Source organism: Bos javanicus, chromosome 7 (assembly GCF_032452875.1).
Source record: "Bos javanicus breed banteng chromosome 7, ARS-OSU_banteng_1.0, whole genome shotgun sequence".
NCBI classification, from domain to species: domain Eukaryota; kingdom Metazoa; phylum Chordata; class Mammalia; order Artiodactyla; family Bovidae; genus Bos; species Bos javanicus.
The window spans coordinates 17,346,062-17,466,457 of NC_083874.1; the positions used below are offsets into that span (position 1 = coordinate 17,346,062).

At 48.7% G+C, this 120,396-nt stretch overlaps 4 protein-coding genes across 12 annotated transcripts; 2 read left to right on the forward strand and 2 right to left on the reverse strand.

The window, feature by feature from the left end:
* Nucleotides 1-10,697: 10,697 nt before the first annotated feature.
* Nucleotides 10,698-74,601, reverse strand: VAV1 (vav guanine nucleotide exchange factor 1). 4 transcript variants are annotated; one of them, XM_061422420.1, is made up of 27 exons: nt 74,297-74,601; nt 45,410-45,526; nt 44,849-44,907; nt 44,665-44,730; nt 44,388-44,496; nt 44,201-44,296; nt 42,466-42,534; nt 42,178-42,281; nt 41,167-41,266; nt 40,362-40,457; nt 40,068-40,136; nt 39,703-39,789; nt 39,518-39,603; nt 38,758-38,890; nt 37,828-37,937; nt 36,895-36,996; nt 36,549-36,646; nt 36,432-36,454; nt 36,049-36,094; nt 32,185-32,321; nt 31,785-31,850; nt 28,751-28,782; nt 22,222-22,338; nt 19,696-19,783; nt 14,991-15,105; nt 12,828-12,979; nt 10,698-11,002 (listed from the first exon to the last, which is right to left on the reverse strand). In XM_061422420.1, the coding sequence occupies exons 1-27, from the start codon at nt 74,498-74,500 to the stop codon at nt 10,949-10,951; spliced, it is 2,535 nt and encodes an 844-aa protein (XP_061278404.1). In that variant the 5' UTR covers nt 74,501-74,601; the 3' UTR covers nt 10,698-10,948. The 4 variants fall into 4 exon arrangements, with proteins under 4 accessions (XP_061278404.1, XP_061278405.1, XP_061278401.1 ...); XM_061422421.1 differs by lacking the exon at nt 44,849-44,907 and having other exon boundaries at nt 74,297-74,378; XM_061422417.1 differs by lacking the exons at nt 44,849-44,907; nt 74,297-74,601 and adding an exon at nt 58,197-63,649.
* A 4,001-nt stretch (nt 74,602-78,602) lies between these two features.
* Nucleotides 78,603-93,458, forward strand: SH2D3A (SH2 domain containing 3A). Of its 4 annotated transcripts, XM_061422432.1 has the most exons (12): nt 78,608-78,958; nt 79,257-79,383; nt 79,926-80,168; nt 82,600-82,736; nt 84,117-84,466; nt 84,876-84,952; nt 90,128-90,609; nt 90,742-90,857; nt 91,016-91,190; nt 91,274-91,385; nt 91,893-92,078; nt 92,894-93,458. In XM_061422432.1, exons 4-12 carry the CDS (start codon nt 82,668-82,670, stop codon nt 93,052-93,054), a joined length of 1,728 nt encoding a protein of 575 aa, XP_061278416.1. In that variant the 5' UTR covers nt 78,608-78,958; nt 79,257-79,383; nt 79,926-80,168; nt 82,600-82,667; the 3' UTR covers nt 93,055-93,458. The 4 variants fall into 4 exon arrangements, with proteins under 4 accessions (XP_061278417.1, XP_061278416.1, XP_061278415.1 ...); XM_061422431.1 differs by lacking the exon at nt 79,257-79,383; XM_061422433.1 differs by lacking the exons at nt 79,257-79,383; nt 79,926-80,168 and having other exon boundaries at nt 78,603-78,958; nt 90,508-90,609; nt 90,993-91,190.
* A 306-nt stretch (nt 93,459-93,764) lies between these two features.
* Nucleotides 93,765-103,564, reverse strand: TRIP10 (thyroid hormone receptor interactor 10). Of its 2 annotated transcripts, XM_061422427.1 has the most exons (15): nt 103,456-103,564; nt 102,173-102,288; nt 102,032-102,088; nt 101,003-101,150; nt 100,863-100,925; nt 100,547-100,651; nt 100,327-100,455; nt 99,403-99,549; nt 99,085-99,279; nt 97,863-98,030; nt 97,491-97,600; nt 94,888-95,020; nt 94,517-94,662; nt 94,306-94,427; nt 93,765-94,176 (listed from the first exon to the last, which is right to left on the reverse strand). In XM_061422427.1, the coding sequence occupies exons 1-15, from the start codon at nt 103,477-103,479 to the stop codon at nt 94,028-94,030; spliced, it is 1,812 nt and encodes a 603-aa protein (XP_061278411.1). In that variant the 5' UTR covers nt 103,480-103,564; the 3' UTR covers nt 93,765-94,027. The 2 variants fall into 2 exon arrangements, with proteins under 2 accessions (XP_061278411.1, XP_061278413.1); XM_061422429.1 differs by lacking the exon at nt 97,863-98,030 and having other exon boundaries at nt 103,456-103,562.
* Nucleotides 103,565-106,059: 2,495 nt separating this feature from the next.
* GPR108 (G protein-coupled receptor 108) lies at nt 106,060-113,291 on the forward strand. 2 transcript variants are annotated; one of them, XM_061422434.1, is made up of 18 exons: nt 106,060-106,223; nt 106,949-107,068; nt 108,141-108,191; nt 108,419-108,501; nt 109,458-109,582; nt 109,682-109,746; nt 109,832-109,900; nt 109,998-110,102; nt 110,288-110,421; nt 110,532-110,607; nt 111,076-111,149; nt 111,247-111,364; nt 111,454-111,584; nt 111,670-111,713; nt 111,934-111,983; nt 112,198-112,281; nt 112,571-112,695; nt 112,956-113,291. In XM_061422434.1, exons 1-18 carry the CDS (start codon nt 106,104-106,106, stop codon nt 113,026-113,028), a joined length of 1,647 nt encoding a protein of 548 aa, XP_061278418.1. In that variant the 5' UTR covers nt 106,060-106,103; the 3' UTR covers nt 113,029-113,291. The 2 variants fall into 2 exon arrangements, with proteins under 2 accessions (XP_061278418.1, XP_061278419.1); XM_061422435.1 differs by having other exon boundaries at nt 109,685-109,746.
* Nucleotides 113,292-120,396: the final 7,105 nt, after the last annotated feature.

Consider the following 120,396-nt stretch of genomic DNA (forward strand, 5'->3'; position numbering starts at 1 on the left):
ACACGCATCAGCTATATTATCACTCTTACAATACACTACATATATCTACATCCATGTACATACATATTATTAGGCTTCCCTAGTGGCTCAGTGAAGAAGGCTGAGCGCTGAAGAATTGATGCTTTTGAACTGTGGTGTTGGAGAAGATTCTTGAGAGTCCCTTGGATGGCCAGGAGATCCAACCAGTCCATTCTGAAGGAGATAAGCCCTGGGATTTCTTTGGAAGGAATGATGCTAAAGCTGAAACTCCAGTACTTTGGCCACCTCATGTGAAGAGTTGACTCATTGGAAAAGACTCTGATGCTGGGAGGGATTGGGGGCAGGAGGAGAAGGGGATGACAGAGGATGAGATGGCTGGATGGCATCACTGACTCGATGGACATGAGTCTCGGTGAACTCCGGGAGTTGGTGATGAACAGGGAGGCCTGGTGTGCTGCGATTCATGGGGTCGCAAAGAGTCGGACACGACTGAGCTACTGAACTGAACTGAACTGAGTGGCTCAGTAAAGAATCTGCCTGCAATGCAAGAGTTATGGGTTCGATCCCTGGGTCAGGAAGATCCACTGGAGGAGGAAATGGCAACCCATTCTGGTATTCTTGCCTGGGAAATCCCATGGACAGAGATTTTCACATGTCATGAAATATTGTTCTTGTTTTGATCTTCTTCAACCACTTGTTTACTTTTTGGCTGAACCATGCAACTTGTGGGATCTTAGTTCCCCTCTGAGGCATCGACTCCACGCCCCCTGCAGTGAAAGTGCTGAGTACTAACTGCTGGACTGCCAGGGAACTCCCTCTTCATCCATTTCAATGTAAAAAACACTCATAGAAGCACTATTCCCAAAAGCCAAAAGGTGGAAACAGCCCGGATATCTGTCAACAGATGAGTGGATATGCAAAATATGCTATATCTATCTGTTACATAATTAACAGATCAGCTCTTCACATTGAGTGGCCAAAGTATTACAGCTTCAGCATCAGACCCTGATGCTGGGAAAGATTGAAGGCTAAAGGTGAAGGGGGCGATAGAGAATGAGAAGGTTGGATGGCATCACCGACTTAAAAGACATGAGTTTGAGAAAACTCTGGGGGCTAGTGAAGGACAGGAAAGCCTGGGGTGCTGCAGTCCATGGGGTCGCAAAGAGTCAGACCCAACTTAGCGACCAAACAACAACCACCGCAATCTGTTACCCAACCAAACTTGGATCCCAGCCATGGTGTAAATATATTATGTATATTTACCACAATAAAATATTATACATTTTTACAAATCTTCGAACTTGCAGCTTAACTCAGGATGAGTTTCGATCTCCCCTTGTTCCCCTAAGAAAGCACTTTTGTGCAGAACACAAGTATATATAAAAACACCAGCTTCCCATCAAGGTTAGAAAAAAATCCCAAGTTTCCACCATGGTCTGTCTCTGCCAACCTCTTACTTCTCTCTTTTATTTCAGCCACTTTGGCCTTATTACTAGTTCTTGATTTCACCAAACTCATTCTTCATACTTCCATAAAGCGGTTTAAACAAAAAAAAAGAAGCAGCTCTGTCCTACATCTGACTTCATTGCCTGAAATTCCACTGTTAGAAAGTCATTCCTTTGGCTAAAGGCATTTCTCTTCCAGGAAATACAGGGTACTGACTCAACAGTCTCCTCAGAGCCTTTTCACTTTTCATTTCCTCTGTTTAAAACACACATTTTCCCTCCTCGCTTGTCCATGGTGCACTCTCTCCATTCATTTGGGGTCTCAGTTCAAAAGTCAGAGATGACTTCCCTGCTGTCTGATCAATAATAACCATCCGCCACCATCAAGACACCCTCTACCCTGCTATTCTACATACATTCTTTTCCTCCAAGAAGCTACTTTCTGAGTGAACTCAAGCTGAGGTCACATCTTTGCTTATCTCTTGCCCCTTCCAGTTTACAGAGGTCAGTGTGGCCAGAACAAGAAGAATAATGCAAATTACATAAGGTCCTATGGGTCATCCTAAGGATTCAGTTTGGTGCCTGAATTATATGATATTGATTGTGCTTTTGCAGAATGGATTGGAAACTGGGGAGACTTTTACAAAAGTCAATGAACATGATGATACTAATGACTTGAAATAAACTGTGACAAGTGTAAAATGCCATGCCAGCATGCACTGAATAAATCCCCTTACTCCATGGCTCCGTCCTCCTGCAGCTTAAAGCACAAACTTTTTTACAACTTTTTTGGCTGAGCTGGGTCTTTTTTTTTTTTTTTTTTTTTTTAATGTGGTCCACCGGCTCTTCATTGCTGTGGGGGCTCGCCACAACTCTTGTTGTGGCGAGCAGGGTCTACTCCCTAGGTGCGGTGGATGGGCTTCTCACTGCAGTGGCGTCTCTTATCGCAGGTCACGGACTCCAGACTGCCGGCTTCAGTAGTTGCGACGTGCAGGTTCAGTAGTTGTAGCTTCCAGGCTTAGTTGCCCCGCAGCATGTGGAATATTCCTGGACTAGGGATCGAAACTGTGTCCCTTGCACTGGCTAGAGGAGTCCTATGCACTGTGGGTTAGTGCCTCAGTCATGTCCGACTCTTTGCGACCCCATGGACTGTAGCCTGCCAGGTTCCTCTGTCCATGGAATTCTCCAGGCAAGAATACTGGAATGGGTTGCCATTCCCTTCTCCAGGGGATCTTCCCAACCCAGGGATCGAACTCAGGTCTCCCTCATTGCAGGCAGATTCTTCGCCGTCTGAGCCCGCTAGGAAGCACGTACTACCACCAGGGAAGTCCCAAAGCTCACTTGTAAGCCTGATGTAGAGCCCGCCCTTCCAGCCTGGTCACAGAAGCAGAAAGTTTAGAATCCGCCGTGGCCACTAGAGGGCAGCACACAGCTTCAAATTGGTGAAGCGGGAACACAAGGCAAAAAGATTTCACTGAACCTGAGACGTTCCTGCTTCCTCTCAAACGTTGTCCTGAGTCGCCGAGGACAGGCTTTCATCAAGTGAACAGTCCCCATGAAATGTGATAGGAACCCAACGTGGAAATCCACCGCAGGAGTCAATTTTGGGAGGTGATGAAGATGTTTATGGCCTAGATACTAGTGATGCTTTTGTAGGAGGATGAAAAAGAGAGTGTGTTAGTCACTCAGTCTGTGTCTGACTCTTTGCGACCCCCATGGACTGTAGCCTGCCAGTCTCCTCTGTCCATGGGATTTTCCAGGCAAGAATACTGGAGTGGGTTGTCATTTACTTCTCGAGGGCATCTTCCCTACCCAGGGATCAAACTCAGGTCTCCTGCATTGCAGGCAGATTCTTTACCATCTGAGCTACCAGTGTGGATAGGTATCCCCAAACTCATTGCTATGTATACACTCAATGTGTACAAGTTTTATATTAATATGTCAATCATACCTCAATAAACTAGGTTCAAAACGAAAGAAAAAAAATGCCCTGTGCCTGACTTCATTGGCATTCCACCATTAGAGAGTCATTTCTTTGGCTTTAATATTTCTCTTCCAAGAGATACAGGGTACTAACTCAACAGCACAAGCTGAGCCCTGGAAGGGATTAAAGAATCAGGAAGAGTCTTTGTGTCACAGTAAAAGGTTCTGGGCAGAGCCCACTGCACATACAGCAGGTGTCTTTTCAGCAGTATGCTTAGTAAGAGTTAGTGGCTCAGTTGTATCCAACTCTTTGTGACCCCATGGACTGTAGCCTGCCCGTCTTCTCTGTCCATGGAATTCTCCAGGCAAGAATACCGAGTGGGTTGCCATTTCCTTCTCCAGGGGATCTTCCCCACCCTGGCATCATACCCGGGTCTTCTGCATTGCAGGCAGATTCTTTACCATCTGAGCCACTTGGGAAGCCCTTAAACACACGCTTATCTTCCAAAGACCTAGATCCAACCTCTCCTTCCAGGAAACTCATTCCTCTTGGCTCCTCCAACTCTGTGTTTCTCCCTCTTGCCCCAACCTGGCCACATGAAGCTGCGAGTGTTTGTATCCAACAACTCTGACGTGAGGCCTTTATGGATCCCCTCCCTATACTTTTGGGTGAATGAATTGAGGGTGGGATTGGGGGTACCTCTGGGCAGTGTAATGAAGCTGCAGGGCCAAAAGTATAAAGAGCTCTTTCTATTGTTCAAACCTGGGCTTATATAAGCAGGCTTGTGAACAAGCGCGTGTGCACACACACACACGGACAGACACACACATACACTCACCCTGCTCTCCACTTTTCCAAGCAAAGTTATCTGCCAAGGAGGTTGGTGCACTACTCCCAATATCCACCAGAGGGCAGGCGTGGCTTAATTTGGGGCTATCTTCATTTGGTGTGGGTGGGTGTGTGTGTGTGTGTGGGTGTGTGTGAGAGAGAGAGAGAGAGAGATTTACAGGTTTGGTTTTGTTTTTCCCTTTGGATGATGGCCATTCTGACCTGGGATGGCTTTGGGTTTCCCAAGTGGCGCTAGTGGTAAAGAACCCACCTGCCACTGCAGGAGACTTAAGAGACAAAGGTTGGATCCTTGGATCTGATCAGGAAGATCCCTGGAGAAGGAAATGGCAACCCACTCCAGTATTCTTGCCTGGGAAACCCCATGGACAGAGGAGCCTGGAGGTCTACCGTCCATGGTGTTGCAAAGAGTTGGACCCGATGGAAGCTACTTAGCACACACGCATTCTGATCAGTGTGAGGTGATGCCTCATTGTAGTTTTGATTTACATTTCTCTAATAATTAGTGCCAACAAAGGTCCATCTAGTCAAGGCTATGGTTTTTCCACTGGTCATGTATGGATGTGAGAGTTGGACTGTGAAGAAAGCTGAGTGCCGAAGAATTGATGCTTTTGAACTGTGGTGTTGGAGAAGACTCTTGAGAGTCCCTTGGACTGCAAGGAGAGCCAACTTGTCCATTCTAAAGGAGATCAGTCCTGGGTGTTCATTGGAAGGAGTGATGCTGAAGCTGAAACTCCAATACTTTGGCCACCTCATTAGAAGAGTTTACTCATTGGAAAAGATCCTGATGCTGGGAGGGATTGGAGGCAGGAGGAGAAGGGGACGACAGAGGATGAGATGGTTGGATGGCATCATCGACTCAATGGACATGAGTTTGAGTGAACTCCAGGAGTTGGTGATGGACAGGGAGGCCTGGCGTGCTGCGATTCATGGGGTCTCAAAGAGTCGGACACGACTGAGCGACTGAACTGAACTGTATAATTAGTGGTAGCGAACATCTTTTCATGTGCTTGTTGGCCATCTTTTGTGATGTTTATAAATGTACCTGTTTGATCCAATGGATATATGTCTGATTGTGTTTGAAGTCTGTCCACCAATTTTACCTGTGGATGTCTTCATCTGAGTAAGTAAGGGCAGGGTGTATTGTCTGAGGATGTTGTATCTGTCAATCTGTCTGCTTGTCTCGGGTACCATATGGTGTGTGCTTGGGGTGTGCTTCTGCACCTGGCTGAGTAGACACATGTCTCCGCACCTATCTTTATAAATCAGTTTGACAGGTGCACCTCTGAATTGCCAGTTGAAAGCGGGTGTCAGTATTTTTGCACCTCTGTGTAGGCGTTTCTAATCTTATTTCAGTTAGTTTCGGTATTTGGGGAGGGGAGTTTTTGGGGTCTGGGATCTGTTGGCCTGGTGTAATGAGGGGAGGATATCTGTGTGCATCCCTAGAGATGTCCGCTTGACATCAGACGTGGGCAGATCCTTTCAGTGTCCACCTGCGTGCCTGCTTTCCAGTCTATTTGCTGTATTTGCCTGTCTGTGTGTATTTGGGGGGCTGTGTTTCTTCATGACAGTCAGTGCACCTGCCTGGCCTGTTATGTGTCTGTTTCATCACAAGGGCCTTTATATCCATCACGTGTGTTATGGGTTAAATTGCATTGACCCCCCCCCCACAAATAGAGACCTAACACCCAGGACCTCAGAATGTGACCTTATCTAGAAATAGGATCTTGGCAGATATGATGAGTTAATTTGAGGCCACACTGGAGTAAGGGGGGCCCTTAATCCAGTTAGATTGGTGTCCTTATGGTGGTTTAGTTGCTAAGTCATGTCTGACTCTTTTGTGACCCCATGGACTGTAACCCTCCTGTAGGAGGGCAGGGTGCTGTGTCCACGGGATTTCCCAGGCAAGAATACTGGAGTGGGTTGCCATTTCCTTTTCCAGGGGCTCTTCCCGACCCAGGAATAGAACCCATGTTTCTTGCATTGCAGGCGGATTCTTTACCAACTGAGCCATAGGGAAGCCAGTGTCCTTTTAGAAAGGAGAAATTTCTTTGTTTTTTGTTTTTGTTTTCGCCTCATGGCTTGCAGAATCTTACTTTCCAAACTGAGGATCAAACTCTGTTCCTTGGCAGTGGAAGCTCGGAGTCCTAACCACTGGACCACCAGGGATTCCCCAGGAGGGAGAGATTGGACACATGCACACAAGTAGGCTGCTGTGTCAACACTGGAGTTGTGCTCCCACAAGGCAAGAAGCTCCCAAGAGGTGAGAGAGAGAGATGCCTGAAACAGATGTCTCTCCACCATCTTCAGAGGGAGAACAGCCCCCCGCTGACACCTTGATCTTGAACTTCTGGTCCCCAGAAATGTGAGACAATCCATTTGTTTGGTTTAATTAAGCCTTTCATGGCAGGAAAGCAATGGCAAACCTAGACAGTGTGTTCAAAAGCAAAAACATCAGTTTGCTGACAAAGGTCCGTACAGTCAAGGCTATAGTTTTTCCAGTAGTCATGTACAGATGTGAGGGTTGGACCATAAAGAAGGCTGAGCACCAAAGAATTGATGCTTTTGAACTGTGGTGTTGGAGAAGACTCTTGAGAGTCCCTTGGACTGCAAGGAGATCAAACCAGTCCATTCTAAAGGAAATCAGTACTGCATATTCATTGGAAGGACTGATGCTGAAGCTGGAGCTCCAATACTTTGGGCACCTGATGCAAAGAGTTGATTCAATGGAAAAGACCCTGATGCTGGGAAAGATTGAAGGCAGGAGGAGAAGGGGACGACAGAGGATGAGATGGTTGGATGGCATCACTGACTCGATGGACATGAACTTGGGCAAAGTCTGGGAGATGGTGAGGGACAGGGAAGCCTGGAGTGCTGTAGTCCATGGGGTTGCAAAGTCAGGCATGACTTGGCGACCGAGCAACAGTGGCAACAATTAGGCCACTCAGTTTGTGGTACTCAGTTGTGGCACCCTGAGCAAAGTAACACAGTGTGCTGGCGTGCGTGCATCCCCCGGCAGCTGCAGGTAACCGACAGCCAGAGCCAGGGGAGTTCCTGGTTAGGGCAACGTGGGACTGCCCTGTGTTCTACTTATTTAGGTATTGGTCGCGCTGGCTCTTGGTTGCTGCACACGGACTTTCTCTAGTTGCGGTGAGCAGGGCTACTCTTCATTGTGGTGCGTGGGCTTCTCACCGCAGTGGCTTCTCTTGTTGCGGATCATGGGCTCCAGAGGGCTGGCTTCAGTAGTTGTGGCACAGGGGCTTCGTTGCTCCCCGACATTTGGGATGCCCCCAGAACAGGGATTGAACCTTGTCCCTTGCACTGGCAGGCAGATTCTTAACCTCTGGACCCCGAGGGAAGTCCCTGCCCTGTGTTCCTTTGAACCTCTCTATGTCAGTACATTTGGGTGACAGCTGTTCCCTGGAACCCAACTCTACAACCATCTGCAGGCCACGCCAGGGCACACCTGAGGCCACCCCTCACCTCCGCCAGCCGGTAAGAAGTGGCCTCTTTCAGCAGCTGTCTGCCTGGTCCCTCCGGGGGTTGTAACAAGGCAGCTCCAACCACTTCTCCGCCCCTTACTCTCTCCCTCCCCATCTGAGCACAGTGCTGCTGCTGCTGCTAAGTCGCTTCAGTCGACCCCATGGACTGCAGCCTACCAGGCTCCTCCGCCCATGGGATTTTCCAGGCAAGAGTACTGGAGTGGGTTGCCATTGCCTTCTCGCTAAGCACAGTAAACTCCTGGTAATTTTCAGAACCTACAAGGCTCACATTCATTTCTCTTTCCCCTAAACCCACCCCACTTTTCTTTTTTTCAAATTGAAGTATAGCTGATTTACAGTATTGTGTTAGGTCCAGGGATACAGCAAAGTGATTTAGTTATACATACCTTTTTTTGGATTTCTTCCCATATAGATTTCCTCCCATATTACAAGATACTGAGCGTAGTTCCCTATACTATAGAGTAGGTCCTTATTATTTGCCTATTTTATACAGTCTGTAGACGTTAATCTCATAGGCCTAATTTATCTCACCCTCCCCCCTTTCCCCTTTAGTAACCACAGGTTTTTTAAATCTATGAGTCTGTTTCTATTTTGCAAATAAATAATTGGTTTTTTTTTTTTTTTAGTTTCCACGGATAAGTGATACCATACAGCATTTGTCTTTTTCTGATTCACTTTGCTTAGTATGATAATCTTTAGGTCCATCCATGTCGCTGTAGGTGACAAGATTTCATTCGTATTATGGTTGAGTAGTATTCCAGTGTGTGTGTGTGTGTGTGTGTGTGTGTGTACACGTCTTTAGCCATTCATCTGTTGATGGTATTGATGGTGCGTCCCAATCCTTAGAAGGACACTAGTCACATTGACTTAGGGTCCACCCTAATGACATCACTTTAACTTAATTAGCTCTTTAAAAAACCCATCTTCAAATACAGTCAGCATCACAGATTCCTTCTTATCACAAAAGTGAGTGGATAAATCAATGAATTAATAAATGAATGATAGAAAGGGCTTTCTGGCAGGTTCTGATTTTATCCCGTGTATTCACTGCTTCTCCCTGGTTGAGGAGGAAACCTTTGCCAACTGATGTTGCTCTGGCTAATGAGATGTCTTCTTTTCATTCCCAAGAAGAAATATGAGGAAACCGCCGAGTGGTCCAGTCATTTCTCTGTTACTCCTGCCACAAGCCTGGCACATCCCAAGGCTGCAGTGCCTTCTACTTCCAGAAGCTTCTTCAGCAGAGTTGAGGCCAGTGCATGAAAGAATTATGCAATGTTGAGATGAGAAATCATTTGCTAGAGTAGCAATACTCAGCCCAAGGTGACAGATTTTTTTCTCCTAAGAGTTATTCCTTCAGGAAATCTACCGAAGATGTGACTTCCGGGCTTTCAAAAGCCCAAGGAAAGATTCTGGTGCTCACTTCAGCAGCACAAATATTAAAATTGGAACAGCCCCTGTGCAGGGATAACAGCAAATTTGTCAAGTGTCCCATATTTTTGGCATGGATGGACCTGGAGCCTGTCATACAGAGTGAAGTCAGACAGAGAAAAACAAATATTATATATTAACACATGTGTGCAGGATCCAGAAAAATGGTAGAGATGATCATACTCACAAAACAGAAACAAAGACACAGATGCAGAGAAGAAACGAATGGACACCAAGGGGGAAAGGAGGGAGGGTGGGATGAGCTGGGAGATTAGGACTCACATACACACTATCAATTCTGTGTATAAAATAGGTAACTAACGAGAACCTACTGTACAGCACCCGGAACACCACGATGCTCTGTGGCGACCTAAATGGGAAGGAAATCCGAAAAAGAGGGGATATATGGATACACATAGCTGATTCACTTTGCCGTACAGTAGAAATTAACATAACATTGTAAAGCAACCTTTGCCGACAAAGGTCCATGTAGTCAAAGCTACGGTTTTTCCAGTAGTCATGTACAGATGTGAGAGTTGGACCATAAAGAAGGCTGAGCGTCAAGGAATTTTTGCTTTCAAATTGTGGTGCTTGAGAAGATTCTTGAGCAAGAGTCTTGGACTCTGGGCAGCAAGGAGATCAAACCAGTCAGTCCTAAAGGAAATCAACCCTGAATATTCATTGGAATGACTGATACTGAAGCTGAAGCTCCAACACTTTGGCCTTCTGTAACGAAGATCTGACTCATTGGAAAAGCCCCTGATGCTGTAAAGATTGAGGGCAGGAGAAGAAGGGGAAACAGAGCATGAGTTGGTTCAGTAGCATCACCGACTCAATGGATATGAATTTGAACAAATTCCATGAGATAGTGAAGGACAGGGAAGCCTGGCGTACTGCAGACCACGGGGCTGCAAAGAATCAGACGTGACTTAGTAACTGAACAACAACAATCCGTGAGTGTAAAATTCTTTCCTGCCACATAGGAGTCCCATTTCCGTATTTCAGGCCTTATTTGTTTTGATATTCTAAACTTTTTTATTTTCTATTTGGGTATAGCCAATTAACAAAGGAGTTTGTGATGGACAAGGAGGCCTGGCATGCTGCGATTCATGGTGTGGCAAAGAGTCGGACACGACTGAGCGACTGAACTGAACTGAACTGAACTGAACTGAATTAACAAACAATATTGTGATAGTTTCGAGTGAATAGTGAAGGGACCCAGCCATATACATACACATGTCCATTCTCCCCCAAACTCCCCTCCCATCCAGGCTGCCACATAACCTTGAGCACTGGAGTTCCATGTACTATACACAGCAGGGCCCTGTTGTTATCCATTTTAAATATAGCAGTGTGTACATATCCATCCCAAACTCCCTAACTATCCCTTCCTCCCATCCTCCCCCCACCACCCCACACCACCGGCAACCATAGTTCATTCTCTAAGTCTTCGAGGTCTTATCTTAAGTGACAGAGAAAGGTGAGAGAGCTGGAAAGCAGGAATCAGTGAGGGGGCTTGTGTCTGTCCCAACTCCCTCTCCCACCATTCCCCTTGCAGGTCTGACACAGTCCATCCATTTATCATTTTATTGGAAGTAGTTGCCTGGAGCCCCACCTTCTCAAGGGGACCCAGGAGGAAATGCATGTGTTATAAATTAACCATGGCAGGGCATCATCCTTAGAGCCCTGCCAGCTGGAGGCTAGCCCTCCACAGTCCGTGGACTCTCAGCCTACCAGGATCTGTCTCAGCTCCTGGCCCTACTGCCTGTTCATCCTGGGCTTGGAGCCTAGAATCTCTTTTCTCTCTGCCAATGTGCCAAGGCTCAGCAGTACTCAGAATAGTCCTCTTCCACATAGTTGGAGGGGAACCAGCCAATCTGGAAAGAGACAGGGAAGGAGTCAGGGCGGCCTCTCTGTGCATTCTCCCACTGTTCCTTGACACACCGGCCAGGTTTCCTCTACCTCAGGGTCTTTGCACCTGCCACACCTTCTACCCCAGAACGTAGCTCCCCGGATACACCCTCAGCTGACCACCTGCACCTCCTCCTGTCCTTTACTCATGCGTCACCTTATCCATAAGGACTTCTAACCATCCAATTTAAGCACTGCAAACCTCACCCCCCGCCGACACTGTCCACCCCCACTTACTACTTTTCCATAACACTTTTCACCATCTAATTGATTATATATGTTACTTATTTACGGACTTGTTCTCTGTTCCCTCTCCCTTCCCTACAACAGGGCAGGGATTTTTGTCTGTCTGATTCATCACTGAGTTCCAAAAACCTAGAATAGTTCCTGGAACACAGTAAATCCTTAATAAATATTTGTTGAAAAGATAGATGGATGAATGATGGATGGATGGATGAACAAGGGATGGATGATGGAATGATGGATGGATGTTGGAAAGATGGATGGATGGAATGAATGGATGGATGAACAAGGGATGGATGATGGAATGATGGATGGATGTTGGAAAGATGGATGGATGGATGGAATGAATGGATGGATGAACAAGGGATGGGTGGATGTAATAATGGATGAATGATTAAATGATGAGTGGATGGATGAATGGATGGATGGATGGAATGATGTATGGATGGGTGAACAATGTATGGAAGGACAAAATGAAGGATGGATGGGTGGGTGGGTGGATGGATGGATAGAACAATGGATGGGTGGATGGGTGGATGAATTCTTTATAGCCCAGACCTTCCTAAACACCCCATAAGGCTCCCTCACACCCCATTTGTCCTCCATCGCACAATACATTTACCCTCTATGGCTCCTAAAACAATTCTCCTGAGCAATTTTTCAGAGGTCACTTTTCATGTTTCCCTCTGGTAGAATTTAAGCTCCTAACTGCTGTCCTTATCTTCATTCAACAAGTACTTTTTGAGAAACCTATACAAGCAAGGCAATATGCTGGAGACTAGAAATTCATCAGCCGATAAAATAAAGAAGACTTTCTCCGCCTTTGTGAGACAAAAATAAGAAGCAAAGAGAAGCAAAGTTTTCTGAGAAAATTTGAGTTCCCTCCTGAAAGTCCAAATTCAGGCAAAGAACACAGAAGGCAAAAGTAGTTGGTCTGCTTCTTCATGCATTCAATAAATATTGAGCAACTACATGACAGCCACTGTTCCAGGCACCGGAGACACTGATGTGAAGAAGACAGACAAACTCCTCCCTTCAGGTTCCCCCAAACATGCCATTCACTCTCTCACCCCAGGGCCTTTGCACATGATGGTTTGTTTGCAATAGCTTCCCACACTGGTCCCCCTCCCCCCCAACTGTGACCTTTTTACCTGGCTAACTTTACTCATCCCTCAGTGATCAGCTTGCCTCTCAGAAGGTGTCTTGACCTCATCCGGGGTGAGTCAGAGGTTCCCCGGGGGCTCCCAAGGTGCCTTACAATTCCCCATCTCAATCTTGACCATTCACTCTCACGAGGGCATGTTCACAGTTCCACATTTCCCACTAAATTATGAGTTTCGTGGGACAGCGATGGTACTGTGCTCCTCTGTGCCTCCTCGGCACCCAGCAGAATGGCACATAGTAGGTGCTCAATAAATAAATGCAAGATGCATACATGAAATCTCTGTCCCTTCCTCCTTTCCAACCAGGGACGCCCCCCCGCCCACCCTCCCCAGTCCACCATCCAGGACAGCCCCACTGTAACGGCAGAGCCCCGCCCCGACTCACCCGGCCATAGATCTCCCCTCGCCACCAGCCCTGCTGCCCCTTCTTGTTAAGGATCTTGACGATGTCGCCCTCTTTGAGGGACAGCTCTGACCGGTCCCGGGCGCAGAAGTCATAGCGGGCTTTAGCAGTGCCAAAGATCTTGATGCTCCCGGCTGTATGGCAGAGAGCAGACATGGGAAACAGCCCGGAGCAGAGCCCTCCCACCCACCCACCACCTGCAGAGGACAATGCTCTCAGGAGAATGCACTGGGATAAAGGACCCCTCAATGCTTCTTTCCACTGAGTGTTAGGCGCCCTGTGTTCTGAGGGAAGACAGCTGTCTTCCCAGATCATTCTTCCAGCCCAACCAGGGTGCAAATTTAGAGGATAATACCATATATGATCTTTAAAATGTTTTGTATCTATTCATGCTTTCCTGGTGGCTCAGATGGTAAAGAACTGTTTGCGATGCAGGAGACCCTTGGTCGGGAAGATCCCCTGCAGGAGGAAATGGCGAGGCACTCCAGTATTCTTGCCTGGAAAATTCCACGGACAGAGGAGCCTGGTGAGCTAGAGTCCATGGGGTCACAAAGAGTTGGACGTGACTGAGCAACTAACAAACACACACATATATTCATAGTAAGAGAAACAGAAGAAAGATGTGGAAATTTTCATTCCAGATAATATTAATTATATGAAGGAGGTCTAAGAGTTAAAAAAGAGAAGGAGAGGGGCTTCCTTTGGTGACCCAGTGGCTAAGATTCTGTGCTCCCAATGCAGGGGGCCCAGGTTCAATCCTTGGGCAGGGAACTGGGTCCCACATGTCACAATTAAGTGTCCACACGCCACACCTCAAGGTCCCCCATGTCACAACTAAAAAGATCCTGGATGTCACAATGAAGAGGGAAGATCCCGGGTGCCGAACTAAGACCCAGCACAGCCAAATAAATAAACAAACAGAATTTTTTTTTTTTTTTAGAAACAAGAAAAGAAAAAGAGAGAGAAAGATAAGCAAGGGGGAAAGGGACACAGGAAAACTTCTCAAAGTACAATATTAAGTGATATTGTAGAAAATTAGTTTGTAGTATTTCTGCAGATAGGCTGACTGAATATATTTTCCAGGAAGAAATGTGCAGACAGAAACATCTGATTGGGTGATGAGAATAAGGACAATTTTCATCTTAGAGTCCCGATGTTGTGCTGGTGTCGCTTTCTCAAAAATACAGCTTTTTCCAGTGGGAAACTGTTATTTTATAGGCAAACATTTGAACAATAATTAATTTTTAAATCCATCTTAAAATTTTTTTGGACAGGTAAGAGTTCAGAAACTCCACCACCCATGTGACTTTTCCACTAAACATACTCCAGAATGCACTCCAGCAAAATAAAATTTGAATTAGAATAAGGAATTTTAAAAATAAAGGAAAACATGGAAAATAAGAAATGTAGACAGTTTAAACAATGCTTGATAACAACTTTGCAAATTGAAATGCAATGGTGAAGAAAGAATTCCTAAAATGTAAGGCATGATTGTTTTCACTCACAGAAAATCATAGCCAACACTCCAGAAAATTTCAACAAACCAGGTTAGTAAGCTATACAAAGGAAAACAGAAGTAAGAGAATGCTAAAGATCTTGCCTTTCTGTGGGAGAAAGTTTATTGCTGTTTTAGTCACTCAGTCGTGTCCAACTCTCTATGACCCCATGGACTGTAGCCCGCCAGGTTCCTCTATCCATGGGATTATCCCAAAAAGAACACTAGAGTGGGTAGCCATTCCCTTCTCCAGAGGCTCTTCCCGACCCAGGGTTGGAACCCGGGTCTCCTGAATTGCAGGCAGATTCTTTACAATCTGAGCCACCAGGGAAGCCCAGGAGAAGGTTATCGATACTGATTAATGCCTGATTTAATACAAAATTAAAGGCTTAAAATATATAGATGAGCACCCTTCTGGTTTCTTGTATCCTCATTTTCCCAAATATGAAAGTAACCCCTTTCATCCAAGCAAATGGATATGCAGATCTCTCAGGAGCAAAGGGACAAACTGGAAGTGGGAAGGAGTTCAGGCTCTTTCACAGATAGGACTTCTCCATGCCCACTGGAAGCAATGTCTTCAGCATCCCCCAGCGTTCCCTGCACTACAGAAAGGAGCTGGCACTACAGGCCCCCATCTGGAGGCCTTCTACCTGATGGTTTGTTGATGGCTCTCCTCTCAGGCTCCTTGAAGGGGAACTGCAGGGTGGTGTCCAGCGACTTGAAGCAATCCTTCAGAGAGTTCTGTTGGTAGAATTCCACCAGCTCCTAGAAAGAGAACAGGACAGATGCTCTTCCAGAGGGCCAGCCCACAAGGGAGGGAGCCAGAACTGGAAGGAACCACGTCCAACTCCTTGTGTAAAACAGACCCCTCTTCTGCGCTCCCTGGCAACAGACTCCTTGAAAGCTCCCCTTGACAGGGAGCTAACTCCCTTCCCAGAGGCCAGGACCATTTTATGGGGAAGAAATCACATTGTCTCAAGACAGTTCTCCTAATATCGTTTGTTTCGTGATAAACTTACCAAATAATCAACTTGCTTGACGACCAGTTCACCAAAACCAAACCCCCCCCTCCACCCTCTGGGTGTCAAGAGATCTATTTTTACAGATAATTGTAATAATAATAAATGTTGTTTATGAAGCAACTACTGTGTGCGGGTCAGTGTGCAACCACACATCATCAAAATCTCTTAATAACCTAGAGGGGTGGAAGGGAGGCTCAAGGGGGAGGAGATATATGTATATTTATGGCTGGTTCACATTATTGTATGGCAGAAGCAACACAACATTGTAAAGAAATTGTCCGCTGATTAAAAATAAATATTTAGGGGCTTCTCTGGTGGCTCTGATGCTGGGAGGGATTGGGGGCAGGAGGAGAAGGGGATGACAGAGGATGAGATGGCTGGATGGCATCACTGACTCCATGGACGTGAGTCTGAGTGAACTCTGGGAGTTGGTGATGGACAGGGAGGCCTGGCGTGCTGCGATTCATGGGGTCGCAAAGAGTCGGACACGACTGAGCGACTGATCTGGTCTGATCTGGTGGCTCAGTGGTAAACAGTCTGCCTGCCAGTGCAGGAGACATGGGTTCAATCCCTGATCCAGGAGGATCCCATAAACCACGGAGCAACTAAAGCCCTGCGCCACAACTCCTGGGCCTGTGCTCTAGAGTCCAGGAGCTGCAAGTGCTGGGCCCATGCGCCACCACTACTGAAGCCCACAAGCCTTCTAAGGCTCTGCAGCAAGAGAAGCCACCACAGTGAGAAGCTTGCGCACCTCAGCTAGAGTCTAGCCCCCGCCTGCTGCAAGTAGAGAAAAGCGGGCACAGAAATGAAGACCCAGCCCCCATTTTTTTTTTTTTTTGGTTTTAAAAAATGAATATTTTTTAAAATTTCTTAATAATCATGGGAGGTAAATACATTGGTGAGTCCCCTATTTTATAGATGGAGAAACTTAGTCACAGAGAAGGCTCATCCAGGGTCACACGGCTAGAAAAGGACAGATCCAGCATTCAGTCCTAGGACAAGAGATAAAGTGTAGTAGCCAAAAGGTGGTCTCTATGTGAACGTGTGACAGTCACTCAGTCGTGTCTGACTTTTTGCAACCCGATGGACTGTACAGTTCATGGAATTCTCCAGGCCAGAATACTGGAGTAGGTAGCCTTTCCCTTCTCCCAGGGATCTTCCCAACCCAGAGATTAAACCCAGGTCTCCCAAATTGCAGCTGGATTCTTTACCAGTTGAGCCACAAGGGAAGGCCAGTCTCTATAATAAGACTCATCTGAATTCAAGAGTCAGATGTGTGTCATTTATGACTATTTCTCCCACAAATGTTCAAGCTCATCCTAAGAGTGGGGGAAAAGGCAAGTCAAAATTAAGGGACACTTTGCAAAACAAAATATTTTATATGTTTAGGAGTTCTAGACTTCAAAAATGCCAGTGTCCTAATTCATGTTGATGTTTGGCAGTGAAAGTGAAAGGTGCTCAGTCATGTCCGACTCTTTGCAACCCCATGGACTATAGAGTCCGTGGAATTCTCTAGACCAGAATACTGGAGTGAGTGGCCTTTCCCTTCTCCAGGGGATCTTCCCAACCCAGGGATCGAACCCAGGTCCCCCACAGTGCAGGCGGATTCTTTACCAGCTGAGGCACCAGGGAAGCCCAAGCATACTGGAGTGGGTAGCCTATCCCTTCTCCAACAGATCTTCCCAAGCCAGTGATTGAACCAGGGCCTTCTGCATTGCAGGCAGATTCTTTATCAACTGAGCTATCAGGGAAGCCCGATGTTTGGCAGAAACCAACACAATACTATAAAACAATTATCCTTCAATTAAAAATAAACACATTTAATTCTTTTTAAAAGTGACACCGTCATAGGTGATGGGAGTGCCTTTTTTTTTTTTTTAACAGAGTATGGTTGTTATATGTAATTGAAATATTTTTCCAGTTCATTACAAGTGTGAAGAAACACTCAAAACTCTGGTTGTTTATTTCATCTTTGTTGTATTAACACATTCTCTCACTTGGGAAAACAAACAGACAAAAAAAACGCCAATGTCATGAAAGACCAAAGAAATAAATAAAAGACTGGGGAGCTCTCGCAAATTAAGAGAGACACTAAGGACATGAATGCAACGTGTGATTCCCCTGATTACATCCTGGGGATGAAAAGGCTATAATAAACGTAATTGGGGCCTTCAGGGAGCTTGGAAAACCCACTGTATTAGGTAATAATTTTGTATCAACGTTCAACTCCCTGACTGTGATAATGATACGCTGGTGAGGAGAAAAAAAATTGTCTTAGCTCTTCAGATATGCACGCTAAAGTACTTATAGGAAGAATTTTTTTAATTTATTTTTAATTGGAGGATAATTGCTTACAATGTTGTGCTGGTTTCTGCCATACAACAATGTGAATCTGCTCTAAGTATACATATGTCCCCTCCCACCTGAATCTCCCTGCCACCTTCTACCCCTTCCCACCTCTCTAGGCCATCACAGAGAACCAGGGTGATCTCTCTGCGTTATACAGCAACTTCCTATGAGTTATCTATTTTGCACGTGGTTCTGGAAGAGGGCATGGCAACCCACTCCAGTATTCTTGCCTGGGGAATCCCATGGACAGAGGAGCCTGGCGGGCTACAGTCCATGGGGCCGTAAAGAGTTGGACACGACTGAAGCAACTTAGCATAGCATTACACATGGCAGCATGTGTATTTCCACGCTGCTCTCTAGGTTTGTCCCGCCCTCTCCTCCCCGTACTGTGCCCACAAGTCTGTTCTCTACATCTCCGCCCTGCAATAGGTTCATTGGTACCATTTTTCTAAATTATAGGAAAGATCTTGATATCTGCGAATTACTCCTCAATAGTACAAAACAAATGTGTGTGTGTGTGTGTGTGTAGAGGCAGAGAGGGAGAGAAAGAAAGCAAAAGAGGAAGAATATTAACAACCAATCAGTAAAACCAGGTGAAAGGCCCACAAATATTCATGACACTATTCCAGTAACATCTCAGTAATTTTTCAGAAATAAAAAAAATGGGGGGGGGGAGGAAAAATTTTCAGAATAAAAAGTTTGGGGGAGAAAAAGGTATTTGGAATGAAGGAACAGTCCCTAACCTTTGCGGGAGTAAAGGATCTGTTTGAAGCTCAAATGAAATTTGAGACATCTGCCTAAAAAAAAAAAAATGCAGATATATGCAAAATTCTAGATTTTTTTTCCAGAGAATTCAAAGCTCCTCAAGGATCCACAGACCATGGGCAGGATCCATGAGCCTTATCAATGGGCTTAAGAGGTCTAAAAGATAGCCCAAAATTGCATGGCAACAAATAGAAGCAAAAACACTTGAAAGGCCTCTGGATTCTCCATGAAATGGTCATTAAACAGGTTAAGGAGAGCTAAATCTTTTTAAATTGGGGTATAGTTGCTTTACAATGTTGTGTTCATTTCTGCTATACAGCAATGTGAATCAGCTCTATGTACATGTATATATATCCCCTCTTTCTTGGATTTCCTTCCCATTTAGGTCCCCACAGAGCATTAAGTCAGAGAAGGCAATGGCACCCGACTCCAGTACTCTTGCCTGGAAAATCCCATGGACGGAGGAGCCTGGTAGGCGGCAGTCCATGGGGTCGCACAGAGTCGGACACGACTGAGCGACCTCACTTTCACTTTTCACTTTCCTGCATTGGAGAAGGAAATGGCAACCCACTCCAGTGTTCTTGCCTGGAGAATCCCAGGGACGGGGGAGCCTGGTGGGCTGCCGTCTATGGGGTCACACAGAGTCGGACACGACTGAAGCGACGCAGCAGCAGCAGCAGCAGAGCATTAAGTAGAGTTCCCTGTGCTATACAGCAGGCTCTCAGTTTTCCGTTTCACACATACTAGTGTGTATATGCCAGTCCCAATCTCCCAATCCATCCTACTCCCCCTTTCCCACCTTGGTGTCCATACACTGGTTCTCTATGTCTGTATCTCTATGTCTGCCTTGCAAGAAGAACTAACTCTTGATGTCTGACAAAAATAGAGACTCTGCCATTCTATGACACCAGATGAGAACTAAACCTCAGTTTTCCCCATCTGTGAAATGGGAACTCAGAGCTGAGCAAATGACCTGCAGTCCTAATGATAATATGTCTGGCACTCAACAAGTGCTTTGCAAATGATCACTGCAGCTACTGTTGTTATTATTATTATTCTCATTGTTGGTGATAAGAAAAACAAGTTTAAAGCCAGTTGCTCCATAGTGCCTCTTGGAGTGGTTATTCTGGATGGAGGAAAAGGGGTCCTAAGGTGGAGCCTCAGAGAGGGTCCAACTTAGACTCTGAAAGACTGGGGTTAGGGGTAGATTGACCCTTACCGTAAGTCCCCTGAAAGCTTTCTTTTCTGTAATCCGGTACAGTCCTTCTGCTGTCATGATTTTAATATGCTTGACTTCAACATTATACCTGCATGCAGGGAAAGAGAACAAGATGTCACTGAGACCTGAGTCGGGGAATTCAGGCCCATTTCCTGTTGCGTCTCAGTCCCAGGCTATAACCCCGCACCTCAACCATGGAAGAAGGGTACTTGGCTACTGGAGGGAACAGGCAACCACTGGAACCCAACAGAATCCCTTCCCTGGAGACTTTGCTGTTCTAAGCCTTCATTTCTTCCCCGTGTAATAGGAATCATCTTCCTTAACTCAGGGTTGCCGAGAAGTCAAATAGACTCTGTAAGCAAGGCATCCTTCTAGAATAGATTGAATGAAATCTCCACTTCCACAAATACAAAGGACCATAGAATCTAAAGGATGCAGGAGAAGGGAATTCATTTCCACCAATATGGCGGACCACAGACTAGTAAGGACCCGGAAGAGACATGAATTGGCAGGAGTGATTCTGTTTACATGAAGAATTAGATAACCAAAAAAAAAAAAATCTCCTACTTCAAAAAACCCCTAGAAATGCTGAGAGAAGAATGCTGAACTCTTAAAAAAAAAAAAAAAAAAAGTAAGGGAAATCCCCCAAAGGACAAAATGAGGATGAAACTTAAAAGTATGTGTCAATTCAATTTTGGCTGTGCGATGCAGCTTGCAGGATCTCCAACCAGGGATCAAACTCAGGCCCTCAGTAGTCCTAACCATTGGAAAGTAAAAGTGTTAGTTGCTCAATCGTGTGCAACTCTTTGTGACCCCATGGACTGTAGCCCACCAGGCTCCTCTGTCCATGGAATTCTCCAGGCAAGAATTCTGGAGTGAGTTGCCATTTCCTTCTCCAGGGGATCTTTCTGACCAAGGGATTAAACCTGGGTCTCCCACATTGCAGGCAAGGCAGCCCCCACTGGACCACCAGGGAATTCCCTAGAGCACGCATCTTGATCACACAGAAATACGAGATGAGTTATTGTGTCCTTGTTGGGTAGAGAGTTGGCACTGAGACCCACCCTCATTCCAAAAGGCTGGACTGTCAAGTCAAAAAGCTACATCCTCAGGGGGGAAAACGTGTTCTAGAAAAACTCCACCCATCAGCACAGCAGGGACCATGTGAAAGCTTGTTTGTCTCAGACTCAAAATAGAGAAGTCACACTTAAGAATTCACCACCTTAACCTCACCTTCTTACGGGTTTAGCGTTTATACTTAAACCATCCCAGTATAGACTGGGAAACTAAGAATTAAACAAAACTATTTTAATCTGAAAAAGAAGTAAACTTGTTGGTGATTCCCAACGGAAGCAAATGCAAAATCTCTGGACACCCAAGCTGCAAAGATGCCCGTGGGGAAAGCCCCACTTATCATCACAAGACAAAATGAAAAAACCAACAAGGAAACGAGTCACCACAAGAAAGAAGCTGCACCCAAAACAAACAGAAAGGCAGGACAGCCAGGGTCTGCAAGACTTGGGTCCAGACTGCATTTCTGCCTCTTATGGCATCACCCATCAATGGACATGAGTTGGAGCAAACTCTGGGAGATGGTGAAGGACAGGGAAGCCTGGTGTGCTGCAGTCCATGGGGTCACAAAGAGGCGGACAGTACACAGCATACAACAACAAAGAGTATGCTTAATGTCCCCTTAGAGCCTTAAGAAGCATATCTTTTTTTTCTGTGGGTTACCAATCAATGAAAAGAAATAAAAAACAAAAATTAAAAACACACAGGACCCTACAGGAGCTCAATAAAAAGTGACTTGTTAACGTACGATAGTCAATCGTCTTGACAGGGACAGAGCAAAGGGACAAAGTAGGTGATTAAACACTCAATCCCACTAAGGGATGGTAAATAGAAAAACATGGGAGACCCCTGTAAGTTAATGATTACTCAAGAAAGCAGATTTGCTTAACCACAAAACCGAGCAGGCTTGCTTAGCCACACAGGCATGTCACAGAGTCTCGGGATATGACCCAAAACAATAAAACAATGGTGGCATGAGCCCCACCTCCTGTCCAGGGAGCTCAGTAAGTTAATGAATCCTAGGACATGCTCTCTGCACACAAGAAGAACAATAATTTGCGGACCACACAGGGACAAGAAAAGTCTCCTACTCAACCTGGGGGAGGAGGAGCTGATGCCGGAAGCATGACATCTATCTACTCAAGAAAGTCAAAGAAGTTCTCTTCCCCCTCCCCACTTTTCCTTTGTTTATGAAATTGTAGCCCAGTGAGTTCTTAGGGCAGAGCATTTCTGGCTCACCCTTTTGTAAACCTCACAAGCATCCTATCCTAATAAAAGTCACTTCATATCTATCACTTTGCCTCTCGCTGAATTCTTTTCCTGCACTGAGACATAAAGGACTGGTACTGGAGCTCTTCAGAGCCCTCAGAAACAATACCCAAATGGTTTCATCCTTCCTAAGCACCTGAAGTGCTCAGCTCACAAGGGGAAACGGACCAGGAAAGAAGAAATTACTTAATGCTGATGGCAAATTCCGCTGCATCCTTCACCCTCTGCCGCACCAAGAACGTCCCATCCGAGCGGTTGGTAAGAATGCTTTCCGCCCCGGCTCGCTCCATGGGGCCAGCGTACCTGTCAAGACATACCAAGAAGAGAGGTTCACGTAACTCTGATAGGTAATCCTGGGGGAGGCAGTGGCACCCCACTGCCTCATTAGACACCTTTAAGTCACGCCCAAGCTTTCACAATTGGATTGCAGGAAACAACACAATCCTTTGGGTGTAGCTACGTCTCAGTGCGATACAGGAAGAAATATATTTGTTCTCTATGCTCTCCACCCTTTCCTGGCATGCTGCTGCTGCTAAGTCACTTCAGTCGTGTCCGCCTCTGTGCGACCCCATAGACGGCAGCCCACCAGACTCCCCCGTCCCTGGGATTCTCCAGGCAAGAACACTAGAGTCGGTTGCCATTGCCTTCTCCATATAACTCCTAAAACCTTTGGAATCTCCAAAGTAATATGTCTTTTTAAAATTTTTATTTATTTTTCTTTTTGGCTGTGTTGGGTCTTTGTTGCTGCGTAGGCTTTTCTCTATTGGGGCACACGGGCTCAGTAGTTGTGGCTCCCGGGCTCTAGAGCACAGGCTCAATAGTTGTGGCACACGGGTTTAGTTGCTCCACAGCATGTGGGATCTTTCCGGATCAGGGATGGAACCAGTTTCTCCTTCATTGGCAGGCAGATTCTTTACCTCTGAGCCACCAGGGAAGCCCAATAAGTGTCTTTTTGTATGCTAATAAGCTGACTAGGGCTCTTCTTTTTTTAATATTTACTTTTATTTACTTGGCTGCCCTGGGTCTTAGTTGAGGCACGCAGGATCATCGGTCTTTGTCGCAGCTTGCAAACTATTAGCTGCATGTGGGATCTAGTTCCCTGACCAGGGATTGAACTCAGGCCCCCTGCATGGGGAGCTTGGAGTCTTAGCCACTAGACCAGGTAAGCCCCTGGGGGCTCTTTAATAGGCTCAGGATGACGGTTAGTAGTCAGAAGAGCCATGTGATTAGAGGCTTGAAACTTTCAGCCCTGCCCCACCTCCACATCTTCGAAGATGGAGGTTGAGTCCATCACTAACGACCCATAATTTAATCAATCTTGCCTATATAAAGATGCCTCAACCGAACTCCAACCAAACAGTTTTGATTTTTTTTTTTTGCAGGGGGCGGGGGTGGGGGTGGGCTGGAGATTCCTAACCACCACCACTCGTCATGTGGGATCCTACTTCCCTGACCAGCGATCAAACCTGTGCCCCCTGCATGGGACGTGCAAAGTCTTAACCACTGAACTACCAGGGAAGTCCCAACCAAGGTGTTTGAAGAGATTCGAGGTTGGTGAACACAGAGAGATACCAGGGGTGGGGTGGGTGGGTGCAAGCCCAGAGAGGGCATGGAAGCCCTGTCCCATTTCCCCATACCTTGCCCCAAGCAACTCTTCCATCTGACTGTTCCTGATTTGAATCCTTTGATAATAAACAGTCTAGTAAGGAAACTGTTTCTACAAGTTCTGGGAGTTTGTGTTAGCAAATTATCAAACCCAAGGACGGGGCTATGGGAAGCTCCCATTTGTAGCTGGTGGGTCAGAAGTCTGGGTGACCCAGGCTTGTGATTGTCATCTAAAGTGGAGGGCTACCTCTTGAAGTGTGTTAGTCACTCAGTCGTGTCCGACTCTTTGCAACTCTATGGACTGTAGCCCGCCAGGCTCCTCTGTCCATGGGATTCTCCAGGCAAGAATACTGGAGTGGGTTGTCATTTCCTTCTCCAGGGGATCTTCCCAACCCAGGGATTGAACCCAGGTCTCCTGCACTGCACGTGGATTTTTTTTACCATGTGAGCTAGGTAAACCGAGCTAGAAACCAAGCCCTTAATCTATGGGACTTGTCGCTAACTCCAGACAAATCGTGTCAGAATCAAATTGAATCACAGCACACCCAAGCTGGTGTCTGTAGAATTAGAGAATTGTTAGGTGCGGAGAATAAAAAAAAAAAACAAAAAACCCACACATTTGGTTTCAGAACTATTGAGAGTATGAGTATAGAAAAACAGGTGTGGGTTTTTTTTTTTTCCTTTTACTCTGAAATTTGGCATTTCTGGAAAGGTATTTACTGAGTGCCCATTGTCTGCCCATCTTTGTGGTCACCAGGATGGAAATAGGATGAGGAGAGTGAGACACAGCCTCAGGTACAAAAATTAAAGGGCAAGCCAAAAAACTCAGTCACCAGGATAAATAACAACAAAGAAAATAAGTAGCACTTTAATGCAATATTTTCTAAATCGCAAAAGCAACCATACAAAGGAATGAAGTACTGATTAAGTGCTACAAGGCGAATGAACCCTGAAAACATGGTGCTGAGTGAGAGAAGCCAGTCACAAAGGGCACACAGGGTAGAATTCCATTTATATGAAGCACCCAGAACTGGCAAACTCATAGACACAGAAAGTGTGTTCATGGTTGTCAGGGCTTGGGGAGGGAGAGGAGGGGTCACTGTTGACAGGGGGGCAGCGAAAATGTTTCGGAGCTAGAGAGAGGTGCTGGTTGCATACCATTGTAAATGTACATTTAATATAAATGTGAAAAGTAAATAGAGATGTGACTATGAATATAATTATGCTATAAGTGCAAATATACAACAGAAATAATACATATTAATTATATATAATATATAATTATATATGATGTATCAGCAAGAATATGAAATATTAATAGCATAAATTTAAGTATATAACATAAAAATATATATTAACTACAGATAACACATAATTATAAGTCATAATTATATAAATTATATATATAAATTATATAAATATGATGTCATAATTATATAAATATGATGTCAATGTGTTTATGCTATAAATATAAACATTAATATATAACACATAATATATATTATATACTATACAATTACGGAGAAGATGATGGCACCCCACTCTAGTACTCTTGCCTGGAAAATCCCATGGACAGAGGGGCCTGGTGGGCTGAAGTCCATGGGGTCGCTAGGAGTCGGACACGACTGAGCGACTTCTCTTTATTTTTTCACGTTCATGCATTGGAGAAGGAAATGGCAACCCACTCTAAGTGTTCTTGCCTGGAGAATCCCAGGGACAGGGGAGCCTGGTGGGCTGCCATCTATGGGGTCGCACAGAGTCAGACGCGACTGAAGTGACTTAGCAGCAGCAGCATACAGTTATAGACAGTATGTATGGAATTAGTATGCAACATAAATAATATATACTAACTATATATAATGCATTTATGATATAAATATGAATTATTTATTATATATAAAATGAATGTGTATGTAAATATATAACAATTTATATTATATACCATATAATTACAGATAATATATGTGTGAATATGCCTATATGCTCTAAGTGTGAATATAACATAAATAATATATGTTAATCATACATTTTTGTTGTTAAGTCTCTAAATCGTGTCTGACTCTTTGCAATCCCATGCACTATAGCTGGCCAGGCTTCTTTGTCCATGGGATTTCTCAGGCAAGAATACTGAAGTGGGCTGTCATTTCCTTATCCAGGGGACCTTCCCGACCCAGGGATCAAACCTGCATCTCTTGCATTGTCAAATATTGGCAGGTAGATTCTTTATTGCAGAGCCATCAGGGCTTCCCATAATATAAACATATAACCTAATATGTATTAATTATATATATATATATATAATTACATCATGTATTTTAATATATAACTAACTACATTATTGGCTGTATATTTAATATATAACTAACTACATTATAAGGCTGTATATTGTCACCCTGCTTATTTAACTCATATGCAGAGTACACCATGAGAAACGCTGGGCTGGAAGAAGCACAAGCTGGAATCAAGATTGCCGGGAGAAATATCAATAAGCTCAGATATACAGATGACACCACCCTTATGGCAGAAAGTGAAGAGGAACTAAAAAGCCTCTTGATGAAGGTGAAAGAGGAGAGTGAAAAAGTTGGCTTAAAACTCAACATTCAGAAAACGAAGATCATGGCATCTGGTCCCATCACTTCATGGCAAATAGATGGGGAAACAGTGGAAACAATGTCAGACTTTGTTTTCGGGGGGCTCCAAAATCACTGCAGATGGTGATTGCAGCCATGAAATTAGAAGACGCTTACTCCTTGGAAGAAAAGTTATGACCAACCTAGATAGCATATTAAAAAGCAGAGACATTACTTTGCCAACAAAGGTCCATCTAGTCAAGGCTATGGTTTTTCCAGCAGTCATGTATGGATGTGAGAGTTGGACTGTGAAGAAAAAGAATTGATGCTTTTGAACTGTGGTGTTGGAGAAGACTCTTGAGAGCCCCTTGGACTGCAAGGAGATCCAACCAGTCCATTCTGAAGGAGATCAGCCCTGGGATTTCTTTGGAAGGAACGATGCTAAAGCTGAAACGCCAGTACTTTGGCCACCTCATGCGAAGAGTTGACTATTTGGAAAAGACTCTGATGCTGGGAGGGATTGGGGGCAGGAGGAGAGGATGAGATGGCTGGATGGCATCACCAATTTGATGGACGTGAGTCTGAGTGAACTCCGGGAGTTGGTGATGGACAGGGAGGCCTGGTGTGCTGTGATTCATGGGGTTGCAAAGAGCTGGACACGACTGAGCGACGGAACTGAACTGAACTGAACTACATTATGCAATATATAGTTATATTGATAAATGTGAATATGTAATATAAGTGTAAATAATAACATAAATGCCACTTTAAATGGTTAGTTTTATGTCATGTGAATTTTACCTCAATTTTAAAACTAAATTGAAAAAAAATCTGTGATGAATAAAATGTCAAAACTTCAAATAAGGACAAGACCTGACTCTGCACGTGCCTGGCTGACCGAAATTCACCTTTCCCTACTCCCAGACCTGTCATATCCTGACTTGATTTACAGTGTTGATAGTTTGCCCATCATAGCTGTTTTTTTTTTCCCATTGCTTTTGTTTTTTTAAAACATCACATTAAAAGAGTATGGCTCACACACACACACACACACAAAAAAAAAACAGTGTGGCTCTCAAAGTCTGAGGTTTTGGCACCCCCTTAAATCCTTGCTGCACCCAAAGTCAGGGTCTCGCTCTCTCCTCTCCCCAGTTCCAGCCACAGTGGCCTCATTTTACCGCATCTGGCCAGGCAGGGATAGAGTGAGCGCCCTGCCTCAGGTGAACACAGTTTAAACCCTGGATCCGCCACCCAGTTGCTCTGTGACCTCGGGACCTGAGTGTGCTCCTCCCAGCCCTAATTTCCTTCTCTGAAAAGAGGAGATAAAACTGCCCATCACAGAGGAACATTTTTGACAAAAGGCAAAGACGCAGTTGAAGCGCCTCATACGTGGTGTGTGTTTACCACACGGGAGTGTTATTAGGCCCTTTGTGTAATAAGGTTGGGCTTTGAAGCCCAGCAGACTTGGGTTCGAATCCCACCTCTTTCACTTCCTTGCTTTGTGACACTGACCAAGTTACTTGCTGCTCTCTGAGTCTTGGTTTCCTCCATTGCAGAAAGAGATTAAGAGGAGTATGCACTCAAAGCATTATTACAAGAATTGCCCTTAAAATGCTGACACAGTGGTCATAAAAACAATACCACAGTCTAGGATACCAATCATTGTAAAATACACCATGCTTTCACGGGCAATTATGAAATAAAAATTACTGGTTTCCCTAGTGGCTCAGATGGTAAAGAATCTGCCCAGAGAAGGGAATGGCTACCCACTCCAGTATTCTTGCCTGGACAGAGGAGCCTGGCAGATTACAGTCCATGAGGTCACAGAGTCTGACACGGCTGAGCGACTTAGCACACACACGCACCCATAAAATTAGGCAGAAGAACTGAGACACCACTAATTGTAAGAACTATTCCAATGCCAGAGGCGTTAAATAGTGAGAGCAAAAAATATGCATTTTACAATGGATGAAATGTGGTCATAACAGCTAATGCTAATAAGAATAGATAATAAAGTGCTTTTTGCATGTCAGGAATAGAGCTAAGCACTTTACAGGCTCATGGAAACTTCTTAACAGCCCTATGAATCAGATATTGTTACCAATCTGTTTTCCAGGGAGGAAAGCTGAAGCGCAGAGAAGCTGAGTTACTGGCTAAAGGTCACACAGCTGGATAATGTTAGAGTCAGGATTGGAACCAAAGTCAGTGGGCTCCAAAGCGACAGTATAAACCTCCATCCCTCATTGTACTCTAAGCAGTAGGTTCTCAAAAAAAGGCAGGTGGAGAGGGAGAAGAAGCTCCCATTATATTGTCACCATCGTTTTCTTTACATTAGAACCGAATATCCCAAAGTCAAGGACCCTCTTTGGTCTGTGCTCTCTCCTCAGCAGCCCCTGGTGTAGGGCTGGACCCAGTAGTTAAGGCCCAAAGTTTGAAGAATGAATAACTGACTTGTTTGCAGCCCCTTGTGGCACCCCAATGTTCAGCCCAAACATCCACCCCAAAGCACTCCAAGTTAAAAATAAGATGGTTCTACTCACCAGAGATGAACGGACAGGTCCTGAGGGGGACCCTGGGGACACAGACAGAGGCGGAGACTTAGGGAAAAGGGTTCAGCATGGCAACAGACTTCAGGACACTGCATTCATTCATTCCACTATCACGTACTGGGTGTCTATTACGTGCCGGGCACTGTGCTCTTCTCTGGAAATACAGCTCCAGAATCCAGTGGGAGAGATCAGTCCACCCCTCCCAAATGAATCAGCTTTAAAGAGGCAGTTACGTGTGTAGGCAGAAATTGGAAAGACGTCCAGATCTTGATGTGTGAATGCCAAGTCCCACCGAAAGGATCCTGGCTCCTTGGGAAAATGGTTGATTCCAAGATTGGGGCAGAAGGAGTACAAGAGCAGTGTGCTCTTGTGCTAAAAAGTAAAGAAGGGCTCAGAGAACAATGAGGTTATGTCAAAAGGACAGAGGAGCCAGCCTGAAGGGGCTCCCACTGGTCCAGTGAACCAGTGAAGTTGCCCAATCATGTCCAGCTCTTTGCGACCCCATGGACTATAGCCTCCCAGGCTCCTCCATCCATGGAATTTTCCAGGCAAGCGTACTGGAGTGGGTTGCCATTTCCTTCTCCAGGGCATCTTCCACACCCAGGGATCGAACCCAGGTCTCCCACATTACAGGCAGATGCTTTACTGTCTGAGCCACCAGGGAAGCCCTAAGCCCACTGGTCCAGGCCAGGACAATATGAAAATAAAAATCCAGGAACATTTCCTGAGATAGATACCAAACAGATACACAGATAGACACATAGATGATTGATACAGAGATGGCTATACAGATAGATACATAGATAATGGATGAATACACAAGTACATAGATACACAGATGGTTGATTGGTATATACATAGATACACAGATAAATACATAGATGATTATTAGATAGATCCATAGATAATTGATACATAGATGCAAATGGATACATGGATAGACACACAGATACATAGATATGCATGAATCTGTCAGGTAACTGACAGATTCATAGATACAAAGATGATTGATTGATTGATAGATACATACATAATACACAGATACATAGAAGAGACAGTTCTTTACAATAGAATATCAGCTAATAACTTAGGAGGAATGATGGAGTTAGAAATACATAATGCAACTCCACAATGGAGAAAGGACCCCAAGCCAAAAAAAAAAAAAAAAAGCAAAAGATATTTTTTGGAAAATTGGTAAAGTGTAAATACACACTCTGAATTATGTAATATATAATTTATATATTATAATTTCTAATATGTGATAATTTATAATAGTAGAATGTCCATGCTGAATTTCATGTTTTCAAAAATCACACTATGTATATACAAGAGAAAGTTCCTGTTCTCGGCAGGTATTCAGATTAAAGAGGAAATGTGTCTGTAAACTTACTTTGAAGAGTCTCAAGAAAAAACAAATAATAGACATTTTCTATATAAATGAAATGTTCAGAGAAAGATGACAGAGACAATGAGACAAAATGTTAACAATTGGTGATCTGACTAACAGATGTATGAGCGTTCTTTGCATTATTCTCATGACTTTTCTGGAAGTCTGAAATTACATAAAATGAAAGCAAAAAAAAAAAAAATGGGAGAGACTTTCTGTCTGCAGGCTCCTATGAGGGCTACAAAGTGGTCAGTGGGTAGTGAGGAAGAATGAGGTTTGGGGAGAATGGGGAAGATTTGAAGTCATTATCAAGACGAGGAAATCAAGAGAATGGGAAACAGGTGAAGAAAGACAAGCGCCAGGCAGAGCGGTGGGCAGGCCTGGTCCCTGCATGAGGAGGCCCAGGGGACGCGACCCCGTAGATGACTCTGTTTGGTGCCTCTGAAGGAATGCAGGGGTTGGCCAGCCTTCTGAACCCCTGTTCCTTCCCCAAGTGATGGAGAAGATTCAAGGATGGAGGTTCTTTAAAAAACTAAAAACAGAGCTACCATACGACTCTGAAATCCCACTCCTAGGCACATATACAGGGAAAAACATGGTCCAAAAGGATACATGTACCCCAATATTCATTGCTGTGCTGTTTACAATAGCCAAGACATGGAAGCAGCCTAAATGTCCATTGTCAGGGGAATGGACAAAGAAGATGTAGTACATATATAAAATGAAATATTACCCAGCCATTAAAAAGAACAAAATAATGCCATTTGCACATCTCTGGTGGCTCAGATGGTAAAGAATCCACCTGTAATGTGGGAGACCTAGGTTCGATCCCTGGGTTGGGAAGATCCCCTGGAAGAAGGCATGGCAACCCACTTCAGTATTCTCACCTGGAGAATCCCCATGGACAGAGGAGCCCGCGGGCTACAGTCCATGGGGTCACAAAGAGTCAGACAGGACTGAGAAACTAAGCACAGAGATCGTCATACTGAGTGAAATAAGTCAGACAGAGAAACAGAGACATCGTATGACATCCATTTTTATGCTAAATCTAAAAAGACATGATACAAATGAACTTATTTAGAAAACAGAAACAGACTCACAAGAACTTAGAGAATAAACTTATGGTTGCTGAGGAAAGGATGGGAGAAAGGGAGGGTTGGGAGTTTGGTATGGACATGTATACCCTGCTATATTTAAAATAGATAACCAACAAGGATCTGCTGTACAGCACAGGGAACTCTGCTCAATGTCATGCGGCAGCCTGGACGGGAGCAGGGTTTGGGGGAGAATGGATACATGTATGTATGACCGAGTCCCTTTTCTGTCCACCTGAAACTATCACAACATTGTCACTAGCTATACTCCAAAACAAAATTAAAGGTTAATTTTAAAAAGTCATATGTTCATGTGTATGTAATAAAAACTGAAACATTGAAAATAAAAAGAACCAAGGAGAAAAGGACTGGTCATCCTTCCCAGGGTGAACCCCTCTCTGGGCTCAGTCAACAAGGTAGGGAGTGACAGGCCATGATGGGCAGCCCCTCCTGATCTCAGAAGCATTCCCCTCAATGCTGCCCATCCTCACAGGATGCCCTCTGCACCCCCGTGCCCTCACTCCAACCAGACTGAGGCACTCACATGCACGTAGGGCTTGACCCTATTGCAGGGAAACCAGCCGACTTCATTGGTAGATATATTCCTTCCCTAAAAAGATGGAAGGGAGAGATGGGCAGAGAGGTTACAGGCAGCCACAATGCTTGTGTGTATTCATCTTTCACCCAACAGCCACTCTGCTTGGCCATCTACCTCTCCATGACCTGGAATGACCCAGAGAGGGACCAACCAGTATCAACTTCTGGGAATACCACCAGCCCAGAAGGGCCAGGTCAGCCCCACAAATCCCCATAGACATCACCCTGCCTGGAGCAAATTTCCATTGCCAGAGTTCAGTGGGAGCATGATCCCACTCCCGAGGCCACCTACACCCTAACCCCATGTTCAGGTCCTTCCCCGTCATTCCCATGGCCCCAGCCTGTACCTCCCACCAGTTCTGTTCGGCTTCAGCCTTAGTGAGCTCCACAATGTCTCCCGGGTTGAGGCGCAAAAAAGGTCCAATGGCTCCAGGGGGTGGGGGCAGCCCGTAGTATTCCTGGCACACCTCCATCTTGGGCAGGCCTGGAGGGGAGGGGAGGGGATGATACAGAGAAGTCCAGGACTTTCACATCCAAGTCTCGCCACCCAGCAGGATGGCAGAAGGTAAAAAGACAGACGATACCAAGTGGCAGCAAGGATGTGGAGCAACTGGAAGTCACCTGGATTCCTGGATTCTCTTTTTTTTTTTAATTTGAAGAAGTTTTTAATATGAAAACATGTAAAATAATTTTTTTTGCATAAACGGGAAAGGTGGCCATGACTCCACAGCTCATTCCTGCATGACTAGTAGGAACCCACTTTGGAAAACTGCTGGGCAGTATTCACTGAAGCTAATTCCACTCATGAATACATCACCCAGAGAAACGAAACACAGGTCCCCAGAGATTCATAGACGAAGAATGTTCACAGCAGCTCTATTCACAAGAGCTAAAAAATGTGCAACATACCCCATGTCTTTAAGAAGATGGATAAACACAGCATGAAATAACCATATCATGGAATACGATACAGCAATGAAAAAGAACAAGTGACTGCTTCAAGCAGATACGCTAATACGCTATGAGAGTCCATGCTATACAACTTCATTTGTGTGAAGTTAAAGGGCAGGCAAAACTAATCTGTGCTGATAGAGGTCAGAAAGTGGTTCCTTCTGGGAGACAGGGCAGACTAGCAGTGAGTATGACCAGCACCAGCCAATAAAACTTTCCATGATGATGAAAGTGTCCTATACATTGATCTGAGTGGTGGTTACATGGGTAGAGATTCAGTGAGCCATACTCTTAAAATTTATTCATCGTACACACCTTATGGTATGTATTTTCTATCTCAATAGAAATATTTCCGTCTCATAGAACATTACATATATATTATATATATTTCAATAGGAAATTATAGAAAATTACATATTTCTGTCTCAATAGAAAATGATAATTATATATATCCACATAAAATGGATATGAGCAAGAGTATGTATATATATATGCAAACATATATGTGAACATATACATATGTTTAAGTATCTGTATGATGGATATATACACACATACACACATTCATATATATTATCTCCTACTGAGGACATCTGGGTTGTTTCTGGTTTTTGACCAGTAAGGCTAATATATACATTTTTTTATACAGCTGATTTTATACATATATATTATTACATCCGGAGAAGGCAATGGCATCCCACTCCAGTACTCTTGCCTGGAAAATCCCATGGACGGAGGAGCCCGGTAGGCTGCAGTCCACGGGGTCACTAAGAATCAGACACGACTGAGCGACTTCACTTTCACTTTTCACTTTCATGCATTGGAGAAGGAAATGGCAACCCACTCCAGTGTTCTTGCCTGGAGAATCCCAGGGACAGGGGAGCCTGGTGGGCTGTTGTCTATGGGGTCGCACAGAGTCGGACACGACTCAAGTGACTTAGCAATTATTACATTATATACATATATAGTATATATCATATATGTATTCCCACTGTTGACCATATTTGAGTTGTTTCTAATTTTTAATTGTTACAAATAAAGCTGAAGTACCTATAGCTATAGATATAGAACTATAGCTATCTATAGATATCTATCAAGATAGATATAGGATGACAGATATGAAACTGAATCTTTACATTGATTCTGAGCAAAGAGTTTATTTTTCTTGGCCACACCAAGTTCTTTTTTTTTTACTCTGTGGCCACACTGTGCAGCATGCAGGATCTTTGCTCCCCGGCCGGGAATCAAATCCGCACCTCCTTCATTGCAAGGCAAATTCTTAACCACTGGGCCACCTGGGAGGTCCCCCCTAGTTCTTGAATAAAGTCTTGCCCTACTCACCTCCTGCTTCCTAGGCTTTGCACATGCTGTTCCCTCTGCCTGGACCACTCCTGCCTCCTCATCCGTCTAACTCCACCTCAACTTTCAAGTGTCCACTTTAATGCCTCCTCCTCTGAGCAGCCTTCCCTGATGGCTCAAACTCATCAGGTCTCCCACTGAGATGCTCCGGAAAACCCTCTACTCCTACCACCTCAGCTAGAATAACTTAGCCAAACCCTGTCTCCTGCTACCCACCTAGGAGCTTTGGGAGGACAGGAAATATCCTGTTTTAGTCATCAATTTACTTCAGAGGATATATACAATGGATATTGAATAAAAATTACTCATCATGACTGTGATCCCATAGACACTGTTAACATATACATGAATCCAGCCTTTCTACCACCACCCCCTGCCCAGGCTAAAAAGAATTCTGGCTTGGTCAAACTGCATCTCCTGCTCCCTACCTTTCAGGTGGACTATGCTTACTCCTTGGAAGGAAAGTTATGACCAACCTAGATAGCATATTCAAAAGCAGAATATTTGTTGGCATTACTTTGCCAACAAAGGTCTGTCTAGTCAAGGCTATGGTTTTTCCAGTGGTCATGTATGGATGTGAGAGTTGGACTGTGAAGAAGGCTGAGCGCCAAAGAATTGATGCTTTTGAACTGTGGTGCTGGAGAAGACTCTTGAGAGCCCCTTGGACTGCAAGGAGATCCAACCAGTCCATTCTGAAGGAGATCAGCCCTGGGATTTCTTTGGAAGGAACGATGCTAAAGCTGAAACTCCAGTACTTTGGCCACCTCATGCGAAGAGTTGACTCATTGGAAAAGACTCTGATGCTGGGAGGGATTGGGGGCAGGAGGAGAAGGGGACGACAGAGGATAAGATGGCTGGATGGCATCACTGACTCGATGGATGTGAGTCTGGGTGAACTCCGGGAGTTGGTGACAGACAGGGAGGCCTGGTGTGCTGCGATTCATGGGGTCGCAAAGAGTTGGACACGACTGAGCGACTGAACTGAACTGATGCTTTGCTGAGACCACCCTATTATGATAAGATTCTGTGACACAGAATCAATGGGAGAGGGCATGAGGTGTGCCCAGCCAGCTAAGACTACAGATGGAGTTTGTCAGCAAACCAAAAAAGGGAGGGTGGCCAGTGAATAAAAAAGGTGAATGGGAGGGGGTGGAGGAATAAACTGGGAATTTGAGATGGACAGATGGACACTACTATATATAAAGAGATGAACAACAAGGACCTACTTATAATACAGGGAGCTATATTCAATATCTTATAATAACCTACAATGGAAAAGAATCTGAAAAATATCTGTATAACTAAATCACTTTGCTGTATACCTAAATCACTGTAAGCTCCCAGGTGGGTAGCGGGAGACAGGGTTTGGCTAAGATATTCTAGTTGAGGTGGTAGGAGTAGAGGGTTTTCCGGAGCATCACAGTGGGAGACCTGATGAGTCTGAGCCATCAAGGAAGGTTGCTCAGAGGAGGACGCATTAAAGTGGACACTTGAAAGATGAGGTGGAGTTAGATGGATGAGGAGGCCGGAGTGGTCCAGGCAGAGGGAACAGCATGTGCAAAGCCTAAGAAGCAGGAGGTGAGTAGGGCAAGACTTTATTCAACTAAACTTCAATTTTAAAAAACATCTGTATACATAAAAAAGTGAATGGGAGGCAAGAACATGATAACAAGGATTGCCATGTTCCAAGCACCCCCTTCACAGTGTTTAAGCAAAGCTAATAACAAATTGACTTTGCTATTTAAAAATTCCTTTCAAGTTTCTGGAACTAGAACAGATGTTTTATAAGTAGAATGTTATGTGGTCATTAACATAATTGTTGAGATCTCTCCCTGGGTCAGCATCACTGAGGCAAAGCCTAGATTTCTTTCTGCCCTGCACAGCATCCCCTGCTGACTCACCTAGCTCATTCCTCTTTTTGTCTTGAGCCCGCCGATGTGGCTTATCCTGAAGGGAGAGACAAAAGAGCAAGCATGACTATCTGTACCCCGTCTGGGGGCTCCTCAACCCTTATTTGCCTGCAGATGTGCCTGCTCAGTCACTCAGTTGTGTCAGACTCTTTGCAGCCCCAGGACTGTAGCCTGCCAGGCTCCTCTGTCCATGGGATTTCCCAGGCAAGAATAGTGGAGTGGGTTGCCATTTCCTCCTCCAGGGGATCTTCTAGACCCAGGGATCAACTGGGCATCCAGCCAAGAGCCACACCCACTGATAGAATCTCCCAGGTCCTTCCTTCCCGACTCCTGCCCCAATTTCCATGCACAGAAAGGAACATGGGGGGTCTCACCTTCTTCATAGTTCCTGAATAATCTATGAGAGGGTAAATATACAGATATACTGGTTAGAATGGGGTTGGGGGGAACCCTCATGCAGAAACCCACCTCCCACCTCAGTCCCCTAGTACCTTGTCCATGTCGACCACACGGAGGGACCCTCCCAAGACACTCCTTGTGTGCAGGTGCTCGGCACCGTTGACAGCGGTACCCCTGATAGAAAGTGCCTCTGAGATGCAGGAGAAGATAAAGGAAGGAGTCAGTGATGCTGAACAAACACAGCCAATCATTTTGCCAACAACATAAAGGGCCCCTTTGGGTTTTTTTAGAGCAGAAGAGAGACAGAGAAGCTGAAGATCAAAGGAGAGCCTCCCCACTCCCAACTCAGGGGCATGATGGCCAGGGGAGCCCCCCCCCACCCCACAGAGGAAGGGACAACCCACCCCAGCAACCAGGTCCATCCTCCCAGATTCCCACCTCAGCAGCATCTGGCAAGCCTTGCAGGATGTGGTCTCCTCAAAGGAAAACATCTGAAAGTCATGACCATTGGCAGTGGCGTTCTCGGGGTAGATGTTGGAGCTGGCGAGGGAAGAGAATTCCATGCAATGGAACAGGATTCAGCCATTAAAGGCAATGACGTACCAGTACACGCTGCAGCCTACTGTTCCATTGCATGGATATGCCCTATTGCGTTTCTCCATGCGCCCACTGATGGACCGTTGGATTGTGACCATTTTGCTAGTGAATAGTGCTTCAGTGAACATAGGTGGGGACAGAAAGTGGGTGAGTGGGTGCCAGGGGCTGGGAGTAGGGAAAACAGGAAGGGATCACTGCTTGAGTGCAGGGTCTCATCTGGGGGTTTGAAGATATTCTGGAACTAGATAGAGGTGATGGTTGCACAGTGTGAATTTACCAAATACCACTGAATTGTGCACTTTTTTAAAAGATTTTTTTAATGTGGACCATTTTAAAAGTCTTTATTGAATGTGTTACAATATTGCTTCTATTTCTTATGTTTTGGTTTTTTGGCCACAAGGCATGTAGGATCTTAGTTCCCTGACCAGGGATTGAATTCATACCCCCCTGCACTGGAAGGGGGAATTTCAACCATTGAACTGCCAGGGAAGTCCCAGAATTGTGCACTTCAAAATGGCTAAGTTTTTGTTATGTGAATGTCATCTCAAGAAAGAGAAGGAGGTGGAAGACAAGGAGGAAGGATTTCGAGGCTGGTGATGGAAAATCGTGAACACTTGGCATTCTGGGGATGCAGACTGTCTTGAAAGCCTGTTCCTCCCACTTCCCAGAGGAAGAAACTGAGGTTCTGAGTGACCCCATGGCAAGGTGAGACTAAAGCCCAAAACTGCCTAAAGTCCTCTGAGGATGGAAAGATGGAGGAGGAGGGGGTCTCACATGGCCATCTCGAACTGCTCCATCCACTTCTTCTTTAGTTCTCGTGTCTTGAAGAACAGCTCATAGCCCTGGGCACCTTGGTCCTCAATCAGGAGGAACATGTGAGTCCACTGTGGAGAAGCAGGGTTTAAAATGAAGGCACCCACCCTGCAGAGGGTGGGACCACATGCCCATTGACCCTACTGCTCTGGGGAGGAAGGGGTCAAGCCAACGACAGCCTGTCTGCCCCCAGGAGAGCCGTGTAAAGGGCTTCCCAGGAGAAGCAAATACACATCCACAAATCTAGATTCATACACATGCGTACTTATACCTATGGCTGATTCACACTGATGTATGACAGAAACCAGCACAATATTGTAAAGCAATTATCCTCCAATTAAAAACAAATTTAAATAAAAAAATTTTTTAATTACAAAACAAAATCACACTTGGGACTTCTGTGGCTGTCCGGTGGTTAAGACTCTGCACTTCCACTGCAGGGGGGCATGAGTCAGATCCTTGATGGGGGAACTAAGATCCCACAGGCCACGTGGCCAAAATAAATAAATTAAATTTTAAAAATTAATTTATTTCTCTTAATTGGAGACTAATTACTTTACAACATTGTAGTGATTTTTGCCATACACTGACATGAATCAGCCAAGGGTGTACGTGTGTCCCCCATCCTGAACCTCCCTCCCACCTCCCTCCCCATCCCATCCCTCTGGGTCATCCCAGTGCACCAGCAGCCCTGAGTGCCCTGTCTCATGCATTGAACCTGGACTGGTGATCTATTTCACATATGATAATATACATGTTTCAGTGCTAAATCACACACACACACACACACACACACACACACAGAGGCATTCCAAGGGCCAAGTAGAGAGCTCAAGTGGCATTGAGGGTCCCCAGCATTGGGGTCTCCCAGTTACCACCTCTGAGCCTTACCTTCTTGTTGTCCCTCTCTCCGGAGGAGTCATCTCGAACCTGGAAGCTGTGCAGGTTCACAAAGTCCTTGAGGTCGTAGGTGTCCCCTCGGCGCTTACAGATGAGCAGAGCTTTGTCAAGCAGGAAGGCATACCTGGAAGCAATCAAGTGTCCCTGTCTGGCTCCTCCCTAAGTTCCCACAAGCTCTCCACCTGATCCCCTCCCACTTTCCGGGCCCACTCTGCTGTCAATCTAGGATTCTGGCTCTTCTTCTCCACAGTAGCCAACTTGGCCACGCCTACCTGTCTATTTTGACTTCACCCATTTGATTCTTGCTATTCCTGCCACCTGTCCTTCTTGGCTCCACCCACACAACCATGCTGGCTCTGCTTCCCCTCTCAGTCTAGGCTCCACCCACTGGTACATACGGCCCCACCTACCTCAGATGGTAAAGAATCTGCCTGCAATGAGGGAAAGCTAGGTTCGATCCCTAGGTTGGGAAGATCCCCTAGAGAAGGGAATGGCAACCCACTCCAGTACTCTTGCCTGGAGATTCCCATGAAGAGAGGAGCCTGGCGGGCTACAGTCTATGGGATCGCAAAGAGTCGGAGACACCTGGGCAACAAACTTTTTTTTTCAAAACCTGTCTATCTAGAAATAGCACCAAGCCCTTGCCCAGATTCCATCCTAGAACTGTGTTGGCTCCACCCACCTGCCTAACCAGTAGCCTGGCCCCGCCCCTGTCCAGGCTCCGCCCCAGATCCATATTGGCTCCGCCCACCTGTCCATCTTGGAGCGCCTCTCCACCGAAGTTATCTTCAGCTCACCATCGATCTTGGGTCGGCCGTAGTGGGCTAGAGACTGGTCCTACACAGCAGACAAGACGTCTGGCAAGGGGCCCCCAGGAGGAGATGACACCCCCTCTCCACGTGGCCACATCCCGGCCCTCCCCGCCCACCCCCTCACCAGGTTCTCGATGGACAGCTGGAAGTTGGTAATCTGCCGCAGCGTCTCATTGTCCCGCTTGACCTCGTTTACGCACTGTGCCAGGTCCTGGGGGTGGGGCAAGGGTGAGCCTGGGTGCCCCCCTCCCCCAGTCCTATCCCCCACCTGGCAGGGGACAGAGGGTCAACCTCCAGCAGGGGGCAGCAGGAGAATGTCACTGTCCCCAAGGGGGATGCTGGGAATGAGTCATTCGAGGTACAGGAGGTCTCGAGAGGGCGGTGGAGGGAGGGGGCGGCCCGTGGGTGTGGCCGTGCCTGGGTGGTACTCCCTGACTTAAACCCATGGGTGTCTGGGTGGCACTGCCATCCCTCTGTGTGACCACTCACCCTCATGGCATCTAGGGCCAGCCGCAAGTTGTCCTTCTCCGTTGCATCCTGTGTGTGTTTCACCAGCTCCTGTGTGACCCACAGAGATGCATATTGCCTGGGCCTGCCCCCTCCTCCTGGGGGGCCTTCCAAACAAGCCTGGCCCACCAGCTCCTTCTTCCTCCTTCTGCTGTCCCTAGAGGCTGGGGCACAGCCCCAGTGATCCCCTCCCAGAAAGGGAAGCCCAGCCCCCAGGAGCCCTTGCAGGGAGATCTGTGTGCCCCTAGAAGCCCATGCCTTCCCCGCTTTGTGCACCTGGAGCAGGAGGTGATATTTGAGCACTCGCTGCATGGGCACCATCAACAGGTCCCTTAAGGTGAACCTCCCATTGTTGGCGCGCTGACTACATTCCTAGGGGGTTGGAGAAAGGGGTGAGTGAGAAGAGGTGGAAGGTGGGGATAGTTCTAGACCCTGAAGCCTCTTCTCCCCGCTCCCCAAGGAAATAAAGAACACCATGGGGTGCGGGTGACCAGCTGGAGGCTGCCTGGGGTAGATGTCCAGGATTCCTCAGCTGATGGGGGCTCCAGAGAGGGAGGTAGACAGGCCTGGAGGGTCCCCATGATGGAGACCAAAGAAATTGAATGGACAGCAGACACTGGCCATCCCTCATCATCCCTACTCTGTCTATGCTTCCACTAGACAAACGGATCCAGGTTGGGATTCAGTCCAGGATCCGTGCTCCCTCCAGGATCAGGGCTTGGCTGGGATCAGGGCTCTGTGTGAAGTTGGAACTCAGCCCAGAACTGGGGTTTGGCCCAGACTTGGTGCACAGCCAGGGTTGGGCCTCTGGCTGGGGTTCAGTGTGCCCTCGGAGTTCAGGTCAGTGTCAGAACCTCAGGCTGGTACCAGGGCTCCATCCAGAGTACAGGGTTCAGCTGGGGTCAGTTTCTCCCACTTAGCTGATCAGTACCTCCCTCCACAAACCTTCAGCGGACAGACCCCTGACTGGGCTGCAGCAGGAAGGGATGCTCTTTCCAGCTCAGTCTCCCCACTACTGCCCCCCAGAGAGTGGAAAGGAGTGAGAGAACTTCCCCCCGCAAAGATGAAGCCCATCCCCTACTTCCAGCTTCATTTGTACATCCTCCCGGGCTGTGGCCACGCGGTCCAGGTGCTTGCTGGCAGACTCCACCTGGCTACAGTAGCGGCCATAGATGAGGAACCTGCAGGAAGAGGGCAGGCGGCCGAGGAATGACACTGGCACCAAGGTCTGGCAGATCTGGGTGTCAATCCCGGCCCTGCCTCTTCCCAGCTGGATGGTGCTGAGCCTCAGTCTCCCTGTCTGTAAAATGGGCATAACAATAGCACCTCCCACATATGGGTTATTGTAGCATTAAATGAGATAATGCACAAGAAGCTCTAAGTGCAGCACCTGGCATATCATCTCTGCTTAATGTTCATTTATTTAATAAGAATTTATTGAACACATACTGTGTGCCAAGTTCCACATTAAGCTCTGTAGAATTCCCTGGTAGACCAGGTGGTAAAGAATCCGCCTGCAGTGCAGGAGACCCCTGTTCGATTCCTGGGTTGGAAATATCCTCTGGAGAAGGGATAGGCTACCCACTCCAGTATTCTTGGGCTTCCCTAGTGGCTCAGCTGGTAAAGAATCCGCCTGCAATGCAGGAGACCTGGGTTTGATCCCTCAGTTGGAAAGATCCCCTGGAGAAGGGAATGGCTACACACTCCAGTATTCTGGCCTGGAGAATTCCATGGACTGTATAGTCCATGGGGTCACAAAGAGTCAGACATGACTGAGAGACTTAGAAAAAAAAAAAAAGGCATCGATTTATTCGATCCTCACCACAACCCCAAAGAGGTACATTCTTTGGATCACACTGATTTTAGAGATGCAGAAGTAGAAGCACAGAGAGGTTAAGTGACTTTCTAGTGCCATACAGCTCACAAGAGGAAGAGCTGGGAATTTAACCAGAGATGAGCAGCACTGTGCCCACAAGCAAGGATAGAAAAGCCTTCTCTGCTTGGTGGTCTATGAGGGCAATGTCTCCCGAATGCCCAGCCTGGGCAGGGCAGGGTGGCCTCCAGAGGTCTGGGCTGGATGCCTGGGTCTCACCTCTCCTTGTATTTGATGAAGACCTGGTAGAGGGTGGATGCACCAGGGTTGGCCAGGGCTTCCTTCATCTCCTTTAGGAAATGGGTGTGTACACGAAGCAGGTCCTACTTGGAGGCAAGGGGTGAGGCTTGGGGTGGGAGCCTGGAGCTGGGGATGCTGGGTGGGAGAAGGATCATCCGCCCACCCTATGAGATTCATCTCCAAACCCCCACACTCCAGGGACAGGTGAAGCCAGCAAACCATCCCCTCTGTACAGAAGCCCGGGAAGGCAGTAATCAGTCAGCTCACCTCAATGTTGATGAAGATAATCTCGACATCTTGGGGTTTAAGGAACCGCTGCAAGGGCTTCATAAAATGCTGTGGGGGAGTGGGGAGAGAAGGATGGAGAAGGGGAAGACTCCTCCTTCCAGGCAAGCCCCAGAGACACAGAGAGGAGGAGACAGAGATGGAAAGGGACAAATAGAAACATAAGAGACTGGGAGAGAGAGAGAGATGTGTAGAGAGAAAGAGACAGAGGCAAGGAAACAGAAAATGAGAGAAAAGAGTAATGGAGAAAGTCCACACAAAAAACCTGTACAGGACTGTTCCATGCAGAATTTATTATCATAAATTCCCAAAGCAGAAACAACCCATGTGTCCATCGACAGATGAATAAATAACAAAATGTGGTCCATCCAGAAAAAGGAGTGAAGCAATGACACGCACTTCAGTGTGGATGAGCCTTGAAACACGAGATTCAGCGAGAGGAGCCAGGCACAGAAGGCCACACGGTGAATGAGTTCATTTAGATGAAATGTCCAGAATAAGTACGCCACAGAGACAGAAAGTAGGTTAGTGGGTGCCAGGGAGGGGCTGGGGGGAAATCAGAGTTTAAGGGGTGATGGCTAAGGGGTATGGGGTTTCTTTGAGGGATGATGAAAATGTTCTAAAATTGGGAATTTCCTGGCTGTCCAGTGGTTAGGAGAGCCTGGGTTCAATTCCTGGCCCAGGAACGAAAATCTCACAAGCTGCAAGGCCAAAACAACAGGAAAAAAAGAAAATGTTCTAAAATTAAACCGTGGTGGGTCGGGAAGATCCCTTGGAGAAGGAAATGGTAACCCACTCCAGTATTCTTGCCTGGAAAATCCCATGGACGGAGAAGCCTGGTAGAAGCCTGGTAGGCTACAGTCCACGGGGTCACAAAGAGTCAGACACGACTGAGCGACTTCACCTTCACCTTCACCTTCACACAACTTTGTGGGGTTCCCAGGTGGCGCTAGTAGCAAAGAACCTGCCTGCCAATGCAGGAGACACAGGTTCAATCCCCGGGTCAGGTAGATCCCCTGGAGGAGGGCCTGGCAACCCACTCCAGTATTCTTGCCTGGAGAATCCTATGGACAGAGGAGCCTGGTGGGCTACAGTCCATGGGGTCACAAAGAGTTGGACATGACTGAGCACACATACAATACTGTAAATCAACTATACTCCAATACATTTTTTTGAAAATAAACAGTGATGATGGTGGCAAACCCTTGTGAATATACCAGAAAATATTAAATTGTAGATGTTCAATGGCTGAATTGTATGGCATTTTGATTAAATCTCAATAAAATGGTTAAAAAAGAGATGGCCAGGGACTTCCCTGGTGGTCCAGTGCTTAAGACTCCATGCTTCCCCTGCAGGGGGCATGGGTTAGATCCCTGGTCAGGGAACTGAGATCTCACATGCCACATAGTGCAGCAAAAAAAAAAAAAAAAAAGCGAGAGATGGCCAAAGGAAAAAGAGGAAGTAGAAAGTGAGAGTAATAGAGATAAATGGACAAATGAAGAATACAGGAAAAGAGGGCGACAGGGATAAAGAGACACAGAAGGAGAGAAATTCAAACAGAGGGAGAAGTAGGGAGCAACGCCGAGGGGACCAGAGACTATGAGAGATGAAGAAATATGGAGCAGTGAGGATGGGAAACATCCCCAAGCCCGTGTGGGCTGGATGATGCCTCTCCGCTCTGCGCATGCGTCTGGCAAGGACCAGGTCGGAGCATCACCTGTTGGATGGAGCCCAGCGTGTCCGTATACTTCTCCTCCGTCTGCTGGATCTCCCGCAGACAGCAGCACCGCTTGTCATACTCTGTCATCTTGGGCTGAGAGTGGGGAGGAGAGGCTGATGTTGGGGTGTCCGGGGATGCGCCCCACCCATGAGCCTGCCCAACCCCGTCCTGCGCCCCCACACACCGGCATGGGCACCGGCTCCGAGCGCATGAGGTCCTCGTAGACCTCGTCGCCCTCTGCCTCCTCGTTCTCCACGCAGTCGTACAGGTCCTCATCCTCCTCCACCGTGTCGCTGCAGGACGCGGAGTCAGGCGGAGCCAGAGAAGCCTCCAGACCAGCCCCCAGACCAGGGACCCTCCGACACCCCAGGGAGAGGCCAGTCCCCTCAGACCCCCACCCCCCATGGCGGGGCCTTGTCTCCTCAGACCACCAGGGCAGGATCATGGTCTCAGACACTCACTCGATCTGGTCGGACAGGCCACTGTAGATGTCTTCATCACCCACACTCTCCTCAGTGGGGAAGGGCCTGGGGGAACCAAGATGGTATGAGCAGAGACCCAGGGGGGCCAGGTGGGCAGGGGGCTTCAAGGAGGAGGAATAGGGCCTAACGGGGTCCAGAGCTGTCAGCTCACGTAGTTACTCACATGATCCCCTTGTTCTGGGCAATCGGGGTCCAGGACAGAGCGGACAGGGTGTAGATGACCTGTGATGGGGGCCAAGGCTGCTCAGCAAGCCCCTTGCCCACCCACATGCCAGAACACAGCCTCCAAGCACTTGACCTTGAGGTTAGACTTCATGTCCCTGGGAGCCCAATTCAGAATTTTCCCACCTTCCTATGTCCCCACGTCAGCATGTCCACATTCCCTTAACTGAGCACCCACCACTTGAACCCTTTGTTCTAGTCAATCGCCATAACCACTCAGACAGAATGGGATGATCTTATTTCCAAGTTACAATGGACCTAGGGCTCAGAGAAGCACGGCCACAAATCTGAGGTCACACAGCAAGTGGTGGGACAGGGACTCAAACTGGGTTCCACGTGTTCCAAGCAAGGCTGTTTGCACCTGCTGTATGACTTGTTCTAGCCCAGCAGTCCTTCCCTGACAACGCTTGGTTTGTCCAGTGTAGACATTCATGGAAATGAATTGAAATCCAGTCTTTGGGCTCTAGGTGTCCATCTCACAGGCAGCTCAGTCCCATCTTACCTTGCCAAAATCCTGCACATCAAAGAGGTCGAAGGCCTCAAAGAGTTCACTCCGCTTGAGGCCAAACTTCTCGTAGCAGGTAGACAGAAAGGTGCGGATATTCTTAAGGCAGAGGAACTGTGGAAAGAGAGACGAGGTTGGAGGAAACAAAATGGGACAGGGGAGAAATTGACTCCTGGCCATTGGGCTTGAGGTCTGGCACAGAAGAGGGAAAAGAAGGCACAGCCCCCTCTCAGGAAAGATCAAGCTGTACCAGAAGCCACATCTACCCCTGCATTTTTTCTTGCTGAAGTACAACTCATAAGATACAAAGTTAACCATTAACAGATAACAATCTGGTGTGTATAAACAATGGAATGTTACTCAGCCATTGAAAAGGAATTACATTTTGATTTATGCTGCATCACAGATAAATCTTGAAAACATTATGCTAAGTGAAATATGCCAAACACAGAAAGATGAAAGGTGTATGATACCACCTATATAAGGTCCCTAGAAAAGGCACATCCATAGAGACAGAAATTAGGATGGGGGGCATGCCAGAGGCTGGGGGAGGGGATGGGGAGTCTGTGTTTAATGGGCACAGAGTTTCTGTTGGGGATGATGAAAAAGTTTTGGATATAGTGGTGATGGTGACACAACGTAATGAATGTATTAAATGCCACTGAATTGTATATTTACAAGTGGTTAAAATGGCAAGTATTATTGTTTTATTTTATATATATGTTATTTGTATATTTTCATATAAAATTTTATTTATATTTATAAAATATACTTATTTTATTTATATATAATGATAAATATGCATAGTTTACCACAATAAAAAATTTAACCATTAACCACTTTATTCATTTTTTAATTAATTTTTATTGGGGTATAGTTGATTTACAATGTTGTGTTAGTTTCTGCTCTCCAACAAAGTTTTTCAGTTATACATATACACATATCCACTCTTTTTAAGATTCTTTTCCTGTGTAGGTCATTACAGAGTCTTTTTTTAGAGCAATGTAAAAATATTTTTATTTTCAAAAATAGTAGATGCAAGCATTTAAGGTTGTCCAATACTATTGTTGGAGAAGGCAATGGCACCCCACTCAAATACTCTTGCCTGGAAAATCCCATGGATGGAGGAGCCTGGTAGGCTGCAGTCCATGGGGTCGCTGAGGGTTGGATATAACTTGAGCGACTTCACTTTCACTTTTCACTTTCCTGCATTAGAGAAGGAAATGGCAACCCACTCCAGTGTTCTTGCCTGGAGAATCCCAGGGACGGGGAGCCTGGTGGACTGCCGTCTATGGGGTTGCACAGAGTTGGACACGACTGAAGCGACTCAGCAGCAGCAGCAATAACCTATAATGGACTTCCCTGGTGGTTCAGTGGTAAAGAATCTGCCTGCAATGCAGGAGACACAGGTTCAATCCCTGGGTCGGGAAGATCCCCTGGAGAAGAAAATGGCAACAAGCACCAGCATTCTTGCCTGGGAAAATCCATGGACAGAGGGGCCTGGGGGGCTACAGTCCATGGGGTCACAAAAGAGTCGGACATGACTTAACAACTAAACAACAACTCTGTGATTCTACAATATTTGTATTTGGGGATGCCTACTTTATGTGGTTGGGTACTCAGACTTGTTCCATTCTCTTGATAACCCTGTGGAGTTTTAATGCCCATTTTACCTAAAAGGAAGCAGGCTCAAAGAGGGAAGGAAAGTTGCCCAAGATTATTAACTGCAAGAGTGACTCTGTGGCTGGGAATTCCCTGGTGGTCTAGTGGTTAAGACTCTGCGCTTCCAGTGCAGAGGACACAAGTTTGATCCCCCGTTGGAGAATGTGTGGCCCAAAAAAAAAAATAAATAAATTCTATGCACAGGGAACTCTGCTCAATATTATGTAACAACCTAAATGGGACAAGAATTTGAAAAAGAACAGATACATGTATATGTATCACTGAATCACCCGACTGTAAACCTGAAACTAACACAGCTTGTTAATCAACTATACTCCAATATAAAATAAGAAGTTAAAAAAGGAAAAAGAGTAAGCATGTGGCACAGAAAACACGCTTCTGGTTATCAAAGGGGAAAGGCCGAGAGGGTGACAAATTAGGAGATGGGGATTTACACACTATTGACTATAAAATAAACAACAGGGACCTACTGTATAGCACAGGTGACTATACTCAATACTCTTGAAATAACTTACAGTGGAAAAGAATCTGAAAAAGACTATATGGCAGCCCACTCCAGTATTCCTCCCTGGAGAATCCCCATGGAGAGAGGAGCCTGGCAGGCTACAGTCCATGGGTTCCCAAAGAGTCAGACACAACTGAGCAACTAAGCACAGCACACACACATATATAACTGTATCATATGTGCTATGCACTTGAAGCTAACAACACCGTAAAATTCTTGCCTGGCGAATCCCCGTGGACAGAGAAGCCTGCTGGGCTACAGTCCATAGCATCACAAAGATATGGATATGACTTAAGTGACTTAGCACGCGCAAATCAACTATACCTCATTTTTTAAAAATCCAAATAAAAACAAACAAACAAAAGTAAGACCATGGAAGAGCTGAAATTTAATTCCCAGTTGGTGTGAATCTGGAGTCGATTTTCTTGACTATAACTTCATTGCTTTGCATGCAGTGGAAGTCACCATGAGCACCTGCCACCTGTTCCATTCTCAGCACTTTCTCTATATTGTTTTAAATTTATGTATCTTCAAATATGTATATATATATATATATATAAGGTAAGCAACAGGACGGTTTGATGTACTTATTCATAGTGAAAGCATTATTACAGTCAAGCTGATTAACACTTCTCATAGTCACCATGAATAACACTATAATAATACAATATTATACTATAATATTATAATATAATAATATTATATAATAATATAATATAATAATATAATAACACTATGAATAACACACTTCTCATAGTCACGTGTGTAATGAATGCACTTGAAATCTACTCTCAGAGCGTAATTATGGTGTTCAGTACAGTGTTACCAAATACAGTCATACAGTACCCTAGAGCTCCAGACTGACTCATACTATGTAACTTCAACTTAATACCCTTTAACCAATATCTGCACATTAATTTCCCCACCCCTACCCCCAGCTCTTTGTACCTATGGTTCTACTCTGCTTCTGTTAAGTTTTACTCTCTCTGTGTAGAGGTCAGCTGATCAAAATGAATTTAAAAATTAAACAGGAAGGCTTCTACTGTGTGTGTCCCCATTAATCATAATGTTCGCTGTTGGTTCCTAACAGAAATTCTGTTCTTCTTTGTCTTTTTTTTTTAATTGAAGTATTAGTTGATTTACACTGTTGTCTTAGTCTCAGGTGTACAACAAAGTGATTCAGATATAGATAATTCTTTTTCAGATTATTTTCCATTGTAAATTTTTGCAAGGTCTTCCCTGGTGGTCCAGTGGTGATGAATCTGCCTGCCTATGTAGGCAACACGGGTTCAATCCCTGATCAGGGAAGATCACACATGCTGTGGAGCAACAAAGCCCCTGCACCAAACTGTTGAGCCCACATGCTGCACCTGCTGGAGCCCATGAGCACAGACCCTGTGCTCTGTGACAAGAGAAGCACTGCAACACAAAGCCCACATACAACTACAGCAGACCCCATGGGATGCAACTAGAGAAAGCCAGCACAGCAACGAAGACCCAGTGCAGCCAAAAATAATAATGATAATAATAAATAAGTTGTTATAAGATAATGAATATAGTTCCCTGTGCGATATAGTAGGTCTTTGTTGGTCATCTATTTTATATATAGCAGGGTATATATGTTAATCCCAAACTTCTAATTTATAGAAACGTTTTTATCCATTTAAATAAGTTTCTTTGTATTCCTAGCTTCTTGGAAAGTCTTTGTATTTGCTTATTTCATTGAATCAAAAATGGATGTTGACTTTGATTAAGTGATTTCAAAGACCTATACAAGACAAGCAAGTGTATTTTGTTCTTGATTCAATTAGTATAGTGAGTTATATTAATCGAATCCCCGATACTGAATCTTTGGTTCTTTTGAAGTGACTCTCAATTTTTTTCTGCATTTGAAAAAGGTAAAAATGAGTCACACAACATCTATGGGCTCTAAAATGTCAGTGTAAAACCCTGATTATAATTTCAGTGTCATTAATTCCTATGTATCTAAAAATTATAGATTTTTGGAGGCAATTCCACCTCAATATTTGTGAATATTTTTGCTTACATGCATGTGGCCACATTTAAGTCAGATCAGAAATGATTAAAATAATGTAAAGGGGAATTTATTTTGAATTTTTTAAAATATATGTAATCATATTTATATGAGAGATACCATGGAATCCTTGCAATAATCTTACAAAATAATTACAACTATTATACTCATTTTATAGATAAGAAAACTCAGGCAGGGACAGACACAGCTGGAGTACAAACTTAGCTGCATTTATGAATCAATTCAATACACACTGTTCTCTGTATCTTTGTATCTCACACTTTCATCTTCAGATTGTATCTTCTTCTGAATTATTTCCACATCCACAGCCTACTTAAGCCATTCTACGTGAAACATGAACTTTAACATAATTGAATGTATTTAAGGCGAGAACATCCTACTCTCAAAGAAAACCAGGATCGAGTGCTATAAACAGAAGTCAGTATAAAACAAATATGATGTAAATAGTGTTATAAAATTTTAGCTTGGTGGTCCAGTGGTTAGGACTCCGCACTCCCAATGCAGAAGGCCAGAATTCAACCCCTGGTCAGGGAACTAGATCCCACATGCCACAGCTAAAGATCCTGTATGTCACAACTAAGATCTGGTGCCGCCAAATAAATAAATACTTTTAAAAAAATTTAAAACTTTGTCTTAGGTAAAAAGCAAAACATTACACTTAACACTGAAATGCTGCAGAAATTTTCTTTGACATCAGAACTAAGGCAAGAGTGCCCACTGTTCATTCTTATTCATATTGCACCAAAGAGCTTAACCTGTGTTGTAAGACAAGACAAAGAAAGAAAAGGAAATTAGAAAAGAAAGACATTAATGCTCAGTTTCGCAAATGATATGATAGAAAGCCCCAAAGAACACACACATAAATAACTGGAATCAATAAAATAGCAATGCCACTGAATACAAACTCAACTTAGTGCATCACATGTGGGCACATCAACAACAATCAGAAAATGTGTTGTTTTTTAAAGATAACATTTGTGAAATATTAGAATAAGCCAAACTAAACTACGGTGATAGAAATCAAATCAGTGGTTGCTTCTGGGGTGGGGAGGGTAGAAGAGATTGACTCAGAAAGGCTGCAAGTGATGAAAAAGTTCCGTGTCTTGATAAGGGTGAGGGTTGCACAAGGGTACGTGTTTGCTAGAACTGATTGAACAATAAGTTGAAGAACCGAGCATTTCCCTGTATGAAAACTGGATTTGATTTTAAAAGGATAGCATTTCCCATCATCTAAAAAATGTAAAAGCTCAATGTCTGCCAGTTCACGGACATGGGTTTAATCCCTGGGTCAGGAATATCCCCTGGAGTAGCTAATATATTCTCCAGTATTCTTGCCTGGGAAAACCACAGATAGAGGAGCCTGACGGGCTAGAGTTCATAGGGTCACAAAAGAATCAGACACAACTTTGTGACTAAACAACAACAAAATGTTACACAAACAACAAAGCTGGTTAATATCTAACACATCTAACAAAAGAAGTATAAATCCTTTATGAAGTAAATTATAAAATTTTATGGAAAGGTATGAAGGAGCATCTAAATAACTAGAGTGACATATGTACTAATTCTTATCTAGAAAAACTCAATATTTAAAAATTTTCAGCCTTCACCAAAACTGAGCTATAGATTCCAGGCAATTACTATTAAAATCCCAGAATGACTTTTCACTGAACATCTTTTATGTGACCATCACTGAACTCCAGGGCTCTCTTTAAACCTTACAATCTTTAATCCCTGGAGCCAGGACAGAGATCCTGGGGTGGTAAGGTAGAGAACAGGATGGAGAATAAACTCCCACAGTGCCCCTAATCCAAAAGGATACACGAAGGAAATTCTGTGGCAGCCCAGTAATTAGAACTAACTCCATGTTCTTACTGCCAAGGGCCCAGGCTCAATTCCTGGTTGGAGAACTAAGATCAAGGTGTGTCTAAAAGAAGGATAAGAGGAGATTCTCCTATTCGCTGTGTGTCTTTGGGAAAATCACCTCCCCTCTCTGAACTTGTTTCCTCACGGACCATCATAATGCCCACTGTGGCATGTTGTTGTAATTCAATAGAATAATCCATGTAAAGGGTTCAGCATGGTGTGAGACTCAATATCTGGAAATAATCATTATCACCATAGTGATTATCACATCATCAGTATTATGATTACCACCACCATAATCATCTTTATAATCATCACCATCAATATCATCACCATCTGCATCATGATGACCAACATCACCATTATAATGACCGTTACTACCATCATCATCATTACCATCACCATCATCATCATTAACATCTTCATCATCATGATCAATGTCCCCATCATAATCTCTATTACCATCACCATCATCATATTCATCTTCATCATCATCACCATCAGCAGCAGCAATATCACCATCACAGTCACCACTGTCCCCACCACCACAATCACCAGCATCACCACCATCACTGTCACTGCCATGGTCATCACCACCATCATCACTATGATTGTATTCACCATCATCTTCTTAGCTCCAGCTGGAAAGCCCAAGAGCATTCACCGACCCATTAGTTCCCAGAACTGGAAAAGACCTCAGGTAGCCACTAGTCTCCAATGTTCATCACCCAGAGAGAAGAAAAAAAATCCAGACAGTAGGAACTTATTCAAGGTCACAAAGCAAGCTGGGTATCTCATAGCACCTCCCAGGCCTTAGTTCTATTTCTGCTGCCTACCTGTGCAGAGGACACTGAAAGTCCACGAGAATTCATGCTTTCTCTTCTATAATATGGAATTGCTGCTGCAAAGTTGACTGCCCAGCCAAAGACTACATTTCCATCCCCTCTTGCAAGTGGGTGTGGCCATATGCCTAGTTCCAGCCAATGGAATGTGAGTATTCATTAGATGCACCATTCTCAGGGCAACGTATTTAAGAAGTGAAATTGCATTCTGCATACTTTCTTTTCTCCCGTTGTCTACAGGCAGAAATGATGCTGAGACTTTGAGGGATAGCAAAGCCACAAATGAAAATAGTCTCTGAATCACACCATCAGAAAAAAACCTCCCTCCTGATACCAGGAGGAACATTGGACTACTAGGTGAACAGGAAATAAATTTCTATTGAATTGCTGCTAAGTCACTTCAGTCGTGTCTGACTCTGTGCGACCCCATAGACCGCAGCCCACCAGGCTCCCCCGTCCCTGGGATTCTCCAGGCAAGAACGCTGGAGGTGGGTTGCCATGTCCTTCTCCAATGCATGAAAGTGAAAAGTGAAAGTGAAAGTGAAGTCGCTCAGTCGTATCTGACTCTTAGCGACCCCATGGACTGCAGCCTACCAGGCTCCTCCATCCATGGGATTTTCTAGGCAAGAGTACTGGAGTGGGGTGCCATTGCCTTCTCCATCTATTGAATTAAGTCACTGCAAAGGCTTATTTGTTACAGCAGCTAGTGTTCTCCTAATACAGTAGCCTTAAGGGCCAGAGCCAGCTGTGGTCTGAATGATCCTCAGAGGCCCCATGACCGCCCATTCTAGCTCTTCTTGTAATTGTTCCTCTAATTACACACGTGGCAATAAATGAACAGCTGGAACCTGAGCTAAGAGCTCCTGTCACATCTGCCTAGTGGACTTCTGCTCATCCTTCAAGGCTCATCTCCAATACTCTTCTTCCAGGAAGCCTCCCCCAGTTTCTTCACCCAAGCAGAGTCCTCACCCTCATTCCCCTGCCCTGGGATCCCTTAGTATGATGTCCCTCTCCACCCCTAAATGTTACGTATTTCACGTTTTACACCTTGTTCCTATTCTCCCTCTGCCTGAATGCCCCTTGTGATCATCAACAAATATTTTTCAGCTCCTACCATCTAGAAGGGCTTTCCAGGTGGTACTAGTGGTAAAGAACCTGCCTGCCAATGCAGGAGATGTAAGAGACGCAGGTTCGATCCCTGAGTCAGGAAGATCCCCTAGAGGGGGCATGGCAACCCACTCCAGTATTCTTGCCTGGAGAATCCCTGTGGACAGAGGAGCCTGGCGGGCTACGGTCCATAGGGCCGCAAAGAGTCAGACACAGCTGAAACAACTTAGCACACATGCACCTAAAGCAACCTGAGTAAGAGTGTCAGAGCCCTCCAAGACAATACGCCTGGATGCAAACCCAAGTCCTCTCTGCAGCTCACCCGCGCCACCTTCCACCATCACCTCCCTCCACTCAGCTCCTCCCCATCCTCCCCTCACCCACTTGGCCCTCTTCACTATTCCTTGAACAGTCAGGCAAGATGAGCCCTAGGACCTTTGCACCAGATTACTCTCTTCCTAGAAGACTATTCATCCCCCCAATTAATTGGGTGCCTCCCTTCCTTGTCGCTTTTGGACCTTTGATGAAATGTCATTTCTCAGGGTGACCTTCCCAACCACTAGATTTAAACTTGTAGAGAATACCCTGGTGGTCCAATGGTTAGGACTTGGCGCTTTCACGCCCTGGGTCCCGATTCGATCCCTAGTCGGGGAAATAAGACCCCACAAGCCAAGAAGCATGGCCAAAAAATAAAATAAAATTGTAACATACACGTATTTCACTTTGCAATTTTTTAAAAAATGTATTTATTTTTGGTTGCACTGGGTCTCTGTTGCTGATCGTGGGCTTTCTCTAGTTGTGGCAAGAGAGGGCTAGACTCCAGTTGCAGTGTGCAGGCTTCCCATCGCAGTAGCTTCTCTTGTTGCACAGCACAGGCTCTAGCGCTCAAGGGCTTCAGTAGTTGCAACTTTCAGGCTTAGTTGCACTGAAGCATACGGGATCTTCCTGGACCTGGGATCAAACTTGTGTCCCCTGCATTGGCAGGCAGATTCTTAACCACTGGACCACCAGGGAAGTCCTCACTTATTTATTTTGTGACTGTCTGTCTGTATTGCCCCACACAAGCCCCCCCCCCCAACACTCTAGGACATCAGCACCACGAAGGCAGGATTCTCTGTGTATTTAGTTCACTGCTGTGGCCTCAACAGCTAGTTCAAGGCCCAGCACACAGTCAGTGCTCAAAAAAAAGTTGATGAAGGAATGGATCTCCATTTGACAGATGGGACAACTGAGGCTCAGAAAGGAGATAGCCCCTTCCCAAGCCCACACAGGTAGAAGTGGGGAGCCAGATACCAGCTCTGCAGGTCCAGAGGCAGCGCTCCTCGCCCAAGCTCTTCAAACTACACCAGGCTGCCTCGCGTTTCAGGGTACCGCACTGCAGGTGGAACTACCTGGAAACCAGGGTGCAAAGGCACCTGGGAAATGTAGTTCCCTTTGATACAGAGCAAAGCAAAGTGCAGGTAGGATCTGAGAGCAAGCAGGCTAATAACCCTCATAGAGCCTGAGCAAGTGACTGACTTTCTGAGCTCAGTGTGTTATCTCAGCTCCAATCCTTTGGCCACCTGATGCGAAGAGCCGATTCACTGGAAAAGACCCTGCTGCTGGGAAAGACCACTGAGCAGTTTGAGGGGCTCAGCATGTGACAGGAACCACATGTACCACTCTGCAGCCTGGCAGCCTTTGTGGGATGAGTCCAGACAGGACCTACAACAGAACAGATGGCCCCATCTGGCCTGAGGGAGGAAGTTCTCTGCTGACCTCAGGAAGATCAGCTGAGCCTTAAGCCTCGCCCCACCCCCCACCCAGTCATGTGACATCTCAAAAGGGAAAAGAGGGTATGACTCATCAGCTCTCTGGGCTGGAGTAGGGCCAGGTGAAGAAAGGGGCTCCCTCCGACAGCAGGAGTGACTGAGGTTAGACCACTAGAAGGACTTCCTGGTAGCCGGAAGTGTGGGCGAAGGTAGCAAAGGACAGGAGGCCCTTTGACTAAATGCAGAAGTGGCCTGGGAGACTTTTTTCCTCCCTGCTGGGGAAGAGGGGGGGCAACCCTCAGTTCCCCTCCTCCCTCCACCCGAACCTCAGAGCTGGGCTGGCATCTCGCCAATATGCAAATCAGCACCCAGACACTTCCCCCTTGCTTGCAGGTCCCCCACCATCACAGCCCTGCCCCAGGCAAAGAAAGGGCTGGAAAGGTCGGCCAGTTCATCACCCTCTTTCGGGTAACTGGTGTGCAGCGATAGAGGTCCCTTGGGGTGCTGGAGTTGGGGGCGACGGGATGTAGGGGACATGAAGCAGGAGAGTCAGAAGCCAAAGCCGAGCCCACAAACAAGCAGAAACCAGCTCCCCCACCCCCACCCCAGCCCCAGGGAGCCGACCGGAAACAGGAAATGCCTGTTACCAGGGCTTGCTCGGGGGAGACCGAGAAAGGGCGGCCCCGCCGCATTCAGCCCGTGCAGCCCCTTAATCTTGAGCTCGCAAGACTTCTTCCTGCAGACCAGAGAGGGTGGGCGTGCTGTGCATCCTTTTCGAAGCCTGCAAGCAGAGGTGCTGAGTATAAACGCCTCTTCCTGGCATTCAAAACCCTCCTTGCTCCAGCCCATCTCTCTCCCCATCCCCTCCCCTCCCACTCTAGCACGCATTCAACAATCTCACTACCAGTACAGGGGATCAGACAGACAGGGTTTGACTCTCAGCCAAGCCAACTGCAACCTGAAGGACCTTGAATGGGTCACTGCACCTCCCCGGTTCCTCTGTTTCCTCATCCTCACCATGGAAATAAAAATACCAGTCGAATCTCCACTCTATCCCCTACCCAACAGTCAAGGCCACACTTTCATTCAGCAAGCATGTGTTGAATGCCTGCTGTATGCCAAATCCTGGGACTGGGCGGTGGCTAAGACAGAACCTTGTCCCTACAGAGCTTACAGTCTAGTAGCGAGACAGACACCAAGCAGTTGTCATTGTTTAGCCGCTCAGTCTTGACCGATTCTTTGCGACCCCGTGGACTGTAACCCGCCAGGCTCCTCTGCCCATGGGATTTCCCAGGCAAGAATACTGGAGTGGATTGCCACTCCCTTCTCCAGGGTCTCTTCCCCGACTCAGGAATCGAATCCGCATCTCCTATGGCTCCCACGTTGGCAGGCAGATTCTTTAGCCCTGCGCCACGTGGGAAACCCCACTACTTGTGTAAAAAGTATTATAAACCTATTACAGTACAGCACTATGTAACAAATTGTGTTAGTTTTGGGTACCTGGTCTAACTTTGTTGCCCTTATGAAAAAGTTAGACTTACAGAGAATGGGGACTTTCATTCGTATGTAGGGGACTTACTGTAAACACTATTTTAGAGTGTGAGGTGGGGGAAAAGTGTTCCAGGCAAAGGGAATAGCATGAAAGGGGTCTCTGATCATTTAGCCACTCATTCACTGATTAGGGAAATATTTATTGAGCAACTATTATGTTCCAAACACTGGTTTAAATGCCAAGGATACAGTTGTGGGAAAAAAAAGATTTACATCCCTGCCTCCATGAGGCTGACATTCTGGCAGGAGACAGACAACAAATGTGTTACATGAGTGTGTATATAGCTTGTGTGTGTGTGTGTGTGCGTGCGCCCTCAGTCATGTCCTACTCTTTGCAACCCCATGAACTGTAGCCTGCCAGGCTCCTCTGTCCATGGGGTTCTCCAGGCAAGAATACTAGAATGGGTTGCCACTCCCTTCTCCAGGGGATTGTCCCGACCCAGGGATCGAACCCATGTCTCTTGTGTTTCCAGCATTGGCAGGTGGATTCTTTACCACTGCACGACCTGGGGAATTCATATGGCTTATTGCTGCTGCTGCTAAGTCGCTTCAGTCATGTCCAACTCTGTGCGACCCCATAGACGGAAGCCCACCAGGCTCCCCCATCCCTGGGATTCTCCAGGCAAGAACACTGGAGTGGGTTGCCATTTCCTTCTCCAATGCATGAAAGTGAAAAGTGAAAGTGAAGTCACTCAGTTGGGTCCGACTCTTCTCGACCCCATGGACTCTAGCCCACCAGGCTCCTCCATCCATGGGATTTTCCAGGCAAGAGTACTGGAGTGGGGTGCCATGCTTATTAGGAGGTGGTAAATATTAAGTGAGAAAAGTAAGTAGGATAACTGGATGGGGCATGCCAGGAAGGGGTGCCATTCTAAATGAAGGGGCCAGAGAAGGCTCACTGAGAGAGTGACATTTGAATAAAGACTTGTAGGAGGACTTCCCTGGTGGTCCAGTGTTTAAGAACGCACTTGCCAATGTAGGGGACACGGGTTTGATCTCCGGTCCGGGAGAATCCCACATGCCTCGGGGCAACCGCAACTACTGAGCCTGCGTGCCTAGAGCCCGCACTCTGCAACACGAGAAGCCACCGCAGTGAGAAACCCGCGCACCACAAAGAAGAGTAGCCCCTGCCTGCTGCAACTAGAGAACGCCAGCGCACAGCAACAAAGACCCAGAGCGGCCGAAAAAGAAGAAGTATTTAAATTAAAAAAAATAAAGAGAGAGACTTGAAGGAGGGAATAATCTGGTTAGGTGTCTGGAAGAAAACCCTTCCAGACAGAGGGAACAGCTAGTGCAAAGACCCTAAGACTGGACCCTGCCTGGTGCTTTGAAGGAAGAGCTTGGAGACCAGAGTGGCTGGAGCAGAGTGAGAAAGGGGGAGTGGGAGGGAGTGAGCCACGGGTGGTATCCGATGCTGATTTACCAAAACTGGGGCCATGTGAGGGAAACGGGGCAAGTGTTGCCATGGGAGCATCCCACCATCCTGCCGTTATCTCCCAGAGTCCCTGTGAGGGAAGCACAAATTATTTTTTTTAACATTTTTAAAAAGATTGTTTTGATATAGACCATTTTTAAGTCTTTATTGAATCTGTTACAACAGTGCTTCAGGTTTATGTCTTGATTTCTCAGCCATGAGGCATGTGGGATCTTAGTTCTCTGACCAGGGATCAAACCCCCACCGCCTGCATTAGAAGGTGAAGCCTTAACCACTGGCCCACCAGGGAAGTCCCAAGTACAAATGACTGATGTCTTTTGAAGCATTTTCTCCAACTCTCCCCTGGTCCCCTGCTCAATCACAGCTAAGATTGACGGCAACAGCCCCACCTCTCTTGGGATGCTCAGATGCTGCAAACATCTGGGGGTCACTCTGGGTCCCCCAAGCAAATAACCACAAGACAGCCACCCCCAGGGAGAAGTTCTGGAAACTCCATCCTTTGAGGAGTCATGAAAGCACTGTGGGTGTTCTTCCTCGGTGAGAGGGAACTTGGAGGAAGCTGAAGATGTAATCACAGAGGCAGATCTCTGATGGGTTATCTGAAGGAAGACGATTAGCTGGAGACATGTGATAAGGAGAGTCCTAAGAAACAAGATCTGGGTTTGATCTAAGAGTGAACAAGAGTCCAAAAGCAGTAGAGCCATTATAGCTTAGGAGGGCCCTGCCACTGGAAAGAAAATCATTGCTTATCTTTGATTCTCAGGCAAAGAGCAAGAAGAGGAGCTTTCTTTAACTAAGACACTGTTGCTGTTCAGTTGCTAAGTCATGTCTCTTTTGTGACCCCCCCATGGACTGTAGTAAACCAGGCTCCTCTGCCCTCCACTATCTCCCAGAGTTTGCTCAAGTTCATGTCCATTGAGTTGGAGATGTTATCTAACCATCTCATCCTCTGCCACCCCTTTCTCCTTTTGCCTTCAACCTTCCCCAGCATCAGGGTCTTTTCCAGTGAGTCAGCTCTTTGCATCAGGTGGCCAAAGGATTGGAGCTGAGATAACACTCTGAGCACAAAGAGGCAGTCACTTGCTCAGGGTCTATGAGGGTAATTAGCCTGCCTGCTCTCAGATCCTACCTGTCCTTCCTTTGCTTGGCTCTGTGTCAAAGGGAACTGCATTTCCCAGGTGCCTTTGCACCCTTCCTCCCAGCTAGTTCTAGCCAATGGGAGGCCCAGGCAGGAGACCAGAGGGTGGAAGGAAGAGAGAAGCCAGGGTATTTCTCCTTCTCTTGTTCTGCCTCTCCAGCAGCAAATACACCTCCTCCATGGCCTCAGCTCCCTGAAGACAGCTTTAGCCTGAAGGTCTAGCTCCTGTTAAATGGTTCTGACCCCAGGGTCCTGGTCCTACTACCTCCTTCTATTTTTTTCTCCAGTCTATGACTACTCTCTGGCTTACCTTAGTAGTGGGCACCCCTGGTGGCTCAGACAGTAAAAGAAGCTACCTGTAATGCAGGAAACCTGGGTCGGGAAGATCCCCTGGAGAAAGAAACGTCTACCTACTCCAGTATTTTTGCCTGGAGAATCCCATGGAAAGAGGAGCCGGGCGGGCTACAGTCCATGGGGTTGCAAGAGTCGGATACGACTCAGCGAAATTATTAATAACTGTGCTTTCCAAAGATGGCAACAAAAATACCACCATCCAGGATGCTCTTCTGCAGTGTGACTTGTCAAATCCCCCTCTAGAGGTGGAGTTTGTTTCCCCACCCCTTGAAACTAGGCTGGTCTCAGCTACTTGCTTGTCACTGAGAACACAGCCAAGTGGCACCATATGATTCCTAATTAGGTCAGAAGAAACCTTCCAGCTTCTGCCTTGGTTTCTTAAGAAACACTTGCCGTCTCTCCACACTCCTCCGTGAAAGCCCAGTCACCATATTGTGAGGAAACCCAAGTCACATAGAGAGACCACATGCCAGTTTTCCAGGCAAGAGCTCCAGCTGAGCAGAGCTTCAAGTCACCCTAGCCTAGGCACTCCCACAAGAGAGTGAAGAAAGCTCCAGGTGCTTCCAGCCCCCGAATATTCAAGGTTTCTCCTCCCAGAGCTAAAAAACCATCATCACCATGCCCCATCTGAACCCCAGACTCACTAAATCTGTCAGAAGGATAACATAGTTATTGACATACATCACTTAGTTTGGGCTGGTCTGTTTCCCAGTAACAGATAACTGAAACACGGAGGTGCCTAAGTCATAAGTACTTAGAACAACACTTGCAGGTAAGTAGGTGCTCAGTTAGTGAGACCTGTTTCTGTTGTTATTCATTATACTTTCTGAATCTAGTCCCATCCATTTCATTAAAATTATTGTTTTCAAAGTACCCAAACCTGGGGAGTTCCCTGGTAGTCCAGCGATTAGGATTCTGTGCTCTCACTGCTCGTGGCCTAGGTTCAATCCTTGGTCAGGGAACTAAGATCCCACAAGCCACATGGTGCTGCCAAAATAAATCATTAATTAATTCATTTACAACAGGGTTTCAGTTTCCAAGGAAGATGGAAGGTTCTCCTGGAAAGAGGAATTTATGACTACCAGTCATTCACACTTTAGTGAGGATTAACAAACTATCAAAGTGACAGGTGATGGAGATTTACCAAAAAAAAAAAAAATTCCAAGTACCAAGACCTGGATGTGGATACACTTTCCTCTTTAGGTCTCTTGACGTTGCATCCTTCTGGCCCCTGACACTACAACCCTATAAGGCAGGTACTATCCTTACCCCCAATTCAAAGGGGGGAAACCAAGTCACAGGTTCAGCAGCTCATCCAAGATTGCAAAGTCAAGACTGGCACCCAGACACCCAGGCAACCAGAGTCCATGGCCCTCAAACAGGGTTTCTAGGTCTTTGCAAAACTGATACTTGGGCAGCTATCTTGGGCATTCTTGCTATTGATCAGTTGCTAAGTTGCGTCTGATTCTTTGTGACCCCATGGATTGCAGCATATCAGACTTTCCTGTCCTTCACTATCTCCCGGAGTTTCCTCAAATTCATGTCCATTGAGTCAGTGATGCTATCTAACCATCTCATCCTCTGCCACTCCCTTCTCCTTTTGCCCTCAATCTTTTCCAACATCATTGTCTTTCCCAATGAGGCTGCTCTTCGCATCAGGTGGCCAAAGTTTTAGAGCTTCAGCTTCAGCATCAGTCCTTCCAATGACTATTCAGGGTTGATTTCCTTTAGGATTGACTGATTTGATCTCCTTGCAATCCAAGGGCCTCTCAAGAGTCTTCTCCAGCACCACAATTCAAGAGCCTCAATTCTTCAGCACTCAGCCTTCTTCATGGTCCAGCTCTCACGTCCATATATGACCACTAGAAAAACCATAGTTTTGACTATACAGACCTTTGCCTTGGGCACAAGAGGACAAATAGCTACACCTCTGTTCTCTACCCACTCAACACAGAACCACATCACTCCCTCCAGTAGTGACAGTCCAAAACATCTCCAAGCAATGCCACATGTCCCCTGGTAGGACAGAGCTGCTTCCTCCCTACCCCCAGTTAAGAACAACCGCACTGTGACCCAGGTTCAATCCCTAGTCAGGACTGAAAAAAAAAAAAAAAGGAACCACTGCACTAACCAGCACGCTGGGCTGCCTCCCAACTCCAGGGTCAGATGGCCCAATCAGAACTCCTCAAAAGCTATGTCTCCCCCAGCCTTCCCATCTCAGCAAATGATACCCCATTTGTGTGGGTCCCTAAGCTACAACCTTTGCCTGACATCATCTGGCCTCCTCCTTTCATTTATTTCCAGCCCTCTTCCATCCAATCTGTCAGCAAGTCTGATCAGCCCAACCCCCCCCAAAATGGGAGGCAGATGCATTGTCCCTAGCTCCTTGTCCAAGCCCCCATCACTGCTCCATGGAACCCCTCCATCAACTTCCTCCTCCCAGGTCCTTGCTGCCACCTCTTTTGCCTTTAGAGTCCGGTCACCATAGAGCAGCTTGCTTCTGCTAAGTCAGTTCAGTCGTGTCCGACTCTGTGCGACCCCATAGACAGCAGCCCACCAGGCTTCCCCGTCCCTGGGATTCTCCAGGCAAGAACACTGGAGTTGGTTGCCATTAGAGCAGCTTAAAACCCTCCAAAGATTTCCAATCCCATTTAAATTCCATACACAGTCCCAAAGCATTTTGCAGTGAAGTGCCTTCCTCCCAAACATCATTTTCCTCCACTCCCCCTTCACTGGCTCACCTTCTTCAGCCAGCAGATTCTTCATGCTCATCTGCCTGCCACAGGGCCATTGCACAGGCTTTCTCGTCCCTGCCCCCATGCTTCCTAGAGCTGGCTCCTCATTCTTCAGCTCTCTGCTTTCCTTGACCACCCCGCTCTGTTTGCTCTTCAGCATCCTGAACCTTGATTAATTCCGTCTGCAACACTGACTACTGTGTTTTATCGATTTGCAGGGCGTTGAAAGAAAGTCCCCAGATACATCCACATCAGGCCCTTGGCACCAGTGAACGTGATGTTATTTGGAAAAGAGGGCCCAGGATGGAGGGTAGTCCTTCCTGGTCGCTCAGTGGTAAAGAATCAGCCTGCCAGTGCAGGACACACAAATTCGAGCCCTGACCTGGCAAGATCCTACATGCCATAGAGCAATTAAGCCCGTGCCCCACAACTACTTAAGCCTGTGCTCTAGAGCCTGGAAGCTGCAACTACTGAGCCCACATGCTGCAACTGCTGAAGCCCATGACCCTAGAGCCCAGGCTCCACAAGAGAAGCCATTGCAATGAGGAGACTGTTTACCACAACGAGAGAGCAGCCTCTGCTAGCCACAACTAGAGAAAAGCCCACGCAGCAACAAAGACCCAGCATAGCCAAAAAAAAAAGACCCTGTGCTTCCAATGCAGAGGGTGTGGATTCGATTTTTCTAAAAATGACTTTGCAAAACATCATAAAGGATATCAAGGTGAGGAGATTATTCCAGATTATGAGATGCACAGACAGACAGACATAAAGGACACAGTCACGTGAAGATGGAGGCAGAGGCTGGAATAACACTGCCGCAAGCCAAGGAATGCCTGGAGCCAGTCGAAGCTGGAAGATGCAAATAAGGGATTCTGCCTTATAGCCTGGAGTTGGAGCAAGATGCTGCTGATGCCTTGCTTTCCAACCACTGCCCTCCAGAACTCTGAGACAATATAGCTGTTGTTTCAAGCCACCCAGTTTTTGCAACTTTGTTACAGCAGCCACAGAAAACAGAACACAGGCAGCCTTCTCTGCCATGAGGCCACGAACTCAGGAGAGCAGAGAGGAAATCTGTGGTGTTTCTTCCCATCACCCCAGTCATCAGCACAGTGCTGGCTGCCGGATAATAAAATAAAGGAATATCTAACTTGAAGAAGCTCTCAATCTCATCTTTACCCCAGCCAGTAATTAATTGTTCATTTCTCTTTAGATTCTGTACCACCCACCTCCCCCTACTCACCTCCCTCCCCCACCCACCTTCCGGACACAAGAAGCTCACTCCCTCCAAAACAGTGGTTCTCCCAGGGGCAATTCTGCCCACCAGGGTATATTTCGCAATGCCCAGGGACATTTTGTTGATCCCACCCTAGAGGGGAAGAGTGGGTGAAGGTCAGGGATGCTACCCAACTTCCTACAATGCATAGGCAGCTCCCAGGACAGAGAATGAAATGCCAATTTCAGCACTACTGATACTGAGAAACTCCGGACTCAGTTTAGCACTTGATACCAAGATAAACATCGATGGATCAACTGCCTCTTGACTTCTCCCTGCTTTTCTGGTAACCATCCCTCTATTTCCCCGGGATGAAACAGCCCTTCCCCCAGTCTAGTTCCTTTGGGTAGAGTTGACTCCCTCACCAATGCCAGGAATGGGCGTGTGATCTGGCCTGATCAATCAGACCAGGCATTCTCCCAGCAATGGGTTCAGGATTGGACATGTCACCCCCTCCCCCAAATGATCATGTCCAATGAAAGAGAGAGCTGGGGTTTAGGAGCCATTAAATCGACCCTCTCATTTTCCACAGAATTGTGGGAATAAAAATTTGGAGTATCTGGACACTCATATCTACCTCCATGAGGGCAAAGAATGACTAAGATGGAGGAAAACACTTAAAAGAAAACAGAGTTAAGAGATGGAGGGCAATGGGTAGAGAGAGGAGGGTTTCTGAGACATTGTCAAGACCCTGGATCCAGCTGGACATATAGGCCTTCTCTCCCAAGCTTTTCAGTTATGTGAGGTAATAAATATTATTTTTTGACTAAGCCAGTTTCAGTTGGGTTTTCTGTCACAAGATCTAAAACTCTTGCTCGAAACTTCTGCAGATTAAGCTCACAATTTCCTCAAACCTTAAACTTCTCCAACTGAACATCCCTTATTTCTTCAAGAACACAGTTCCCCCAAGGGACCTGACTTTCATGTTCCTCTTAAAGTCCAGGTCTCAGAACACCATCCTTGATATCAGAGGAGGACAGTCCATCTCTGCAAGGTAGTCAGATTGTTAGAATGTAATATAGTGAGATTGTTAGAAACCTAAATATGCCCATCCAACATACCCCCGGGTCCTCCCCACTTCCTGGCACCGTTAGTTTTAGTAAGAGAGAAACAGAACTCCTTTTGGCCCCTGAAATATACCCGGACTTCCCACAGTCAGTTGGCATGTCACCTCCTCCAGGAAGCCTACCCTGATTGTTTCTGGGACTTCCCTTCTCTCTGCTCCCACAATGCCCTGGGTGCCACCCACCCATCACTGAGTGTGTTACTCTGTCATAGCTGCCTACTTCCTCATCTGTTTCCATGAGCTGCAATATGGTCTGTGTCTCATTCATTGTGGGACTCTCCATCACCCAGTGAGTGGAACGAACTAGTACAAAGAAATGCCTGTGAGGTGGGTGGCAGCCTCATCACCATTATTATTTTTGTTATCATTGCTATCATCATCGGCTTCATTTGCCCCATTTTACGGACAAGAAAACCAAACGTGAGAAAGCCGAGGCAACTGCTTGAAGTCACATAGCCTGGAACTAGTAAAGCCAGGATGATCTCAGGTAATTCATTCTCAATCACCGGTTACCAACTACCACTACCTAGTCATAAGCACTCAACAAATACCTACTCAATCAGAGATGGATCAGCAAACTCTGTAAAGAGGCAGACAGTAGTTTGGGTTTTTTTTGGCTTTGCAGGTCATAGAGTCTTTGTCGTAGGTCACCGAGAGAGAGCAGTCACAAACAATGTGACAAGTGGGCAAGACTTTGTATCAGTTAAACTCTGCTTACAAAAAGAGGCAGACGGCTGATGGTTTCTAGGGTGCTGACCCCGTATTGAATGACTGAATGAATGAATATCTGATCAATGTTTTATTGAGTGGGGCTTCCCTGGTGGCTCAGAATCCGCCTGAGCAATGGTAAAGAATCCACCTGCCAACGTGGGAGATGAGAATTCAATCCCTGGATCAGGAAGATCCCCTGGAGAAGGAAATGGCAACCCACTCCAGTATTCTTTGCTTGGGAAATCCCAGGGACAGAGAAGCCTGGCAGGTTATATCATCCATGGGGTCATAAATCAGTTGGACATGATTCAGCAACTAAACACCAACAACAATTTTATTAAGCACCTACTATGCGCTGAGTGCTGTCCTAAGAACTAAGGACACAATTGTGAACCAAACAGACAAAAAGCTTTCCCCTGATATTCCAATGGGGGAAGCAGATAATAACCAAATAAGCCAAAAAACTGTGGTAGGTCTGGGGCTTCCCTGGTGGTCCAATGGTTAAGAATCTGCCTTCTAACACAGGGGTCACAAGTGTGATCCCTCGTCCAGGAAGATCCTACATGCCGCAGGGCAACTAATTCACTGCCCCACAACTACTGAGCCCACGGTGCCCTGGGTTAGCCAGGGCACCACAACGCATGCCACAACTAAGACTCGATACAGCCAAATAAGTAAATAATTTTTTTAAGTTAAAAAAAAAAAATCAGTGGTAAGTCAGCAAGTGCTAAGTACTACTTTGTTGTTGTTTAGTCACTAAGTCATGTCCACCTCTTTTGTAACCGCAAGGACCATAACCCGCCAGGCTCTTCTGTCCATAGGATTTTCCAGGCGAGAATACTGGAGTGGGTTGCCATTTCCTCCCCCAGGGGATTTTCCCAACCCAGGGATCGAGCTTGCATCTCCTGCATTGGCAGGCAGATTCTTCTCCCACTGAGCCACTTGGGAAGACCCACTAAGTATTACAGAGGAAAAGTTAGAAAGGGAAGAGAATGGAAGGTGTTGTGGTGGGGTGGGGGTGGGGGTGGGGGCAGATAGGGCAGGGGATGCAATTTCATATAAAGAAAGCAGCAGAAATCTCTCTGATAAGAAACCTTCAGGAGATAAGAGAACAATCAGGGTATGTATCTGAGGGGAAGAGTGATTTGTGAAGAAAGACAGCAAGTGCAAAGGCCCTGGGGCTGAATTGTACCTGGTGGGTTCTAAGAACAGTGAGGGGGCCCATGTGGCTGCAGTAGGGTAAGGGAGGAGATGAGAGCTGAGAGGCAGGCAGACACCAAATGCCGAGGCTATTATGGATCATGCTGAAGATTTTGCCTCTTGCTCCAAGGGGATCCATGCATGGGAGGGCTGAGAGCAAGGGAAGGGCTAGGGGTTTCCAGCATCCTCCCTGAAGTCCTGAAGGGTAATGTTTCCCGGTACTGGGCCCAGAGAGGAAGTCAGTGAACAGAATAGAATGGAATGGGAAAGAAGGCACGGCACCAAATATTGACTCTCTCAAGCTTCCATCCCCATCAGCCCTAATGGGCGTGTTTAAATGAGGTCTTCCACCCAACCCAAGCCAACCCACTGGGCTGAGATTTCCTTGTACCCAGGCCCCACTCTGTCCCCAGATGAATCCTTCCCCATGGCTCTGGTCCATGTCCTCCTCCTTCCTCATCTCACAGAGGTTTCCTCAAAGCCAGCCCCCTCCAAAGCTACATCACTGAAGTCAGCTAGGCATTACCTAGGGGTCCTCTTGTCACTGCCTTCTCCATATGCACCCAACCCACTTCCTTGTCCTTCCTGGCACAGAGCTAAACTACATTCCTGGCCTGTCTTGCAGTTGGATGGGACCACATAACCAAGTTCTGGCCAGCAGAATAAGGATGGAGGTGATGGTGCCACTTCTGGGTCTGGTCCATGCAAACCCCCCAGGGTTTCCCTCCTCATCACTCCCTCCTTTGCCTTCTGACTCCAAGGGCTTCAGGGAGGGTGGGGCCATGAGGCAGAAGGAGCCCAGGTCCTGTAGGGACTTTGTAAAAAATGGCTGGGCTTTCCTGGTACCTCAGTGGTAAAGAATCCACCTGCCAATACAGAAGACATGGGTTCGATCTCCAGTCCAAGAAGATCCCATATGCCTTGAAGCAGCTAAGTTGGTACACCACAACTACTGAGCCTGTGTTCTAGAGCCTGAGAACCACAACTACTGAGCGTGCGAGCCCCAGAGCTTGAGTTCTGCGGCAACAGAGGCCACAGCAATGAGGAGCCCTCGCGCCACAAGAGAGTGGCCCCTGCTCACCGAAACTAGAGAAAAAGCCCGCGCAGAAACTAAGACCCAGTACAGCCTAAAAATAAATAAAGAAATAAAAGAAATATATACATATATATAAAGAAGGAATATTTTCTTAATCCCCCAGTTGACCCAAACCAGATTGTGATATAAGCCAGAAGGAAATTCTTTAAATTCACTGAAGAAATCCAGTTCACTACAGCAACTAACATTTTGCACCCTGACCTATACCACATCCTACAGGCAAGCTCAGACCCACTGAAATCAAATTAGCAAAAAGAATGACTCCCATTAATTTACATGCTATCAATCATATGTCAATCACTGTGATAAAAATTTAGCCTACATTATCATGCTGAACCTTCACACAACCCTGAGATATCAATGCTGTCCACACCCTCATTTTGTAGATACGGCTCAGATAGATTAAGTCATTTTTTTCTCCAAGATCACAAGGCTACTAAGTACCTGACTTGAAATTCCAAACAGCTCAATATATAAAGAGTTCCTAAAAATCAATTTTAAAAAAGGGGGCAATAGTCCTAGAAGGGAAAAACATGGGCAAATGATATGAACAAATATTCATTTGCAGAAAGAAAATAAAAATAACTCTTATAAGAAAAGATGCTCAGTCTCAGACTAAGAGAAATGTAAACTGAGTCATAATGAGTTTCATTTATCACCCAAGTTGGCAAGACTCCAAAAGCTTAACAACTGTTGGCAAGGCAATGAAGAAACCAGCATTCTCACTGTTAGAGGTAATGTAATTGGAACAATGCATATAGGAACAATCCCATACAGAGAACAATTTGGCAAGATCTACCAAAAACACAGACTCACCTGCTTTGAGCCAAGAAACCCTTCTGAGAATTGATCCCATGGATATACTTGCTCATGTATCTGGCTGCAATAACAGCATTTATATATAACTAGATACTTTTCTATGTTCTTTATAGTAACTCATTTATCCTTCACAACAATACTTTCACATAAGGACTTATTATCTCCATTTTAGAGATGAGGAAACAGAAGCACAGAGAGGTTAAGTAACATGCCCAAGGTCACACAGTAGAGGAGCTGAAAAACAGTTCATGGACAAGGTTACTGATCACAGAAAGTGTGTCAGAACAAAAGCCTGGTTCAATACAAGTGCCCAGCAATAGGAGTGATGGTGAAATAAACCATTTCCCAGCTGGGCCATGGAATTGAGTTTAGAGTAAGTTAACAGTAAAGATTCTAAGAGAGAGAGTAGGGGTTCTGAGGGACTTCCCTGGTGGTCCAGTGGTTAAGAGTCCATGCAGGGGGCATGGATTCAGTCCCTGATTGGGGAAGTTCCACATGCCAACACAGGGCAGCCAAAAAGGAAAGGAAAAAAAAAGAGTAAGGATCCTAGGGCCAGGCTGCCTAGGTTCAAATCTGTGACTTTGTCACTTTCAAGCTGGTTACCCTGGGGCTAGGGACTTAACTTCTGTGTCTCAGTTTTCCCAGATGCAGCGTGCAGATTAAGTCACTGTGTAAAAAGTGTTTAAACCAACAATCAGCTCACTTTTTCTACAAACATCTAGATAATAAATGTCTTCAGCACCATAGGCCAGATACTGTCTTCGTCAGTTACTCAAATTTAGAATTGTAACTGGAAATTGGCCATAGATAATATGTAAACAAATGGGCATGGGTGTGTGCTAATAAAACTTTATTTATAAAACATGCTGTGGTCCAGATTCAGCCCTCTTGTTGTAGTTTGCCAGCCCCTAGTTTGGAAGAATGCCTGGCATGTGGTTAGCCCAATAGAAGTAGTTTGTTTAGTAAATGGACAATCTAGAATATCCTGCAGTCAATTTTTTATACATGATCTTAGCCAAAAGGCCGAGAAATGATGCTGCAGTCATTTTTTTTTTATGGAATGGGAACACTGTATGAACTGATTTGGAAAGACAACCAAGGTAATGATTAAAGTAATGAAAGCAGGGTATAAAGATAGTATGTTCTGTCTTTCACAGAAAGAAAGGAGTGTAGTTAATAAGAACCTAAATTTCTATGTGCATAAGAAAATTCTGTAAGGATATATAGTCAGCTTAAAAAAAGTAGTCACTTATGGGGGAAAGCAGGAACTGGGTATCTGAGGAAGATGGCCAAAGGTTATATTTTTCTCTGCACACCTTTTACGTGTTTTGAACTTTGAACGATACACACATATTATTTAACTAAAGAATCAAATATTTTAAAGATTCTATCAGGCTCTCTGTCCCCCAGCACAGGGTTTCTCAAAGTCAGCCATGTTGACAATGGGTGCATGTGTGTTCAGGCTTGTCCGACTCTTTGAGACCCCGTGGGCTGTAGCCTGCCAGGCTCCCACGTCCATGGAGTTTTCCAGGCAAGAATTCTGGAGTAGGTTGCCATTTCCTCCTCCAGGGGATCTTCCCAACCCAGGGATGGAACCCACATCTCCTGTACTGGCAGGCGGATTCTTTACCACTGCTGCTGCTGTTGCTGCTGCTGCTAAGTCGCTTCAGTCGTGTCCGACTCTGTGCGACCCCAGGACGGCAGCCCACCAGGCTCCCCCGTCCCTGGGATTCTCCAGGCAAGAACACTGGAGTGGGTTGCCATTTCCTTCTCCAATGCAGGAAATTGAAAAGTGAAAGTGAAGTCGCTCAGCCGTGTCCGCCTCCTAGCGACCCCATGAACTGTAGCCCACCAGGCCCCTCTGTCCATGGGATTTTCCAGGCAAGAGTACTGGAGTGGGTTGCCATTGCCTTCTCCGTTTACCACTGCACCACCTAGGAATCCCACTGTTGACACTGGGGCTGGATAATTCTCTGTTGTATGTGAAATTGTCAGACGTTGCGCAGCATCCACAGTCTCTATCCACTGGATAACAGTAGCAGAAGTGACAACCCAGACTGACACTGCCGAAGGTCCCCTGCTGGGGGAGCAAAACCACCCCAGTTGAGAACCACGGCCCTAACCCAAACTCCTACAAGCTATGCTATGTTACCAACCCTCCCATTTTCCCTCATCTTTCCTAAGAAGACTTTTTAGCGAGAGTTTATCGCAGATTTGATCCCTGGGTCGGGAAGACCCCCTGGAGGAGGGCATGGCAACCCGCTCCAGTATTCTTTCCTGGAGAATCCCATGGACAGAGGAGCCTGGCGTGTTACAGTCCATGGGGTCACAAAGAGTCGGACCCAACTGAAGCGACTGAGCACAGCACAGCACATCAGGTGTCGACACTATGCCGAGCGGTATTGAAATGTTAAAACAGTCCTCCCCTCAAAGGTGCCATTTTTAGCCACAGTTCACAGATGGGGAAACTGAGGTTCAGAGAGGTGAAACCAGGAAGTGGTGCAGCCGGGATCTGAGCCCAGATCTGGCGCCTCCGAGCCGCCACCACCACCACCACCTCCAGCATAAGCCCACCCCTCCTGTTCTAACCCTCCCACCCTCTCCCTTCCCTGCCTTTACTGATGGTGCCAGGGTTTATTGGCTGGGGATGAAAGCACAGAGAGGTTAAGCAACATGCCTAAGGTCACAGAGTGGAGGAACTGAAAACAAGATTCATCATCTTGGCTCCAGTGACCACCCCCATTCCCAGTATAATAAGCTCCACAGTCCTGGTGGGATCTTTCCCACAATGACGGTCACATTCATCTCTTCCTCTCCACTTCCTCAGCTTTAAAGTTTCACATCTGCCACCCAGAATTTGGGCTCCCAGAGACAGCAAAGAGTGTCCGGTCACCCCTGTGGCCATCTGTAATGACTTCGTCCTCTCTCTGGGTCTCAGACCTCAGAGAGACCATCCAGCGCGGAGACCCACTTCAATCTGACCTCACCCATGAACTATGCCCACACAGCCAGCTCATGCACTGCCCCGCAGCACGACTATGTGGCCACTGACCTGCTCCTACCTTGGGGCCTTTGCCAGGAGCTCTGTTTCCTTAGATTCACCCAGCTCTTCCCTCACTTTGCCCAGGTCTCTACTCAAACGTCACCTCATCAGGGAAGCCTCCCAGACCTCATATGCGAAAGTGCAGCCTCACACTCCTAAGCCCCCCTTTTTCCAGACCACCCACCACTCCAGACAACATATATGTTGCCTTATTTGCCCACTGTCAGTGTCTCCCATTAGAACATCAGCTTTTTGACAACAGGGTGTTTTTTTGGAGGGGCGGGGAGTACTTTACTTATTTATTTTTGATCGTGCTGCACGGCATGTGGGATCTTAGTTCCCTGACCAGGGATCGAACTCATGTCCCCTGCAGTAGAAATGTGGAGTTTTAACCACTGGACCACCAGGGAAGTCCCGACAACAGGGGTTTGTGTGCGTCTTTGTCCCACTGTCTCAGCACCATGGATGAATGAATGAACGAATATGCTCTTTCCACTCTACCCAGGAAAAAGTGGAGCCAAAGCAGAGGAGCTCTCAAGAGGAAATGAGAGAAACGGAGAAGCATTCTAATTCCAGACTCCACACCTTTATTTACGGCATTGTGTGTCCCCCACCCCATCCCACCCTCATCAGGAGCCCTCCCTTTTCTCTCTTTGCCCTTCCACACCTCACTGGCAGTTCTTAGCCCTGGCTTAAATCTGTTGACAGACAGGGACTTGCAAACTTAGAGGCTGTTCTTGGGGCACCTCCCTTTGGTTTAAAATGACTACCTTTTAGCTTCCCGTGCATGGCCCCACTGTGAACAGGGCAAAGGATTGTGCTTTGAAAGGAGATAAAATGCACAGGGCAGCAAGGCCCAGAGCTCCCAGATAGGGAGGATAGGGAGGATCATGGAACACCCTTGCCCAATGCAGGGTCTGACACAGCTAGGCACCAGGGTCAGAGCAATAAGAAAACTCCTACTCACTCTTCAAAACCCAGCACAAATGTCCCCTCTTGCATTAAGCCCAACTCCCCCAGGCAATCTTTTGCCTTTGCTCCAGGGCCCTCAGCCCAGAATTTTTGTTTCCCTCTGTCTCAGTCCTGACAACACAGGGCTAGGGAATGTCTGTCTTCCCCAGTCTGGGAACTCCTCGAGGGCCAGACTGAGACCTGGGTCCTCAGCATTGACCAGCACAGAAAATCAGGATTCATTAGTCCCTGCAGCTGCCCTCTTAGAGGTTAATGCCACACCCCACTGCCTTTTATCAGAAACCAGCTATAGGGAAGATGCAGGCAAGGATGGAAGTTCATCCTTAGGTCTAACCACTTTCCCATTAGCAGCTATCGAAGCCACACTGGGTCTCAGGTCAGAGGCCTGACTGATCCTAGGGCTACTTCCTTCTGTGTGCAAACACATGTAGGCATAATTGTGTCCTGTGGCCACAACAGCTGGCCGGAGTGGGAGGATCTCTGGGGTTCCCTCATTCTTTCAGGAAGCCTGCCTGTGCTCAGGGAGGGTGAGCCACCCATCTCTCCCACGCGTGGGCCTGTCACCAGGAAACACCCCCAAGGACCCCTCCCTGATCACTTACTGCTCCTCCCCCCATCTGCACGTGGCATCTCAACCCAGAAAAGAGGCAGTGCCCCAGGCCGCCCTCCCCATCTATCCCCAAAAAGGGCCCCCCACCACCAGCCCACTGCACCTCCAGATAAGGCTTTCATCCTGGGGTGGGACCTGAAGGCTGGATGGCCAGTGTCCCCTCAGACCCCTAGGGCAGGCAGAGTGCCCCCAACCACCACCCATCAGCAGAAATGACTTTTCATCCAGCGCTCAAGAGGCCAGGGGGAACCAGAGAAGGTACAACAGAGAGAGAATCCAGTCCAGTGGCCTCCCCCACCCAACCGCATTCAAATAGGGATTTGAATATATTTCCTGAGCCGGGGAGGTTGAAGTCAAATCCACCACCCCCTGAACCCTGGGGCCCTTGCAGAAATCCCTACAGAGAAAAAGCAGCTATTTCTAGGTTCCTCCAAACCCCAAGAACCCAGTCTCAGGGCTCTTTGGGACTGGGTCCTGCCTCAATGTACCTCTTGGGATGGACAGAGCTAGGAAGACCAGAGTCCCAGACCCACAGTCCCCCCACCCTCCCCATGCTGCCCCAGGCCCCGGCAGGAAGCCAAGGGGAAGATGTGAGGGGAAGGAAGGGGCCCAGGGCCCAGGAGGAGGCGACGCATGTGGGGGAAGGAATAGGAGGAGGCCCTTCCCCCATAGCCAGAATCTTCGTGGGTGGCGGGGTCAAGGGAGTCCAAAATCTCAGGTGCCCTATCGGCCACCCAGGAGATTCCTAGGGCCCCCTGCGGACCCCTAGCATGTCCCTTTTGGGGTCTAAATCTCCAGCAGAGTCAGCCTGAGGTTTTGGACTTGGGTTAACCCCAAGTTTGCCAGTTTTCAGCCTAGACGTGGGAACCCATTCCTGTTAACCTTGAGGGGGCCACCCCTGAATCTTCAGTGTTAGGACCCCCACATATCCCCCATGCCAGGCCCAGAGTTGGGGCCAGCCTCCTCTCTTCACTGCTGGCCCAGAGGTGCAGTGCATCAACCTCCTGGGTACCAGCCTGGGGCGCCTCCCGCCACCCACCCTCCGGCAGGCCTGCCTGTGGCCCGTCTCACCTGGGACATCTGGGGACGCAGGTTGACTTCCCGCAGGTTGATGGCATGGGGCAGCAGGTTGTTGAGCAGCTGGCACAGAAGGACGCCATCCCGGAGGGCCTGCGCCAGCTCGCACACTTGGGCTCCATCCCAGGTCACACGGTGGCTGGGCGGTAGCACCCGGCACTGGATGAGCCAGTGGGTGCACTGGCGCCACAGCTCCATGGCCGCTGCCTTCCCAGGCCGGTCCACACACCCTCGCGGCCTCCTCCACCCGCCCGACCGCCCGCCTGCGTGCCTGCCTGCCTGCCTCTGCTAGCCAGCTACCACTTCCTCTTTTTTGCCTGTAACTGTCGCCCTGAGAAGGGGTGGAGGAGGAGGAGCCGTGGGGTGGGGGCGGGGGGGGGGGGGAGCACCTGGCCAGACCCAGCCCAGCCCCCTTTCAAGCAGGACCTGGCCTCTCTTTCGCCCACCAGCTAACACCAGGGCATCTGGGCGTGGGGACAGCGTAATTAGGCGGAGTCCCACTGCCTTCCTCTGCATGCAACCCAAGAGCAGGACCACCTCAGGAACACACTCAAAATCCACCCTCTTCTCACCTCTCCCTCCTTCACCTCCTTGCTTGGCCAACCCTGCTCCTTGCTAACCTGGACCAGTCTCCTCCACCTCATCCCCAGGCTCCCGTTCTCACCCACCACAGTCTGTAACCCCCCATCAGAGGGCGCCTATGAACACCCCAGTCAAGCCACTGAGTCCCACAGCCCGCCTCGTTGGGAGTAAAAGTCCTGCCTGTACACCACAAGGTTCTTCCCTTATCCCTTCCACTCTCTCCTTCATTTGCTCTCTTCCAGTCAAACAGGGCCTCTTCAATGTTCCCCGAACCCACGAGGGCACCCCAAAATCTAGAGTCCTAGGACTCACCCTAGAGTCCTGCCACAGGGCCTTTGCACATGCTGGTCCTCTGCCTTAGCTCCATGGCCAGCTCCCTCATTTTCTGCAAATCTTAGCTCCAGGCCACCTTCTCATGAAGTCTTCCCAAACCTCTCCATTTCAAATCACAGTCTTTATTCCCCACCCCATCATACCCTGTCCCACTCCCCCCTCCCCCACATTAAGCCCTGATTACCAGTATTCTTGCCTGGAGAATTCACAGACAGAGGCTCCTGGTGGGCTACAGTCCATGGATTACAAAGAGCTGGACACGATTGAGTGACTTTCACTTTTCACAACACTACTATCCCAGAAACCTGATATTTTATTACGCTTACTTTTTTCATTGTGTATTTGGAAATTTGTGTCTATGTTAAAACCACTATCCCCAGTACCTGGCACATACATATATGTTCCACAAGTATTTGTTGAATCAATGAATAAATAGTTAAAAGCTCTACTGGCTCTATCTTTGACATTTATCCCATAGCTCTGGCCACCATCATCTTATAGACTTCCATAATGTCATTCATTCATTTAGCAAATATTTGCAATCCCAAAGAAAGGCCATGCCGAAGAACGCTCAAACTACCGCACAATTGCACTCATCTCACATGCTAGTAAAGTAATGCTCAAAATTCTCCAAGCCAGCCTTCAACAGTACGTGAAACATGAACTTCCAGATGTTCAAGCTGGATTTAGAAAAGGCAGAGGAACCAGAGATCAAATTACCAACATCCGTTGGATCATTGAAAAAGCAAGAGAGTTCCAGAAAAACATCTACTTTGGTTTTATTGACTACGCCAAAGCCTTTGACTGTGTGGATCACAATAAACTGTGAGGAAAAATCTTAAAGAGATGGGAATACCCGACCACCTGATCTGCCTCCTGAGAAATCTGCATGTAGGTCAAGAAGCAATAGTTAGAACTGGACATGGAACAACAGACTGGTTCCAAATCAGGAAAGGAGTACATCAAGGCTGTATATTGTCACCCTGCTTATTTAATTTCTATGCCGAGTACATCATGCAAAACGCTGGACTGGATGAAGCACAAGCTGGAATCAAGATTGCCAGGAGAATTATCAATAACCTCAGATATGCAGATGACACCACCCTTTGGCAGAAAGTGAAGAACTAAAGAGCCTCTTGATGAAAGTGAAAGAGGAGACTGAAAAAGTTGGCTTAAAGCTCAACATTCAGAAAACTAAGAGCATGGCATCCGGTCCCATCACTTCATGGCAAATAGATGCAGAAACATGAGAACAATGAGAGATTTTATTTTGGGGGGCTCCAAAATCACTGCAGATGGTGACTGCGGCCATGAAATTAAAAAACGCTTACTCCTTGGAATAAAAGTTGTGACCAACCTAGACAGCATATTAAAAAGGAAAGACATTACTTTGCCAACAAAGGTCTGTCTAGTAATAGCTATGGAGAGGGCAATGGCACCCCACTCCAGTGCTCTTGCCTGGAGAATCCCATGGATGGAGGAGCCTGGTAGGCTGCAGTCCATGGGGTCACGAGGAGTCGGACACGACTGGGCGACTTCACTTTCACTTTTCACCTTCATGCATTGGAGAAGGAAATGGCAACCCGCCCCAGCGTTCTTGCCTGGAGAATCCCAGGAACGGTGGAGCCTGATGGGCTGCCGTCTATGGGGTCACACAGAGTTGGACACGACTGAAGTGACTTAGCAGCAGCAGCAGCAGCAGTCATAGCTATGGTTTTTCCAGTAGTCGTGTATGGATGTGAGAGTTGGACTAGAAAGAAAGCTAAGCGCAGAAGAATTGATGCTTTTGAATTGTGGTGTTGGAGGAGACTCTTGAGAGTCCTTTGGACTGCGAGGAGATCCAACCAGTCCATCCTAAAGGAAATCAGTCCTGAATATTCATTGGAAGGACTGACGCTGAAGCTGAAGCTCCAATACTTTGGCCACCTGATGCGAAGAACTGACTCATTTGAAAAGACCCTGATGCTGGGAAAGATTGAAGGTGGGAGGAGAAGGGGACGACAGAGGATGAGATAGTTGGATGGCATCACCAACTCTACGGACATGAATTTGAGTAAGCTCCAGTAGTTGATGAGTGACAGGGAGGCCTGGCATGCTGCAGTCCATGGGGTAGCTGAGAGTAGGTCAAGACTGAGCAATTGAACTGAACTGCTGTCTTAAAGCCCTTATCATTACCTGAAATCATGTGGTCTACGAGGTCTCTCTCCCCACCTCCACCCCCACTAGGCTGGGAGTGTTCTCCTCAGCCCGCTCTATCCCGCAAGCCCCGACCTCACCCCAACACGCCTGGGATTTTTAAATTATTGTAACCACCAGGGGGCGCTAGAAACCTTCATTGGATATAACCGAGCTGTGCACCAAAAGCAGGCTGGCCAAGGAAAGGACACTTCCTCAGCCTGAGACTGAAGTCTCTTCCACATTGGCAGGTGGGAAAGCCCAGCCTGGAAATTCCCAGATTTATGATTCTACAGACACCAAAACTTTCTTCCCCAGGCATCCGTGATTCTCTTTGCGTCAATTTCCTTATCTGTAAAATGAGTGACAACAAACTTCACTGTTTAGAAATACAGTAGAGATCAGAGACGGTGGGGCTGCAAAGATCAGGGGAAGACAGGATAGAGCTCCAGGGCTCCAGGTTTGAATCCCACTTCGGCCAATCACAAGCTGAGTCAACCTTGGGCAAACTTGGGCTTAGTTGCCCCATGCCTGTTTCTGCATCTAGAAAATGGGGTAATGAAAATAGGACCCATCTCATTGAGAGGTCTATGTAAAAATAGAATTATGCAGGCAGGGCAAACAAGTATACAGTAAGCACTTAATTAATGAATGTTCGCTGCAGCTACCGCTTTCAGTTCTGTTGCTAATACTACGCACCCTCAAAAAACTTGGCTAGAGGGTCCTATTTCTGGCTCCAGATCCCCCCACACACCTTCCTCACGCTTGTCTCCAGGCAACAGGATGGAAGCCCCCTTTCTCTCCTTCCTCCACCTAGGAAACCACCTGAATGTTTGCCCCCCACGTCCCGCCAGAGTCTAGATCAATTCCAGCGGTCTGTTACTGGGAAAGACTGTCGTATTTTCCCGCATCTCTCTTCACAAACCCGACACCCAATGTGGGGTTCCTTCCGAGAAACCCAGGGGGGCAGTCTGGAGGAAGCGCACTCTGCCACGTCACAGCCGCCACCACTCCCGGTCGTGTGAGACAGCCCGTAAGGGCCGCCCCGCCCCTGCCCGGAACAGGGGAGCTAGGAGACATCCCTTGCCCCGTCGCAAGGGGTCAGGGGCTCTTAGGACCAGCCTGTGGCCTGAAGCGGAAACAAGGGGCAGGGCTCCAAGGGCGGGACTAAAAGAGGGGTGTCTAGATGAGTGGGCGTGGTCAGCCTGAGGGGGCGGGGCAAATTTAAGGGGGCGGGTCCACTAGTAGGAACGAAAGGAGTTCCCCAGGGAGCGTGACCTACAGGAAGAAGGTTCATCCAAGCGGGAGTGGTTAGCGAAAAGAAAGTTTATAAGGGGGCGGGGCGATAACAAGGGGCGGGGCGATAAGTTACAGTAGGAGAAAGGGCGGGGCCTGGAGGGGAGGGGTTTAAAGTGGGCGGGACCAGGTGATGGCGCTAGGAACCCTTCGGGCGCGGCAGGGAAAGGCTGGATCTGGTTGGGGCGGGGAGGGAGGGGTCGGGAGACGCAGAGCCTCAGGCTTCCGCCAGGCCCCAAGTTCTTGCGAGCTCCGCGGGTCCCGGCCCAGGTGAGTGAGGGGCCCCAAGCAGAGCCAGGACCGGGAGATTTGGTGGGGGTAGGGAGTTCTCTTTTCCAGGTGGGGCCACCTGCTCTCTGGAAGAATCTGTCTGTCCCCGCGCGTCCGCGAACGTAAAAGGGGTCACCTGATTGGGTCACTGTGCATCATGCATGTCCGTGTACCTGAACGTCCTCCTGCAAGCGTATTTTCTCTGCAACATGAACAGCCTCCCTGCTTCCATGCCTGAGCAATGTTTTTAAACCACAAACCAGATCGTGACCCTCTCTCACTTCATACCTTTCCGTAGCGTCTCTTCCATCCCACCGAGACGAAAATTCGAGGTCCACCAGGTTCCTGCATCGTCTCTGCCTAACCTCACTGCTCTCCACTTCGCTCGTGGCTCACAGCATTGTCACACCTGCCTCCTTGACGACGTAAAATATAAAAAGCAAGCTCTGCACCTTTGCCCTCCCTGTATACCCCTCACCTGTACTGCTCTTTCTTCACATCTTTGCTTAACTGTTCCCCACCCCCGCCCCCCGCCCCTACTGAGATCTCAGGTCCCAAGTCTCTTCGTGGGAGACAGCCTTCTGACTACTATTCATATTTAAGGTAGCCTCCCCCAGCCAGCCTCTCTTTATGTCTCCCTGTCTTATCACCTCCGTTGTTCACCCTTAGACATTATCTTCTTCATTCATCGTGCACTTATTTGTTTTGTGTGTCTCCTCCACCTGAGAGGCCTTGGTCTCATTCATCACTGTTTCTCCTTGGCACACAGTAACCATTCAACCAGTCAGTATTTTGCTCACGTTTGAGTCTCCGTGTCCACCTGTGTCCCTGTCTCGTGCAAGTGGCTGCCCCCTGTAGGAGTATATGGTCAATAGAAAATGAATAATCCCCTCCCTTCTTTCCCCAAACTTGCCTCTCACCCACCTCCTCTCTTGATTTCTGCCCCCTTCCTCTCTCTCCTGCCCAGATACCCAGAAATTATTCCAAACGATGCAGGACAGGTGGATGACTTAATTGGCCTGTGGCCGTCCTGTGACCACTCTGAGCTCCCCCTGAACAAACCAGAGTCAGTGATGCACCTTCACACCCACTAAGGGGCAGGCAAGACAGAGGACGCTGGAGTCAGAGGACTCTTAAAACCAAGGCCAGGCCAGGCCCAGCTGACAAACAGGAAGTGCACAGGTATCCAGGAGACACACCTGGTATTCAGGTATGTGGCGCCTGGAGCCAAAGCTCTGCTCAGCTCTCCCACCCCTTAAGCCACCTCGGACCAGTCTGGGAACTTCCAGGCCCTTTCAGCTGACTCAGGTCCTAAAAATCTTCGTGCTATTTCTCTGCAGATCCTTCCGGGCCCAGAAGGCCCTGGGGGTAGGGGAAGCAAGACACTTTCCCCACCACCACCTCCCACTCCCTCTCCCCTTCTTTCCTCTCACCCAGAGCAGTTTTTTCACCAGATGCTTGAGAGACCCCGGGGCCTGAGGCATGAGCGATGATCAAGGGGTCCTAGAGTGTCCATGTCCTAAGTTTGATCACAGTAATAACGAATGAAAACCTGTAGATGTCTATTTGCTGTTTGCTGACCTGTCTACAAAAATGTGACCTTTTAATGGTCTTTTAAAATGGGTTTCCCCACTGGCTCAGTGGTAAAGAATTCACTTGCAACCCAGGATTTGGCTGGAGACACAGTTTGATGCCTGGGTCGGGAAGATCCTCTGGAGGAGGAAATGGCAAGCCACTCTGTTATTCTTGCCTGGAGAATCCCAGAGACAAAGAAACCTGCCGGGCTACAGTCAATGGGATCAGAGTCAGACACCACTGAGGGACTGAGCATACAAAATGACCTTATTGGAAAGCCACGCATGGGTTAAATTTTTTTGTACAATCTAAGAATCCTTGAGTGTGCCTACAGATCCCTGAGATGCTATGGGTTTTAGTAAATTTAATTCTCCCCAGCCTGGAATTTATTTCACCCCAAGAACCACCAGGCTTGAGACTTAACCAGTGCTTCGGTGGCTCTGCTCTCCCAAGGCAGGAGGCCTGGGTTCCATCCCTGGTCAGGGAATTAGATCCCACATGCCAGAACTAAGAGTTCTCATGCTGCAACTAAGACTCAGTGGAGCTAAATAAATAAATTAAATTTTAAAAAAAATTTTTTTTTAAAGAACCACCTGACTTGGCCCCTTAAAATCCTCCCAACCTTTACCCACCCCCAAGACCTTCCCAGGTCACTGTAAGAAAAATCTTAACTCCACTGCTTGAATCTTCATATCTGATCCCTGATTTCATTTTTCCCCTTAGTTCTCTCAGATCTATTTTAGGCTTCCTTTTCTACTCACTGATTTTCCTAATCTCTGTCTTCTTAGCTAGAAGATGCCTAAGAGCAGGAATCTTGGTCTGTGTTGTTCACTGCGAGGTCTCTAGTGCCTAGAAGGGGCTCCCAGCACAGAGTGGGTGCCGCATAAATATTCTTTTGAGTTAATTTGTTAATTAAATTTCTACAAAATATAGCACTATGTCATCTGCATTAAAAATTGCATTACATTTGAGATCATTGTCTTCTTCCTTCGCAAGAATCCCAGTGAATTTGCATGACTGTTTTCATGAAATCACAGCCTATTCTAAATTAAAGTTAGGGACTTCCCTGGCAGTCTAGTGGTTAAGACTCTGCACTTCCAAAGCAGGAGGTGCCAGTTTGATTCCTGGATGGGGAACTAAGACCCCAGATGCTGCATGGCACAACCAAAAAATAAATTAATTAAAAATAATAAATTAAATTTATTCATTTCATGCTTAGTCGCTCCGTCATGTCTGACTCTTTGCAACCCTTTGGACTGTAGTCTTCCTGGCTCCTCCGTCAATGGGATTTTTCAGGCAAGAATATTGGAATGGGTTGCCATTTCCTACTCCAGGGGATCTTCATGACCCAGGGATTGAACCCACGTCTCCTGTGTCACCTGCATTGCAGGTGGCTGCTTTACCCACTGAGCCATCCAGGAAGCCCCAAAGTTACTCATAGCTTGAATTTAATCTGATACATATATCAAATATAACTCATATAATTTATAATTAAAAATATATAATATGACTATGGGTAACTTCTTTAACTTAATATAAATATATATTAACATTTATATTTAGAATATAAAATACACAAATGTTATATGTAAATATTTAAATACATTTATATATAATTATCGGAGAAGGCAATGGCACCCCACTCCAGTACTCCTGCCTGGAAAATCCCATGGGTGGTGGAGCCTGGAAGGCTGCAGTCCATGGGGTCGTGAGGAGTTGGACACGACTGCGCGACTTCACTTCCACTTTTCACTTTCATGCATTGGAGAAGGAAATGGCAACCCACTCCGGTGTTCTTGCCTGGAGAATCCCAGGGACGGGGAGCCTGGTGGGCTGCCGTCTATGGGGTCGCAGAGAGTTGGACATGACTGAAGCGACTTAGCAGTAGCAGTATATATAATTATATAAATATGCTGTGTATTAAAATATAATATATATATACATATACAGAAAGCATTGCATTTTATGGTTTGATAAGATGTGGGCTGTTGTCTTCAAACTATGAGGAACATGAAAGGGCTGACCAAGCCATTCAGGAAGCAAGAATAATTATTCCTGTTTTACAGATGAGGAAGACTGAGGCCTGTTGGAAGTACAAAGCACAGACCCTGCACCCTCTGCCCCCGAGAGCTCCATGCAGGTGCCACAAGATGGAGAGGACTTTGTGGGCCAACCCTGGTACCACGGCCCCCTGTCCCGCCAGGTACCACTGCCTCTCACAGGACCACATACCATCTGATGGGGAATCTCACTCATCTTTGACTTATTGGGGACTCCTGGGTCCCAGATAAGGGCCTTAGGGTCAAGATCTATCAGAAAGAGTGGCTTGAGGGCTGAGGATTGTTTTGCAACTTGGTCTATGTGGGATGTCACTTCTTATCTTTAACTTATCACTTCCTTTGGGATGGTGTTGAAGAAGGTGACAGGAGTTGAAGAGGGTACTAATGACTCCTCAAACCACCCTTTGGCCCTACTTGTCTCTCTGTCTCTCTCTGGATTCCAGGCCACCTGTGGCCGCCAGGGTCCCATTTCCCTCTCAATTCAAAGCACTTCATGCTCATCTCCAGCTTAGGAGTCACCTTCAGGAGTCCCAGGACCTGAGACATCTAATCAAATCATGAGAGGCAATGTAGCTTAATGGTGAAAATCCCACACTTTAGCCACAAGCAGCCTGAGTTCAAATCCTATCCCTACAATTTATATTGGATATAAACTAGAGCAAGGTAGTTGATGTCTCTGGACCTCTGTTTTCCCATCTGTAAAATGGGCATAATAGTACCTACCTCTTATCCTTGGTAAAGGATGAAGTGAGTTCATACATTTTACACTTAAAACAGTGCCTGGCATATAATAAGGGCCATACAAGTGTCCTTTGCACATATTGGCCAGTCCCCAGCCTCCATCAGCAGCTCTGCTTTGCCCCTCTATGATGTTGTGACCCTCAGGCCCTGTTTTCAGCCACCATAGCTGGCATGATAGTGCTCTATTTTTATAAAGGTGAATTTCAAGGCCATGGTCTGTTTGGAAGAACCTAGCAAATGGCTTTTCTGAAAGCCACATTTGCATAACAAACTCAGCACTTGTCACCAGGTTGGAACTTGCATTAGTCAGCGTCATCTAGTGGCTGTAACAAACATTCCCACGCTGTCAACGACTCCATCAACATTTAAAGACTAGTTCATGTCGCAGTCTAAGAGGATGCAGAGCTTCAAAAGGAGTCAGACCCAAGCCCTTTCCGTCTTCTACCTCCACTGCCCCCCAGGGCTCTGTGGGCGTCAACGGACAGATTCAGGAAGAAACCTGTAGGATTCTGCTAGACTTATTTCAAGGGCCAGGTCTGCCCATTCCCCACAGCACTCGTCCCACATCCCATTGGTCAGATCTTGTCACACGACAGTTAATCGCAAAGGGGCCTGGGAAATGTAGTGCGGAAGTATGTCCACTAGACAAGAAATTGGCCGAAAACTACCCAGTCTCTGGGGTGGCTTTTCTTGGGTTGGGGGGAGGGGTCGGGAGTCTCCATTAATTACTGATACGTGCTCATGCGTAAACCCTTGCCCCCCCCCCGATCCTCCATCCCCAGAAGGCCGAGGACCTTCTCCAGCAAGATGGTGACTTCTTAGTTCGTGCGTCCAAGTCCCGTGGGGGCCACCCTGTCATCTCCTGCCGCTGGCGGGGCTCAGCCCTGCACTTCGAGGTGCTTCGTGTGGCCCTGAGGCCTCGGCCAGGCCGGCCCACAGCCCTCTTTCAGCTAGAGGATGAGCGTTTCCCCAGCCTGCCTGCCCTGGTTCGCAGCTATGTGATTGGCCAGCGTCCACTGTCCCAAGCCACAGGGGCTGTGGCCTCCAGGCCAGTGCCACGGCAAGGACTAATTCGACGCAGCTTTAGTGAGGACACCCTTCCAGACGACCCGGCTCGCACAGAGCCGCTCAGGTATTCAGAGGCTCTCTACATCCTGAAGACACCCAAGACCTCCCAGGGTTCTCCACCACTGTTCCTGTGTGTTCCAATAGTGGACGGCTCTGTCCACTATTGACATTTGTTGCCAGATTATTCTTGGTTGTGGGGGGGCCATTCTGTGCATTGCAGGCTGTTGAACAGCATCCCTGGTCTCTTATCTACTAGATGCCAGTAGAATGCTCTGCACCCCTCCTCTTAGTTATGACAACCAAAACATATCTCCTGACATTGCCAAGTGTTCCCTGGGGCTAGCAAGCACCCTGGGGGATCCCCTGGTTCTGAGTGATGGGATGTAAGGTTTTCTGGGCACTGGTGGAGGCTATATGCTATCTAACTATCTGCTAGGAGTAGGACAACATATCTCCCTCCCTCTGTCCCCCAGGGATAGGAAGCGGAGTGATAGTCAGCCCGCAGGTTTGGAGCATATGTGGCGGTCACCAGAAGACCCTCCTGGACCAGGTAAAGGGTCTTCCAGAATAGGACATAGCTCCAAAACTCCTCTGCCACGCACTATCCAAGTGACACTGGGCAGGTGACAACCTGCTGGGAAAAAAGGATGGTGATGCTCTCGATGTTGTCACAGTGACTAAAACACATACAAGAACTCTGTAGGTGCTTAAAAGTATGGGTTTACAATGATTCCAAGAAACCCTCCATGCTCTAACCATAGCTAAGCTCTCTAATAATTCCATCCCTCATCCCCTGTTCACTCTGGCCACACAGACATCCTTTCAGTTGCTGATTGTTGTTGTTCAGTCTGCTGGAACCTTGTACATTTGTTCCTGCCTCAGGGCCTTTGCACTTGCTGGCCTCATCTTTGGAAAGCTCATTCCCTAACCTTTACCTGACTGTTTCTCATCTAACAGGAGTTCCTCAAAGCAGCTAACCCTGGCCATCCTACATAAAGGAGGAGTTCCCCTTGTGCCCTGACTGGTCTGTTGTCTCCCATTCAACATGAGCCCTCACTGTGTGTGTCAGAAACAATACTAAGTGCTGAGACACATCAATGAATAAGAATAACAAAGATCCCTGCTCGAGTGGAGCCAACATCCTATTAGAGAATGAAGGACCATGAACAACAGAAATGAGTCATATTTGTTGTTGTTGTTCATTTGCCAAATCGTGTCCACTCTGTGATCCCATGGATACAGCACACCAAGCTTTCCTGTCCTTCACTATCTCTCAGAGTTTGCTCAAATTCTTGTCCATTGATTCAGTGATGCTCTCTGACCATCTCATCCTCTGTCACTCCCTTCTCCTTTTGCTTTCAATCTTTACCACCACCAAGGTCTTTTCCAATGAGTTGGCTCTTCCCATTAAGTGGCCAAAGCATTGGAGCTTCAGCTTTAGCATCCGTCCTTCCAGTGATTATTCAGGGTTGGTTTCATTTAGGATTAACTGGTTTGATCTTCATGCTGTCCAAGGGACGCTCAAGAGTCTTCTCCAACACCACAATTTAAGAGCATCAATTTTTTGGCACTCAGCCTTCTTTATGATCCAACTCTCATGTCCATACATGACTACTGGGAAAATCATAGCTTTGACAATACAGACCTTTGTCAGCACAGTGATGTCTCTGCTTTTTAATATGCTGTCTAAATTTGTCATGGCTTTCCTTCCAAGGAGCAAGCTTCTTTTAATTTCATAGCTGCAGTCACCATCCACAGTGATTTTGGAGTCCAAGAAAATAAAATCTGTCACTCCTTCCACTTTTTCCCCTGCTGTTTGCCATGAAGTGATGGAACCAAATGCCATGATGTTTGTTTTTGGAATGTTGAGTTTTAAGCCAGCTTTTTCATCCTGCTCTTTCACCCTCATCAAGAGGCTCTTTAGTTCCTCTTCACTTTCTGCCATTAGAATGGCATCATCTGCATATCTGAGGTTGTTGATATTTTGCCCGGCAATCTTGATTCCAGCATGTAATTCATCCAGCCCAGCATTTCACATGATGTACTATGTATATAAGTTAAATAAACAGAGTGACAATATACACTCCTTTCCCAATTTTGAACCACTTTCAGTAAGATTATAACTGTTGCTTCTTGTCCAGCATACAGATTTTTCAGGAGACAGGTAAGGTGGTCTGGTATTCCTGTTTTTTTAAGAGCTTTCCACAATTTGTTGTGTTCCACACAGTCAAAGGCTTTAGCATAGTCAATAAAGCAGAAGTAGATGTTTTTCTGGAATTCCCTAGCTTTCTCTATGACCCAACGAATGTTGGGGATTTAATCTCTGGTTCCTCTGCCTTTTCTAAACTCAGATTTTCTATCTAGAAGTTCTCAGTTCATGCACTGCTGAAGCCTAGCTTGAAGGATTTTGAGCATAACCTTACTACCATGTGAAATGAGTGCAACTGTATTGTAGTTTGAGCATTCTTAGAGAAGGAAATAACAACCCACTCTAGTATTCTTACCTGGAGAATCCCATGGACGGAGGAACCTGGCAGGCTACAGTCCGTGGGGTCACAAAGAGTTGGACATGACTGAGCGACTTCACTTTTGAACATTCTTTGGCATTGCCCTTCTTTGGGACTAGAATGAAAACTAACCTTTTCCAGTCCTGTGGCCACTGCTGAGTTTTCCAAATTTGCTAATATATTGAGTACAGCACTTTAACAGCATCATCTTTTAGGATTTGAAATAGCTCAGTTGGAATTCCATCACCTCCACCAGCTTTGTTTGTAGTAATGCTTCCTAAGGCCCACTTGACTTCACACTCCAGGATGTCAGGCTCTAGGTGAGTGACCACACCATCATGGTTACCCGTGTCATTAAGACCTTTTTTTTGTACAGTTCTTCTGTGTATTCTTGCCACCTCTTCTTAATAGCTTCTGCTTCGCTTAGGTCCTTACCGTTTCTGTCCTTTATTGTGCCCATTCTCGCATGAAATGTTCCCTTGATATCTCAATTTTCTTGAAGAGATCTCTAGTCTTTCCCATCCTATTGTTTTCCTGTTTCTTGGCATTGTTCATTGAAGAAGGCCTTCTTATCTCTCCTTGCTATTCTCTGGAACTCTGCATTCAGTTGGGTATATCTTTCCCTTTCTCCCTTGCTTTTCACTTCTCTTCTTTCCTCGCTATTTGTAAAGCCTCCTCAGACAACCATTTTGCCTTCTTGCATTTCTTCTTCTTTGGGATGGTTATGGTTACTGCCTCCTGTACAATGTTACAAACCTCTGTCCATAGCTCTTCAGGTACTCTTGTCTATCAGATTTAATCCCTTGAATCTATTTGTCACTTCCACTGTATAATCGTAAAGGATTTGATCTAGGTCATACCTGAATCAGAGAAGGCAATGGCAACCCACTCCAGTACTCTTGCCTGGAAAATCCCATGGACGGAGGAGCCTGGTAGGCTGCAGTCCATGGGGTCATGAGGAGTTGGACACGACTGAGTGACTTCACTTTCACTTTTCACTTTCATGCATTGGAGAAAGAAATGGCAACCCACTCCAGTGTTCTTGCCTGGAGAATCCCAGGGACGGCGGAGCCTTGTGGTCTGCTGTCTATGGGGTCACACAGAGTTGGACACGACTGAAGCGACTTAGCAGCAGCAGCATACCTGAATGGCCTAATGTTTTTCCCCTACTTTCTCCAATTTAAGATTGAATTCTGCAATAAGGAGCTGATGATTTGAGCCACAGTGAGGTCTAGGTCTTGTTTTTCCTGACTGTATAGAGTTTCTTCATCTTCTGCTGCAAAGAATATAATCAATCTGATTTCCATATTGACCATTTGGTGATGTCTATGTGTAGAGTCGTCTCTTGTGTAGTTGGAAAGAGGTTTGCTGTGACCAGCATATTCTCTTGACAAATCTCTGTTAGCCTTTTCCCTGCTTCATTTTGTACTCCAAGGCCAGACTTTCTTGTTATTCCAGGTATCTCTTGACTTCCTACTTTTGCAACTCCCTATGATGAAAAAACATCTTTTTTGGTGTTAGTTCTAAAGGTCTTGTAGGTCTTCATAGAAGGGTTCAACTTCATCTTCTCTGGCATTAGAGGTTGGGGCATAGATTTGAATTACTGTGATGTTGAATAGTTTGCCTTGGAAACGAACCAAGATCATTCTGTCATTTTTGTGATTGCACCCAAGTGCTGTGTTTCAGAGTGTTTTGTTGACTGTGAGGGCTACTCCATTTCTTCTAAGGGGTTCTTGCCCACAGTAGTAGATATAATGGTCATATGAATTAAATTTGCCCATTCTTGTCTATTTTAGTTCACTGATCCCTAAAATGTTGATGTTTACTCTTGCCATCTCCTGCTTGACCACATCCAATTTACCTTGACTCATGGTGTGCTGCAGTTCATAGGGTCACAAAGAGTTGGACAACCTTAGCGACTGAACAGCAACAACAAATGGATCTAACATTCCAGGTTCTTACACAATATTGTTCTTTACAGCATTGACATTTACTTTCACCACCAGGCACATCCACAACTAAGCACCATTTCCCCTTTGGCCCAGCTGTTTCATTCTTTCTGGAGCTATTAATGATTGCCCTCCACTCTTCCCCAGTAGCATATTGGATACCTTCTGACCTGAGGGGCTTATCTTCCGGTGTTGTATCTTTTTGCCTTTTCATACTGTTCATGGGGTTCTAACAGCAAGAATACTGGAGTGGTTTGCCATTCCCTCCTCCAGTGGACCACTTTTTGTGATAACTCTTCACTGTGACCCATCTATCTTGGGTGGCCCTGCACGGCACGGCTCATAGCATCATTCAGTTATGCAAGCCACTTTGCCACTACAAGGCTGTGATCCATGAAGGGGAGTCAATTATGCTTTGGGTTAAAAATTAAAAGTAGGACAGAGCAAGGAGTATTACAGTTTTTAGTAGTAGTTAGGAAATTTTCTCATGGAGAAATACTTGAAGGAGATGAGGGAGGGAACGATGTGGATAATGGGGTGAGAGTGGCCCAGACAGAGAGAACAGTCAGAGCAAAGGAACTAGAATCAGAACAAGAGTCTGAACTGTTCATTGAACCAAAAAGAAGTGAGTGTAGCAGAAACAGTGGGAGTGAGAGGGAAGTCGGAGAGATATCAGGCTCAGATTGTGAGAGCTTTGAGGGCTAACAAGAGGACTTTGGTCCTTATTCAGAGTGAGATGGGAACATTAGGGAGGTTTTAAACCCCCATAACAGGGTTGACTTAAATGTTTAGTAGATATAGTCTCCCAAAAGTCTGTGCGCAGTTTTAAGTTAATAACCTCAGAAGTAAATATACCACAAACTTAACAGAAGACATCATTCGAAAGTTTGATAAATTCAGTTTCTTTGAGGCATATGTAACTTTGTGAATTTTGAGTGACATATTTTTTTCATTTCAATTTTGTGTGGTCAGTGCTTACCATCTTCAATCAGAGGAGCAAAAAGGAAGAGTTCAGACTTAAAATGTAGTATTCAGAATTGGCAGAACTACATCCATGTCAGAGAAAGTTCATTTTCAGACCATTGGTAGGTATCTAGCATCGATGTTGGTGAAGCTGTTCAGCCTCAAAGCTGCAACAAGGTAACTTAGGATACCTGCTTATTGGCTGAATGAGTGCAGGAACCAGGAGGTTGGTAGCTCAGGAAGCCATCACCCCAGCCAGCTATCTTCTCTGTGTACCTCTTTCTCCCCCTCTTGTATGACCCCCAGGAGCCTCCACTGTACCTGCATCTGGCCTGCCTCGGACAGGTAGTGACCCCGTGATACTAAAGACCCCAGTTCCCTTGGGGTCCGTTGCTGACAGTCTCAGGGCCTCTGATGGGCAGCTTCATGCCAAGGCCCCAACCAAGCCACCTCGAACACCCTCATTGCTACTGCCTGATGCCTCTGGACGCCCCCCGACGTACTGTGAGCTGGTGCCCCGAGTGCTCAGGGTCCAAGGACCACCCCCTGGCCACAGCTGCCCAGAGTCAGAGGTGCCCTGGTGGGAAGCCGAGGAGGAGAAAGAGGAGGACAGATGTTTTGCAAGACCACAGGCTGAGGTCTCTTTCTGTCTCCCTGACACCCCCTCCTGCCTGCTGGGCTCCCAGAATCGGCCTCTGGAACCCGAAGTCCTGCATACTCTCCGTGGCCTGTTCCTGGAACACCATCCTGGGAGCACAGCTCTCCACCTGCTATTGGTAGACTGCCAGGTGGGTCCCCCTACCAGGTTTCCCTCCCCAGGTAGGGCCTGAAGCCAGGGCATGACCAAACCCCACCTCACACCCATAGACTCACTCTGCTCCTTTAACGTCCCTACTCTTACCCCCACCCCCCATCATCAGGCCACAGGTGTCCTGGGAGTGACCAAGGCTCAGCGGGGCGCCATGGGGGTCGCCTCCGGTCTGGAGCTGCTCACACTTCCCCACGGGCATCGCTTGAGGTTGGAATTGCTGGAGAGGTGAGATAGCCACCTGAAATCCCCAGGGTCTTCAAACCTCCTCCCATTCCCGGTTCCCCAGGAAGGAGGGGAATGGGCAATGCCGCTGACTGTCCCTCCTCACCCCCACATCGCAAACCTCCCCACTGCCCCCAGACCCTTGCCCTCCGCCTCTACAGGCTCGAGACGCTGGCGTTGGCGGGGGCGCTGGCAGTGCTGGGCTGCGCAGGGCCGCTGGAAGAACGCGCGGCCGCCCTGAGGGGCCTGGTGGAGCTGGCCGTGGCGCTGCGGCCAGGGGCGGTGGGGGACCTGCCCGGACTGGCCGCGGTGATGGGCGCCTTGCTCATGCCCCAGGTGCGTGGGAAGCAAGGGAGGAGGCCGGAGTGCAAGAGATGGGGAAGAGTGGAAGGAAGGAGGGCTCACGTCTCTTCCTCCAGGTGTCGCGTTTGGAACGCACGTGGCGCCACCTGCGAAGGAGCCACACGGAGGCTGCGCTGGCCTTTGAGCAGGAGCTGAAGCCGCTGATGCGATCGCTGAATGAGGGCGCCGGTGAGTGGTGGCTTTCGAGGAGTGATAACCCTAACCAGAATCTGGATTCAGCCCTAAGCCCCGCCCGCCCGTGTCTTAGTCCCCGCCCCTGGGTCTCCCCTAGGCCACGCCCCCTACCTAGGCCCCGCCCCTGACTCACATCCAGCAATGCGCTACGCTCTGGCCTCCCGGTCTCGCGCCGAACCCTTGTTTCTGTCTCGGGCTCCACCTTGGCGGTACGAGCCGCCAGCTCGTTAGGTCCTAGGCCCCGCCCTCCGCGCTCTTGCCCCCGCCCTCTACGCGAGACTCTGCCCTGGACCCAACCCCTGGGCGGGCCTGTTCTAGGCTCCGCCCCAGCTTTAGGCCACACCCTTGTCCTCCTCTGGTCTGGGCTCGAGCCTCAGTGTCTGACCCAAACCCCACCCTCTGCCCTGCCCTAGGATGCCCTGGCCCCAGTATATGTTGAGTCCTCTTCACCCTAGGACCCGCACCCCGTCCCTAGCCCAGCCCAGACCCTTCCCCCAACAGGACCCAGCGATCCCGGCGAGGTGGCGCTGCCACACGTGGCACCCGCGGCGCGCCTGCTGGAGGGTGAGGAACTCCCGGGGCCCTTGGACGAGAGCTGCGAGCGGCTGCTGCGCACCCTGCACCGGGCGCGTCAGACGGCCCGGGACGCGCCCAGATTCCGCGAGGCGGTGGCGCGGCGCCTGCGAGGTGAGCTCCTCCCCTTCGAGGGGTTGCCAGAGGATCCCCACTTTCGAAACAACCTGCATGCTCCAGCGCGGTAACCCCCAAATCCACCGGGCCAGAGACTAGACTCCTGTCACACCTCCCAGAGTCCCACCCAAACAGGGCGGGCCCCGGTCCCAGGAGTGTTCTCACCTCCACACACACGCTACCGCCACCTGCAGCGTTGATGGGCACAGCACCCTCTGCCCCTCGGAGCCCAGCCCACAGGACTCCACCCCCACTCTCCCACCTGGGAAGGCCCTACCCCCAGAGGGTCTCAATTCCCCACAGGAATGCGAAGCTCCCTCCAAAATGACTCAGACCATCACTCTAGCAGAATAGCGCCCCCACTGTACTCAGAACCACACTTCTGTCCTGGGGCAGCCTTGCCTCCGAATCCCCCACTTGGGTGGTTTCTTAAGACCCTTCTTCTTCCAACATGGCCTAACCTCCTCCTCCCAAGTTTGTTAGGCAGGGTGGCCCCAAATTCCACCCTCAAGGCAGCTCCATGTCCAGGTTCAAGCCCTAAAGTAGGGGGCGCTCTGATGTGGCCCCTGAAACGGACTGGCCCCCATGCACCCTGGCAGAGCCCGCATCGACCAAGCCCTTCAACCACCGCCCCCCACCCCCCCCCCCCCCCCGACTCCTGCAGACCTCTCCCCAGCTAACACTGCCCAGTTGTTCAGATAATCTGGGGCAGAGTCCCTCCTGGGTCAAAGTCCAGAGGGAACCAGGCAGGTGTGGGAGGAGCAAAGCAAGTGCCTGGGCCCTACCCCCAGCTCACCTGGCCTCGCCCCCAGGATTCCGGCCCAACCCGGAGCTGACAGAGGCCCTGACCACTGGCTTCTTGAGGAGGTTGCTCTGGGGGAGCCGAGGGGCTGGGGCGCCATGGGCCACACGACTCGAAAAGTTCCATCGCGTCCTCAGCGTCCTCTCACAGCGCCTGGAGCCTGACCCTTGAAAGCACAAGCCCCCTTCTCACGCTGGATACCCAAGCATCTGGGGACCCCTGATGGAGACCAAGGAAGCCGTCCAAGTTTCTTCACCCAGCCAGATGCAGTGGGGACCTGCACCCTGCTGCACAGAAGGAGCGGACTGGTTTGCAAGAACCCACCTTGCACCCTAAAAAGGCATGTGGATCCTGGGAGTGGACAGCTCCTGCCTTACACTAGAAGACCCAGATGTCTGGAGGCTCTGCACACCCCACCCCACCCCTCAAGTGGTGAATGTATGTCTCTTAATGTTAAAGATAACTTGAAGATCTGTCTGTAAGAGGCCAGAGTTCAAGTGTTTTAAAAGCTGTGTGACTTTTATCAGATCACTTGACCTCTCTGTGCCCAGTTTCAATATAAAAGTGAGACTGTACTTTCTAAGGGTTATCATGGGAATGAAAACTCAACGTTTGAATGAGCTCCTGGGTGGAGAAGGCCTGGCACACAGTAGGTGCTCAGCAGATCTGAGCTGCAGGGAACACCAAAGGGGTGACATCCAGCACTCTCCTCCCTACCGGAGTCACAAACACTCGACTCCCAGCAAGGGGCAGAGCTTGTCCAAGGTGTACCCAGGTTCATTGCCACTTCCTCATTCCCCCCCCAACGTGGCCCTTAAGGAGGGTGATGTTTGAATATTCAGCCCCAGTATCCAAACCTCCTAATAAGCCACAGACTCCAAGAGTTTTTCATCATTTTTTATATAAAACAAAATGACCCTAGCCGAGCGGCAGGAAGAAAAAAGATTTGAAACATGAGTATGTACATCAATGGTAGAAGGCACAGCGGGTCCATCTGGGGAGAGGAGTTAGGGGGTGGGGGGCAGCAGGTTACACAGGTCTCAGCCAAAGCCACGGGGGCAGAAATAAAGTGCGTAGGTCCTGGGGCCCCCCGTGGCCCAGAAGCAGCAGCCAACAGCCCCCCTATTCCCGCTTCCAGCAGGGTTCAGTTGAGCATGACGCGGAGGTAAGAGGTGGGCACGTAGCCCTCACCCCCCTGTTTCCGCCTGACCCGGGTCCACCCGTCGCCTTTGTCTTCTTCCATGAGACTGAGGTCCTCGCCCTCAGCCATGGAGATGGTGCCCTCGCTGGACCCTGTCACAGAATGGCAGTGGGCTCAGGTCTGCTGGAGGCGGATCTCAACAGAGCCCAGCCCCAAATGCCACCCTCCCCTGCTCCTACCCCCCACCAAAGTCACCAATGTACCACCCAGGCTGTCCATACCTTCAAAGTGGTAGATGGCCACACAGTGACCAATGGGGGAGGCAGGCTCCTCCTCAAATTCCTCATCAAACTCCGTGTAGATGGGGGCATCCTGACCCTCCTCAGAGGGGGGCTCTTCAGAGCTGGTTGGAAAAGGCAAAGCAGTGAGAATAGGCACCCCTTACCAGGGTCCCGGCTCTGGGGACAGACCCAACCTGGCCTCCCTGCTCACCTCTCCTTGTTCTCTTGCGATCCACTGTTGCTGTTGCTGCTGCTGTCTGGCGGCGCGCTGGCTGGGGGGTCTGGAGGCCGGGTGTGCCGGCCCAGGGTGTCTCCCCGGTTGCTTAGGACCCGGCTCTCAGCTTCTGCCAGCCAAGCCTGAAAGGAGGGGACCGCACACTCAGCTCCAGGGCCAGGCTCTGGGGTCAGCCCACTCTGGGCCTGGAGGTTTCCTGAGATCACCCATGTACACCAGAGGCAGTGATGAGAAACAGCTGGAGCCCCCACCACCTACAACTCCCTGTCCCTCATTCTCCCCCTCCCCACCAGGCAGTGACTCAGCCAGGCCTGCCGGCCCCGCCTCTCCCCAGGGTCTGCCCTGACCTCATACTTCTGTACTTCCAGTTTCAGCCGTTCGATGTTGTTCAGGGTTTCCGTGATCCGGGGTTCCAAGCTGGCTGGGTCTCCCATCTGGGGTGTCTTTTCATACACATCCTTCATTTTCTTCAGGGCCTCCCTAGGGTGAGACAGATGGAGGAGAAAGAAATCCATGTGATTTAACAAACAAAAAAAGATGGGCTTTGCTTCAGGGAGCTCAGCCAGTGCTTCATAGCCTGGATTCAAATCCCAGAGCGGGCATTTCCTAGTTGTTCCAAAACTGTGTCTCAGTAGGCTTGTCTGTGAAAGGAGAATAATGGTATCTATATGTGTTGTGAAGATGAGAGCAGTGCCTTTACTGGAGTATAACTATGCTGGAGTATAGTTGCTGTACAATGTTGCGTTAGCAAAGTGAATCAGCTCACATGTACACATATATCCCCTCTTTTTTTGGATTTCTTTCCCATTTAGTCCACCACAGTGCATTGAGTAGAGGTCCCTGTGCTATACAGTAGGTTCTCATTAGTTATCTATTTTATACGTAATAGTGTATATAGGGGGCTTCCCAGGTGGCGCTAGTGGTAAAGAACCACTCATGCAAGAGATGCAGGACATGCGGGTTTGATCCCTGGGTCAGAAGATCCCCTGCAGAAGGAAATGGCAACCCACTCCAGTATTCTTGCCTGGAAAATTCCATGGACAGAGGAGCCTGGAGGGCTACAGTTCATGGGGGTCGCAAAGAGTCTGACATAACTGAGCAACTAACACTTTCAGATTTTCATACTGAGTGCACACAGCATACCAGAAACCCATTCTAGGCATGAGAAATACAGCACTAAACAGAACTATGTGGATCCTACCTCTCAGGTAGGATACACATTGTCTCCTATGTGTATCACAGTCTCTCAGGAAAACAGGAATTCTAATGATCCATGTAAGGAGTTAGAAGCTTTATAAATGCTAGGTATTATTATTATTATTATCATTAGTCTCCTGTCCCTGCTTCCTCCATGTCTATATATACAGATGGTAATTGTTACACGCATGGACCTCTGGACGATGACAAACCTGGGTTCAACTTCTTCCCAGTCCTAATACCTGATGCACATTACAGATGAGGAAACTGGAAAGAGCTAGAATAAAGGCCAGTCCATTTGGACTCCAGAGCATGCACCAGTAACCCCAACATCATAAAAATCTCAGGAATGGGGACTTCTCTGGTGGTCTAGTGGTTAAGAGTCTGCACTTCCCCTGCAGGGGGCGCAGGTTCCATCCCTGGTAGGGAACGAAGACCCAGGATGCTGCTTGAGGTGCAGCCAAAAATTAAAAAAAAAAAAACGAAACGAAACACTCAGGAACAATAATCAAATGGAACTTTACACCAATAAAAGCCATTTTGTACAAGGAGTTCTGTGCAAAACAGCAAAATATCATTTGGCTGCCTATCTGCAAGTGGCAAACGTCACTCTTATTATGTAAGAGGACTGGGAAGAGAATCTTGCTGCTTGGAAAGTGTGAGTAAAGATTTTCTTTCTTTTTTTTTTAATCTGGCAGGTTTTTTTATTGTTAATATTCTAAGTGTTTTGAGTTATTCCATGAAAAAACCATATGCTTATTTTTTCTTTTAGCCAATGAATGGAGTGAATAAGACTCATAGATGTTTTTGATATTGAACCATCTTTGCATGGCTGGGCTAACCCCACTGATCATGATTTTGTTTGTTTGTTTTTTATTATTATTCTTTATTGTGGTATATACATAATATAAAATTTCCCATTTGTGCTATTTTTAAGTGTACAGATCCATGGCATTAAATTCATTCATGGAGTTGGGCAATCCATCACCACATGATATAATACTGTTTTTAATACATTGCTGGACTTGGATTGGCTAGGATTTTGCAATCTAAGATCGTTAAGTTAATTAAATAAATCCATAATTTGATTTTCTTGAATTCTTGCTAACTCAGTTTTGGAACTGAGATTCCACCAGCCTCCTAAATGAACTGGCAGCTTTCACTCTTTTTTTTTCCCCAGTCTTTTTGGCAGCATGTGGGATCTTCATTCTCTGACCAGGGATTGAACCTGTGCTCCCTGCATTGGCAGCATAGAGTCTTAAACACCGGACCTCCAGGGAAGTCCCTTTCACTTTTTTTCTGTTTCCTAGAATGACTTGTATAAGGTGGGAAGAAACTGTTTCTTCTACTTGCTGCTGCTGCTGCTAAGTCACTTCAGTCGTGTCCGACTCTGTGCGACCCCATAGACAGCAGCCCACCAGGCTCCCCCATCCCTGGGATTCTCCAGGCAAGAACACTGGAGTGGGTTGCCATTTCCTTCTCTAAGGCATGAAAGTGAAAAGTGAAAGTGAAGTCCCTCAGTCCTGTCCGACTCTTATCGATCCCATGGACGGCAGCCTACCAGGCTCCTCCGTCCATGGGATTTTCCAGGCAAGAGTACTGGAGTGCGGTGCCATCGCCTTCTCCACTTCTACTTGCAGTTCACCTTATAAACCCATTGGGGCCTGGGGTTTGTTAGATCTTTGGGTACCATTTCAGTGTGAATCATTTATCCTTTCACCTTGTTCCTTACCTGCTCAGCCCCTCACCTTACCTCTGGTCCATCTCCTTCTGTAGTTCACGGTTCCGTTCTTCCAGCTGCTGCTGCAGTCGCTTTCTCTGCTGCTCCGGGGGCAAGTGGCTGAAATCCTCAGTCACCACTGTCTGCGAGGTGGAAGAGGATTGAGCTCCGGAACACAGAGTTTGAGCTCCCAGGTCTAAGATAGGCCTAAGACACACCGAGTCCACCTTCCTCCCTGCCCAAGGTTCTTGGGGGGCAAGGCCATGCACAGAGCGAAGCAGGTCCAGGTGGGGCCTTGGAAGGAGGGGGCCCAGCCTGCGGCAGGAAGCGAGCCCAGGGTCCCGCCACCCGGCCGCTGGGCGGGCTGGGGCCGCCCCCTCCTCCTCCCCCAGAGGCCTCACTTACCCCACGGCTGCCTCGAAGGCTGCGGAAGGATGCTAGCCGCGGTTTGACCGACTTACTGATCTCGCTCAGTATGGCCAAGGGGTCGAGGCCGGAGCGGGGGGACGGGGGTCCATTAGGTAATGCCGAGGGCAGGGGGCCCCCCAGGGGGGAGAAAGGTGGGGGACACGGCTACCGGCAGGGGCCAGGGAGGGCATGGGTCAGAAGGGTCGGGAGGATGTAGAGAACAAAGACGGATGGACGGACGGATGGACGGCGGATGGACGCAATAAAGAAAAAAGAAAAAAAAACCAAATGGAGAAAAGAAAAAAAAAAGTAAGAAAACCACAACTCAAGATACACAGTCACACACACAGAAAATGCATGCAAAGAGCAACACAAAAATCTGGGAGGTGACGGGAGGGCATTAGATTGTGAGCCAGAAGGCCAGACCCCTCCCCCTCTACCCCCCAACACTTCCCACCTCCCTTGCATCCTATGTCCAGTTTCTAGAATGGAGCCTGGGGGCACAGGGAGGCCCATGTTTCTCTGCCCCACACCCAACCCCAGCTTTCTGGGCTCACAGTCTAGAAGGTGGAAGGAGAGGCATGCAGAAATCAAGGTCTCAGACAAAAATGGGGCCATAGATGTCAAGGGCAAGCTAAGAGAAGGGTCAAAGGCATGAAATACCAAAAGGGCTACAGCTGGGGTTTAAGCTAGGGGATTCAAAGCATATGTCGACAGGGATCGAAAGTATGAAACAGAAGTCAAAGGTATAAATTGGGCAGAGGAGGGGGTTGTCAAAGGTAGAAACCAGGGGCGTCCAGGTATGTGCCTGACATTGAAAGCCAAAAATCCCAAGAAAAACCAGCCTGAGGTTAGGGGGCCCAAAGACTCATCAGAGGGTTGAAGAGACTCAAGGGGAGTCCCTAGGGCTGGTGTCCCAAGCCCTCACCCAGCCCTCACTCAACCCCAAAGCAGGTCTCTTCTCTCAGCCTCCTGAGAAGGAGCAGACAGACGCCACAGGCCCTCCCCTGTCAATCCGCCCCCACCCCACCCCCCCACAGCCTCGGGGGACTCCCAGACCAATGGCCCAGCCGCCTTCCTTCCCTCCAGCCCGGGCTAGCAGCCAAGAGGAAAATTCCTGCCCGGGACTCAGCGTTCCGGCGGCTGGGGCTGACTCAGTGTGGGCCCCTGCTGTCCCCACTCACACCCAGCCCTCCACCCTGAGGGCCCCGGCCCCCACCTTGTTCTTCTTGCCGAATGGCCAGCGCTTAGCCCGGCTGCGGCTCGTGCCTCGGAGCTCTGGCCGTCCATCGGAGGGGGTACCCAGGCTGCTGTCCGAGGGCACACGGTTCATGGGCTGGCTAAAGTCTTCGAATTCCACATCACCCGGACGGGCAAAGCCTGACTTGTGCAGCTCAATTAGGACCTGGGAATCCTGGGGATGGTGAGGGGCAATCAGGGGCAAGACTGGGGGTCCAGCCTTCGGACTCCTACTTCTGTATACCACCCCCAACCACTGCTTGTCCCCCGTGGTCCACTGCCAGGACCGGGTACCCACATTCTTGGCATTCACAGCATCTGCCGCCACCTTCATGCCCTCCAAACACTTGGCGATGATGGGTACCACCTCCAGCTCAGTCTCTGACAGGAGCCCGTAACCAGCCCCCAGGTGGGTGGCCCGCCGCTCGTCCATGTCCTGCAGCTTCTATAGAGACAGGGGGCACGGTTCTCAGGGGCATTGGTCGAGGGGCTGGTGGCAGAGTGATTCCCTCCTGAGCATAATGGAGCCCCACACTGACCACAGCCCCAAGCCCAGTTTAGCAGGGAAGACACAGAATTGAACACAGAGACTTCAAGCTCAGTGTGGTCAGGGGAGAAATTTCAGAGGCCAGGAAGATGTCAGAGAGGAATTTGAGGCCCTCCTTTTGCCTAGGGAGTCAGGAAAGGCTCCTCAAAGGAGGTGAAAATGTAGCCAGAAGGGACTTCCCCAGTGGTCCAGTGGCTAAGGCACTGCATTCCCAACGCAAGGGGTCCAGGTTCAATCCCTGGTCAGGGAACTAGATCCCACATGCTGCAACTAAGACAAGGTGCAGCCTAATTAATTAATTTTAAAAATATACTAAGAAAAAAACACAGCCAGGAATTTCAAGAAAAAAGCAGACCCAACACAGATACTCCCAGTCTCAGTGTTGGGATAGAGAGTAGAGTACAGAGCTGAAACAGGAGAAGGGAAATTTGAGATCTTCCAGAGGGTTTGTTAGAATTGGGGCTTGGAAGAATGTAGGAATTACAAAAGGAAAGAACGACATCCCTGGCAGAAAGAACAGCTTGAATAAAATCGGAGAACACTTGACTATTTGGTTCTAACTCCTTTACAATTTAGAGATTAGGGCATTACAGCTGGGGTTTTGACAAGTGTATAGGAGTTGGTTACCTCTGGGGTTCTCTAGGGAAGGTGGGACTGGGGGTTTGTAGCACTCACATCAAATATCTGGGGCATCTGGGAAAAATAGAAGTGAGACTGGTCACGGTTGAAGCGCTGTAGTTGGGCTGCATACTCATTTTTGCTTTCTTCTGCCATATGACTCCGAAGGTGGGCTTGTTGTTTGGCCTGAGGAATATCGAGGTGGGGGGAAGGTCATAGCCCAGTTCTGGCCTTGCCTAACCCTGACCCCCAAGCCTGTCTCAGACCCCACAGGCACCTTCTCCACATCAGCCTTGGTGGCGTTGATATCCTGGTCAAGCCTCTCAGCGGTCTGGGCTGCCTTCTCAGCCTCCCTGCAGTCCCGTTCAAATTTACGTTTACTCTGTGTTGGAGACAGAACCGGAATGAAGGAGCTGCCCGCCATGGTTTTAGGGACTGGGGGGAAGTCACCAGCAACTGGGAGTCAGGGTGGGGACAACAGGCAGGTTGGAAACCCACAGGAGAGGAGGGGTCCCGGCCAGACGAAGTGAATCGACAACCTTCACCCAGCTGCTCGGGGCCAGAGCCTCACTTCTCCACACCCACAGACTCACATTCTCCAGCTGCTTGAAGCCACTTTCCAGCTGCTGCTGGGCCCGACGACCTTCTTGGAAGTGCTATGGGAAGAGGGGGCGATAAGGCTCACCCTGATGTCAGGGGACCCTCGGGAAGCCCCAGAGAAGGGATCACCCACCATCTTTCTCTCCTGTTTCATCTCCTGCGAGTACTTGGCCAGCTCCAGACATACACGCACGCTGAGGTTCTCAGCCACCAGCTCCCGCTGGCCGGCAAAATCATTCACCTCCTGCAGAATCTGCACGAAGGACTGTTGCTGGCTGAACCTGGGGTGGGATGGAGGCGGGATGGGGGCTGGGGGTCAGGACCCCTGGGAACCACAAGCCGGCAGACCCACCTCCATATGAGAAAGCGTGAGCCCCAAGACATTCACCCCAGAAGCAACAATAAATTCTGGCCCACACCCCCAGCCCTCGAGGGGGACACAGAAACTCAGAATTCTCAGAATTTGGGGAGGTCTTAGAAAGGGGATACGATGCTTACACCATCTTTTTGCATCACTCTCGTGGTGTCAGTAGCAGCATCGTATAATCAAATACTATAAATGCTTTTGCAAGAAGCATTAGTATTCACATAAGTGAGATAAAATCCAAGAAGACCCTAATGAACTTAATTAACTTCATGTCAGTTCAGGTCTTGAGATTGCCTCCAAACAAGTGACCAGAAAACCTTTTGCTTTCTAGAGCTTTGGGGGTTTCCGGAACTGGAATAAAGTGAAATAAGCCAGGCATTGTTTTAACACACTATCTTAACCTTCATATGAGCCCCTACAAGGACATCGTCATCCCCAATTCACAGGAGAGGAAAACCAAGGCTCACAACATGAGTCACTTGCCCAGAGTCACTCATTTAATAACTGTGGGAGCCTCTCCCATTTAATAGGCGAGGGAAACGGAGGCTGAGAACTGAAGTCAAGTGGCCAAAGCAGTTCAGCTGGAAAGTAGTGGATTTAGAATTCCAAGCCAGGTAATTCGGTTCCTGCATCCAAGCTCACGCCTCTAGGTGGAACTGGGGTGAGAAGTGAGGGATCTGTTTGCGGGGAGCCCAGCTTGAGAGAGAGAGCCCAGCTTGAGAGAGAGAGGAAGTGGGTCCCATACCCCTGGCCCTCCCAAATCTAGCCCTGTATCCATCCGGTGTTCGTTCTTACTTGGATTCAGGGTCATCTTTGGCAGGTCTTTTGGGCATGTATTTTTTCACCAGGCTCCTACGGAGAGAAGTAGGAAGGCTGAGCCCCCAGTCCTCCAACCGCTCCCCCTAACCCCAGGGCGCGGCCACCTTAGGGTCTCACCGCAGTTGCTTTGCATAAGCCTGCTCCACCTCCGTCCGCTCTTTCACGAACTTCACGTATCTGTCCAACAGGTCCAGACCCCACTGCGTGTGCCGCTCGAGCACCTCAAACTGATCCTAGCAGGGGGATTGGGAGGACCAAGGTCAGGACCCGGGGACCCCACAGCCGCCGACCCAGCGGCAAGGGAGCCTCCTGGCTCCGAGCTCCAAGAAGGAGTGGCTTCCCGGCCCCGCCCCGGAGCGGTGCGGGGGGAGGCAGGAAACCGGCGGGAACCCCCTCCCCTTCCCGGGAAGGGCCAGAGAACTGGGGCGGGGCCCCAGCCGGACTACAGGGTCCCCTCTCCCGGCATCCAAGAGGGGTGTGGAATGGGGCAAGGCCACTCCCCCTGCCCCGGGTCCCCTAATTCCCCCCAGATTCCGGAAAATCCGGCCGGCCTGGCGTGAGTCAGGGCCAGAGGGGCAGGGTTCCCTGCAGCTTGGGGGGGCCCGAGAATGGTGGGAGCGCGGGCATCAGGTTCCCCCGGTCGCCACGCTTCCCAGGGTCCCCCCAGGGGCAACTCAGTTTTCCTCACTGACTCCACTTTACCTCCAAAAGAAATCCCAGAGTTGGTGTTGGGGGGACGATCTAGTTAACCCAGGGCACCCAGGAACCCAGGAGTGCCACCGCCCCCAGAAAGAGGAGGGGTCAGAGGTTCCGGCTAGGAAAGGGGGAAAAAATTCTGGGGCTTCCAGGGCATAGGTTCGAGGCGATTGGTGGCGGCCCCTCCCAGTGCCTAAGGAGGGCTGGGGGAGGGGGCTGAGGCCGAGGCTCGCAGCCCCCTCCCCCCTACAGCGTCCCAATCCCTAATTGTAGATTAGAGGCGACGTGAAGGCGGTTTGGACTTCCAGGTCCCACGTGGGGTTGGAAGTGGCCAGCGGGCCCCCTCCCCCGCCCCAGCCGGACAGGCGGACGGCGGGCAGGGACCCAGGGGCCGTAAGATAAGCCGCCGGCCCAGTCAGGGCGCTCAAAATAGGTGACCTCTCCCGGCTGCTCAGGCCTGGTCCCAGGACTTCTTCTGCCCTCCTCACTATGAACCCCGTACCTCAGTTTCCCAGCGCGGCAACTGAAAGGTCGCCCTCCGCTCCGGGGCGTCCTGAACCGCCCTGGGAAACTCCGCGGAGACAGGGGATTCCAGGGGTCGGTGGAAGGAAACGCGCAGAGATCCCGCTGGGGTACTGCAGGGGCAAATCGTGGGTCTGGACCCCAGGAAGGGAGGAACTTGGAGTCAAGCGGAACAGACTCACCCACAGTTCGGTGCCCCAATCCATGCTGCTCCTGCCGCGGCCGACGCCTCCACCGCACCCGGTCCCTGACGCCCGCCGCCGCCGGGAGACTCAGCCCAGGGCGAGGAGCCCGACCCCGCCCCGCTAAAGGCCCCGCCCACTCCAAGCTCTGCCACGCCCCGTACACTCTGCCACGCCCCCGCACTCTTGGAGCCCTGGCACGGCCCCCTGAAAGCAAGAACCCCCTCCAAGGAGGCGGGCCCCAACGGACGCCCCGCCCCTTGTTAAAGGAATGCGCGCCACCCGACGCCACTGGACAGACCCCTTAAAGGACCCCCATCCATTTTCCAAATCCCCTGGGACCCTTTTGTCCACCCCATCCCTGACCCCGCCCTGGACGGTTTTTCTTTTCCTCTTTCTTTTCAATCATTCATTAAAGGGCCAAGACACTAAAGCCCCAACCCAGGAGGTTTTCACCCCACTCCATCGCAGGGAGAACTGAGGTCACCCCGCTCTTGCGGGCCGGCCTGGCTCCAGACGTCTACGTTCGTCCCACTAATGGTCTGGTCCCTCCGGCCACAGGGCGGATGGGAGGACTTCGATCCTGTCCAGGACGCGCCTCCGCCAAGGCCGGGTCCATTAGTGCCCCTACCGCATCCTGCCTCCCTCCCTAAAGTCTACGCCGGGAAACTGAGGACGGGCTGTCCTTGGGGCGTCAGGCCCAGGCCTTTACTCGGCTCCCGTACAGTTCGAGCTTGCACCTGCCCATTTCCCAGTCTCATCCATTAAGGCCCAATCAGGTTTAATAGTTTGCATAGACCCTAGTATTCCTACTCCACCACTCCCCTGCTCCTCGAACCCTTGGGCTTGGAAGTCTGTCACCTGTCTCATAAAAGTCAGTTCACACACTGTTAATCCCTTTGAGGCACTGGGATGAAAGGGGCGAGATCCAAGGAGCAACCTCCCCCAACTCCCATCCTCTCCTGCCTTTGGTACTTTCTCTTTGGTTACAGAGGTGACAGTCGCCCTGCTGGGGCTGAGGGCTTTGGACCCCCTGGGACAAGTCAGGCTCTGAGCCCCGTCTTCCAGGACACACGAAATACAACACGGCTAGGATAGATAGCTCCAGTAACCCACACTGGGACAGACGGCTCTGCGGGGACCTGGCCCCACCTGCTGGTGGCTTCCGAGTTAGAAAACTTCAAATTGCAAAATAGACGGGCTCCAGAGATTAGATGGAGAAGGAAACGGCAACCCACTCCAGTACTCTTGCCTGGGAAATCCCATGGACAGGGGAGCCTGGCAGGCTACAGTCCATAGGGTCACAAAGAGTCGGACACGACTGAGTTATTGAGCATGCATACCAGAGGTTAGAGGGTCAGATCGAGTCAGAAACTCAGCCTGGGGTCTGGAACTCAGCGGCTCAGCCTGGGAGTTAGGGTCTCAACTGAAATTGGGGTTCATCCCAGGTGGGCACCACAATTGGGATGGGACCTGACTAGGATCAGAGGTTTAGGAGAGGGGTGAGCCACTAGTCGAAGGCCTGCGACTCAAACGAAGGTCCACAGGTCTGTCCTAATCTGAGGTCAGGGCTCAGTCTTTATCTGAGATCTGTCTAGGTGTAAATTCAGCCAGAGATTAAGGCTCAGTAGAGTTGACTCATTGGAAAAGACTCTGATGCTGGGAGGGATTGGGGGCAGGAGGAGAAGGGGACGACTGAGGATGAGATGGCTGGATGGCATCACCGACTCGATGGACGCAAGTTTGAGTAAACTCCGGGAGTTGGTGGTGGACAGGGAGGCCTGGCGTGCTGCGATTCATAGGGTTGCAAAGAGTCGGACACGACTGAGCGACTGAACTGAACTGATAGGCTGAGAGTAGAAGGGGAAGGGAGAGCTGCGTTTCAGCTGAGGTCAGGACTCAGCTGCAGGTAGGCGCTCAGCCTGGTGTTGGGGTTCAGCCTGAATCAAGATTGTCCTGGATTCTGGGTATGGGACTCCATCCATTGGCCTCACTCCAGGATAGAAGTGTCCGCCTAAGCCTGGTAACTCAGTCTGGGATCATAGGTCATTCCAGGGTCATGATTTAGCTTGGGGCCAGGTTTTGGCCTCTCGGTGGATCTGCAAGATTAGGAAAACGAGACAGACTTTAGCAAATGCAAGTGTTTACCAAAAGCCTGAGCTTTGGCAGGGAGCCACATCCCCAGGGGAAAAAGGGGAAGTCTGTCCTTAGGGATATTGGGAGATGTAGTTTATTGTATGCCCCCATTGAGTTGTTTGCTGCCCCACCCCCTCCAACCTTGCGTTGTGGGTAATGTAGTTCTGAACGGATCTGTCAGTTAAGAGTGGGTGGAGGAATTCCTCTTCAGGGAAGGATATCAGATCCATCACAATTGGTTAGATGAGCTGTCCATCAACCTACATCCGGGACAATCTTTCTAGTGATTGGTGGGTGTGAAGGCGGGGTTAAGCAATATTAGCATTCCCATTCGGGACTGGTGCTGTCCATTTGGTGTCTTACAGGGGCGGGCGCGAGAGGAGGCAATCGGTGATTGGCTGGAAGGGCTCAAAAAGCAGAAGGGTCGGCCCCCACCGTGCGGCGATTGGTTCACCGGTAGGCGGGCCTGGGGGCGTCAGAGGGGGGTGTCAAGGGAGGCGGTGGCTCCAGAGATGGCAGTGAGCGAGAGGAGGGGGCTCGGCCGTGGGAGCCCCGCGGAATGGGGACCGTGGCTACTTCTGCTGCTGCTGTTAGGCGGTTCCTCTGGACGCATTCACCGGCTGACGCTGACGGTGAGTCCCGCCGCGTGACGGTCTGGGGTGCGGGGCGCAGCTTTGGCCCGGAAAAGCCCCTAGCTTGGAGTGGTCTCGTCCTATCTCCCCCGCTCCTTATGCGGGATGGAGAGGTCCAGCGCCCCCTGCTTCAGGCCAGGAGTGGTCTCGCCAGAGGAGCCCTCTCAGTGGTTCTTTTGAAGATGCCTGGCCTGCTGCGCTGGGGTCGTCCCTTGCCCACAGCGGGTGGGGCTTCACCTCTGGGGACCCAGGACTCTGAGGCCTTTAAATTCTTGGGATCGCTTTGGGGCTGCTAGGGACCCTTGACGCCGCCCAGGGAAGTCCCTGGGGGTTCTAGAATGAGAGTACTAATTGGGATCTTGGGGACTCAGTTGGAACCTAAAAATTTTCCGAGAAGTGAGGACCAGGGTCCCCAAGATGCGTAACCCTGCTTTACGGGTGATGCCCACCTCGTAGCGAGAATTCCACGTATCCCAGACCTTCTCTTCCTGGACTCTCCGAATGGTGGCCAGAGGATCCCGAACCATTCTGTGCTTACCTGGAATTGGTCTGGGGTCATGGCCTCCAGGGGTGGCCCTCTCTTCCTCTCCCGTCACCCTTTGAACCTGTCCTAAATACAGAGATACCGGGAGGGGGCCGAAGCCCTTGGCGGAATCTCGTGCCAGAGCCCTGGGGCTGGGCTGGTGGGAAATCTGAACTGTCTCTGTTTCCTTGGTCTCCGGCAGGGGGAGAAGCGAGCAGACATCCAACTGAACAGCTTTGGTTTCTACACCAACGGCTCCCTGGAGGTGAATCTGAGCCTCCTGAGGCTAGGCCGCCAGGATACAGAAGAGAAGGCCCCGCTGGTGAGGGGCTTTGGGAAATTTGCTGGAGGAGGGAGAGGTGCACAAGTTTCTGAGCCCAGCCACCCCCCCCACCCCCCCACCCCCAGTTCTGGATTCACATCCTAGCTCTGCCTCACCCTTGTGATCGTGGGCCAGTCCTTTGGTCTCTCCTGAGTTTTTATTTGCTTATCTGTAACTGAGGAATATTTGCTTATCTGTAACTGAGGAGAAGGCAATGGCAACCCACTCCAGTACTCTTGCCTGGAAAACCCCATGGACGGAGGAGCCTGGTAGGCTTCAGTCCATGGGATCGCTGAGTCGGACACGACTGAGCGACTTCACTTTCACTTTTCACTTTCATGCGTTAGAGAAGGAAATGGCAACCCACTCCAGTGTTCTTGCCTGGAGAATCCCAGGGACTGGGGGAGGCGGGGCTGGTAGGCTGCCATCTATGGGGTCACACAGAGTCGGACACAACTGACGTGACTTAGCAGCAACTGAGGAATACTTTCTCAGGCTATATAGGAAGCTGGTGAGAGGGGAGCCTACCAGTGAACGGGACAGCCCCAGTTCCTGCAGTCAAAATAAGAGGCTAGTGTTATTGAACCCCCGCTGGGTACCCATATACTGCAAATCAATTTCCATGAGTCTGTTCTGTCATAGCCACCTTTCAGGATTCCTGTGATAATATTACACCTGTAAACCAAATTTTACAGGTGTTTGTACAGACTCAGAGGTATGTGGCTTACTTAGAGTCCCAGAGCTTGGATGTAGATCCAAGTGTGTTGGATTCCAGAGCCCAAGGCAGGAAGCCGTAAACATTCTACTTATTTTTTACATCATCATTTTAAATTGGGGGTGGGGGGGAGAGGAACCAGCGAAGGTCTCCTGGAGGAAATGACATCCCAGTCGAGTGGTTAGGAGTTAAAGGAAGAGGATTGGGGTGCTGGGGGCAAGTAGGAAAAGTCAGTGAATGCAGGATCTCCCCCTTAGTAGGTATTAAGGAAGTTCGAGGTTATGTGTCTGTTGCCACTGATAGAGGTCCTTGCTGGCATCCCCCCACCTCACAGTCTCTTTTCTTTCCACTTGCCAGGTGGGGTTCAGTCTGACCCGGGTGAGATCTGGCAGCATTCGCTCCTACTCAGTGAGTGGTAGGGATGAAAGTGGGGAGAGGACGGTGGAGGGGCAGAGGCAGAGGAAGGGGAGGGTTGTCTGTTGGCCTCTGAAACTCAGAGGCCCCTGTCCTCTCCCAGAGAGGAAGGGAGAAACTCACCCTTGCCCAGGGGAAGGAGGAGAGGATGGGGAGGGAGGCAGGGTGGGCCTGGACCAGTGGGTGGGGGTAACCAAAGCTCCCTACTGCCCACCCTCCAGAATCGGGACTCCCATGAGTGTCCTCTCCGGAAAAACAGTAGCAGCCTCCTGGTTCTCTTCCTCATCAACACCAAGGATCTGGAGTGAGTATGGGGGCTACCCTAAAGATCCATCACTGGGGTGTCCCTCGTTGTAATACCCATGTGAGCTGATCAGGTGGAATGAGAACCAGCCAGAAACAACCTTATGCCTTTGGAGAAAGCCACTCGCTTTTGTTGTTGTTGTTAAATTTTAGTTATTTATTTTTGGCTGCACTGGGTCTTTGTTGCTGCACATAGGCTTTCTCTACTGGTGGCGAGCAGAAGCTACTTTCTCTCTACTTAAGATGCTCTGGCTTCTCATTCCTATGGCATCTCTTATTGCGGAGCACGGGCTCTAGGGCATTCGGGCTTCAGTAGGTTCGGCAGGTGAGCTCTAGAACGCAGGCTCAGTGGTTGTGGCGCATGGGCTTAGATGTTCCGTGGCATAGGGGATCCTCCCAGACCAGGGATTGAACCCATCTCCCCTGCATTTGGCAGGTGGATTCTTTACCACTGAGCCACCAGGGCAGCCCTCCCTGGTGGTACAGCGGATAAAAATCCACCTACCAATGAAGGAGAGGCAGATTCGATCTCTGGATCAGGAAGATCCCCTGGAGTAGGAAATGGCAACCTGCTCCAGTATTCTTGCCTGGAGAATCCCATGGACAGAGGAACCTGGAGGGCTACATTTCCATAGGGTCCCAAAGAGTTGGACAGAACTGAAGCGACTTAGCATGCACACATGACCAGGGAAGCCTGACAGCATTTTCTTACTAAATAAGGTGTATTTCAGTAGAATGAGTGACTTGGTGTCATGGGAAGTGACAGATAATCCCTGGTGCTAGCAACACAGGGATGTGGCAGCCATCTCGATTGGATGGTGGCCAAATGCTGCCACTTGATGACCACTGTTAGAGCCCCCCGAGAGAGGAGACCCTGAGGACCTGAGTGGCCATTGAGTCCCTCAGCACAGCTGGTGTTCCTGACCTCGGGCTTCAGCCTCCCCACATCATCCCCAGGGTCCAGGTACGAAAGTATGGGGAGCAGAAAAAGCTATTCATCTCTGCTGGGCTCCTCCCTGAATCACCCTCCGAACCAGGGCTCCCGAAGTCAGAGCACATGGTCACCCCCAAGGTGGACCACGGTGAGTCGGGCTGGGAGGAGTGGGTGGGCAGGGGTGCTCCATACATCCCCCCATCGTTCTGCTGTCTGTCCATCTCTGATCTCACCTGTGTTTCACCAGCAGGGACCACTGCTGCACTTGACAAGGCCAAGTCAAAACCCACAGGGTTACAAGGGGACCGGCAGGTACGGGAAGCCAGGGCAGGAGGGAGGAAGGCCCCGCCCCCATAGGGGCAGCTGATGCTCCATCGAGTCACTCTGTCCCCCCCAGGGTGTCAGTGGGAAGGACCAGGAGCTGGTGTTGGGCCTGGGCCACCTCAACAACTCCTACAATTTCAGTGTGAGTATCTGGGAGTGCCTGCAGCCCCTCCCGTCCACAAAGTGGAGACGCCCCCAAGTTGAGATCCCCTCTCCCCTCTTTCCGCCCCGCCTCTCAGTTCCATGTAGTGATCGGCTCTAGGGCCGAGGAAGGCCAGTACAACCTCAACTTCCACAACTGTGACAACTCAGTGCCAGGCCGGGAGCAGCCGTTTGACATCACGGTGAGTGGAGGGGAGGGCAGTGGGTTCATGGAGCCCTCACTGCGGGCCAGGTACCCCGTGTGCATCAGGGAGACGGGAAATCTGAGGATCAGAAATGAGAGAACGGAACCTGGACACTCACACTCAGGGCCCACCGTGTCTGGAGCTAGCCTGCAACCCCTTGTCCCCCACTGCTTCCTCCCCAGGTAATGATCCGGGAGAAGAACCCCGAGGGCTACCTGTCAGCGGCGGAAATCCCTCTTTTCAAGCTGTACATGGTCATGTCCGCATGCTTCCTGGGCGCCGGCATCTTCTGGGTGTCCATCCTCTGCAAGAACACGTAATGCCCTTGATCCTGGGGGTCCTCCACCTCCTGCCTCCCCACTTTCCCATCCCTGCTCCTAACCAATGCCCTCTCTCTTCTGTCCCTCATCTCTCCTCCCCCTCCAGGTACAATGTCTTCAAGATCCACTGGCTCATGGCAGCCCTGACTTTCACCAAGAGCGTCTCTCTCCTCTTCCACAGTGTGAGAGTCTGGGGCCAGGAACAGCGTGGGGTGGGCTGGAGTCTCTGGGGCCAGGAAAAAGCCCCTACAAGCCACTCCCCAAATCTATGCAGACCCTGGGCTGGAGAGTTCCATATGTCCATCCGAGTGTCCATCCATTTTATCACTGTAGCCAGCTTTCCATCCAGCCCTTCTGTCCAGCTGTGATAGCCCACCTTTCAGTCTGACTATTTGTGGGTCCAGCTGTGACTATCAACCAGGCCGATTGTCTAACTGTCCATCCGTCCGACTATGACCTTCCCTCCATTGTCTCGGATGTGACTGTCTCTTTCTCTGTCCACGCGCCATCCTGATTGGAACTGTCTGTTCCTGTCCCCTTCCTGGTCATCCATCCATCAGTGATTGTGCATGTTCCCAAACCACCATCCATCCACCCTCCCCATTCCCCTGTCCATCTGTCTGACTGTCAATCCATCCACCCACCTCCAGATCAACTACTACTTCATCAACAGCCAGGGCCACCCCATCGAAGGCCTCGCTGTCATGCACTACATCACGCATCTGTGAGTGCCCCTTTCTGCCGGGCAAGGTGGTGGGGAGGCAGACAGGGGAGGGCTGGGCCCCCAGGGTCTCACCACACCTCCTACCTCCCTCCGCCAGGCTGAAAGGTGCCCTCCTCTTCATCACCATTGCCTTGATCGGCTCCGGCTGGGCCTTCGTCAAGTACGTGCTGTCAGACAAGGAGAAGAAGATCTTTGGGATAGTGATCCCACTGCAGGTGCCTAGGGAGGTCCCAGGGGCGGGGCTGGTGGGCGTGGCTACACACGCCCAGTCCCCCGCCCACCTGCCCCGCCCCCTGCCCCGCAGGTCCTGGCCAACGTGGCCTACATTGTCATGGAGTCCCGCGAGGAGGGTGCCAGCGACTACGGTATCTGGAAGGAGATCCTCTTCCTGGTGGATCTCATCTGCTGTGGCACCATCCTGTTCCCCGTGGTCTGGTGAGGACCCCCACTAGGCCCCTCCCGCTGTGGGCACGGGCAGGGGCAGTACTGACTGCCCGCTGTGTCCCTCCCTCCGTCCCAGGTCCATCCGGCATCTCCAGGACGCGTCTGGCACTGATGGGAAGGGTGAGGCTGTGCCTGGGGCCCTTGGCTGGCTGCTGGCCCCTCTTGCTGACCCCTGGATGCTCCTCCCATTCCTCCTCTGACTGCCTCTCCTCCCACTTACCTTCCCTTGCACATCCCTCTCCACACTCTGCACCCAAATGTCCTCTCCTCCACCCCTGACCCCTTCGTCCTGCCCCCAGAGTCCTTCCCTTGACCCCCACTCTCTGTGCCCACCGTTCAGTGGCAGTGAACCTGGCCAAGCTGAAGCTGTTCCGGCATTACTATGTCATGGTAGGAACCCTCTGCTCACTCGGGAAGTTTGGGAGGCGGTGGTGGAGCGGGGGGCGAGGGGGCAGACGACAGCCAGCTCATTAGCAAGCACACCACCCTAAGGCCTCCATCTGCAGTCCCTTGGAGCCCGGCCCCCCTGACCCCCACCCCAGGCATCCCCAGCGGTGCCGGTGGTCTCATCCCCCGGTGGCCTCTCACCCCCACGCCCCTGCAGGTCATCTGCTACATTTACTTCACACGGATCATTGCCATCTTGCTGCGGGCGGTCGTGCCCTTCCAGTGGCAGTGGCTGTACCAGGTGAGCACAGAGGCCCCAGGAGGGGCGGAGGGTGAGCCAGACGATAGCGGTGGAGGCAGGGGGAGTGTGCCTGACACTCCCACTGCACCCCCTCGACCCCTGAGGGGATGAGACCACCGGGACCCCTGGGGATGCCTAGGGTGGGGGCCGGGGAATTATCGGTGGAGGGCAGGGGGGCCGGGCTTCAAGGGACTGCAGATGGAGGGGTTAGGGTGGGTGTACGTACTAAGGAACGGGCTGTCGTCCGTTCCCCCACCCACCCCCCACCTCCGCCTCCCAAACTTCCCAGCTCTTGGTGGAGGGCTCCACTCTCGCCTTCTTCGTGCTCACGGGCTACAAGTTCCAACCCGCAAGGGATAACCCGTACCTGCAGCTACCCCAAGAGGATGAGGAGGGCATGCAGATAGAGCAAGTGTGAGCCCTAGGGCTGGGGTGGGTGGGGCTTTGGCAGCGAGGGGCGGGGCCTGGGGCGGGGCCAGGAGGCTCTGGGGTGGGTGTGCTGGGGCTGAGTGGGTGGGCCTAGGCAGTGAGGAGGAGAGGAGGGGGCTAGTCTCAAAGCACGGGTGGGTGGGATCTGGGCGAGGCCAGGAGGCTCGGGGTGGGCGTGGTGAGCTTCGAGGGTGAGACTTGGCTCCCCTCAACTCCTGGACCACCTCCTTACTCTCTGCCTGTAGAATGACCGATTCTGGGTTCCGGGAAGGCCTGTCCAAAGTCAACAAAACAGCCAGCGGGCGGGAGCTGTTGTGATCAGGTCTCCACCTCAAACAGTCCTTCGTCCTTCTTCCTCCTCGTCTCTTCAGACATTCCCTGCTCCGGCTTCTCCCAAAGACAGTGAGGGGAGGAGGGGGCCGGTGCTCACAGGGCACCCAGCATCCTGGGACCAGAGTTCCTGGAGCCCGTTCAGAAGACGACAGACAGCCTCCATCCCCCACAGATGTTGAGCACCATGGCCCCACCTGGGACCACCCCCCCACTTGCAGCTGTACAATAATGATCCATCTGTTTTGTTACGCTGGTCTCTTGCCTTTTGGGGGGTTGGAGAGCGCATGCAGAGGCTGTTTGGAATTTAGAGACCCCTGGTGGGGATGGGAGCGGGGGTTGAGGTTGCAGTACCCATTACTTAACACGTTCAATAAGTATCAATTGAGCCACCACTGCATGCCTGCCCCACACAGGACACAGCAGTGACCACAATCCACCCCAAATCCCAACACTTAAGTGCCTGCTTCCAGCACAGGGTCCTGACCCAGCCTGGGGAGTCAGAGGTGAGCAGAGAGAGAAGAAAGGGATGCACAGGCCCAGATGAGGGGACCGCCTGTGCAAAGGCTGGAGGGGAGGAAAAAATGGTTGATTGGATGACCGCAAGTGGCTCAGTGTCATATCTTTTTGCCTTTTCATACTGTAAAACATTTCTCTCACAATGGGAACAGTGAGAGACTTTATATTTGGGGGCTCCAAAATCACTGCAGATGATGACTGCAGCCATGAAATTAAAAGAAGCTTGCTCCTTGGTAGAAAAGCTATGACCTAGAGAGCATATTAAAAAGCAGAGCCATTACTTTGCCCACAAAGGTCCATCTAGTCAAAGCTTTGGTTTTTCCAGTAGTCATGTATGGATGTGAGAGTTGGACTAGAAAGAAAGCTGAGTGCTGAATAATTGATGCTTTTGAACTGTGGTGTTGGAGGAGACTCTTGCGAGTCCCTTGGACTGCAAGGAGATCCAACCAGTCCATCCTAAAGGAAATCAGACCTGAATATTCATTGGAAGGACTGATGCTGAAGCTGAAGCTCCAATACTTTGGCCACCTGATTCGAAGAACTGACTCATTGGAAAAGACCCTGATGCTGTGAAAGATTGAAGGCAGGAGAAAAGGGGTGAGATGGTTGGATGAAAGATTGAAGGCAGGAGAAAAGGGGTGAGATGGTTGGATGGCATCACTGACTGGATGGACATGAGTTTGAGAAAGCTCGGGGAGTTGATGATGGACAGGGGAGCCTAGCACGCTGCAGTCCATAGGGTTGCAAAGAGTTGGACACGACAGCTTCTGAACTGAACTGAAATGAGGTGGCTCAGGCTGAGTGCTGTGTGCTACACCTTAGCTAAAGCCTCCGGGGTCTTTAGAAAAGCTTATGAAGCACAGAAAGACTGTTTAACTTGCCCAAGGTAACACAGCAAAATGTTGGAAGGCTCAAGACTCAAAACATCAGCAGTCTGGTTCCAGAGCTGCCCTTTAAGATGGTATGCACTGCCCGCTCTGCACCCAGACTTGCCCTCAAGCCTCTTGATCTTGCCCGCATTTGCTGTGCAGCCTGTTAAGTAGCTTAACCTGTTTCCTTTCATGTAAAATGGGGACCCCAGAGAGCTGAGTATCACACATCATGATGGGAATCTGGCTCAGCACAGTGCCCTGCAACACAGCCTGACCATTTGTGAATTTCCCCCAACCTCCAGGAGTGCAGATTAGAGGTGCACCTGTGCACACATCTGTGCACACACCTGTGGGCAGGTGCCCGTGATGCATTTTGCTCCGCCCCACTTCGCCCTTCATCTAGAGCACTCAGAACCTCTTCTGGACCCTTGAGAAATATTCCTTGGTGGGGACTGCAGGCATGGATGGGCCAGGGGGAGGCAATCAGGCTGGGGTCAAGGCTATCTGCAAGCGGAAACAGGTCCAGCTAGGGAGGGCCCAGATGAATATATATAGCTCAGCCAGACAAAGAAGGAAGTGGGAAGGCATTGCAGGCTGAGGAAATTCTGCAGCAAGGCGATGCCCAGAACAGTTTGCAAGTTCCTCTACAGGTCTGGCGGGGGTCGGGGTGAGGGCAAGAGCAACTGGCAGAAGCCTAAAGGCAGGCAGACATTCTTGGACTTTATGCTGGGGCCCACGGGAGCCAAGAAGAGTTTAAAGCAATGAGGGACTTGGTTGTCCAGGGATGATGTTTTATTCTTCGTGTGTGTTAGGGCATATGGCTCTCCCAAGTTGTCCCCTCCCTAATCCCCACAGCCTGGGACTATGTCCCCTTACATGACAAGAGGCACTTTCCATGTGTGGTTCAATTAAGCATGTTAGAATGAGGAATGATTCTGGATTGTTCAGATGGATGCATTGTCATTACAAGAGTCCTTTTAAGAGGGGGGCACTTCGCAGGTGGATCAGATGGTCAAGAATCTGCCTGCAATATAGGAGACCCAGGTACGATTCCTGGGTCAGGAAGAACCCCTGGAGAAGGGAATGGCAACCTGCTCCAGTATTCTTGCCTGGAGAGTCCCATGGACTGAGGAGCCTGGTGGGCTATAGTCCATGGGGTCGCAAAGAAATGGACACGATTCAGTGACTAAAACTAGGAGGGTCAGGATCAGAGAATGAGATGTGATGGTGAAAATGATGTGGGTTTTTTTGTTTGGTTGAGTTTTGGTTTGGTTTTTGGCTGTGTCAGGTCTTAGTTGCTGCACACAGAATCTTCAATTTTTGTTGCAGCATGTGGGATCTTTAGTTATGGCACTCAGTATCTTTTATTTGCTCCCTGTGGGATCTAGTTCCCCAACCAGAGATGGAACTCGGGCCCCCTGCATTCAGAGCGCAGAGTCTTAGCCAGTGGACTGAAGAGAAATCCCTAGAGTCATGCATTTTGAAGATGGAAGAAGCCATGAGCCAAGGAATGCAGGCAGCCCATAGAAGCCTGAATAGCCCTGATACAGATTCTCCCCTAGAACTTCCAGAAGAAACACAGCCCTCCTGACACCTCAACTTCAGACTTCAGCCCTCCAGAGCTGTAGGATAATAAACATATTGTTTCAAGCCACCAGAACCGTGATCATCAGAAACTCTGGAACCCACCTGCCTGCTTCAAATCTCAGCTGCTACCAGCTAGAGGCTCTTAACCAGGTGGCCAAAGCCCTGTTTCTTTATCTGTAAAATGGGGATAGTAATAGCACCTAACGGGCTTGCCCAGTGGCTCAGTGGTAAAGAATCCACCTGCCAATGTAGGAGACTTGAGTTCGATCTCTGGGTTGGGAAGATGCCCTGGAGAAGGAACTGGCAACCCACCCCAAAATTTTGCCTAAGAAATCCCACAGACAGAGGAGCTTGGTGAGCTCCAGCTCGTGGGGTCACAAAAGAGTCAGACACAACTGAGCGACTCAACAACAGTAGCACCTAAGGCATTCAGAATAAACAAGATGTGCAAAGTTAAGATGCATAAAGTCAATAAGATGCTGCCCCTGAGAGGTTCACAGTCATTAGCATGTATTCTGGTATTACACATCATAATTTTGTAGAAGGAATGCAAACGTGTGTTTTAGAAAAAAATCCCCAGGAACTTCTCTGGCGGTTCAGTGGTTAAGGCTCCACACTTGCAGTTCGAGGGGCGCAGGTTCAACCCCTGGTCAGAAAACTAAGATCCTACATGCTGCACCATGAGTCCAAAGTGGGGGAAAAAATCCCCAGTTGCTGTGGACTAGATGACCTGGAAGAGGTGAGTTTACAGCAAGGAAGCCAGGGACCACAGGGGTGGAAAGAAGGATGGGTGGGGAGAGACAACCGAGGGGTCCCAGGGAGGATTATAGGGGATGAGGGAGAGGGAGGAAGAGGGAACTCTGGCTTGGAGGCCTGGAGCAGCTGTCACTGAAATAAGGCAAGAGAAAGGAGAAGCAGATGTTAGTAAAAATAAAAATACAGTTCAAGTACATCCTGCATGCACCGAGTGCTGGGTGCCTGTCTGACCACTAGCTTGCCTGATGATAGGTGCTGTCACCCCAAAACTCAGAGGGAGGTTCCGTAGCTGCGATGTCTAATTTAAAGATGAGGAACAGAGGCTGGGAGAAGGCAGAGCTGGAGTCAAAACTTCTGGCTTGGAATTCACTGGTGGTCCAGTGGTTAGGACTCCACTGTCACTGCTGATGGCCTGGGTTCAATCTCTGGTTTGGGAACTAAGATTCTTCAAGCTGAGTGGCACCATTCAAGAAAAAAAGAAAAAAAAAAAAAAAACACCCCTAGCCCCTGTATCCCCCAAGGTGGAGGGTTCCTGGTGTCTCTGCTTGCATATGCATGAGTAGGTAGGGGAAAGGAGCCAGAGGGCAAATGGATGGGTTCCATCAGGCCAAGGTTAGCCCAAGTTAATGAGTAACAAGTAGGGGAGAAGGGGGAGCCTAGGCTGCTGGTGGGGGAGGTGGAGGTGGAGACAGGCTCTGGGTCCTGGAGAGAAATTTCCAGAAAGCAGTGTAGCACCCATCCTGGAATGGGTGGGGGTGAAGAGAGGAAGATGGATGTCCGCTGCTCCCAGATGTGGCCACGCCTGTGTGGGGAAAGGGTGGGGTTGGGGAGATAACAGTACTAAGGCAAATGCAGAGAACTAAAGGGGAGAGGGGCACCTGGGCTCCCTTCACTCAGAAATCACACCCATTTCTGCCCCCCTCCCCATTCTATTTGCACCCTAGCTAGGGTTGCCAGACAAAATACAGGATGCCCAGTTAAATCTGTATTTCAGATAAGTAACAAATATTTTGGGTTTCTCTGGTGGCTCAGTGGTAAAGAATCCACCTGCTAATCCAAAACGACTCGGGTTCAATCCCTGATCCAGGAAGATCCCCTGGAGAAGGAAACGGCAACTCACTCCAGAATTCTTGCCAGGGAAATCCCACGGACAGAGGGCCCTGGTGGGCTACAATCCATGGTGTTGCAAAAGAGTTGGGCACAACTTAGGAACTAAACAACAACAAGCAAACATATTCTGTTTGTGTAAGAGTCTCCTAGGGGGCGTCCCTGATGGTCCAGTGGTTAGGGCTCTGGGCTTCCAGTGCAGGGGTTCCTGGGTTTGTTCCCTGGTCGGGAAACTAAGATCCTGCAAGATGTATGGCATGGCCAAAAAAAAAAAAAAAAATCTCCTACATATTCCACTTAGAACCTGCCCAGGCAGCCTCGCTCCCCCTGGGTCCACACCCAGGAATGCCTCCTCTTTCTCCCCTGCTGGCTTATCTTTCCCATCATCCTCCTCCCAAACTTCTGGTTGCAAATATTCATTCCCCTGAAAAAGGCCTGGAAGAATTCCTCTTGTTTCCTTCCCTCCCAGGAGACCTTGGTTCACTTTCACTTCCATCCCTCTGGTCACCTCCTGGATGTCATGGGTAGGACCCTTCTCAGACCTCCATCCCTGTGGGCATGAGCCTTCCCTCCAAGCCCAGGACTTCAGGGCATCTGTGTGTACTCAGTCGCTCAGTGTCCGGCTCTTTGTTAACCCACGGACTATAGCCCACCAGGCTCCCCTGTCCATGGGATTCTCCAGGCAAGAATACTGGAGTGGGTAGCCATGCCCTCCTCCAGGGGATCTTCCCAACCCAGGAATCGAACTCGTGTCTCTCACAGAATCTGGGTTCTCTTAATTGTCAAAACAGCAGGAACTGGGACTTCCCTGGCGTTCCAGTGGTTAAGACTCTGTGCTTCAAATGCGGGGGGTGGGGGAGCAGTTTCGATCCTTGGTTGGGGGAGCTAAGATCCCATCTGCCTGCTGCACAGTGAGGCCAAAATAAAAGAATAAAAAACAAAGCAGCAGGAACTGCCATTACTGCCTTTGTTCAGATGGACTAACTGAGGCTCTGAGGGAGGGGCAGGCAACCCCACAGGGGAGAGCGAGGTCAGCAGGAATTCCTTCTCAAATTCTTGATTCCTTGACAAATCACAGAGCCCTAAGGCTTAAGTCTATAACGGAATCAGGAAACGGGGTGAATATTTTGGCGGGTGGACAGGGGAGAAAGATAAAGAAAGTATTGGGGAGTGGAGGATCCTAGCAGGTGGCCACATCCCAGTTCCAGAAGTTGAACCCCAGTTCTGTAGAGTAAGCAAGTGTTTGCCTCCCCCCCCTCCTCCTCCTCTTCCAAAGAAAAGGTGTCGCAATCAGATAAGACAGAGCCCAGGTTTGTTGTTTCTCCACGCCTCCCCCTACTGGGGGGAGGGACACAGGAGGCATGGCCAGGGAAAGAGCGTGGATTACAGGAAATCAGAGTGAGGTCCCTGTTAACCCCTTCAAGGAGGCTTTGGAAAACAGCCCTCTGGGCTTCTGAATCCTCCATCTCTTCAGGGCTCTAGATCCCCCATCCTCCCTACACCTGGCTTCACATTCCCCCTATCCCCCAGAGGCTCAATTTACAAGCAAATTAAACTGACGCTGAGGCGAAAATCCAGTTTGGACAACGTGCCCTTAAGTGGGGCGGTGGGCCAGGGGCAGGGGTTGGGGTACAGGCGGGGTGGGAATGAGGAAATTGGCAACTTTGTGCAAGACTGGTGAATATGCAAATCAATATAACTATGGAGGGGAATTTAGCGATATCTAGCAAGGTTACTGTTAACACACAGCCTTTGATCAGAATTATCTTTTCTCATTGTAGTAAGAACTCTTTGAAGTTGCTTGCTGTTATAACCCCTTTACAGGAGGAAACTGAGGCTCAAGTGGTTATCAGTAATTTCCCCAAGGTTTACCAGTTAATAATCCTGAGAACTGGGCAATAACTGGGCAATAATGCAGATTACTGTCTGGAGGGACCATGGTTTTGTAACAATAGGAAGTCTGTCTGTCCATCAGCAGATGACTGGTTACTTTCACTGCAAGAACAAGGACGCTCTCTGTGCTCTGATAATGAAACAATCCTACCGTATACTGTTTATGAAAAAGCAAGGTGTAACCCAGGGAGACCAGGAAGAAGAGTGTGTAGAGCTTTCTGATATTGTTTTTGTGTAGAGCTTTCTGATTTGTTTTTGAAATGTGTGAATGTTCGTAAATGTATAATATACCTCTGGAGAGAAACATGAGACTTGGTTACATGGTCATGTCTGAGACCCTGATGGCTAGCAACAAGAGCAGGAGGAAGGTTACCTTTTAGATATTGAACCATATGACTATATTACCAATTCTTATGCAACAAGTTAAATACAATTTTTAATAATAATAATATCCCAAGAGGATGTTTTTAAATTTTTTTTAATTGGAGGATAATTGCTTTATAATGTTGTGTTGGTTTCTGCCACACATAAACATGAATCAGCCATAGGTATACACATGTCCCATCCCTCTTGAACCTCCTTCCCCTAAGAAGGCATTGATGTAATACAAAAGCTAGCCATG

Bases quoted from the DNA above. Each gene is read 5' to 3' on its own strand.
- GPR108 (XM_061422434.1), top strand. From the start codon at position 106,104: ATGGCAGTGAGCGAGAGGAGGGGGCTCGGCCGTGGGAGCCCCGCGGAA. The intron at 111,714-111,933 runs GTGAGGCTGTGC...CCCACCGTTCAG, and splicing joins GTCTGGCACTGATGGGAAGG to TGGCAGTGAACCTGGCCAAG. The intron at 112,696-112,955 runs GTGAGCCCTAGG...CTCTGCCTGTAG, and splicing joins GGCATGCAGATAGAGCAAGT to AATGACCGATTCTGGGTTCC.
- TRIP10 (XM_061422427.1), bottom strand. From the start codon at position 103,479: ATGGATTGGGGCACCGAACTGTGG. The intron at 95,021-97,490 runs GTAAGGTGAGGG...GTCTCACCCTAG, and splicing joins CAGAAGGAGATGGACCAGAG to GGAGGCCCTGAAGAAAATGA. The intron at 94,663-94,887 runs GTCAGGGCAGAC...CCCTCCTTTCAG, and splicing joins TGGAAGTACAGAAGTATGAG to GCTTGGCTGGCAGAAGCTGA.
- VAV1 (XM_061422417.1), bottom strand. From the start codon at position 58,912: ATGGCTCTACTGCTTTTGGACTCTTGTTCACTCTTAGATCAAACCCAG. The intron at 36,647-36,894 runs GTGGGAATCTGG...CCTGCATCTCAG, and splicing joins GCTTGCCAGATGCTGCTGAG to AGGCACTTTCTATCAGGGGT. The intron at 36,455-36,548 runs GTACTAGGGGAC...ACCCTCTCATAG, and splicing joins GTGTGGTCGACATGGACAAG to ATTATTCAGGAACTATGAAG.
- SH2D3A (XM_061422432.1), top strand. From the start codon at position 82,668: ATGCAGGTGCCACAAGATGGAGAGGACTTTGTGGGCCAACCCTGGTAC. The intron at 84,467-84,875 runs GTATTCAGAGGC...TCTGTCCCCCAG, and splicing joins GCTCGCACAGAGCCGCTCAG to GGATAGGAAGCGGAGTGATA. The intron at 90,858-91,015 runs GTGAGATAGCCA...CCGCCTCTACAG, and splicing joins AGGTTGGAATTGCTGGAGAG to GCTCGAGACGCTGGCGTTGG.